At 38.3% G+C, this 144,179-nt stretch overlaps 1 protein-coding gene across 1 annotated transcript; it reads left to right on the forward strand.

The window, feature by feature from the left end:
* Positions 1-11,644: 11,644 nt before the first annotated feature.
* On the forward strand, positions 11,645-77,780 carry LOC131030853 (SNF1-related protein kinase regulatory subunit gamma-1). Its single transcript, XM_057961786.2, has 7 exons — positions 11,645-12,064; positions 72,231-72,400; positions 72,542-72,727; positions 72,857-73,015; positions 73,117-73,199; positions 76,689-76,889; positions 77,165-77,780. Exons 1-7 carry the CDS (start codon positions 11,863-11,865, stop codon positions 77,562-77,564), a joined length of 1,401 nt encoding a protein of 466 aa, XP_057817769.1. The 5' UTR covers positions 11,645-11,862; the 3' UTR covers positions 77,565-77,780.
* Positions 77,781-144,179: the final 66,399 nt, after the last annotated feature.

Raw genomic sequence — 144,179 nt, forward strand, 5'->3', positions numbered from 1 at the left:
AAAACTATAATTTATAATTCTAAAATTTACCATGTGGGTTGCATAATTTCTCAAATTAATTTTTAAATTTGATCTTTATGAATGTTATGCTATGAGCTGCATGCATTTATCTTTCAAATTCACAAATCAGATTGCTTAGTTAATTGGTTAATCAATCATTTTTCACAAAATTGTGCATTGCTTAATCATAATTTTCAAATTCAAATTCAAATTTCTCTCCTTTGTGCATGAGTTTTACTACTATTAAAAAGAATGGTTCAAAGTGATAAAGTTGGCGTTGATTTGTTGCATGGCCTTTCTCATATTGTTGACACCAACATCATGCCTTTGAAAAGTTGTGCTAAAGTCCTTGGTTACACTCAACCTCCTAGTGAAGTTAATCATTCTATTCCTATGAATACTTTTATCACTAGTGTGCCTACTTTTACATCCAACATCATGACTACTTCCACACAAAATATTACTCCTACACATGTTAGTCAAGGGAGCAACATTAATAATCAACACTCTTTCATCCCTTCTTCCGTGAGTCTTTCATTTGACCCAATCATCTCTCATACCTACCTACCATAGTGTTCCACCTCCTAATTATCAACCTCCTCCATTTAACAATGTTACTCCTCCATCCCAATCCAACATGTCTAATTTCAACCCTTCCATCGAAGCACCATTAGTAGCCTAGCTCAAACCATGTCCTCCTTGCAACAACAAATAGCTTCCATGAACCAACCCAAGTTTAATGTGCCCACATTTGATGTAGTGAGACTGTTATCTAATGACATTGTTCATGTTGTCCCTCCTAAACATGTGGAAGTCCCCCAATTGGAGCTTTGTAATGGAAAAGGTGATCTCATGACTCATGTGAAAACATTTCAAGCTTTGTGTAGTGATTTTGCCTATGATCAAAGACTTTTGGCTAAATTGTTTACTAGAACATTTAGGGATAAAGCTTTGCAATGATATTGTTCTTTGCCTCATTATTCTATTACATCATTTCAACAATTGGCTAATGCTTTCATTCAACAATTTCACAATAATATTGGTCCTAAGATTACTTTGACTAATTTAATGCATTGTAAGCAAGGCGTAAAAGAAAAAGTGACTAATTTTATTGGTATATATAAGGATTTATATTCTCAAATTTTGTATCCTATGCATGATCAAGATGTTCAAAGAATTTTTATTTCTAATTTGCAAAAACACATTAGGGATAAGCTTATCTTTTTTGAGTTTACTTCCTTTATGTAGTTGTGCGCGGTACTTTATAACTATCAACTCCAAATGAGTCAATTTGAACAATCTCCTTCAATGGCTCTGATTGATAAGAATGAAAGTGCTCAACAACCTTTTGCAAATTTTAAATCGAACAAGGGATTCATCAAGTTCAACGACAACAACAATACTTAGTTTGCAACCATAACAAAAGGTGTGCCTCCTTTATCCAAGTATTTTAGAAAATAATTTACACCTCTTTTTGAATCTTTGCATAACATTATGACACAATTATTACAAAAGAATGTATTGAAACTTCCTCCCATCAAACCAATTGACACAACCAAACCTTTTCCACCTTTCATGATGCTAAATATTTTTTCTAATATCATCGTCAACTCAATCGTGACACTGAAAAGTGTTATTCCCTAAGAAGTAAAATTCAAGACCTTGTTGCCAACAATACTATATCTATGGTTGGAGTGAATGATAAAGGGAATAAATCCATAGCTCCTCCTAATAAAAACCTTCAAATATTTAATAATCCTTTTCCTTCTCGTTCTACTAATGTGATTGAGTTCGAGCATCTTGCCTTTTCTCCTAATGATCTTGGCCTTGAGTCTAATAATGTGGTGAATCTTATTGATAAACCTGTTACCTAAAATTTCATTACCCATGTAATTTTGGCCAAAGGATGCATTTTTATCAAATGATTGCATTTATAGATTAAAAAAAAAACTAGCAAAACAGAAGGTACATTGCAGTGTTTTAAAAAGTATTTTCATTTGTATTGAACAATGATAGATTACAAATTGAGTTCATGCATTTGAAGCATATTTATACATGCACTGAATTCCTTAAAACCTCACACAAGCCATGAGCTTAGCATTTCTATCTTTCCTACATATCCAAAACAGAAAAGGATAGAATCAAATAGTGAGTGTAAGGATAACCAGTCATTGCCTTGGGTTGCTTTGACTGGTTATTGGCTATCCCGTTGTCCTTATGACTATCTTCTTGGTCTTCAAATCCTGAGCAAACCCTGCTTTCCTGCACAAAAGAGAAGAGGTGTCAGATCCAACAAATCTAAGCAATGAAAGATTATCCTACAATGTACCATTTATCATATCCTATCCTATTTCTGCTTCGAAAGAGCAGGAAAGATAAAGACACAAATGACTGCTTCAAGAGAAATAAATTTTTATGCTAATGTGTTTGTTTCATGTGCAGATAATTAGTTACTCTAATTGGCATGTGCCCTTGACCGAGGCTCCCTTCAGGTATGAGCCCGACATACCCTTTAGAGTAACTAATCTCAGAATATCAAAATGGAATGATGAAGAAACCAACTGAAGTATCAAAGGGACATATTTGTTTTAAATATGAAACCTTTTACTTTACTATTCATGATATGTATAAAAAGAAAGCATTAATGGATAAACTGCTTTAAGGGGCATATTATTCTAATGTGAAACCTTACAGTATTGAAAAGTCAATGCTACATAGTGAAGATAAATGATTCAATGCAACAGGTTGGTATAGAAACAGAGCATCTGAAATATTCTATGAACAGGAACAAACAACAAACTTCAATGAAAGCAGAATCAACTGGTAATGAAATGAGTGTCACGAGCCTGTGCTCAAACTTCATTTCTACATAAGATCAAAATGCACAGTACAAGGGCAGACAATAAACATCTAATAGGAAACAATAAGGACAAGTGTTAAATAAATTTAAGGCATAGAATGAACAATCTGCCAAGAGAGGATCTAAAGATTGGTGTTGCTACAGGAGATTCAAAGTAGTTGCTGCAGGAAGTAAAAAACCAGTAATTGAGCAATATCAAAATTGGGTGTTAATCAACAGGTAGATAAGGAACTTTCAGCTGCAGAAATGAAGGCTACCTTACAAGACAACAATAGTCAAGAATCAAACGCATGTTCAACAGAAGTCTTGTCCACCAAAAAATTGCGGCTAGTTGTTTCTTTTGTCAATATCATTAAAACAAAACTATATCGAAAGGAAACATCAGTTTTGGGAAAATTTTGAAGCTGCCAACATAAAATCTAACATAGATTTGAAATGTCAAGGAATATTTGCAGATGTATTACAGTAAAAAACCCTCTTCATACTTCAAGCAATGCAATGATAACTGATCAAATGAAGTCTCAGTTTCTTGTTGAGTGAACATGGAAAGTATCAAACATCAAAAGCAGACTTTATGAAGATTTTTAAATATTTCTAGCAATGGCATATTAACAGAAAATAAAGCAAAAAGAAGCCATTTCACTCAAGAGAGCAAGTGTTTATTAAAATTTCACAAAGGCTTCATATCTGTAGAAAATGGGACTTGTATTTAAGAGAAGATTCAGAAAACTTCAGCATGCCTTCAGAAAAAAGTCTAACTCTTAATGCATAGTGGCGGCCTGGATTGTTCGAAGACTACAATCAAATCTATCTAGGGTGGCAGCACCAGTAGCAAACACATATTCTTCATTCAAAAACCTTCATAATGGTGGCTACAGAAATAACTCATCATGGCAGTAGCAACACAGAAAAACTTCATCAAAAGACTTCACAAAGCGACAGAAATCCAAACAGCAATGGCGGCATCTTGGGGTCTCAAACCCTTGAAAAACTTCTCCAATTGTTTTCTTCATTTTGCAAAATGAAAGGCTAAGTCAATGCGGAAGAGTATAAGCTTTTAGGGTTATGACAAAACCCTTTGTAATATTTGATTTTTCTTCAAGTCCATTGGGCTTTGTGAACAAAAAACAATAATAAAATATATTTGGTGATATCAATGTTTAAATGTTTCATTAAGCATTGATATTATCAAGTATGTTTTATTTTTTTGTTTTCTTTCTTTGTCTAAGCTTGTATCATTTTGTAAAATAGTATTTAATTACAATATCATTATAAATTGTAATTAAGTATTATTATTATTGAAAGTGAAAAAGGTGTATCCATGTGCTAAAAGGAGACTAAGTCTTTTGACTTAATTTTTGAAGGATGAGTTAATTTTGGAGAGATAAGGCTACCATTGAAGAAGCCTTTTCGGTTTGGAGACATAAGGAGAGCATATAGGAGTAATCATGACTACTTGGGAAATGTTCAAAAGGAGTTGAGGTAATTTTGGAGATAAGAACATTTTAATAGGAACATGAGGTTGTTTGAAATCAAATGGAGTGAATTTAGGGAGGTTGGAGCACTTTTAGGCAAAGGGTCGAGTTTGGACTCTTTCACCATTTTTAGGGAGCTTTTATTACTTGGTTGAGCTTTTTGAGGCCGTTTCTAGTGATCTGTTGGGTTGGTTATTGATTGAAGAAGACTTTTTCATGTCTGTAACCCTTTTTGGTGGCTTCTAGACTCCTCTTTTTGAGGCCTTTTTTTTTCTTGCATCCGACCCAATCAATTGGGCAGGTTTTGTACTTAGAGTCTTGGGACACTTTATTCCCAAGCAGTTCTGATTTTTGCAAGAGCAGTGTTTCTGAGACAGCTTCTTGTCCTTAGCATTTCTTTTTGCATGCATTCTGTAACTCAGATTTAGAGATATTTTATATGTAACAACATCTTTTGGAGCAGTATTCTATGGAATCAAGCCTTGTTTTCTTTCCATATTTTGTGTACAAGCATGATTGATGAAGTTAAATTTGTGAGTTATATTGCTCCTTGTTTACTTGTCTCAAATAGTACCTTGATATAGGAACGTGTGTATGTTTGCAGGTCATAGTATGTGTTTAAGAGTTCAAAACTTTTGAGTGAAGAATCACTCTTCCTCATTGGTTCATCTCAAGACCTTATTATGAAACACTTATGCAAACTTATACAGGAAAGAAGTGTTTATCAATTAAAGTAGAATATTGTAGACTGAGATTGGTTTTTATCATTTATCTCTCACATTTTGGTGTATCACCAGGTTCTAGTTAAGTTTAGTTTAGTTTTAAATTCCATTTCTGCAATTCTTATCCTTTACCCTGCAAAGTTAGTTCAGTATTAGAGAGTATCAGGTGATTATCCAATAGGAATCGGCCTAGGAACCGGAGGTTTCATTTTAGGTTATGCATTGCCCACATGCAGAAGTGAATCCCATGTTAGGCCAGATTGCTAAACTTATAGTTTAGTAGGGTGCAAATTTGTGCCTTGACAAAACCTACACCTCCTAAGGACCTATGTATCACCTTTGATCCTAGCAAGACTATTGAAGCACCTGATGGCCCACTAGATATCACTGTGAGGATAAAGGACATGCTCTCATGAGGTGTGCTCATTGATCCTGTGTGTATGAAGAACGTGATAACTGAAGAATATCTTTATACCTTACAATTGCATCAAGTAACATATGATAAATCTGATATGGTGATTAAAATATTTGATGGTTTCTCTTTCCCCACTATTGGTTCTATTACTCTTCCCATTGAGGTTGGTACGAAGTGTTTAGATATCAATTTTGCTATCATTCCTACATTGGATGAATTTCCTATGAAGTTGGGACATCTTTGGCTCTCTTCTATGAGAGTGATTCCTTCTACCATTCATTAGTGTTTGAAATTCCCTCTTAATGAAAAAATCATAATGTAATTAATCATAGCATGTACCAACCCACGGTTAGGCATGAAGATGTTAATCTTGATTACTTTTGCTCTAAACAATTTGAACCTCTTAAGCCTCAAAGTGATGCTCTTTTTCAATCTTATCAAAGGTGGAAGAATGAGATGATCTTATCCTTGAGTAAGCCTAGAGATCCTAATCCCATTCCTCTTCTTCATGATAGACCTATTCCTTCTTCTCATGACAGACCCGGTCTCCTTCCTACACCATCTACTCCTCCTCTATATGTTGTGGTTCCACCTCCTACATCTTGCAAGGGAACATCTCCTATCTTTCAACCTAAGAAACCTTATTCTATGCATCCTTATTTAAAGGAAGAGAAGAAGCCTATGACTATTGACCCTAAACCTTCACAATCTTTAGCTGAAACTAAAATAAATTGTTGTGTGAGAGAACACCGACGAAGACATCGTGCTAGAGCTCATGAACTTGCCTCTCAACCTATTTCCTCCCCGAAGACTCCAAATGTTGATAAGCATTTGCCTAATAGTAGGGAGGAAGTTCAACCTAAATCTCCAAGACATAAAATGCTTAGGAAAAATGATGGTTCATGTTCTATTCCAATTAAAGATCCTATTTTTATTAATCTTGATGAAAAGATGGATGAAAATGATGTTCATGCTAACAATGTTGATTCAAGTGATGAATATGAATAAACAAGTTTCACAAGCATTAATCCTAGCTCCTAATGATAGACAAAGTGATCCATCATTAGAGCATGGTCCTTGTTTGGAACTTGTGGTAGATCCATCTACTATGCTCGAAGTTGCTCCTCTTGCATATTGTCCACCTTACCAAAATAATGTTGAGCAAGATTGGGAGGTGGATGACTTGCTTGATTAGTTTCATTCATGCCATGTACTCTCTCTCTCTCTCTCTATATATATATATATATATATATATATATATCTATATATATATATATATATATATATCTATATATATATATATATATATATATATATATATATATATATAAACACACACACACACACACACACACACATCTCAATTCTTCTATTTGTTGTCCCTAGTGTTTTGTACTTGAGGACGATGCAAAGCATTGAGATATCTTTTAGTCTCTCCCATGTTGACTCAAAAGACACATGTGCCTTTCTTCCATATTGGTTCTAATTTCTTTGGGGGATGATAACAATTCAATGCAAATACATACACGATATACATTATTTGTCATAAGAGCATACTGACCCTAGAGTTAAGTAGAACCTGTATATGGTGAAAATGGATAACAATAATAACGATATTGAAAGGCTAAATGAATTCAACCACAAAACCCTAGCCTAACAACAACAAAGATCCACCATAACATATGAAGATTACCTAAGACAATGCAAATCAAATGAAATCACAAAGATTATACCATCACATGTCCAATAGGGTTTGAATCTCCATTCTTCCTATCTCCATTGATCTTGTTTGATATAGTTTCTCTCAAATTTTATGTGTGCACAAGAGCTCAACAAAGAATGGAAATGTGGTTGCAAGTAGGATCGCCTATGGAAAACGTAGTGTAGTCAAGTGCATAAATTGATTAGCCAGGGTTTGATAATGAAGGAAGCATCTCCTTATATAGAAGACACTATAAGAAATGGAGGGATAAGATTGAGAGGTGTAAAAGGAGGTCGGCTATGATTAGAGGGTAGGTAGAGAAAATAATAAAATAATGAAAGGGGTAGGTAGTGTAGGAATTAAGAGATGAATGACATGTGTCATGGGTAGAAAAGGTTAATGAATTAATTAAATAAATAAAGACTTATTTAATTAATAGAGGAATTAGGATAATTAAATAAATAAGATATTTATTTAATTTAGGAAAAGGAATAATTTAAATAAATAAGTATTTATTTAATTAATAGAAGAATTAGGCTAAAGTAATTAAATAAATAAAGATATTTATTTAATTAGACATGACAATTTTAGGTGTCTACAGAACCCTTTTGTGTTTTGTGTTTTGTGAACATTATCCTTTAATTTTTTCTCTTTTGGGGGCATATTGTTGTGATAACGTGCTTCTCTTTTGGATTAATGTATAGTACCTTAAAACAATTGCCACCGTTGTGGCATACACAATCACATTAACGTGGGGGCATTCACTTCACTCAATGTTTCTCTCTTGCATATCTTGATACTCAAGTTACTTTGCCAACTTAGTCTTTTGCTTAGTAATTTTGGTATTTTTATTTTCATGACTCATAGTAAGTGAACCTTACTAGGCTAGTAATCATGGTTCTCTTTACTCTCTCTTTCTTATGATGTCCCTTTTATCTTGATTTTGAAAGTAGTAAGATACCTAAAGTCCACTAGAGGCTTGATGTGTCTTGCCTCCTTAACATCTTGATGAAAGCCTTTCAATGTGAACCTTTGTACTTTATCAAGAGTATGTTTAGTATCATACTCCCACTAAAGTGGGGGATAATGTAGCATCCTAAATTATACTCCCTTACAATTCCATCCGCATTTGGGCCCTCACCTTGGCGTTCATGCTTCGAGGCCTGAATGGAACTTGATTATGCCCTTGCTATGCATATATATCATCATTTTCACTTTTCATCTCATCCTGCCCTTAATTTTTGCTCTTTGATTGGGTAGGACCAAGGCATGGCGACTTGATCCTCCCAATTAGGACCCAAATTTGGGCCTGTTAATGGTCATGTGATTTTAGAGCGGGAATTCCAGCTTTGTGTCGGCTCATGTCAGAAAATTAAGTTGTTTTTTGATGGGCAATTATAAAAAGAGGTCTACCTCTCTCATTTGATCATTTGACAATAATATTGATCAATCAATTCAAGCAATCAAGCATTCAAATTCAAGAAAGCAAGCAAGCAATCAATCTTCCTTCAAGCATGAGAGTAGAGGTAAAGTCAAGATTCAAGCATTGGAGTTGACATCCATGTTATATGTTATTGAAGACTTCATGAAACCCTAATTTTGTGTGTAGACAAACAAAACTTCACAATTAGGAGGTATTGCATTTGTGTTTCGGTCATTATTCAACATCTCTTTCAAAAGGAGAACATTTCCTTTACTACAATTCAATCAGATTTCATTTCTATTTCATGGTTAATTCCAAAATTGTGGGTTGACCTAAGAAAAACCCCTATTCCCAACCTATTTCCCTTCTCTAGTGTGCATAGGAACAGGTATAGAGTTGCGATCTTTAGGATAAGCTTTATTTACAGAGACAAATCGATCCCCCATTGGAGTGCGAAAACTGTGAAGTACCAGAGCGATCATCACACCAGTCCTAACAAATCAGGAGCTCCTTTTCAGAATAGATCCAAAACCTCTTAAAATCCTTAGATCCAAATTCATGGCTCAATTCAACGACTGCAACTTACTATTTATGCATTTTTACATCAATTTCCAACACCTCTACCCTAATTTCAACAAATTCAATAATTCAATTCAACTTAAGGTAAAGAAGAGGATTTGACACCTCATCTGGTCAACATTTAGAACTCTTAGGTTTAGATCTATGTAATTCCTACCTTTCCCTAATGTAAATGTTCCCCAAGTAAAAATTAGAGGTTTTCATCCTTCTTGTGGCGGAAACCCTAATTTTTCAACATCTACAAAAATATATTAAATATCACTTATTTATCTTTAACCATATATAGCAGAGGATGGTAAAAATATATAATATGATATGATATGAAAATGACATATGACATATGAAGGTGGGTACTAAGGCATATGAAAATGGATTAAATATTAAATAAAATGGGATATAAATGGCTCGCATCATTCCCCCCAACTCGATATATTGCATGTCCTCGTGCAATCTTTATTTCTGAGAGGTTTTAGTTTGAACTAGTAGCCTTGGCATTTATGACTTTGGATTACTTTTCACCCTTGGCTATTATAGCTCATACTTAAGCACATATCTCCTTTAATTTTTTCATCACCTCTTCATAACAAGCTTTTGTTTTTTATATTTTCTTTTATAATATTCATATCTCCAATTGTTTTGTTTTCCATCATTTTTTCATTTTTCATTTTTTTCTTTTTCCTCTTTTTTTCCCCTCCTTTTGTCATTTTTCCATAGCATTATTTTTTAAAATGCTATATATAAGAGGTAACATGAGAAAAATATCTCCACATTTATGAGCTATGCGAGATGGATGGAATGATAGGTAATATGAATGATTATGAAGGGTAAAGATAATGGATGTTATGATGGGATATTTAAGGATAATGAGAAATAATGGGTGAAACAATAGGTAATAAGGATGGTGTATCTCTCCCACCTTAAAGGGTTGACCGTCATCGGGAAACAATGAGAGGATAGGTAGGGATGCTACTTGAATAAATCCAATGGGCCCAACTTTACACCTATTGAAAGAGTTGGGCACAAATGGGATTTACCACATTTTTGTTGAATTGTTGCAATTGGATAAGATACAATGATTAAATGCAATAATTAGGGCTAATGATGCAAAATTAAAAGTAATCAACATAAACATAAAGTTCTAGAATAGATATGTAGACTTTGGGTGCAAATCTGGAAATGGAAATTAGAAAGGAACCCATGTCAACAATTTGAGCTCAGAAATGTTGGACTATGGGGCTAGGCAACCTAGTCCTCAAGGTGTCATATGTGAATATCAATTTTTTTTTTAGGATCAGAAGGTCACTCAGAATCTCCTTTTGAAATTTATTTAGCAAAGTGCGAGACACTATTTAACGATTACCATTGTCTAGGTTTTTATGCTTCTTTAAAATCTAGTTTCGTTCGTCTCAGTCTATACTTTTTGGATTTGTAATCCTTCTCTTCTAGACCTGTAACCTGCACACACAATAGAGAAAAAATGTTGTTGGATTGATAGGGGTAATCCTAGGTGAATTTGGATTGCTCTTGAGGAATTGTAATTTAGAGATGTTTAAAATGAGGGGATAAGACTTGCTTTTATACCTATCCTCATGAAATGTGTTGAAAATTACAAAGAAGGTTGACATCGAAAATCATTTCATGTTCAACTTTTTTCAACCATTGGAGGATTCAAATTTGGGCCCTTTTGTCCTGGACTATGGTGCTTAGTGCCCTAGTCTAGGAGGACAAACACCCTAGTCAAGTCTATTTGGGTTGAAACAAGGTCTAGGAGTCAAAGCAAAGAATTGAGATTACAGATTTGACACTAGTGTGAGTAGGATTAGGCATAATTAGGGAATAGAAGGCAAAAACACTAAAGTGAGGCCCAAGAAATTGTATTGAAGATACAATTTACGATACTGCAACATGAAATCATCCCTCTAAATTATTTGATTTTAAAATTGAATTACCTTTACATTTGAACTTATAATGATTTAAAACCACACCAAATAATCATATAATATGTTTAGTTATGTGTTACTACATATCTTCAATGCAATATTCTAGTCTAACTAAATACTATTACATATATTTAATACTTCGCTCCAATATTGATGTAATGCATAACAAAACTCTTTATAAATATTAAAAATCAATTAAAATTTATTCTCTATACAACACTCTAAAACACAATTTGAAACTAAAAATAAATTTAATAATAAAAATCAAATCATATACAAAATTGTATCATAATTTTATACTAAAATATAATTAAATAATTTATAATTTAAATTTAAATTCTTAAAATACTGAAATAAATCAATTCAAATTTAAATCATTTCTAAATTTGACAGCACAAATCGAACACAAAAAATTGCCGGGTATACAATTTTTCCCACTTTAACTCTGTTTAATGTTTGTTCTAATCTAGTATTTCCTAAGAACAGCATTAACAAAGTAAACCATGGAATCAACATCCAAAATGATGAACCAAATCAAATTCCATATCAACTTCACACCTGTACGAGAAACAAAAATCACTGACCATATTCAAGATTTTCAGGGAGGCAAGAAGAGACACTTGTCATGGTTATGAACAAACTGGGTGTCCAGCACAGCACTATAAAATGCTGAGAAATCTCCATTTATATCTCCCATGCAGGCTTTGTATTGGAAATCTTAAAGAAAATTGTGCAGCTGTAGAAAGATGGATCACAGAGAGTTAAAGAAAGTATTGGATGAGTTAAGCGGAGGAATTGCAGACGAAAAAGAAGCCATTACTAGTACCTTGGAGGATGAAAAGAATGAAGAAGAAAGTGACAAACCTCCTTTGCATCCAAATGAGGCCCTCGAGCTCTTCTTAGACCGCATACCTCTCTCTTCCATTCCAGGCATTCACAACGCTACAGGTGCAATCTAATCCTTATCCCATGAACTTCGTATGATTTTCAATTTAATAGCTACACTCTTTTCCATATAATTTATAAAAATCTCTGAGGCCATATTTGGTTTCTCGCTGTTTTCCTCTATATTTCAAAGAAATTTTGATTGCCTGTATTCTCTATACTTTTGTCCTCGTCAGCCCTAGTGGTACAAAATAGCCCATTACCAAGAAAACAAGTCTCTCTGGCTATCTGCTGATTTGTCAGCAAAAAAATGTTTCTATATGCCTTGACCCAGGGTCGAAATAATCCAATTATCAAAACATTTGCTGTTAGAAGAATAGAATGCGGAGTAGCATTAGTAGTCCATGCGGTTAGCTGAATTCTTTATGTAGAAATTTCCAAATCAGGAAAGTAGGCCCTTTTGATTCTTGGGTGGCCAGAATATAGCTTATTGTGAAAAAGTAATGGCTAGACTAAGTTCTACTCCTGTGTCCTGCTTGCAGCAGAGGGATTTGCTACTTGACTTTCCTATTTAATGTATTGAACAATTGGTATGGGAGCACATATTTTGAAACTCAAAACAGTGAGCTTGTCAGGACATATTTTAAAACAGTATGAACCGGTAATTTGGTTTCTCTTTTGTCTGAGGGAAAGTCTGGCATATTAGAGAGTGATTGGACATTTCCGAGTCCCCGACTTATAGCTTGGACCCAATCAGTTGCATTTTGAGATGGAATCTTTAAAATGAGATATAGTTTACCAGCTAGGCCGGATTAGGGTTGTTTATGCCATTAATGTAAAGGACCTTAATTAGTCATCCAATTGTTTAATTGAGGGATTCATAGGGTTAAATAGGTTTAAAGTAGGTGGTAATTGTTGATGTGTTTTTTATGACACCTTGAACACATGATAAAATACTAAGTATTTTATCCTCTCTTGAACAAGGAAACCTCATATGCTAAACAATGTGATCAAATAAGGCAACACTAAGGTTTCTTTAGTCAGGTCTTGACGTGCAATTGGATAGTCTCAGTGAAATGATGTGATATTCTAGTATCACAAGGGGACTTATGCTTCTGCAAAACAGCTGTAACTTGCAAACTAACTTAACTCCTTAAACAAAGAAAGATCAAAAGGGTGAAGGGTTTAGAGAAACTAATCTATGTAATGTCCCTGCTAATTTCTGATATGAAATCCTAATATTTTTCACTTGGACATTTCATCAAGCACTTGGCTGTCATAGTTTAATCTGCTGATCTCAGTTTCAGTTTGACTTTAAGGATATTCCAAGGCAAATTCTACATGTAAGTTGGGCCACAACAATGATAGAATATCATAGAAATAACTTGGAACAACAACCACAATGAATTTGGGATAAACAAGGTTCATTATCAGACACAACTACTTGCTTTCATTTAATCAAATGGTTGGCATACATCCTCAGATTCCTGACCAAATAAAATACAGTCCTACAACTAATTCAATCCTCAAAACCTGCAAGTCTGAAACCTCCATGATCTGATATGAATAATCTTCTTTTAGCTCAAATAGGATGACTAGAGTATCCTCCTCTCAACTGCGAATTTGTCTTCAAAGAAGACTTCATAAATTAGGCACCGATGTAGATTCCGTCACGAACCTACTCCCAAGATGAAGAACTAGGGTTTCGTCCAGCCCTTCTACCAATCTACTGAAGGTTTGCATCCTCAGAGATTCAACCAATGCCACGCAATAGTCATGTCATCATAACCAAATCAATCTCCAATCTCCTTGATCATCCATCACCCTCTTCTATTTATCCTTTTCATAGCCCATCATGAGATTCTTTCTAGAAGAGGGTAGGTACACTTTATTATTTATTAAGTGACTTTAATTATTTTAATTTTATACTTTAGTCACTATTTAATTATATTAATTAAATATAAAGTCACTATTTTTAAATTATTTAATGACTTTATAAGAAATTAATTTAATTAATTTCTCCTTATTTCTCCACTTAGCCAAAAGGCTAAATCTTCATGAAAGGCTAGGAAAATTGGGGACATTACAATCCGCCCCTCTTGAAATTGCTTGACTCCAAGTAATCTCTACTGCTCAACAAAACATCCTGAAGAATCACGCTACCCGGATCCCAAATGAAAAACTGTGCAATGTTTCTGTCAACATGCAAAAGCTCCTGTAACATCAATTGTATCTGCTGAATCAGCTCGTCCACCTCATTATGTGCCACAGGAGTGCAAGCCTCAACCCTGACAATACCTGAATCCCAAACCAATCCATCAATCCTACCACATGTGATGAAAATGAAATGACTCCTCAAAATCATCATGAATCTCCCATCCTGGAAGGCTGACCAACAAGGAGATGTAGAAATAAACTCCCACATACCAATGAAACGACACAAACGGCCACCCAACATTGCTATGATAATTCAGATCAGCAATATGAATGATGTCACAAATGTCAACATACCAATGTAATCCAAAGAAATCCATCTCATACTCACTGCCCATCGAATAGATATGTCCCCACACACTCTTGTGCCAATGAACAGTTGATGTAGACCATGCCAAATCTGAAAAGGCATTGGAAAACAAAACATGACAGCCACTAACCCATGCATAATCAAGGAAAATTAAATCACCAATCAACAAATAGATAGCTTCTATCTCATATAAATCCAAAGAGGGATACAACTCTTGAGTAGCTGATCCACTATAAGTGTCATCACAAAAATAATCATCACCTTCAAAATTAGTCAAACTTCGTCTATCATAAATGTGTTGAAGATGGAGCTTGGTTTGTTGAGCTAACAACTTTGCTTGCTTTGCCCTTTCTAACCATCCATCAATCAACCTTTGGGACTGCTCCATATCAGCTGCTCCAAAGTGCCTGAAACTTATTCCAAAATGAGATGCATCTTCCAAATTTTCAACTTGTTTGTCCTTGCCTTCGAAATCTCCATATGATAATGTGGTTACCTCATGTTGAAATAAAGTATGACTGCTGTGATAAAAATCAGAATAGTCGTCATACCATTAGTACCATATTCACCCTTTCCAAGCACCTCTTCAATGTAAGCTTCATCCTCTTTACTTGTAGATTCATCTTCACCAATTCTTCCATGTGTAAGGTCTGCAACTTCGTGAGAAGTATAGAACATAATGCTGCTGTCCTCAAACAAATCCGTGATGATATCATACCATTGCAAAGTGTCTCCTCCATCAGTTGTAGTCAAAACACTAGTGGCTGCTCCACTAAGAAGAGGGTCAACATCTACCCAAGTCTGATAAAGAAAATAAGAATTCTCGTGATTTGTATTCATCCTTCCAAGCTCATCTCTAACTTCTAACTCTTGAGTATCATCTATAGATGATTCCAAGGTATCATCATTCTTATGATGAAGTGAAGAAACGTGTCTGCTATCATCAATACACCTGTCATATTCTTCAAGCTTCACAGGTACATCTCTCTTGGAATTTTCACCCTCAACACTAGCATTTGGTGAGCTAACACTTGGTGACTTGTCTTCACAAGTTCCTACATGTATATGTCTCATAAGAATGAGGAGGTAAACAGCTGATGTCCAAAATCAGAATTTTGCCCTTCTCCTCCTTGCTTCCTTTGGAAGAATCATCATTAATTGGCATCATAGAAGTGGCTGCTATTACCTCGTCATTTTCAGACATTTCCTCATCAATTGAAGACACATGAACTTCATTTTCTTTATCCATACATTTGTGATTCAACTCCCATGGACCTTTACAAGTGAAGCATAGACCTTGACTTCTCATTTCATTCCTGCTCATACTATGTTCCTGTCTAAATGTTTTCCCATGATCACTTGTAGGCTGAGAAATTTCCTTTCTTTTAGATTTCCCAAACATTCCTAGAAATCCCTGTTTTGTTTCCGGATCATTCATCAAAGCTTGCAAGTTCCTTATCAAATCAATAGTGGATTTGTCGAAAGCCATCTTTCCCTTTGTACTTCCCCAACAGGATGGCAGGAAACCACTCTGATACCATTGTAATGTCCCTGCTAATTTCTGATATGAAATCCTAATATTTTTCACTTGGACATTTCATCAAACACTTGGCTGTCATAGTTTAATCTGCTGATCTCAGTTTCAGTTTGACTTTAAGGATATTCCAAGGCAAATTCTACATGTAAGTTGGGCCACAACAATGATAGAATATCATAGAAATAACTTGGAACAACAACCACAATGAATTTGGGATAAACAAGGTTCATTATCAGACACAACTACTTGCTGTCATTTAATCAAATGGTTGGCATACATCCTCAAATTCCTAACCAAATAAAATACAGTCCTACAACTAATTCAATCCTCAAAACCTGCAAGTTTGAAACCTCCACGATCTGATATGAATAATCTTCTTTTAGCTCAAATAGGAAGACTAGAGTATCCTCCTCTCAATTGCAAATTTGTCTTCAAAGAAGACTTCATAAATTAGGCACCGATGTAGATTCTGTCACGAACCTACTCCCAAGATGAAGAACTAGGGTTTTGTCCAGCCCTTCTACCAATCTACTGAAGGTTTGCGTCCTCAGAGATTCAACCAATGCCACGCATCAGTCATGTCATCAAAATCAATCTCCAATCTCCTTGATCATCCATCACCCTCTTCTATTTATCCTTTTCATAACCCATCATGAGATTCCTTCTAGAAGAGGGTAGGTACACTTTATTATTTATTATTATTATTTAAGTGACTTTTTAATATTTTAATTTTAGTCACTTTTTAATTAAATTAATTAAATATAAAGTCACTTTTTAATTAAATTAATTAAATATAAAGTCATTTTAAAAAATTTTTTAATTTATTTTCAGACATTTCCCCATCAGTTGAAGACATATGAACTTCATTTTCTTTATCCATACATTTGTGACTCAGCTCCCACGAACCTTTACAAGAGAAGCATAGACCTTGTCTCCTCATTTCATTCCTGCTCATAGTATGCTCTTGTCTGAATGTTTTCCCATGATCACTTGTAGGTTGAGAAATTTCCTCCCTTTTCGATTTCCCAAACCTTCTTAGAAATCCCTGTTTCGTTTTCGGATCATTCATCAAAGCTTGCAAGTTCCTTATCAAATCAATAGTGGATTTGTCGAAATCCATCTTCTTTTTGTTCCTCCCCAACAGGATGGTAGGAAACCGCTTTGATACCACTGCAATGTCCTTGCTAAATTCTGATATGAAATCTTAATATTTTTCACTTAGACATTTCATCAAACACTTGGCTGACATAGTCTAGTCTGCTGATCTTAGTTTCAAGTTGATATCAGGGACATCTAATGCTGATTTCTTCATGTAAGGACATTCACAATGGAAGTATAATAACATAGAAATGTTTGGACAACAATCACAAATGTATTATGAAACAAATGAAGCTTATAATCAGACATATCTTATTGCTGTCATTTTGTCAAATGAATGATATGCAACCTCAGAAAATGATTATACAATATGCAGCCTCCGAGCTCCTTAACTTTATTAGATGCCAACCCAAAGTACCACTACAACTTTATCATATGGACTGATAACAAACTATGTCTCAGATTTTCTGAGGACATATGGTACTTACAGACTTAATGCATATCAACAGTAAATTACAAGAGATTGCAATGTCAAGAACCTGATATGATTTTGCCCAAGCAGGGTGATGAAGAAGCAATAATATCCAAGATGATGAGAGCCTCACTAGCCAGATTGATGCTCTCCAAGGTTCGGCCCTGCTGCTGCCAATGATTGGACTGAGAACCGGATGTAATCTACATACCAATGACCAAACTCTACTCCAAATTGATCGATGCTAATGCTGGGTGAAAGCGCCTTATGGAAATGTGAGATTCAATGCCCAATTAGGAGGATAGGATCCAAATCGAGGGTCTTAATGCCACAGACCTGTTTACAAACCCCAAACTGTCACCTAAAATGTGATACAAAATGCCAAGGAAGAGTCGCCTCAACCTCCCATTGATATCGCAGTCATTCAATATGAAAATCGTGGGGGAAGAAGAAGTCTGCAACCAAGGTGACAGCAACCACATAATAGTTTGATCTGCCCTCAAACAATAACAAATAAAATCGCCTTCTTGCTAAGATCAAATCGCTGACCCCCAATGTAGAAAATTAGCATCCAACAAGCCTCAATGGTAAAATTGTGGTTTATGATAATTCTGAAGCAACTCACCAACTGATATAACTGATATAAATTCTCCTTAAGCTCAAGTGAAAGGTCTGATTGTCCTTCCCAATCACCATAACCTGTTATGCACAATGTGGAAAACTGAATATCTCCCACTCCCAAATGAAGAACTAGGGTTTTGTCCAGCCCTTCTAACAAATCTGCTGAAGGTTTACGTCCTTAGAGATTCCACCAATGCCACGCATCAGTCATTTCATCATATCCAAATCTCCAACCTCCTTGATCATCTATCACCCTCTTCTATTTATCCTTTTCATAACCCATCATGAGATTCCTTCTAGAAGAGGGTAGGTACACTTTATTATTTATTAAGTGACTTTAATTATTTTAATTTTATACTTAGTCACTATTTAATTAAATTAATTAAATATAAAGTCACTTTTTAATTTTTAATTTATTTAATGATTTTATAATTAATTTCTTTTTATTTCTCCACTTAGCCAAAAGGCTAAATCTTCATGAAAGGCTAGGAAAAATGGGGACATTACAATTTAAGACCTGAGAACAATAATAACAATGGATAATGCTTGGATAGATGAATGGCTAATGGAACTACTTTCTATTTGACCAGAGATTGCTCACAACACCATAGAAAGAGTGCAATCTTCTAACGTAGTGTTGACGTGTATTTTATACACCATCATACACAGAATAAAATACCAATAGGCATCTTATCCTCTCTTGAGAAAATAGTCTCTAACTGCTGAAGATTCGCGTAAAGGATCAGTTAGGAAGACTCCAAGGTTCTGTTAGTAGGGTCTCTACGTGTGGACAAGCTTCCAGCGGTATGATGTGATTTGCTGTTTCCTCCAAGGGGCCTTACGTATTCCGAAAGTTCAAGATTTTACTAAAACTAAAGAAACTTTTCAAAAATAACAAAAGAGTAGGGTTTTTAAGAAGTCTAATCTAATCTAACCCTATGAATGACTTAGTATGGACAAGACTTGGCAAGATTCAACCAACTTCAATTTTGCCATAAGATAACAACTCAATTGAAATTAGTGCGATCTTCTAAGGTAATAAAATGATATTCAATGCATCAAAGATCATGGACACTACCACGAAGGTACATATTCAAGATACAATAATGATTGAAGATTAAGGGATTCAAGGTATTCTCCAGTTGACCACGCAAGGCGTTCCTACAATCAGCAAGAAGCTAGTGGTTTGGATTACGAATCCTACCAAAGATCAAGTCTCACACTATGTCCTTCAAATTAACACACTACTTTGATTGAGTATGATTCAAGTAAATCAAACAACCATGAAGATAACTTAAGAAAGTTGCAACAAAACACCATAACTTCAATATTTCATTGATTTCCAAATCATCATGTACAACAATTGCTTGAATTCCTCTCTTCAAAACTCAATCTTGCTACAAAATAAAATTGCTTCTAACTCTAATCTCTCTAATCTCTATTCTCTCTTACATCAACTATTGACTATTACACTATTATCAAATGAAATGAAAAATGGGGGTATAAATAGCATCCCCAATTACAATGAAAGGTCCAGATTGAAAGTAGATCAACGGTCAAGATCATGACACCCAAACCCTAATTAGGGTTTGTTACAAATGGCCTCCTTTTTACTGAACAATATTAAATGCATAGCCAAATATTAAATTTGGCACAAAAACCTAGGAGGCATAAACCAATGACAAATAAGATGTCATGTCATCTGTAACAACCTTTCATCTAGAACCTTATTCCCTTTCCAATGTTCTTTTTTGGCATATGCAATGAATCTTGATACGATTCCTTCGATTTCTGCAATTGGAATCTCGGGAAGATTCTTCATACTCTCTTCCAAGTGGATGACCTGATCAAATGCATCTAGAAGAGCTGCGTCCTAAGTAGGTTCAAGTTCCTTCGTTCTTTCAATCAGGAGCATGGTGGCAAACATCTGATCATATTGCTCATCTGTAACATTTGCGTCCTTGCAAAAGATGACCTTGATTCTATCCTCTAGTTCTTGCATATCCACGTCTGTCTCGACCTCGATCCTTCTGCCAAGAATGGTACGAAGTACCTCAAATACTCTGTCCTGGATCGGATTGATCACCTCCTCAACTTGGCCACATCTAACACTGACGTCTTCGAAGAAAACATTCTTCATATGGAGTAAGGTTGACCACTGAAACAAACTGTGAGATTCCCCATCCAAGATCTTCTCTTGCGCTAAAACTTTCCTTGATGTGTGTCTAATTACCTTCAAGACAGGAATGACGACATCTTTGGTATGGGCAAATGCAACTACTGTTATCATCAAATTGTGGATTATCTCAAGAACTTGGATAGCTTGATGAATAGTCTTCATCATCCTTGTTACAAATTCTATGGCCACTGTATGAGATCTATCCATCCAATTACTTGTACGTTGGACCATGTTCCTGAATCTTTCTGCTTCATTGATTGATTGAAGTGGAAGTGCTTGCACTGGTGATCTAGCTGGATCCTGACGTTCCAAAGGTTCATTGATGTGACTGAAATATGCCCTCCATGCACCGACCTCTCTCTCAAGCTTTCTGTTCTTCTCCATTTCTTCTCTAAGCTTGTCCTTCAATGCCTCAAATGAATCGGTGGCATCATCTAAAGTCTGCTCTGCTGTAGATGGTCCTAGCTCAAATGTCTGTATATCATATTCCTCTGCTAGGATCTCACCTTCATATTTGTCTGCTGCCGGTGTAGCTATCTGTAGTTTTCTGGATCCAGTCTCATCTCGAATCATCCTAGACATCTTGGTAGCCTTTCTCTTCTCTGTTACTTCCTGGGAATGTCCAACAAGGCTCTCTAAATCAATTGCACTGTCCTCGTCCTCTACTACGATCACCTTAGTTAATCTTTCCTTCAACCAATCTGGGATAATCGATCTTGTTTCTTGAACTTGAATCTCTTTATGCACTATTTCTTCTTGTCTGGGAGGAGATGATATTTCATTGTCTTCTTTATCTTCATCTAAATCATAATCTTGAAGAGATCCATTTGGTGAACCATGCTGTGCCTGTCCTTCTTCTTGCCTGTCATTCTGTACCATAGACTCCATGGATTCTTCCACTTGAATTGTTCTCTTCTCAGGTCTAGAAGAAGTACCGGATGATCGATCTTTGTTAGCCTCTTGTTTCCTCTTGGAAGACTCTTTCTTTTCTGACCTTTCTTTTCTCTTCGAACCCCTTGGATGGAGATTGCCCTCACTGGCACATCGAAGGTTACCTTCTCCTGAATTTCTAGGATTAGGATTGCCTTCACTCACACTAGCTCCACCTTCGGCTAGTTTCTCTTCCAAAGTGAAAGACATAGCTATGCCTTGTTCTCTCAACTTCTGATGCTGTACGTCAACCCATCTGCGAGTACAAGACAAGACTGGTGCCATCAAAGTATCTAGATCCATAACCTCGGGCTCATTCCAATCTAACCTTATTGTTTTGCTTTCTCGATCATAGGAAGACTGGATATGCCTGCCACTGTCCTGAGCTTGGTCGGCCACTCTGTAAATCCTGCATTTCCTGATGAAATCCAAAGGCAATCTCGAATGCATTTTTCGTTTCACTTCAAAATCATCTAGGAGGTTCATCATAAAATCTTCAATTTGGTACTCATGTCTAAATTTCCTACCGACTGTCTCCTCTAAATGTCCATGTGGATCAAAGCTTTCTCTCAAAGCAAAAGATGAAAAAGCATACAAGGCTAACTCCTTCTCTGCGTCATCCATAGCTAAAGCATTAGGACATACCTCAACTGAATTGCCCAAAATAATGGGTACTGGAACTCCATTCTGATGTCTGTGTCTAAATGCCTTCACATATGCTGCCAACTGTCTCGTTACTTCAAGTAACACAATTCTGTCTGTCGGATATCTCGGCAACATGTATGGAGGTAAAGGACATCCATGTACTCTAATATAAGTGAACTTGGGAAACTGAATGAACCAAGCACCGTACCTCTTTATGAATTCCTGTGCATCCTGAGATAATCTGTTGTGAATCCCACCTTGCAACGTCCTTGTGATGTTCATCGTGAAGGTATCATTAACTAACTTGTAGTTACTTCCTGGCAGATGATGCAAGTAGGCATAGGAATCACAAGCTCTGACCTCGCCGGGTCCTCTTCCAATCACTCCTCTGTGAGGTAGTCCTGCGTACTCAACACTCCTGATCAAGGCATAAATGACATATGAACTCATGTGGAAGGACTTAGTAGCCTTGAGTCTCCTCAACTGTACGTCCAAGCAATGGCTAATCATCCTAGCCCAATGTATGGTACCTTTCCCTTGAACAATCACCTGGATGAAGTAAAACATCCACTTCTCAAAATAGAAGGCATGAGGGGCTCCTGTAACTCGGTTGAGCATGGTAATCAAATCTCTGTACTCCTCCTGGAAATCAATCCTGTGCGGTGTGTTCGGGACCTTGCTTAGACGGGGACGGCTTTTGAGTAGCCAGTTCTTGTTGATTATGCTTAGACAAGCATCTGGATCATCTTCGTACATTGACCTGGCTCCTTCTATGCTCTTGTATATCATGTCCCTGTGCTCGGGAAGATGGAAAGCTTCACTTATAGCTTCCTCTGAAAGGTACGCCAAAGTGTTTCCCTCATTGGACACGATCGTTCTGGACTGTGGATTATAGTGACGAGCACACTCGATCATCAACTCATGGCACTAAACAGCTGGAGGAAAGCCGGCCGCCTTAATGATGCCACTTTCAATTATCCTCTAGGCGACAGGTGATGGCTTACCAATGTAAGGGACATCTCGAAACTTTTTCGTGCTGAAGTTACCCAAGTTAGTATCTCCATGTTGCTCCACTTCGACACGATCTTGGTCTCCACTTCTTCGGTCTTCTGATCTTCTTTCATGAGAGCAAAACGACTGGTGGATGCTCCCGCCTTCGGGGTTGCCATATCTACACAACATTTCATAATGAGAAGCTAGATTTTGCAATAAATAACATAGATTAGAGAATAAATTTTAGGAAACTTCATGATAAGTCTTTGAGTTATCATTTCCTAAAATAAAACGATTGAGCTAGGAATTCAAAATTCAAAATTCAAAATCTAGGCTATGACGATCAACTAATAAAACAATAAAATCAAATCGCCATACCTCAGATCGAGAGCTAACTCTAGAATGCAAAATAAAAAGGATTCGCCTAGGCAAAATTGACGTATAAATAGTCTTCAACGTGATCTCTCCTTTAAAATATCAATTTCACCACCTTTTGATATGTCCTCGATGTGATCTTCAAATCAACGTTCCTCTTATCAAGTTCGCCACCCTTCAAGCTTTTGACGTGATCTCCAATGGATTTGACAAGTTCGCACAAATGGAAACTTGGACTCGCACCACTTTGGATAGTAGTTCGCACTTCTTCCTTTGATCGCATATGAGATGGAAAAATGATAATGTGAAAATAATGATTTTCACCTCCCCTTTATAGCGCTCACCTCTTACCACCATATAGGCCAACTTTGGTAAAATAAAGCAATTTTTAAACGATTTTTTAATAAGTAATAAAGGCCGACCTCCATATCTTAGCGCTCTTTTGATTTTCTAATTAATAATTAATTAAATGCCTTTGTTTTTTAAATTATCAAATTCGATTTTTTAAAGGCAAAATAATTAATAAATGTTAAGCGCAACATTTAAATGCTAATTTATTGAATTTCAAAAATTATCGAATTTTAGCATTTAAAATAAATTCAAAAATACTTGCTTTGGGCGCCAAAACTTAAAAAAAATGGGAAGATTCAAACCTCATCGCCCTGGTCCCTGATTGAGGGACAGGAGCGATTCATCACTTTTGTTTTGATTCTTGCAATTTTTACGTCCCAAGTCTTCATCTCTACGTTGGATTTGGCATGTTCGTTGAGTCCTTCGAGCTAGATCGACTTGCATGTGTGAATGAGTGCCTTAGGATGTATTATCGCCCTGGTCCCTTGGAGAGGGACAAGAGCGATCCTTATAATTTCTCCTTAATCTTTGTGACTTCGAACTTTAATCTTTGTTGTGATGGACAAACAATGCTATTCTTCCGTTCCCCTTTCGCTCCACTTGAATTCTACAAGGCGTTTAGACATTGAAAGGATCATCGCCCTTGTCCCTTGGAGAGGGACAGGAGCGATCCATGTGTCTTGGCTCAAATTACTTCGTTCTTGATCTTAACTCCACATTCATCATCTTCCTAATAGCATCTTTGACGTTGCCTATCCTTGCCTTGTCATGATTTTGATGGAACATGAAAGATTTTATGCAAATCGCTCTGGTCTCTTCCTGAGGGACAGGAGCGATATGAGTTCCTTGGCTTAATTGATAACATTTTGATGTTTGGAACTTTTGTAAATCACCTTCAAATGACACCTTAGACCTTGTGTAATCCCGAAAAACCTTGACTTGGCATGAATTTGAAGAAAAATGAAGGATCCTAAGCAAATCGCCCTGGTCCCTTGGAGAGGGACAGGAGCGATATAGCCTCTGTGTTCACTTTGATGATCATTTTACGTTTGAAGTCTTTGTATATCACCTTCTAATCATGCCTTGGACCTCTTACGACCTTGCAAAACCTTGACCCCACGTGATTTTTGCATGAATTGGCCAATATAATAAACATCGCTCTGGTCCCTTGGAGAGGGACAGGAGTGAACTTCAACACTTTGAGCTTATGCTTGCGTTCTCCAACTTGTAATTGCTATCATCATGTAAAACGTAGTCCTTTTGATCCCTTTGGTCGCTTGACACTTGCTTAACTTTTGAAATCTATGCCTTTATGGAAATATCGCTCTGGTCCCTTCCTGAGGGACAGGAGCGAATTAGATGTCTTGGTGAGGTTCCTTCAATATTGGCAACTTTGGATACTTCGTGCTTGATTGAAATGTCTTGAAATGTCCTTGCCACCTTGTTCTCCGTCTTGGAATGTCTTGAACTTGAATAAGAAGTAATATACTCATTACATCGCCCTGGTCCCTTGGAGAGGGACAGGAGCGATCTTGCTCTTGTAGGCTTCACTTTACTTCATATCCTTCAAAAATTATATTCAACGGATTCGCAATGTTCCATTCCATTCATCCATGCCTTGAGACCCTTTCAAACTTGGCAAGAAAATCATCTAAAACAAAAATCGCTCTGGTCCCTTCCTGAGGGACAGGAGCGAACTAGGCATTTGAGGTCCCTTGTTGACATTTGGTAATCTTCAATTTATCTTCAATGAGTTCATTTCACCCTGTTTCTTGCCTTCAAACTTATAACTTGCTTGATTTTCGTCCAGAACATGCCCTATGAAGAATATCGCTCTGGTCCCTGGGAGAGGGACGGGAGTTACAATGTACTTCGCCCTGGTCCCTTCCTGAGGGACAGGAGCGATTTTGGCATTTTGGACCATTTTTCTTCATGTTTGCACTTCAAGTTATATTCATTTGATAAAACATATCTCCTTGGACCTTTTCGAATCGTCAAGTCATCAAAGTCCTGCAAGGACAAAGCAATATTCGATTTGTAGCTCCGGTCCTTCACTGAGGGACAGGAGCGATTTTGCTCCTATAGGCCAAAATAACATGATTTTACACATTTTATCACTTCACAAGGCGAAAACAAATCATTTACAATGCCCGGGATCAAAAATCAAAAAACTCAAAATTTGGTCAAAATTGGTCAATTGGTCAAAATTCACATTCCATCATCAACACTTAGACAAATTTAAGCTCTGCACTCAAAATTCCAATTGAAAATAGACCATTCTGGCGAATTCATTTCATTCAAAATTTGCATCCTACGAAAGGAAGCTCAAAAAGCTCTCAAAACCGACTGGATTCTGGTCTGAAAAGACGGTAACTAAAACCCTAAGGCTTGACCCTAAATCCAGACAACTGACTGACTAACAAAACCCTAAAAACGAAGCGAAAAACGAGCAAAGGAACGAGCAAAAAGAGGGGGTCCCCATTCGCAATGGGGCGATGTGTGAAATGGTCACAACAGGTAGTGAAAGATTTTTCATATTGCAAACATTCATTCAAATACTCTGCCGGGGCAATCCAAATGAAACATTCACAATCGAACTATTACCAATTATGAGGTTCAAACTAACCATGCATTGCAATTTGCAATCAACAAATTACAAATGTTACGAACACCAAGGAATTCATCAAATAGCTTCACATGTATCCACCATAACCAATGAACTTCAACTAAATATGACAAGTAGAAAGAAACCATGCAAAATGTAGAAACAAGACACAAATCCACCATATCTTCAATGAAAGTTATGTACTAATTTCAACACAATCTTGGCAACAATCTTTGTCTTCCTCCTCTTACTCTACTTGCTAACTACTACTATTATCTAATTATCAACTCTTCTTAACCCTTACAAATGAGAAGGCAAAGCCTTTTGTAGACATTCCAATTACAATTCAAGGGGCTAGATTGATTCTAAATCAATGCCCAAGATTTGGACAACAAAACCCTAATGTGGGGTAGTTGTAACCAAAGTTTTAAAACTTGGACTCGCCACGGACTCGGCACACCAAAAATTCGGACTCGGACTCGGACTCGGACTCGTGAAAGACTTGCGAAAGACTCGGCAAAAAAAAACCCGTAGGTTTACAAAAAAAACATAAAGAAATTAATGCATTTAGAGAACATAAGAGCCATAATTGAAACATTACACATGTCATATGATCTACAAACACGCAATATTTGAAATTTCATTATTCATACTCATAGTTTCAACTCTAAAATGTATAATAGCAGCATAAGTTTATAAATGTTTACAAAATTACATATAATGATATGTCCAACTCCAAATGTGAAAAACAACAATGAGCAAACTAAAGAGAAGACTACATCTTCCTCTTTGTATTTCTCCTCCTTCACACCCTACAAACCTGTCATAACCAAGCAAGAATGCCAAATGAGGGCAAAAAAATTAAAAAAACTCACTTTTATAGTTTGCATGACATTTTTTCTGGGTCGCGCGAGTCCATCTGAAAGACTCACGAGTCCATGCAAAAGACTTGCGCAAGTCCTTGCAAAAGACTCATGAGTCTTTCAGATGGACTTGCTAGGACTCGCCTCGCGAGTCCTTGGCGAGTCGACTCGTGGCTCCCATGGACTTGCGAGTCCGTGGTGAGTCCACGAGTCTTAAAACATTGGTTGTAACTACCTTCACTTACATTTAATATTTGACCAATGATATGATTACACAACTTTGGACGCGTCCTTCCTTTGAATGTGGACCAATGAGAGATGAGGTAAGGTATAATAAATAATATTCAAATCTGACTCCAAATGTCACTTGATTCTCTTGGAATGAGTCGGGCTCAATGCATTTGGACATGTTGACATGGCATCACTAGATTGGTTCATGATGAATGGGTGCCACCTTAGTGTAGATATCTCTTGATATTCAACATCATCCATCCCTTTTGACGAATTGTGATGGTTCATATTCCTAAATTGCATCATCTTGATGATCAAGTTTTTATTTTTTTACTAACTCTTCTGAAACTATCATTCATCCTTGATCATGCTTCACTTTTCCATCTTCATGTTTGGGATATGTCTTCTTGTGGTTCCTTCATTCCTCATTGTTATCCTAATCCTTGGAATCTTGAAATTCCATCTACCTCCTGAATGCAATGATGAGTTCCTTCCCTTGATCTTGAATTTCCAAAGGAAATCCAAGGTTGTTGTAGAGCAATCCTCTTGAATGTCTTGATGTCTTTGTAGGGCCTTTGGGGTCCTCAAATTGTTTATGTCTTCATTTGCATTGTTGTATGCATGACTTGATCTTCTTGTTGTAGATGCAGCCTCCATGTTGCATCTTGGATATTGAAAATCCTTGGCCTCGAAAGTCCTTGCCATAGTTGAGTCCTTCATCATGGAGCAATCTTCCATGTTGCGGTGTTCCTTCTTGTGTCCTTGGATGTTTTGATATCTTCGATGTTGATCCTCTTCATGTTGCAATTGAGCCTTCATGTTGTGATGTAAACCTTCTTTGTCATTTTCCTTGAAATTCTTGAGCTTGTCTTTCATCTCCATCCATTTCTTTGCATGACCTTGTTGAGTCCTTCAGACAACTATTCATAAAGTGCTTAACAGAAGATCATAGAATCACATAGGCAGAAACATATGTCTTTTATTGCATTCCAGAAACTCAGTACATCATCATTATTTTTGTCGGGTTCCCTTACATGGCAATATACACTACTTGGTTGTTGGCTGAGGTACCAACCGTCATAATTGACACTAACTCCTACAGGAACCCATACAAAACAAAATATTATAAAAACATAACAAAAATGTATTATTCTATTTTCCGCCTAACAATCATACTATCAAATGTATTTAGTTGTACAATTTTGTATTTTTCTTCAAATTTTTTGTATATAGGTATATTAGTATATTTTTATATATGTATATATACATCTACGGATGTACCCAAGGGCAAATTTTTTTTACCCGTACCCACGTACCGGTTCTCGTACCCGTACCCATACCCATGCCCATATCCATACTGGCAACTTCGGTTCAAGGTATGAATTGTGGATTTTAAAGATAGTCAAAGCTTGTCAAAGGAAATTGTGCATATCTCCACATACCATGAGCATTAACTATATCATTTGTCGTTATGGTATTCTCTTCATGTTGTGTAATTCTGGAGAGTTTCTCCTCTATTTTGTAGTGTGTGAGTGCTCTGTTTTTCTGTTTTGATTGAAGGGAGTATATGATGCAGGAGTAATTTATAAGATCCACAATAAAAATAAAGCAGAAAGTAAATAATAATGCATGAAAACACAATTTTAGAAGACTAGATTCATATTCACAAGGTTGCATCCATTATGTTTTGGAAGACATAAAATCCCCTTGATATGCCAAGATTTCATTCCCTTTCACCCATGTGATAATGTGGCCTTCAACCATTCTTTCAATTGTCATGCAATGTACTTTTAGTAACAAAAGATGGATTTGATGCTTCACATCTGTATGCAGTAGATTATGAATTTTTTGGGCTTTTAAAACCTTAATTATGTTTTGCTGGTGCTCCAGTTATCTGTTTTCGGCTGCAGGGTTATCTCTTTGTAGTTTTTTGAGATTGCAGTGCTTTTACCATTTATAATCTGCATAAGCTTAAATTTCAATTGTTAATCATCATACTTATTCAATATCATTAATCAAGAACTTTTTGGTTTCTCTCTAAATACTTATTTTTTCTTCTTCTTGGCAAAGGTGGTGTCAAATTTATGCAATGAGGTCAAGTTCATGACACCAACAATCAAGGAGTGGTTTGGGTCAGAAAAGGATTTGATGTAGGGAAATGTGTAACATATGAAACTTTAGAAAGTTTTCCCATTGAGGTTGAACCTATCAGTGAGTAGCCTTAAACGTTGAGGACGCATAGGTTGTTGATGTCATTCTCACTGGCACTATCAAACCACATATTCGTGTGAAATTATTAAGGATGTTAAAAAGGTGGAAGAATTATCACAAAAATTCAGGCCATACTATTCTAAGAAGAACAATTTGTAACTGATGATTTTTAAGAAGAATTAAAGTCTTGTAACAAATAATACTCTTGAACTGTCAACTTTGTTGCAACCAAAACTCATCAAAAGATATGATGAAATGGGCATTGCCCATTTTGGATTGAGAAATTTCAAATTTGTGCTGGTAGGAGTGGTAGAGTTTATGAAAGTGCACTTTGGGATTTTAGAAATATAGGATTATTAACATAAGCAGGATGTGAAGGTGAATGCTAAAAGGAATTTGAGAAGCCCCACACTCAGAACTCAAGTGTTTGTCAAAAATTTAGGTCTCTTGCATATTGAAGAGGGTGCTGCATCTAACCTGAGCTAGGCAGTCACAGAATGCTTTGTGGTGTAGCTAAATTTCTGAAGTTCTTCACATCTTTCCTTGACATAAAAGGTTGCAATACAATGTTTTACTTGGTTGGTTTGAGTTTGAAACAATAACATAAATGATAATAAACATGGTTCATATTTTGAGAATCAAGGAGCCCATTCACCTGGCGTTCAGTTAACACTCTAAGTTGATCATTCTGCGTAAGTGAAAATTGATCAGGTAAGTATCTGATGAATAGTAGTTTTGAGGTACGGTAGGTTTGTCAGTACTTGTGTCTATATGATATTTCTAGTATCTGAGTTAGTTGAGCACACAGGCTATCCCATCAACTTGGCTATTTCAATGATCTATTAATCAACCCAGATCTATATTTCCTCTTGCGCTGTTCCCATTTTCTATGCTACTGAAAATAACAATCTGGGACTGCAAAATGATGTTAGTACAGCTGTGTTGCTTTCTTCTACAACATAAATCCATTGTGAAATTGTGTACATGCTCACATACATTGTTTACACTGCCCACATATCCAATTTCATTCTCCTATTCTATTACCAACAAGTGACTTTTCTTTGTTCAATGAGATCAATAGTTCAACAAAAAGTGTGCTGATTCTTCAACTTATATGAGATTAAATTCAACATCTATTTGCTACTAGTAACAAGTACTTTTTTTTATCATCGACTGGCAATATAAATTAAATGCTTTCTTAAGTTAGAGAATTAATTGTTTGATATGAAATTAAGCAAGCAAAGTAATCAAACACTCATGAAAAAGTAAATGAGCATGTGGATGTACCCTGGAGAAACCCAGTGTGGAAAAACTCCTGTAGAGTCAAGTCATACTTCCTCACCTCGACTGGGTCATTTTGTGAGTTTTAACAAGCCTGTTGCTCAGATTGAGCTTCCAAATGCATTGTAGCTTTTGCTAGCATCTCTATAATAAACTTCTAGCTTGCCTTTTTGTGAACTTGTTTATTTGATATGCTTGACTCTTGCAGTCATCTTCTACCCCAAGAAATATGAAGTAGATTTTAAACTCCTTTTTCCAATGCCTATACAGGATTTCCAAGGGGTATGTTTATTTATTATTTTTGTATATGTGCAACTAAGTCATACCTGCTTTGTATGTTCCTGCTGTACAAAGCTGGATCCATCTCACAGGACTGATTTTTCAGTTGATGTTCACCATAGATGTTGACATCCACTCCAATGCAACTGTTGCTCTGTTCTGCTTCAAACTCCACATCTCTGCCTTGCATAATGCTGTCTTATTGAGGTTTAAAGAATGTCTCAAACTCTTCTTTAGTTGCACAGATTAATAAGTACAGCCTACAATCTGAATCAATCAAATTACGATAATTTTCAAGATCCAATTTGGATTAACAAGTGTTGTTGATTTCAAAAGGTTGATCAGCATTTGTAATCAGTTACAACCAGTTAATATTCAACAAGGGGAAATCTTAATTGTCTTTCTTAGATTGCAGTAAGTATAATTTTTTCACAAATTTAGGGCCACAATTCATTGCAAAAGCACTAGAGTTATTTTCTTAATGGACAGTTGTATTAGAAATGAAGCATTCAAAAGAGTGATATAATTTGACATATGAATATGGCCTGCTCCAACTTCTCTCTTGTTTTGATTTGTAGAAGGCATTAGTTTTGCAAGAGGCCATGACTAATTCATGCTTATATTTGAATATGATGAAGAAATGCAATATATGTGGACTGTACTAATTTCAAGTGCCTACACCACAGAATATTTTGGAAAAATGGAGTTAATTACTAGAAATCTGAAGTATTATCCTATGACATATCAATGAATTGCTTGACCGATAACATAAGGTTATTGTTTTCAATATGAATGCTGAAAGAAACAGTGTGGTTGATATGAAAGAACAATGATGCTCACAGTTGACAGTGAAATACCATCTTCGATGAAACACCTAAATTAGAATTCCGGAGAAAAACTTACCGTCTATATTGGTTCATCAGGCATATTCTTTACTAATCTGTAAGGGGAGTCAAGTATTAAATAAAGAAACAATAATCCTATTAGTCTTACTAATTTGCTGAATTGGCATCAGGAATAGGCACAGGTATGTGAGTATTGTTCGGTGGTACAGATTTGTTTTTTGGGGGCTGAGTATGTTATGGGTATGGTTATACGAAAACATATAAAAATCATAAATATATATAAATTTGTAGCATAAAAACAGGAAAACATGTTCAACACACCACACATCATGCATATGCTAAATAAAACTACCATAAATATTACAAACTTGAAATTTAATAAACTTTTGATTTGATATCAATTTTTCAAACTCAAATGTAATCATGGATTTAATGTATTCATTGTTTAATAACATAATACATTGATACAAACAGTAATTATCATGATACTCTTCATCAAAACCATCATTGTTGTTGGCATAAATTGCCTATTGTTATGTTTGATAATATTTGTTATCTGACAAGGTATTAATTAATTGTATCGAGTGGGTTGTCAGTCTCGGGTAGTTATGTGTCGGTTGACGGTTGTGTACCTCTTGGCAACCGTCGGGTCCTTTAAATATGTCGTGTACTGTCAAGGAAGTGGCATGGTAGTGTCGGATCTATTGTAATCCTTGGCCGACCATCTTTGGTCTCTTCTCTGTAATAATTGAATGTGCGAATAAAGATATATTTTATTGCCGTGTCTGGTATGCACTATCATGTACATTATTATTTCCTATATTTAATTTACCAGTGTAGCGGTAAACATTTTGGCACCATTGCCTTAAAAGAAATCGGGTCAGCCTTGAGTGATTCGTGTCCGTAGATCCCATCAAAGGTGAGAAGAGGCCACAGGGTGGTCAAGACCAAGCAATTAGGTGATCCGCCGACCCTCGGCCAAAGGGAGCACAAAGATGAGTTGAAGCCTGGAAGTACTCGGAGTGTTGGGACGCTGGAGGTGGACGTGTAGAGAACGCACGCGTGTCTGAGGGTGCAAGAAAAGCACCGGAACGTAGCAGTCGGAATAGTTCACTCAGGTCCGACACACCTGGAAGTACTTGAAGTGTTGGGGACGCTGAAGGTGGACGTGTAGAGGACGCCTGCGTGGCCAAGAGTGCAGGGAAAGCACCGGAACGTAGCGGTCGAAACAATCCACTCAGGTCCGGCACACAAGGCGAATACACACGTACCTTCCGAGTGAAAACAATGTTGAACACCTAGGAGAAGCAGAAACTGCCGAAGTTCACAGGGGACGGGTCGGAGGACCCGCTACGGCATTGCAAAACATGCATAACCATTTGGGAGGCAAATGGCCAAGATGACAGGGACTACTGGCTGAAGGCATTTCTTGCCACCCTTTGGGGGATCGCCATTGACTGGTACACAGACCTCGACGCCCAGCACAAGATGAGATGGAGTGATTTGAAGAGGGCGTTCCAGGAGGAATTCAAACTCTTGAGGGATGATAATGAGATTGTGGCCAAAATCTATAATACTAAGCAAGGGAAAAATGAGAATGTTCACGCTTACAACCGTAGGCTCAAAGAACTGTTGAACAAGATGGAGAACCAGCCAGCCAACGGGTTGAAGAAGAGGTGGTTCACGGAGGGATTGATACCCTCATTGCACAAGAAGATGAAAGTAGTGCCTCCGTCCTCATACGTCGATGCGTACAATCGAGCAATGGACATCGAGAGTGAAAATAATACCTCCTCTCGAGAGAAGAGGAAGACCGATGATGATGAGAGCATCGAAGGTAGATGAAGAATCCAAAACCGTACGAGCCCTTCGATGGGATATGTTGAGAATGATGAAAGAATTGAAGTTTGAGAAAGGAACCAGCAAAGAAGGTAATGAAGTATGGTGTATTGAGTGCAAAAGGGAGGGGCACACGAAAGGTCATTGTCCTAGAAATATGTTTTGTGAAATTTGCCAAGTGCTGGGGCATTCAATCAAGGAGTGCCCGTACAATTTGAAGATGATAAGTACACAAGTACTCTTCACACAAGGAGAGTCCAGCCCATCGAAATCACAGAATGTATCGCCAAGTGGTTATGGAAATCAACGAGGGCAAAACCAAATACAGTACGACTCTAGAGGACATCCTATCATACAATGCCGACAATGTAGTGAATGGGGACACTTTGTGAGAGACTGTCATAACAAGAAAGACAACATACAATTATTGTGCAAATGGTGTGGACCAGGTGACCATGAAGACACCAATTGCTCGAATCAAAAGGGTATTAATATGCTGGATGTAGAGGAACAAGAGGCCGTAGTTTTAGCAATCACAAGAGCACAAACAAAGAAGGCGATGTATTCAAACTCTGGTACGGAAAAGGAACAAGACGAAGTAGAACAAGTGTTGGCGAAGGAATGAGTAATTTCCAATGGAATTGCAAGTATGTCATTGCAGGAGTCAGAGAAGAACATAGTCTGGTAGGTGCTACAAACAACCGTACCCATCAAGGTGGCAGACCTTCTTCAAACTATGCTGCAACTGAGAATGGCAATTGCCAATACAGTCAGTGACGACATAGTTACCCAGAAACAATGTAAGCCACACGAGGAGGAACTGACGAGAAAACCATCACCTGAAGGGAATGAGTCCAGTGATCCAATGTTGCTGACGGTAAGCATCGGGAGGCAGCCGACGATCGTCGAGATGGAAATAATGGGGAAGAAGTTGACAAACACCATTGTCGATGAGGCTCGGGAGTAAACGTACTACCAGAAGACACGTGGAAATGTCTGGGGGAAATGAATCTTTGGCTGCCAAGCTTCCACTTGGTAGGTGCCGACCAACATGGCATCCATTCGTTGGGAACATTGATGGCACAAAAAGTAATGATTGGGACACAAAAAAATTTCTTAGACTTTGTAGTCATCCGGTTACAGAAGAAGGCATACGATGTACTCCTCGGGAGGGGATGGTTGGTTACTGCCAAGGTGAATCATAACTGGAATCGAAACACACTCTCAATCAAGAGTGATGGGAGGAAGCACGTCACTGACTTGAGGAACCAGGCGGCGAGTGAAGAACTGGTACCCTCGGACTTGAGGGTGGAGATTTAGGTATGGACGGAGGAAGGAAAGGCATGAAACCGAACGATGAAGGGGTGCTCAAACTAGAAGATTTCTCTGAGGATGAGACGAGTTCTCTGAATGGATTATTTCACTGGCAGATGGAGGATTATGAAGTCTTCCACCCCGACTGTAACATGCTACAAATTGGCCAAATTGAGGAAGTGCAAAGTCCGTCGTACGATATTCATCTGTGCACATCCGACGTTGGTGTGTCTGGGCTATACGAACAATTGCCAAGTGAGCCTGTCCCGTATGAACAGAGGCCGCCGAGTGGGAATAGGGAAGTATCTAAGGTGTACGAAGAAGATTCACAGGGCAAGAATCAGAAATTGGATGTTGTAGAGCCTGGTGGAGATGCCCCGAAGAAGTTAATACTATACACTACGGTTCACATCAGCTGAAAGTAATTCAGCTGTATGGTTCAAATCAGCTGAGAATAAGTTGGTCATACAACCCATAAGAGCCGAGAGTACATGGAGCGTACGGTCCACAGGAACCAAGAGTGAAGTTGCCAAAGGATTGTCACTGTACGCCAAGAGTAAAGTTTTTGAAGAATTGTTACCGTACGTGGAGAGTAAAGTTGCCGAACGATTGACTAAGTCCATACTGTACGCCGTACGGTTTAGAGCAGACAAGAGCAATTTGGCTCCTGAGAGTCCAGGTTGCGTCGATGTGATGAGGTTACGACACAAAGCTAAGAGCCCTAGCTACACCGTACAAACTAGAGAAGCGGAGTGTGTTTGCCACATATGGGTAAACGATTAAATGCAGAAAGTAAATGCACAAAACATAATGGAAATATATTAAAGAACCAGTTTCTGTATAAATTCAACAGTCCATGTACATCAAGTGCTTATAACATTACACCCAGATACGATGATCATGATGATGCCACTACGAAGGAACGACATGCAATATATAATACCCAAAGGGGTGCGACCAACCGTCGTGTCCAACTGCCCTTCGGGACGACTAACTAATTGACTGTCGTAACTCATTATTACCGACGACAACATAAACATAATATGACAACATAACATAATGATTATTCCCGGCAACATCATCCCCCCCAAGAAAAGAAGTCGTCTTCGGACAACTTAATACAAAATAGAGATGACATTAAACAGAACCAAGGTAGAGAACTGCAGAAACGGTTGACGCCAGTCGAGCCCGGAACTCATACATGTGCTACGTCCTCGCCTGAAAACCCTTTGCTGCTACCATTCGATGCTCAAGTGTGGATGTCACCAGTATTGCTTCCGCAAGGAGTTCTTTTTTCCTTGACATCACAGTCCTCTTGTGCCTAAACCAAACTTGTCTGCAAAACACGCTTTTTAGTCTCAGCCTCCACCAACTGCTACTCAAATGATACTATCTCCCTAGCCAATTTGTCTTCGACAGCCAGTCGTGCTGCCCTCTCGGCATCCAACTCTTGGATACGCTGAGCTAAGTCTCATGCTACTACTGCCTCCAACCTGGTGGTCAGCTCCTCTCGAGCCCTCTGTGCATCCACCAAGGCAACCTCACGTCCAGTCGAGACATACTCCGAGTTCCTCAAAGCGTACCATTCCTGCCTGGAAGTGGCCACAACCTTTTGGCACAAAGGCTAGGAGACACCTCAAATCCTCCATCACACTCCCCAAAGGCTGATAACTGAACTGAATAACTCTCTGGTGTTGTACGACTTCGCGTTCTTGCAATGCCTTCCCTCAAACTCTGTTTGTTTGCAACCTCCAAATCCGTCTCCCTCTACAGCTTATGGCTTCCCTGCCAATGCTTAGCTTCAAGCTTCTTTCTCACAGTACGGAACAACCCCAACACTTACCGTGACTTCTCTGATGCCTTCCCCAACTCAAAAGTGTATTGTAGCTCAAAAATAAACTGGGGGTCTGGGGGCAGTGCCCCAGCGGGGTCGAGGGGCAGCGCCCTTCGCGGGGTCTGGGGGTAGCGCCCCTCGCAGTACAGGGGGGGTCGAGGGGCAGCGCCCCCGCCGCCAACACCAATTTAACACCTTCAAATCCACACGGAAGTCCATAGCGCACATCATTTTTGTGATATTTTAAGATGCTAAAAACCTACTTCTCCACTCTAAGTTTTCAGTGTCCTGGCTCCAGACTCCATCGAATGATTTTAAATCTGGTCATCGTTTTTTTTTTTTCACGTGCCATCACCACCTTTATCCCTCCGTGCCGTGGTATTTTTCCTTCCACCCCTTTTTAAACCGCCGTCGCTGTGGCCGTGCTCCTTCAGGCCTACGGACTGTAATGTCTTGAGCCCGTACAGAGGTTATTTGTCGTACGATGGAGTGGTCTGTCGTACGGTGGCTGAGCCTTACGGCGACTGGTGTCACCTGAAGCTTGGTGTCGTATGGTGATTGGTCTCTTGTACGGTGTCTGGGAAGGTCGTACGGTGGATGCTGTTTGGCCGTGCGGGTGTACAGTAGTGGCCGTACGGTAGATGAAACCCCTCTGAGGCCGATGACCTCCGTCGACGATGGTCCACCGTACGGTGTCCCACCGCATGACAGTGCTCCGTACGGTGTCTCACCACACGGTGGCCTACCGTACGGTGTCTCACCGCGCGGTGGCCTACCGTACGGTGTCTCACCGCACGGTGGTTCCACCGCACGATGTCCCGTCGTATGGTGGTCCCACCACCACTTTTTTTTTTTCCCTAATCTAATTGTCAAGTCTTTGGCTTGGGTCCCATGCCTTTGGGATCGCCCTTCATCCTTCTCGGTTTTCCTCTCCCGAGAGTCTCCCGCTTTGGTCCCATGCCTCTCGAGTCCCCTTCCATCCTCTCGAGTCCCCCTTCAGACTCTCGGGTGTCCTTCCGGCTGCTCGGGTCCTCTGCGTGCTTCTTGTGGTAGGGTTTCAATTTGGACTCATTGATGGCAAGTCTATTTTCAATGGTCATTCGAAGACCTGGAACCATAAATTCTACAGGAACCACTGTCTCCTTCCCATACATAAGAAGAAGAAGAATAATAAAGATTTTGAAGGCTGCGGCCTTCCACACAGGGTTCCAATCGTTGCCGACACAAATGATCTTGGGATTATCTTCGTCATCAAGGTTTGGGGCGTCTCCCTTCCAATATTCTCTATATTCCGGTAGGTACACCTCCTCTGTTACTTGCTCTAGTTCCTCTACTTCGAGCCTGTAGCTCTGGAACATTTCGTAATCCTCCATCTGCCAGTGGAAGAGCCCGTTCAATGATCCTGTCTCATCCTCGGGACACTCTCCTAGTTTGAGAATCCCTTCGTCGTTGGGCTCCCTGCAACCTCTAGTTCCTCTACTTCGAGCCTGTAGCTCTGGAACATTTCGTAATCCTCCATCTGCCAGTGGAAGAGCCCGTTCTATGATCCTGTCTCATCCTCGGGACACTCTCCTAGTTTGAGAATCCCTTCGTCGTTGGGCTCCCTGCAACCTCGTCCTTCGTCCCTCAGGTCGCCTTCTCCTTCACCCTCCGATTCCGAAGATGATGCCAGTTCCTCACTAACCAACTGTGTCCCAAGGTCTATGATAAACTTCCTTCCTCCATTCTCCATAGACAGAGTGTTCTTCTTCCAGTTGCGGGTGGCCTTGGCTACCACCAGCCACCCTCTCCCTAAGATCGCATCATACCCTTTTTTCTTTAGTGGAATTACCACGAAGTCCAGTATGAAGGGTTGCGTCCCGATGGTAACTTGCTGGCCCATCAGTGTCCCGATGGGTTTGATTCCATGCTGATCTGCTCCCAGCAGATTGAATGTAGATGGCCACAGCGTCGGCTTCCCCAGCTTCCGCAGCTTCCACTAGGTTTCTTCTAGAAGAACATTCCCTCCTGATCCATCATCGACGATGGTATCGGTTAGAATGGTGCGAAGGATACCCATCTCCACAATGGCTGGGTTCCTTCCAGTGTTAATTGCCAGCAACATGGGGTCTATTGCAGACCCCCCAGGAACATCTCTGCGGTGGTTGGTATTGGTGCATGGTTGGGAGAGATTATTCAGCAATGCCGTTCATAATTGAGGCATCGTTTGGAGGAGGTCGTGTACCTTCACAGGCACCTCCAGTTTTAAAATTTGATTTAGTATAGCCTCCTCCGCCTTCGGTCGGCTGGAAGTACCTGCCATATCCTTCGCCTTCGCCCCCTCTCGTATCTCTTTCTCGATTTCTTCTCGTGCTTCTCCATCTCCGGGTCTGGGCACATTGCTTGTCTGGCTTGGGTGCGGGTTACGGCCAACACTTCTTCTTCTTTGGTTTCCTCGATATTGAGCAAGTTGACGCCGGACTTTGGGTAGGTGGCATCTTCGTGGTCTCTCGATCCGCACCATTTACACAAATATTGTGTGGCCTCTCCCTTCGGGCAGTCTCGAGCGAAGTGCCCCCACTGGCTGCACGCTCTGCATTGTATCATCGGTAGGCCTTTGGAGTCGTATTGGATCCGGCTCCTTGTGTTGTTATTGTTGTTTTGTCCTCCCCACCGGTTATCTCGGTAGCCTCCCGATGTTGCATTGTCATTCGCTTGGGAGCTGCCGGTACCGCCCGATGTAGTTGGTTGTTCCTGCGTAAGCAATACTTGTTGGTTTCGTGTTTTCATGTTGTAGGGGCATTCCCTGGTGGGATGCCCCATCAACTGGCATATATCACAATAGGCCTTCTTTGGGCAGGAGCCTTTCGTGTGGCCGTCCGTTTTACATTTTGTGCACCAAAGCTCCCCTTCGTCGGTCTTGCTCGGACCTCCCTTCATAACCTTTAGCTCTTTCATCATCCTCAGCATGTCCTTCTGTAGGGCTTGCATCTTTTTGCTGGACTCGCCATCGCTGCTGCTTCCCTCGGAAGAGTCATCATCCTCGGACGAGCTATCCTTCTTCTTTTTCTTCTTGGATGTCTTGGTCTCGCTCTCGAGATCCATCGCTCTATTATATGCATCGTCGTACGAGGTTGGTGGAACAATTTTCATCTTCTTTCGGATGGAGTGTTTCAGTCCCTCCACGAACCATCTCTTTTTCAACCCATCCACTGGTTGACTCTCCATTTTCCCCAACAGTTCCTTGAGCCGTCGACTATAGGCTCAAACCGTCTCATTCTTGTTTTTCTTTGTGCCATAGATTTCGGCTACTATTTCATTGTCGTCTCTGAGGAGGCGAAACTCTATCTCGAACTCCTTCTTCAGGTTGGGCCATGTGCCGACTTTGGTCTTATTCGTATCGAAGTACCAGTCGATGGCCACTCCCCTTAAGGTTGCTGGAAATTGTGTTACCCATTCGTCTTAGTCGGTAACACCATTCGCTGACCATATGGTTTCGCAAGTGCGGCAATGGCGGACGCAATCTTCCTTCCCCTCGCCATTGAACTTCGACAACTTTTGCTTACTTGCCATTCCACTGCTGGGTCTCGCTCCTCTGGTGCCTTGTGTGCTTGTACCTGGTGATCCTCCGCCTCCACCTCTTGCACCTGACCCTCCACTCGTGGGTCCTCCGGAGAAGGTTGTTGACCCCGAACCGAACAAATTGCCTCCCGTACGGTACCCTTGTGCTCCCTCGGCAAGTCAGCCGTACTGTCACCTTCGGTCGTCTCCCTCCGGTTGTCCTCCGAAATGGACAAGTTCTTTAGTAGGTCTCTGGTAGCGTCGATCAGGTTTAGACTTCGCCTTGTTTTTTCCACCAACTCTTCGTGACTTCTCACCCTACGGTGGTATTCTAAGGAACTGTAGAGTTCTCCTTCGGCACCCTCTGTGACTCCTAGGTTCCCTTCGAGCAACCCTACGACAGTGTAGAGAGTGTAATTCTCTCCGTCTATCTTTGCCTCCGCAACCTCCGTGACACCTCCTGGGTTCCCTTCGAGCAACCCCTCGGCCGGTCGTCCCTCGGCAAGCTGCCTTAGCTACGCCTTCATTCTATTTGTTGTCTGAGATTCAATGCTTTTTGTGCCACTTCCCATTCGCCACTTCGTATCCTTTTATTTTTGTCCTTATTTAGTATATTGGGCATAAATCACTTCCATACATAGCAAGCACATGCCATGTACACAAAATAAACTTTTGTTATTTTCCCTTTCGACCACAATTTATGTCAACATTATGTCGGGATTATTATAGGGTTCAATTTCCCCTTGGCCTCATGCCATCACGCTCCGCTTCCCAGTGACGACTGTTTTCTTCGTATTGTCGGAGGACCTATTGGCGTCGCTCCTCACGGGCAATCTCCTCCAGGCGGGTTTGCTGTGCCAGTGATGCCTGTGCAAGCAACCGGGGGAGGTGGTTCATCAACCGATTCACTGCGGGGCTAACTTCCAGTGTGGTCCACACGGCACTTGTTGGGACTTCAGCCTCCGTGGCCTCTCTTCGGACGTAGGTCTCGATGGCCGCCTAAAGCAGGATTGAGAATTCCCTCGTTGCAGTGTCCTCTCCCTCGTAGAGTTCCGTTTGTGCGTCATCGGCCTCTCGGTTAATCTCACCGACGGTTAGGCCCATCGTGTCTGTACGCCATCTGCTCCTTCCTTTCCTGAGTATGTCTAGGCAACGGCACCAAATGTTTGCCACATACGGGTAAACGATTAAATGCAAAAAGTAAATGCACAGAACATAATGGAAATATATTAAAGAACCAGTTTCTGCATAAATTCAACAGTCCATGTACATCAAGTGCTTATAACATTACACCCAAATACGACGATCATGATGATGCCACTATGAAGGAACGGTATGCAATATATAATACCCGAAGGAGTGCGACCAACCGTCGTGTCCAACTGCCCTTCGGGACGATTAACTAACTGACTACCGTAACTCATTATTACTGACGACAACATAAACATAATATGACAACATAACATAATGATTATTCCCGACAACAAAGTGTTGGAGATCCGTACGGTCAAGGGAGCCAAATTGCAGAGCATTGATACCGTACCTCGTACAATTGGTACCCATAGGCCAATCCGTACGAGTAAGTGCTACGCTCAAAAAGTTATGTGGCTGTACGAGCAAGTGTGGAGGCGGCCGTATAGAAAATCCATAAGTATACCGTACGTGAAGAAGAGAAGGCCGTACGTGAGTACATGGTACGGGCGAGTGTGGAGAAGGTCGTATAGAAAAACCATAAACATGTCGTACGGCGGGCGAGTGTGGAGAAGGCCGTACAAAAAAACCATAAACACGTCGTACGAAGGAAAAGTTGAACTGTACACAAGGATTGCTAGGCCCTACGGAGGAAGAGTTGCACCGTGGGAGAGAAAAGTTGAACCGTACGCAAGGATTGCTAGGCCGTACGAAGGAAGAGTTGCACCGTACGAGATAATTCTTGAGCCGTACAACGGAAGTATCGTACCGTATGGTGGAAGTGTTGAGTTGGATGAAGGGAGTCTCAAGCCACACACCTATGCATCGTACAGCCAAGAGAGAAGCACAAGCTTGTACGACAGAACAAGTCTGTACACAAGGAGGATAAGCCCATATGGAAGGAGAACAAGTCAGAAAACACAATACCCGTATGGGAGAATATGCCTTGATCAAAATTTTGACTTCATTGGCCTCGTTCTTGACGTCTTAAAAAACCAGAAAATTGATGCACGTGCCCTGTACCGCGACAGGTAGCGCGCCTATTGACGTGTATTTTGTACACAGCCAAACACAGAATAAAATACCAAAAGGTACCTTATCCTCTCTTGAATAAAGTCTCTGAATGGTGAAGATATCGTGAAAAGGATCAATCAGGATGACTTCAAGGTTCTTCGTTGTAGGATCTCTACGTGTGGATAAGCTCTTTGTGGTATGATGTGATTTTGCTGGAATCACAAGGGGACTTACACTTGATGACTGAATTTTCTGATTTGCTTTGAATATTGCTGGAACACAGGCTTTTACTGCCTTAGATTTGAAAAAAAAGGAAAAATGACGAGGGCGAGGAAAGGATCTAATCCTAACACTAAGAATGTAAGAGCAATGAATGATCTTTGATGGAATTCTAACTAAGTCTTGTTTTGACATCACAGGACCATCTCCACAAGGTTAGTGCGATCTTCGAAGGAAAGCTTTATGATGTTCAAATCATCACTGCAGGCATAGACACCATCAGGTTGATGCATATCAATGAAGAAGCAACAATTGAAGTTAAGCTTAAGCTGAATGATTCCAGTTGACTACACAAGGCAAGTCTGCAATCAACAAACTGCTAGTAGTATGGATACACGAATTTCACCATCAATCAAGCACATTTCTTCCACTCATCTAATAACAAGAAATCAAATATGAGAAGTATAAAGACCATGCAAATTGTCGAATCGACCCATAAATTTCACCATTTCTTCAATGAAGTTTTACAAGTCTTTTACAACAACATCTTGGCAACAATCTTTGCCTTCTCTCTCTACTCTACTCTAATTGCTATTCTATCCACTAGCTAATCACCTTCTAACTACTCTCTATCTGTCTTCCTTTCTAACTCTCTCACTGCCTTTACAAAATGAAGAGTTGGGGCTTATATAGTTGCCACAATACAATTCGATGGCTAAGATCAATTCGAGATCAATGGCCAAGATTTTACAATGAAAACCCTAATTAGGGTTTATTACAAAAAATTTAATGTTGACCAATGAAATAATTGTATTGCTTGGACACATGTCCTCTCCGGAAAATTCCACCAATGAATAACCGGGGTAGGTACATCGAAGTTTGTGCCACCTCCCATGAGTTAGGTACATTGAATCTGGACATTGTTGAGGTGGATCAATCCGACTGGAGGAGTGATGACTGGGATGCCACCTCATTTGACACTTGGTTGATACTCAATTTGGTAACGTTGAGAAGTTAGCCTTAATTAATTCTTCTGGAACTATCTGCTTCTCCAACGAACCCTTTGCTCTGACTTCTTGTGTCCTTGATTTGCAGGATGATGATGTACCTTGCCTTGGAATATTGGACTGGAAGAGGTCGCCCTTATCCTGAGGATGCTGGATCGAAGAAGGTCGTCCTTGTCGATGCTAGGTTGGAGGAGGTTGTCCTTGATCTGGCTTGATTTTTCAACTTCGGGATCTCCATTTAATGCCTACACAACATTTCACAATTAGTATTATATCTTGAAGTGTAGAAATTAGGAAGATAAAAGATATTAATTAGGAAACTTCATGATAAATCTTGAGTTATCATTTCCTAATTAACTACATCAAACTTAGAATTTTCAAAACAAAGCGCAAAATTCATATCTTCAACAATGGTGTTAAGGTGATTACGCCATACCTCCACTTGAGTACTAATTCTAAGAAATGATGTAAAAATAGGTGAATTCGCTAGGCAAAATGTAGATTAAAGTTCTCCCTTGAGCAAAATGCGCCTCCTTTAGCCTTCACAAGAATCAATTCCACCTCCTTCTAGCCTCCACCACTTGAAATAAATTCGCTCCAAATAGACCAGATTTCGCACTTCCTTCTTGCTTTCCAAATTCGCACTTGAAGTAATGAGTGAATGATTGATTAACTTGATCAAAGAACCCCTATTATATAGGGCGCTCACCACTTTACTTCCCCATAGGCCGACTTGGCAAAATAGGCTAAAAAAATAAATAAAATTGCAAAAAGGAGAGGCCGACTTAGCAAAATAAATAAAAATAAGATCTCAAGCGCTCCATTTTCAATTTTAATTTAATAAAAAATTAATTTTAAATGCCTTAACAATAAAAGTTCGATTTTTCAAGGCTCAAAATTAATTTACTAAATGCCAATGTGTCTTTTATTAAATGCCAATTTAATTTAATTTTTCCAAATATTTCGAATTTAGCAATTTGGCATCTAATGCAATTTGGAGGATATCAACGCTCAAATATGGTGAAAATAAAAAGTGCTACCAACTTCACCCTGGACCCTTGGCAAGGGTCAGGAGCGAACTTTCAATTTAGGCCTTGCATTCCTAATTTTCTTGTCTAAGACTTTATCTAGGCATTAAAATGGCATTTTCACTTGATCTCTAGGAGGGAAGTGCATTAGGACCTTTTTCGCCCTGGACCCTTGGAGAGGGACAGGAGCGCCTTTTCACTTTTGCTCTTAATCCTTCACCTTTTATTTGTCAATTCTCGTTGTGGGGTAAGTAATGATCTCTTTCACTTGTTCCATGCATGCTCAACTTGCTTCCGCAAGGCCAAATAGGTGTTCTAAAGATTTTCGCCTTGGGCCTCTAGTGAAGGACAAGAGCGACTTTAGCAATTTAGGCTAGGATTATCATGCTTTAGAAGACCTTTTCCATCTTTGCACAACCTTGCCTTAGCGTAATCTTGGAGGGAAGCTATTGGTTTTGCAAAAATTGCCCTGGACCTTCAGTGAGGGTCAGGAGCGATCTTGAGTCTTTTGCACAAATTCTCAATTACCTCAACTTCAAATTACCCTCAAGGCATAGAACATCATTCTCCACTCCCTTTTGAGTGTTGGAAACAAAAAGTTATCTCGAAATGCAAGGAAAGTGGGCACACTTAGAAATTTCGCCCTGGACCCTTGGTGAGGGACAGGAGCGATTTTGCAAATTCAAGCTTATCCATCCTTCGTTAGCCCTCCAAATTATCTTCAACGGGCAAAACACACCTTCTTCCATTCATTTCAATCACAAAACTTGTTTTGTCCTTGCGAGAAAATTGCATTTTTAGAATCTAGCTCCGGACCTTCAGTGAGGGACCGGAGCGCCTTTTGCAATCATGATCAAATCGTTCCACTTTTCATCTCGAAATTTCTTGGCTAAGGAAGATATTATCTTGTTTCATGCTATGAATAAATTCTCATGTCCCAAAAGGTCACAAGATGGTACATATAAAGAAAATCGCTCTGGACCTTCAGTGAGGGACAGGAGCGATTTTGATTTGTTGCCCAAAATTCATCATCTTTAATGTCTTCCAACCTTCAATTTGCATCAACTGATGTCTAATCTTCTCTCTGGGAGACTCTACACAAAACAAGTTAGCCAAAATTAGTGACAAATAGGCTCAAATAAAATTTTCACTCTGGACCTTCAGCAAGGGTCAGGAGCGAATTTCACAATCTAGGCTAAACTGCTCAATCTTTTAGTTTCAAACTACTTCACAGGGCGAGGTAAGATCATTTCAAGGCCAGGAACAAGGTTTCAAATTCAAGCGAGTTGGCAAACGAAATCTACAATGAATTTCGCTCTAGACCTTCAGCAAGGGTCAGGAGCGAAATTCCCAATCTTGGCCAAAATTCATCATTTTCTCATTTTTCATCCAAACAAGTGTTTTGTCCTCAAAGATGGCTTGCAAGTCAAAATTTGGTAGAATAAGGCCAGGAATGAGTCCTAGGTTGATTTTCACCTTGGACTCTCTAGAAGGGTCAGGGGCGAGATTCGCCTTGGACCTCCTGAGAGGGTCAGGAGCGAAATTCGCTTTGGATCCTCAGCAAGGGTCAAGAGCGAAATTTGACTTTTTGAACTCTCCGATAGGATAATTTTATGGATAATTTTATACTTTTAAGTTATATTCCATATATACTTTCAGGATGTTTGAGAGTGGTTTCAGACGTCCAAGAGTTATATTGCAAAATCTAGTTTTTGGAGGTTTTTCAGTTTCCAGACTTAGCCAAATTTCAGGATCAGGACTTTCAGACTTAGCCAAAATTTCAGGATCGGGACTTCACTCAAGCCGGACTTGCTATCCATGTGATCCCCTTGGCGACACTCAAAATGCAAAGGCTAACAGACAAAACCCTAAAAGACCTAGGAAACAAACCCTAAAAAACAAAAAGTAGGGGTCCCCATTTGCAATGGGGCGATGTGTGAAATGGTCACAACAGCGCCCTGGGTGCTGCCCCAGGACCCTGCGAGGGGCGCTGCCCCTTGACCCCGCTGGAGGCACCGCCCCCAGACCCCGTTGGGGGTGTTGCCCCTAAACCCCCATTTGATTTGGCAGGTACACTACAAGTTGGGGTTGTCCAGTTGAAGTCGCTATCTGTCGTTAGTCTTCCTGAATATTACTTGATGTTTGCTTGTCGTCTAGAAGACGACTTTTTCTTTTTGGGGGGGTGATGTTGTCGACATAAATTGCCTATTGTTATGTTTGATAATATTTGTTATCCAACAAGGTATTAATTAATTGTATTGAGTGGGTTGTTAGTCTCGGGTAGTTATGTGTCGGTTGGTTGACGGTTGTGTACCTCTCGGCAACCATCAGGTTCTTTAAATATGTCATGTATTGTCAAGGAAGTGGCATGGTATTGTCGGATCTATTGTAATCCTTGGCTGACCATCTTTGGTCTCCTCTGTAATAATTGAATGTGCGAATAAAGATATATTTTACTGCCGTGTCTAGTATGCACTGTCATGTACATTATTATTTCCTGTATTTAATTTACCAGTGTAGCAGTAAACAATCATCATCGTCATGGATATAAGTTGATGTATGTAGATAAGAAGACCCAGAGGCACTCTCCCTACCACTTGCAGAAAAAGCATGTTTGTTATATCACTCCTCAAAAAGTGAAGATGGTGTGGTAGTAGAAATGTCTAAGTCAGCTTGCTCTGGATCTACATCCCATAACTTTCTTGCCCCTTCCTTGTACTCATTATCTTTGCGTGTGAGAAGGTGCAAGTTGGAATGCACATAAAATAGCTTCTCTGCCTTACTTGATGTCAATTGGTTGCACACCATTGAGTGTATGTAATGTCCCCACTTTGAAATAGAATTTAATAATAAATAATAATAATAAAATTAAACTATTAAAAATTAAATTATAATATAAAGAATATAATTAAATATAATTAATTAAAATATAATTAAGTTAATGAATGGTTAAAAGACATGGAAGGAAAAGTTGTGACTCCCTCAACAATAAGATATAAAAGGGAGAAGAGAACCTCATTTGGGAGGGGGGATAACTTGGAAATCAAAAGTGCAGATCCGATTTAAATAAGAAGTGCAGGTCTGATTGTGAAAGGTTGTGTCCCTTTCAAAGGGTAGAAATAATGAAGAGTTGCACACTTTCAAAGGGTGTTAATGGTGAAAGGGTGTGTCTCTTGCCAAAGGGCATACATGATGAAGAGGTATGGCCTCTCCCTCACATTGAGAGATATAAAGAAAAAGGAATCAAAGCATCCAGTAACATCACCATGGATCAGATCAGATCAAAACTGTTATTAAGTTACAGGCAGTAACATCCTTGTTCTTGGTGGTATGCATGGGATGTTTTTAATAAGTATGCTTAATATATCAAGCCCAATAATGTTCTTATGCAGAATTGATAGTAATTTTAATATGGACTGCAATATGTATGACAGTCATATGTAATTTCATATATATATTCATAATACATAAGAAATATTTATACTTATAGTATAAATCATGTTATTACTGTCCGTATTTAAGAAGATGGGAATGAGATGTTCCAAAGAGGGGCAGTTTGAATCTAAGCAATAGGTTAAGTCCCAAGATAGGGTGGGGATCAGCGACCCATAAGCCTTGAGGGTATAGACCCAAGATAGGTAAGGGCTTGGATCTGTAAACTTTGAGGGAACCTATTGTAGTGGGTCTCTAAGCGCTTTGGTAACATACGTAAACCCTTCTCCCTTAAAACTGAAGTAGTAGCAAGGTCTGATATCTATATTAAGAACTATGAATAATGAAATTAATCATCTAATGAGGAAAATAGATAAGCACTTGATAATAACTAATTGAAAAATATCAATCAATTTTAATATATTGAAATAGATCAGGTAGGGGACATTACAAACGATATCAGAGAATTGATCTTGCCATCCTGCAGGGGAAAGAGGAATTGATGAATCATTCTAGTCAATAAGAAGGAATCTAACAATACAAGTATTTGTGTGTATGCATATATCCATGTGTATGCTTTGTGTTTTTATGTGTATTCTCCATGTTTGGTTCATGCCTGATATGTTTCCAGCATGTTTATTCCATGTGTGTTTCCAAAGCCATTTCATATTGGAAGTCATTTTGAACACTCCATGATCATTGCTTGAGGACAAGCAATCTTGGGTGGGGCGGACTGTAATGTCCCCACTTTGAAATAGAATTTAATAATAAATAATAATAATAAAATTAAAATATTAAAAATTAAATTATAATATAAAGAATATAATTAAATATATTTAATTAAAATATAATTAAGTTAATGAATGGTTAAAAGATATGGAAGGAAAAGTTGTGACTCCCTCAACAATAAGATATAAAAGGGAGAAGAGAACCTCATTTGGGAGGGGGGATAACTTGGAAATCAGAAGTGCAGATCCGATTTAAATAAGAAGTGCAGGTCTGATTGTGAACGGTTGTTTCCCTTTCAAAGGGTAGAAATAATGAAGAGTTGCACACTTTCAAAGGGTGTTAATGGTGAAAGGGTGTGTCTCTTGCCAAAGGGCATACATGATGAAGAGGTATGACCTCTTGTTGACGTGTATTTTGTACACAATCATACACAGAATAAAATACCGACAGGCATCTTATCCTCTCTTGAGAAAATAGTCTCTAACTGCTGAAGATCTGCAAAAAGGATCAGTTAGATGGACTCCAAGGTTCTTTTAGTGGGGTCTCCACGTGTGGACAAGCTTTTTTAGTGGTATGATGTGATTTGCTGTTTCCTCCAAGGCGTCTTACGGATTTCAAAGGCTCGAAGATTTTACTAATCTAAAAGGAACTTTCAAAAAATGGAAAAAAGGACAGGGTTTAAGGAAGTCTAATCTAGCCTAACCCTATGAACGACTTAGCATGAATGAGATTTGGCAAGATTCAACCAACTTCAATTTTGCCATAAGGTAACAACTCAATTGAAATTAGTGCGATCTTCTAAGGTAATAATGGTTCAATGCATCAAAGACCAAGGACACTACTACGAAGGTACATATCCTAGATGCGAAAATGCTTGAAGGTTAAGGACTCAAAATGTTTTCCAGTCGACCACGCAAGGCGTTCCTACAATCAGCAAGAAGCTAGTGGTTTGGATAGTGAATCCTACCAAATATCAAATCTCACACTTAGTCTTTCAAATTAACAAACTACTTTGATTGAGCATGATTCAAGTACATCCAACAACCATGAAGATAACTTAAGAAATTTGCAACAAAACACCATAACTTCAATCTTTTATTGATTTCCAAGTCATCATATACAACAATTGCTTGAATTTCTCTCTTCAAGACTCAATCTTGCTACAAAATAAAAATTGCTTCTAACTCTAATCTCTCTATTACATCAACTATTATCTCTCTCACTTATTCACTATTAACTATTATCAAATGAAATGAAAAAAGGGGGTATAAATAGCATCCCCAATTACAATGAAAGGTCCAGATTGAAAGTAAATCAATGGACAAGATCATGACACCTAAACCCTAATTAGGGTTTGTTACAAATGACCTCCTTTTTACTGAACAATATTAAATACATAGCCAAATATTAAATTTGGCACAAAAATCTAGGAGGTATCAACCAATGAGAAATAAGATGTCATGTCATCTGTAACAACCTTTCATCTAGAATCTTATTCCCTTTCCAATTCTCTTTCTTAGCATATGCAATGAATTTTGTCACGATTCCTTCGATTTCTGTGCTTGGAATCTCGGGAAGATTCTTGATACTCTCTTCTAAGTGGATAACCTGATCAAATGCATCTAGAAGAGCTGTGTCCCAAGTAGGCTCAAGTTCCTTTGTTCTATCAATCAGGAGCATGGTGGCATACATCTGATCATACTGCTCATCTGTAACATCTGCGTCCTTGCGAAAGATGATCTTGATTCTATCCTCAAATTCTTGTAAATCCACATCTGTCTCGACCTCGATCCTTCTGCCAAGAATGGTACGAAGTACCTCAAATACTCTGTCCTGGATCGGATTGATCACCTCCTCAACTTGACCACATCTAACACTGATGTCCTCAAAGAGAACACTCTTTATATGGAGTAAGGTTGACCACTGAAACAAACTGTGAGAATCACCTTCTAAGATCTTCTCTTGTGCTAAAATTCTTCTGGATGTGTGTCTTATAACTTTCAAGACAGGGATGACAACGTCCTTGGTATGGGCAAATGCAGCTACTGTTGCCATCAATCTGTGAATAATCTCAAGAACTTGGATAGCCTGGTGGGTGATCTTCGACATCCTTGTAACAAACTCAATGGCCACTGTGTGAGATCTATCCATCCAACCACATGTACGCTGGACCAGGTTCCTGAATCTTTCTGCTTCATTGATTGATTGAAGGGGCAATGCCTGCAATGGTGATCTAACTGGATCCTGACGTCCCAAAGGTTCATTGATGTGACTGAAATATGTCCTCCATGCACCGACCTCTCTCTCAAGCTTTCTATTCTTTTCCACTTCTTCTCTAAGCTTGTCCTTCAGTGCCTCAAACGTGTCGGTGGCATCATCTAAAGTCTGCTCTGCTGTGGAAGGTCCTAACTCAATAGTCTGTATATGATAGTCCTCTGCTAGGATCTCACCCTCATATTTGTCTGCTGTCGGTGTAGCTATCTGCAGTTTTCTAGATCCAGTCTCATCTCGAATCATCTTGGACATCTTTGTAGCCTTCTTCTTCTCTGTTGTCATATGTGAACGTCCAACAAGGCTCTCTAAATCGATTGCACTGTCCTCGTCCTCAATTACGATCACCTTAGTCAATCTTTCCTTCAACCAATCTGGGATATTTGATCTTGTCTCTTGAACTTGAATTTCTTTATGTACTATTTCTTCTTGTCTGGGAGGAGATGTTACTTCATTATCATTATCTAAATCATAGTCTTGAAGAGATCCATCGGATGAAACATGTTGTGCCTGTTCTTCCTCCTGTCTGTCATTCTGTACCATCGATTCCATGGACTCTTCCACTCGAACTGTTCTATCCTCTGGTCTGGAAGAAGTACCTGGTGTTTGATCTTTGTTGGCACCTTGCTTTTTCTTGGAAGACTCTTTCTTTTCTGATCTTTCCTTTCTCTTTGAACCTCTCGAATGGAGATTGCCCTCACTGGCACATCGAAGGTTACCTTCACCTGAATTCCTAGGATTAGGATTGCCTTCACTAACACTGGCTCCACCTTCGGCTGGCTTTTCTTCCAAAGTAAAAGACATGGCTATGCCCTGTTCTCTCAACTTCTGATGCTGAACGTCTACCCATCTGCGAGTACAAGACAAGACTGGTGCCATCAAATCATCTAAATCCACGGCCTCGGGCTCATTCCAATTCAAACTTATCGTTTTGCTTTCTCTATCATATGAAGATTGGATGTGCCTGCCGTTGTCTTGAGCTTGGTCGGCTACTCTGTAAATCTTACATTTCCTGATGAAATCCAGAGGCAATCTAGAATGTATCTTTTGTTTCACTTCGAGATCATCTAGGAGATTCATCATAAAATCTTCAATTTGGTGCTCATGTCTAAATCTTCTACCGACCGTCTCCTCTAAATGTCCATGTGGATCAAAACTATTCCTCCAAGCAAAAGATGAAAAAGGATACAAGGCTAACTCCTTCTCTGCGTCATCCATGGCTAAGACATTAGGACATACCTCAACTGAATTACCCAAAATAATAGGTACCTGAACTCCATTCTGATGTCTGTGTCTGAATGCCTTCACATATGCTGCCAACTGCCTTGTTACTTCAAGTAACACAATTCTGTCTGTCGGGTACCTCGGCAACATGTATGGAGGTAAAGGACATCCATACACTCTAATGTAAGTGAACTTGGGAAACTGAATGAACCAAGCACCGTACCTCTTGATGAATTCCTGGGCATCCTGAGATAATCTGTTGTGAATCCCTCCTTGCAACGTCCTTGTGATGTTCATTGTGAAAGTATCATTGATTAACTTGTAGTTCTTCCCTGATGGATGATGCAAGTAGGCATAGGATTCACAAACTCTGACCTCGCCGGGTCCTCTTCCAATCACTCCTCTGTGAGGTAGTCCTGCGTACTCAACGCTCCTGATTAAGGCATAGATGACGTATGAACTCATGTGGAAGGACTTAGTAGCCCTGAGTCTTCTCAACTGTACGTCTAAGCAATGGCTAATTATCCTAGCCCAATGTATTGTACCCTTTCCTTGAACAATCACCTGGATGAAGTAAAACATCCATTTCTCAAAATAGAAGGCATGAGGTGCTCCTGTAACTCTGTTGAGCATGGTAATCAAATCTCTGTACTCCTCCTGGAAATCAATCCTGTGTGGTGTGTTCGGTACTTTGCTCAGACGGGGACGACTCTTGAGTAGCCAGTTCTTGTTGATTATGCTTAGGCAAGCATCTGGATCATCATCATACACTGATCTGGCTCCTTCAATGCTCTTGTATATCATGTCCCTGTGCTCTGGAAGATGGAAGGCTTCACTTATGGCTTCCTCTGAAAGGTACGCCAAAGTGTTTCCCTCATTGGACACAATTGTCCTGGACTGCGGATTGTAATGACGGGCACACTCGATCATCAACTCGTGGCACTGAATGGCTGGAGGAAAACCGGCCGCCTTGATGATGCCACTCTCTATTATTCTCCGGGCGACAGGTGATGGCTTGCCGATGTAAGGGACCTCTCGGAACTTCTTTGTGCTAAAGTTCCCCAAGTTGGTATCTCCAATGTTGCTCCACTTGGACACGATCTTGGTCTCCACTTCTTCGGTCTTCTGATCTTCTTTCATGAGAGCCGAGCGACTGGTGGATGCTCCCGCCTTTGGGGTCGCCATACCTACACAACATTTCATTATAAGAAATAGATTTTGCAATAAATAACATAAATAAGAGAGATAAATTTTAGGAAACCTCATGATAAGTCTCTAGAGTTATCATTTCCTAAAATACAACGATTGAGCCAAGAGATATTCAAGAATCAAAATTTCAAAATTTGAAATATGACGATGAATGAATAAAGCAATAATAATTAAATCGCCATACCTCGATAGAGAGCTAACTCTAGAATGCAAGAACAAAATTTGCCTAGGCAAAATTTGAGGTATAAAGTAATCTTCAATATGATCTCCTCAAAATTGACTTCGCCACCTCTGGATAGAACGTGATCTTCAATTATCGCCTTGGACGTGGTCTCAAATGGATCTTCAAGTTCGCATAAACAAATCTCCAAGTCTTTAGCAAATTCGCCTTAGGCGTGGTCTTCAAATTCGCACCAACTTTGGTCTTCAACGCAATTCGCACTCTATATTAGCGCCACCTTTGGTTTGAAATCGCACCACCTCAAACACACTTCGCACTATCTTCGCTTTCCTCAATTCGCATGTAGAAGGATAAAATAATGATGTGAAAATAATAGTTTTCACCCCCCTATATATAGCGCTTGCATCTCTCCATTAACTAAGGCCGACTTGGTAAAATATAATAATTTCAAACGATTTTTAAATGATTTTTTAATTAAATAACAAGGCCGACCTCCATATATGAGCGCTCCAATTCGATTTTTTTATTAATTAATTAACTATTAATGCCTTGCGTTTTTTAATTTGCAAATTTCGATTTAATAAAGGCAAAATAATTAATAAATGTTTAACGCCACATTAAATGCTAGTTTAAATGGATTTTCAATTTTATCGAACTTAGCATTTTAAGGAAAATTTGAAATGTTTATTTGGCGCCAAAATTATGAAAATGAAAGGGACGTACCTCATCGCCCTGGTCCCTTGGAGAGGGACAGGAGCGATCCATGATCTTGGTCTTGATTCTTGCGTTTTCAACGTTTAACTCCTTCATTTCCACGTTCCAAATCGATCATCTGGTGGTCCTTCGAATTTGAATTTCTTTCTTGTGCGAGCAAATGCATCTTATGACCATCATCGCCCTGGTCCCTTGGAGAGGGACAGGAGCGATTCTAAGGTTTTTTGCTTGAAATTCTCCATTTTGGTACGATCCTTTCCTTGTATCATCTTCCAAATGTTATTTAAAACCTTGTGCGTCCTTGTCTTAACGTGATTTTCAAAGAATATCATGTGTTTTGCCTAACATCGCCCTTGTCCCTTGGAGAGGGACAGGAGCGATCTCCATGTCTTTATGTTCATCTTGTATCTTTGACCTTCAAACCTTCATTGTAAGGCGAACAATATCATTGCTTGTGTCCTTTGCGCTTATTCCATTTGTCTTCATTATGCGTTTGGACGTATTAAAGGGACCATCGCCCTTGTCCCTTGGAGAGGGACAGGAGCGATCCATTATTTCTCCTTGATCTTGGCAACTTTTAAACTTCGATCTCCTTTTCAACGTCTTCCCAACGATGTCCTTTACACTTCCTAACCTTGCTTCGCCTTGATCTTTGAAGGAACGCGAGTGTTTTGATAGTATCGCCTTGGTCCTTGTCCAAAGGACAGGAGCGATCTTGATTTTTTCACGTTCAATATGCATTTTTGACCTTCGATCTTTCATTGTGATGTTTTCCAAACGCCGTCCCTTGTCTCGCTTAACCTCGCCTTGTTTCGATTTTGGAGGAATATGAGCGCTTTTGATAGGATCGCCCTGGTCCTTGTCCAAAGGACAGGAGCGATATGAGCTTTTACCTTGATTAGCAATGTTTGGACGTTTAAAACTCTTGTATGTTATCATCAAGTGATGGCTTGAACCTTGTTTATCCTTATGGAGTCTTGACTTAGCACGTACTTGAAGCAAAACGAAGGATCCAAAGCAAATCGCCCTGGTCCCTTGGAGAGGGACAGGAGCGATATGGTCCCTAAGTCAATTTTGGTGATTATTTAACGTTTGAAATCTTCATGCATCACCCTTCTACCTTTCCGTGGACCCTCTAAGACCTTGCGAAATCTTGTCCTTACGTAAATCTTGCTCAAAATGATCAATACATCTAACATCGCTCTGGTCCCTTCCTGAGGGACAGGAGCGAAGTTCATCATTATGTGCTTGTTCTTGTTTTTATCAACTTGCAATCATCTTCATTACGTGAAATGATGTCCTTTCGACCCTCTTGGTAGCTTAACACTTGCTTGTCTTTTGAAATCGATGCTTTAATGGAAATATCGCTCTGGTCCCTTGGAGAGGGACAGGAGCGATATGGGTCTTAGAGTGCACATTCCTTCCATGTGATGACCTTTACAACCTTGCGCTTGATGGAAATGCTCTAAAATGTCTTCGCCACCCTTCGTCTTGACTTGGATCGGCCTTGAACCTTGGAGGAACGACCTTGAACTTGCGTAGAGGGTATTATCATCATCATCGCCCTGGTCCCTTGGAGAGGGACGGGAGCGATCCTTCCCTTGTGGCCTTCATTTCACTTTGTCACCTTCCAAATTTATATTCAATGGATTTGTCATGCTCTACTCCATTCATCCATGCCCTGACATCATTTGTAACTTTGCAAGAAAAGCAATTATATCAAAAATCGCTCTGGTCCCTTCCTGAGGGACAGGAGCGAACTAGGCATTTAACACTGTTATGGACGTCCAAAAAATCTTCAAATTATATTCAATGCGTTCATCTCATGTTTTCCCTTGCTTTTGAACGTAAACTTGCCTTGACCCTTGTCTGGATTTTGCAAAATGAGTGAAATCGCTCTGGTCCCTGGGAGAGGGACGAGAGCTACAAGGTACTTCGCCCTGGTCCCTTGGAGAGGGACAGGAGCGATTTAGTCAATATAGGTCATTTTCCTTCGTTTTTGCATCTCAAATTATATTCATTTGGCAAAGTATCTTCCCTTGGACGTCCTCAAATCATTAAGCTCTCGAAATCTTGCAAGGACCAGACGAAATTTGAATTGTAGCTCCGGTCCTTCACTGAGGGACAGGAGCAATTTTCCTCCTGGAGGCCTTTCTGTGCTCATGAAAATCTTCAATTTATATTCAATGGAAAGATCTCGTCGTTCTCCATCACTTCAAACGTAAAATTTGTCTGGACTCTGCAAGGATGATGAGATATTTGAAATTGAGCTCCCGTCCTTCACTGAGGGACAGGAGCGATTTTGCTCCTACAGGCCAAAATAACAAGATTTTTCACATTTTAACACTTCACGAGGCGAAAATAAATCAATTCCAATGCCCAGGATCAAAATTCAAAAAAAGGTCAAAATTTGGTCAAAATATTCAATCAGACAAAAATTCACATTTCACTTTCAATACTTAGACAAATTTAAGCTCTGCATCAACATTCCAATTGAAAATTAGACCATTTTGGCGAATTCATTGCATTCAAAACTTGCATTCTAGAAAAGAAGCTCAAAAGCTCTCAAAAATGACTGGATTTTGGCTTGAAAAGGCAAAATTTAAAACCCTAAGGCTTGGCCCTAAATCCAGACAACTAACTGACTAACAAAACCCTAAAAACGAAAGCGAAAACGAGCAAAAAACAAACAAAAAGAGGGGGTCCCCATTTGCGATGGGGCGATGTGTGAAATGGTCACAACACCTCTCCATCACATTGAGAGATATAAAGAAAAAGGAATCAAAGCATCCAGTAACATCACCATGGATCAGATCAGATCAGAACTGTTATTAAGTTATAGGCAGTAACATCCTTGTTCTTGGTGGTATGCATGGGATGTGTTTAATAAGTATGCTTAATATATCAAGCCCAATAATGTTCTTATGTGGAATTGATAGTAATATTAATATGGACTGCAATATGTATGACAGTCATACATAATTTCATATATATATTCATATTACATAAGAAATATTTATACTTATAGTCTAAATCATGTTATTACTATCCGTATTTAAGAAGATGGGAATAAGTGTTGACGTGTATTTTATACACAATCATACACAGAATAAAATACCCAAAGGCATCTTATCCTCTCTTGAATAAAGTCGCTAACTGCTGAAGATATCGCAAGAAGGATCAGTTAGGATGACTCCAATGTTCTTGTAAGTAGGGTCTCTACGTGTGGATAAGCACCAGTGGTCGTTGTGATTTGCTGTGTCCTCAAGGGGCCTTACGTTGCCGAAGATTTTGCTAAACTAAACAAGCTTTTCAAAAAATATCAAAAGGATAGGGTTTGCAAGAGGTCTAATCTAGTCTAACCCTAAGAATGACTTGATGTGGACAAGACTTGGTGAGATTCTATCAACTTCAATTTTGCCAGAAATTAACAACTCAATTGAAATTGATGCGATCTTCTAAGGTAACAAATGATTTTTCAATACATCAGAGATCAAAGACACTACCATGAAGGTACATATCCAAGATGCAATTGGTGAGGCAGAGAGATTTAGGAGTATGGTCCAGCGTATGAGTACTTGGATGGACAAATCTCATACAGTTGCCGTGGAATTTGCAACAAGGATGATGCAGACCATTCACCGAGCTATTCAGGTTCTTGAGATCATCCATAACTTGATGATAACAGTGGCCGCTTTTGCTCATACCAAGAATGTTATCATTCCTGTCTTGAAAGTAATTAGACAAACATCGAGGAAGGTCTTAGCGCAGGAAAAGATTATGGATGGAGGACCTCACAGTTTACTTCAGTGGTCAACCTTACTCCAGATGAAGGAAGTTCTCTTTGAGGACATCAGTACTAGATGCAGTCATGTTGAGGAGGTGATCAACCCGATCCAGGACAGAGTATTTGAGGTACTACGTACCATTCTTGGCAGGAGGATCGAAGTTGAGACAGATGTGGATTTGCAGGAATTGGAGGATAGGATCAAGGTCATCTTTTGCAAGGACGCCAATATCACAGATGAGCAACAGGACCAGATGTTTGCTACCATGCTCCTGATTGAAAAGACTAAGGAACTTGAACTTACATGGGACGCAGCTCTTCTAGATGCATTTGATCAGGTCATCCACTTGGAAGAAAGAATGAAGAATCTTCCCGAGATTCCAATTGCTGAGATCGAGGGAATCGTATCAAGATTCATTGCATATGCTAAAAAGGAGCATTGGAAAGGGAATAAGATTCTAGATGAGAGGTTGTTATAGATGACATGGCACCTTAATTGTCATTGGTCTATGTCTCCTAGATTTTCGTGCCAAATTTATAATTGGCTATGCATTTAATGTTGTGCAATAAAAGGGGAACTTTTGTAATAAAACCCTAATTAGGGTTTAGGTGTCATGATCTTGACCATTGATCTGCTTTTCGATCTGGACCATTCATTGTAATTGAGGATGCTATTTATACCCTCATTTCATTTCATTTTCGGAATTAGATGTGAGAAGAAGATTAGATTATTGATGTATTAGAGAGATTAGAGTTTAGAAGCAATTTACTTTTGTAGCAAGATTGAGCTTTGAGAAAGGAATTCAAGCAATTGTTGTACATGATGGCTTTGAGATCAATGAAATATTGAAGTTATGGTGTTTTATTGCAATTCTTTTGGTTATCTTCATGGTTGTTCATTTTCCTTGAATCATTCTCAATCGAAGTAGTGTGTTAATTCGAAGGACAAAGTGTTGGACTTGATCTTTGGTAGGATTCGTTTTCCAAACCACTAGCTTCTTGCTGATTGTAGGAACGCCTTGCGTGGTCGACTGGAGATATTTGAATCACTTAAATCTTCAATCATTATTGCATCTTGGATATGTACCTTCATGGTAGTGTCTTTGATCTCTGATGTATTGAAAAATCATTTGTTACCTTAGAAGATCGCATCAATTTCAATTGAGTTGTTAATTTCTGGCAAAATTGAAGTTGATAGAATCTCACCAAGTCTTGTCCACATCAAGTCATTCTTAGGGTTAGACTAGATTAGACCTCTTGCAAACCCTATCCTTTTGATATTTTTTTGAAAAGCTTGTTTAGTTTAGCAAAATCTTCGGCAACGTAAGGCCCCTTGAGGACACAGCAAATCACAACGACCATTGGTGCTTATCCACACGTAGAGACCCTACTTACAAGAACATTGGAGTCATCCTAACTGATCCTTCTTGCGATATCTTCAGCAGTTAGCGACTTTATTCAAGAGAGGATAAGATGCCTTTGGGTATTTTATTCTGTGTATGATTGTGTATAAAATACACGTCAACAATAAGATGTTCCAAAGAGGGGCAGTTTAAATCCAAGCAACAGGTTAAGTCCCAAGATAGGGTGGGGATCAGCGACCCATAAGCCTTGAGGGTATAGACCCAAGATAGGTAAGGGCTTGAATCTGTAAACTTTGAGGGAACCCATTGTAGTGGGTCTCTAAGCGCTTTGGTAACATACGTAAACCCTTCTCCCTTAAAACTGAAGTAGTAGCAAGGTCTGATATCTATATTAAGAACTATGAATAATCAAATTAATCATCTAATGAGGAAAATAGATAAGCACTTGATAATAACTAATTGAAGAATATCAATCAATTTTAATACATTGAAATAGATCAGGTGGGGGACATTACAGTGTATGAAGGAGCATGTACTCCAATTTCTTTTAGATGAAGAGGAACTAGCAACCTATTGAGACAAATGTAAGAGTTAAGAATTATTAAATTGTAAATCAAACTTTAAATTCGAAAACAATAATTTCAAAAATAAAAAAATTTAAATTTAGAGAGTTCATGATAAAAATTAAGAAACTTACTTGTGACAAAAAATTGATTGCAAGACTTTGGAGGTGTGGCAATTTATAGCCATTGAGGTAGCACCAATTGCGAACATTCTTTCTATACTTGTCACGGAGAGAAAAATCATTTTGATTAGTGGAGGCTACAAATCAGCAAACTCGTAATTACATCCTTCATGATAGGGTTGGAAAAGAGTTTAGTAAGCATTTGCTTGCAGCCTTCACTAGTTTTTACATCACTATATGGTGGCACCCTTGTTGGCAAATAAAGGATCTCATTGCTGTAATATTTGGGAGTCAATGCAAAGGCAAGAAGATGTAATGGGGTTGTCATTTTGTTCCACCACTCAACACATATTGTAGACATTTTTTTGAAGAAAGTTTCTTGAGGATCTTTCTCTTTTTCATTTATGGTGGACTTCATCTTCTCAATCATCAAATCAACGCCATGGTATATCTCTCCCAAACATGGCTTATCCATGTCAGTAATGCAAATCATATTCATGATAGGCTTGGTAAAACTAAGAAGATATTCAACACAACCCCACCAAGTGTCATTTAGGATCATTTGCTTTATATTTGTTGCCCTTTCAATATTGGATTGCTTCCATATGGACCAAAGTTGGTTGATGACCATGCTAGAAAGTGCCTCACGCACCTTCATAAGTTGTTTCAAGAGGATTGTGTTGGGTGGATATTGGGTTTCAACAACCTGTTTGAAAATTAAAAATAGATTACAAAGAAGAAAACAAATTTAAATTTAAAAAAATAAATCAATAAAGTAAAACATAAAATTTTAAAATTGTATTGTTTCAATTACCTCTAATAGCTTCAATTGTGAGAATGATATATAAATGGCCAATGACATTTGATGGTTTGTGACAAATATTTGGATCGCTTCAGCCTCAACATAGTCTTGTTTGATCCAATCTATTTTTCTACCCAAATTTTGTAGCATAACGTTGAGTGAGTGGATAGCACAAAGTGTCCAAAATATATGTGGAAACTGTGCTTCAACCAACACACCAGCTACTTTGTAGCTTTTTGTATTGTTTGTTATGATTTGAACAACATTTTGAGGGCCCACTTCTTGAATGCATTGAATAAGGATGTTAGCAATAAATTCTCCATCTTTCATTTGCCCCTCACAATCCACGGCTTTTAAAAACATGGCCCCAACAGGGCACATTGCAATCACATTGTAATGTCCCCAATTTTTGAGTAAGAGTAATTAATTAATTTAATTAGTTAAGTTGTCCAAATTATTATTATTTTTTATGGATAGTTTAATTAATTTTTTTAATTAATAGTATTAAGTTAATTATTTATAAATTAAAAATTAAAAGATGACTTTAGATTTAATTAATTTAATAAAGTGACTTAATTAAATATTATATCATAAAATCACTTAAATGAAATAATATTATTTCTAGAAGCTTCTAGAGATGGACTGAAAAAGTATAAAGGGAGATCTAGTTGAGCTACAAGGCAGCTTGGGAATTGATTTTGATATTGATTTTGTAGAGCCAAGGGTGTTTGTAGAATATTGTCTTTGGGAACGAAAAGTCCCATTGATAGCATAACTAAGGGAGTGAAAGATCTCTCGAGGGGTTGCATTAAGGAGGTGATACTTCAGTCATCTCAATTGAGCTTCGTTGGTGGCCAAGGGCCAATTTCACTTGGGTTCAAATTGGAGACATTTCCGGCATCAAGTGTCTTCAACAACTTTGCTATTTGGAGCTGATTTGCACTATCATTCACTGAGTTCTTATCTCAGAAATTTTCTCAGGTTTATATCAGATTGGATTGGTGCCACGATTTTGTTCACAATACCCCCTTTGTTGCATTTCCATGGTAGATTGGTTGTAAGGTATTCAGCCCATCTACATTGTATGTCCCAGTTGCATTGATTTTGGTTGAGGACATAAGGCAATTTCAATAGAAGGCTGATTGAGGTGAAATTTGGGAGATCAGGCTTGAGACAGTTCGAATCCTTTCCTTCATGCCCACGATTCTACTAACATCTCATGGCTGAAGCATTGTAATACACATTGGAGGAGAGCGCTATCAGTTGGGGCAAAGGGCGATTCACTTTGGAGTGTTTGGAAGGAGTATTAAGAAGAAATCAGTGCACAAATCAGATCTGAAGACAAGCCATAACAGACTGCTAAGTCTCAAGATTTTGCTCCTTGACACCCACACTTGCATTGAATTTGGCAACTAACATTGGCATTTTGGTTGGCGAGAGATAGCGATCCTTTTTGGAGAAAAAGTGAGACTTAGAAGCTGATAATTATTGATTACCAGATTCTCATTAGCAGCCGGGGCAATTCTAAAGAATCATTTGATTTGGCATTGGTGAAGGCTCAAAAAATTGGATATTGATTGCTTCTTCAACAATCAAGATAGGCGATTTTCCTTTAGGTTCTTTTGGCACCATTTTTATGTACTTTTCAAATAGTTGGTTAATGTTCATGGCTGTCAAATGTCCTCAGAATTTCTGAGTAATAAATGTTAGAGTTTTGGTCATAAGAAAGGGTAATGTAAGAGCTTATGTGATCATTGTCTATTGAATAAAAAGGGAGTAATAAGGTTGCATCTTCACTGTATGTTGTCCAAGGTTACATGCCAATTGTTTGATAAAATTACAGCTAGCTGTAGATACATGATTTTGTGCCCAAATTGGTGTGGTAACATTTTAAATTAGTTGTATGATCATCCTTGGGAGTTACTCTATCATTAAGAAGATGTTGGCTAGTCATTCATTGATGCAAATGTGAGGTTAATACCTTCTAAACAAGTCTGAAAACTCTGAGACAACCCATCAGCATAACACGCAAATTATACAAACCGCATAACTCACAGTTTGACAGCCAACTGTTCGCAATTATTCCTTGCACAGTCAGTCTATCTACTGCTACTGCAGGGGATATTTCACACATTGATCAACAGTTTATTTTTGACCTCTATCCAGCCATAGGAAATAATGGATGTTCCTGTTCCTTTCCATGAATTCCTAATGGGAGCCAATGAATTTTCTATATTTTTTACTTATTTTGATAATGAGGAGTTACTTACCTTTTCATAACTAGGGCCCATGTACCCTTTTGGAGCCTCATTTACTTTTCTCAACATATCTTGCCAATATGGTGACTGAATAACATTGAAGGAGAAACCATTTGTATAGAGGCATCTTGGAATAGATTGATCAACAATATCAATCTATTCCAAGATTGATATTTCACACATTGATCAACAGTTTATTTTTGACCTCTATCCAGCCATAGGAAATAATGGATGTTCCTGTTCCTTTCCATGAATTCCTAATGGGAGCCAATGAATTTTCTATATTTTTTACTTATTTTGATAATGAGGAGTTACTTACCTTTTCATAACTAGGGCCCATGTACCCTTTTGGAGCCTCATTTACTTTTCTCAACATATCTTGCCAATATGGTGACTGAATAACATTGAAGGAGAAACCATTTGTATAGAGGCATCTTGGAATAGATTGATCAACAATATCTCTAGTATTGTTTTGAAATGCTCTTTTCAATGGCCTCTTTGTTCTTTTCATATTAGAGGGCTTTTTCATTCCCATCCAAAAATGGGTGAGTCTCCACCACAACATCATGGATGACTTTATGAGATAGGGAAGTAGATGGCCTTCGTGACACTTTGCCTTTTCTTAAAGGATGCCTTGTTCTAAGGGAAACTATTGCATTTGTTTCCTCTTGCTCTCTAACATATTTTGCTATTTTTTGAGTTGGCACATGTGTTTGCCCTCTAGGGTAAACGGTTAAATGCAGAAAGTAAATGCATAGAACATAATGGAAATATATTAAATAACCAGCCTTTGTATTAATTCCACAGTCCATGTACAATAAGTGCTTATAACATTACATCTGACACGACTAACATGATGATACTTCGAAGAAAAGGTACACAATATATAATACCCGAAGGGGTGCGACACAACCGTCGCGACTCCAACTACCTACCCGTCGGCTAACTAACTGACCGTCGTAACTCATTATTACCGACGACAACATAAACATAATATAACAACATAACATAATGATTATTCCCGGCAACATCATCCGCCCCAAGAAAAGAAGTCGACTCCGACGACTTAATACAAAAATAGAGATGAACGGCAGGAACTACTGACGCCAGTCGGGCCTGGATCTTATACACTTGTTGCGTCCTCGCCTGAAAATCCTTTTCTGCTACCATCTGATGCTCAAGTGCGGATTTCACCAATATTGCTTCCTTTGCCATCACAGTCCTCCTGTGCTTAACCCAAACTTGTCTGCAAAACACGTTTTTCAGTCTTAGCTTCCACCAACTGCTACTCAATTGATACTATCTCCCTAGCCAATTTGTCCTCGATAGCCACCCGTGCTGCTCTCCCGGCATCCAACTCCTGGGTACGTTGAACTAAGTCTCACGTGACTATTGCCTCCAACTTGGTGGTCAGCTCCTCCCGAGCCCTATGTGCATCCACCAAGGCAACCTCACGTCCAGCCGAGACATACTCCGAGTTCCTCAAAGCATACCAGTCATGCCTGGAGGGGGCCACAACCCACTGGCACAAAGGCTAGGAGACACCTCAAATCCTCCATCACACTCCCCAAAGGCTAAAAACTGAACTGAATAACTCCCTGATGTCATACAACTGCGTGGACTTGCAATGCCTTCCCTCAAACTCTGTTTGTTCCCAACCTCCAAATCCGTCTCCCTCTACGGCTTATGGCTTCCCCGCCAATGCTTAGCTGTAGGCTTCTTTCTCACAATACCCGTGGTCTTCTGTAGCTCAAAATAAACTGGGGGTCTGGGGGCAATGCCCCCAGCGGGGTCAAGGGGCAGCGCCCCTTGCGGGGTCTGGGGCAGTGCCCCAGCGGGGTCGAGGGGCAGCGCAGCATTTCTGTGATATTTTAAGATGCCAAAAACCCTTCTTTTCCACTCTGAATTTCCAGTGTCCTGGCTTCAAACTCCAGCAAATCATTTTAAATCTGGCCGTCGTCGTTTTTTTTTTTTTTTTGGCACTGTAATGTCCCCGATGGCACCCTGGCCATACAACCTCCCTGTACGGTCAACAACAGCACTGGCACCTCCAATCGTGCGGCCACCTTCCCGTGTGGTCGACACCCTTCTTATCGTACGGACACACCTCCGGTCAACAACAGCACTGGCACCTCCAATCGTGCGGCTCCTTGGTCTACCTGTGGCGGTCGTTTTGCCCTTTCTGTGTGGATTGTGCGGGCTTGGTCTCTTTTTTTCTTTTTCCTTTTGCGGCTGCTGGGCGTTGGTGTGCGTAACCCTTGCTGTGCGTGTTGATTGGGCCGTGCGATGCGTCTTCCTCCTCCTTTATCCCTTGCTGTGCGGCGGTGTTCAGTGTTGTGCGGTGGTCGGGCTGTTCGGTGTGCGGTGGTGGGTTTATGTCTCGGCAACAACCTTCGGTGGCTCCCACCGCACAGTGTGACCGCCGCACGATGGTGTCACCGTCGGTGGTTCCACCGCACGGTGGTGTCACCGTCGGTTCACCTTGGTGGTTTCACCGCAGGGTGGTGTCACCTTGGTCCCACCGTACGGTGGCCATTTTCCCTTTTTCTTTCTCCTTTTTTTTTTGACCGTACGGTCGCTGTCGTACGATTTTTTTTTCATTTTTAAATAAATTTTTGATCATACGGTCACCTGTCATATGACCGTACGTTTCTTTCTTTCTTTCTTCCAACCGTACGGTCATCTGTCGTACGGTGGTGTTTTTTTTCACAATTTTTTTTTCCTGCCGTGCAGTTAACTGTCTCGTACGATCGTATGGTGTTTTTTTTTTTTTTAAAGTTGTCTAGAGAGTCTTCGGCTCGAGTCCCCTGTCTCTGGGATCGCTCTTCATCCTTCTCGGTTTTCCTCGCCCAAAAGTCTCCTGCTTTTGTCCCGTGCCTCTCGAGTCGCTTGTCGGGCCTCTTAGGTCCCCTTCCATCCTCTCGGGTCCCCCTTCGGCCTCTCGGGTGTCCGTCCGGCCTCTCGGGTCCCCTGCGCGCTTTGCGTGGTAGGGTTTCAATTTGGGCCCATTGGTGGCAAGTCTATTTTCAATGGCCATCGGGAGACCTGGAACCACAAATTCTATAGGGACCACGGTCTCCTTCCCGTACATAAGAAGAAGAAGGATAATAAAGATTTTGAAGACTGCGGTCTTCCATACAGGGTACCAATCGTGGCCAACACTCTTCAGATTATCTACGTCACCAGGGTTTGGGGCGTCTCCCTTCCAATATTCTTTGTATTCCGGCAAGTACACCTCTGTTGGTTGCTCTGGTTCCTCTACTTCGAGCCTGTAGCTTTGGAACATTTCATAATCCTCCATTTGCCAATGGAAGAGCTCGTTAAGTGAGCATACCTCATCTTCAGAACATCCCTCCAATTCGAGCACCCCTTCACTGTTCGGCTCCATCGCGTTCTTGCCCTTGCTTTCATCGGGACCCCCTTCCCCTTTATTAAAGTCCTCTGAGTCTGAGTTGGAAGAGGCGAGCTCTTCGCCAACATCTTGGGTGTGTAGGTCAATGGTATATTTCCGCCCTCCCTTCTCCATGGAAAGTGTATTTTTCTTCCAGTTGTGGTTTACCCTCGCGTTGATCAACCACGCTCTCCCCAGGATGGCGTCATAGCCTTTCTTCTTCGAGGGAATAACCACAAAATCTAACAAGAATGGTTGCGTACCAATTGTCACTTGCTGGGCCATCAACAGGCCGAGTGGCTTAATGCCGTGTTGGTCCGCTCCCACCAGGTTGAATGTGGGTGGCCACAGGGTGGGCTTCCCCAACCGCTTCCATGTTTCTTCTGGTAGTACATTCACCCCAGATCCCCCGTCCACAATGGTGTCCTTTAGAATGGTCCCACGGATACCCATTTCTACCACAGCTGGGTGTCTACCACTGCTCAAGGCTAGTAACATCGGGTCAGTCGAAGGGCTGATGGAAACCTCCACCTATGGTGTACTCTTCGAAGCGGTGGCGGGAACCCCTACCTGTGGTGCACTCGACGATGCGATGGCGGGAACCCGTACCTGTGGTGCACTCGACGCTGCGGTGCTTTGCACATTGGTGAGGATGGCAGTCCTCAATTGTGGCATAGAGTCTAGAAGGTCTTTTACCTTTATCGGCACCTCCATCTGCAAGATTTGCCCAATGATGTTATTTTCCGCTTCCGTACGGGATGATGTACTCGCCACTTCGTTGTCCCGTCGTTCGGTCGTCATCTCATGTTCAATATTGGCCTTTGCCTCCCGTAATCTCTCCTTCTCCGTACGGGGGTCGGGATAAGTGGCTTTTTTCGTCTGGGCGCGGGTGATCGCCAGTACTTCTTTCTCACCAGTCTTCTCAGCCTTCTCAATGTTGAGGAGATTAACCCCTGCCTACGGGCAATTTGCGTCCTCATGGTCGCCTGGCCCACACCAACGGAAGAGGTGTTGAGGGGTGGCTTCCTTCTTGCAATCATGGGCGAAGTGCCCCCACTGATTACAGGCCCTACATTGGATAATTGGCCGGCCCTTGGCGTCATACTGGATACGGCTTCCGTTATTGTTATTGTTGCTATTCCTTCCGCTGCCGCGTCTGTTGTCTCGGTATCCTCCAGATGATGCCGTTGTGTTAGTATGTTGGCCGGTACCCGCTGGTGCGGATGTTGTGGCCTGCTCCGTGAACAACACCTAGTTCATTTGCGTACTTCGGGTTTTCATGTTGTATGGGCACTCCTTGGTGGAGTGTCCCATCACTTGGCAAATCTCGCAGAATGCCTTCTTTTGGCAAGTACCCTTTGTGTGCCCTTCCTCTTTGCACTCAGTGCACCATATGTCCCCTTCGTTCCGACCCGTGCTTCTCATTATTTTGAATTCTTTTCTCATTCGCTCCATGTCTTTCTGGAGCGCTTGCACCCGTTTGCCAGCCTCGTCGCTGCTGCTTTCCTATGAAGAGTCATCATCCTCGGATGAGGATTTATTACTTTTCTTCTTCTTTGATGTTTTGTGTTCGCTCTCCAGGTCCATCGCCCTATTATAAGCGTCGTCATATGACGTCGGGGGTACAATTTTCATCTTCCTCCGTAGGGAGGATTTCAACCCTTCAACGAACCATCGTTTCTTCAATCCATCTGCGGGTTGGCTTTCCATTTTACCCAAGAGTTCTTTCAGCCTCCGACTGTATGCCCGTACTGTCTCCCTGGTACCTTGTTTGGTACTGTATATCTCCGTTACAATTTCATTGTCATCACGGAGCAACCGAAACTCCCCCGTGAATTCCTTTTGTAGATTGGCCCACGTGGCCACTTTTTGCTTGTCCACATTGGAGTACCAATCTATGGCAACTCCTCGTAACGTGGCTGGGAACTCTTGTACCCAGTCATCCTGGTCTGTTACTCCGTTGGCGGACCAAATGGTTTCACATGTACGGCAGTACCGTAAGGGGTCTTCCTTGCCCTCCCCTGTGAACTTTGGCAATTTTTGTTTACTCGCCATCCCACTGCTGGGTCTCGCTCCTCTAATTCCTTGTGTGCTTGTACCTGGTGATCCTCCGCCTCCTGCAACTGAACCTCCACTCGTGGGTCCTCCAGAAAAAGTTGCTGACACCGAACCAAACAAATGGCCTCCCGTACGATACCCTTGTGCTCCCTCGGCACCTTCGGTCGTACCGTTACCTTCCATTGTCTCCCTCTGGTTGGTTGTCTCCCTCCAGTTGTCCTCTGAAATGGACAAATTCTTTAGCAAGTCTCTGGTAGCGTCGATCAGGTTTAGACTTCGCCTTGTTTGTTCCACCAACTCTTCGCGGCTTCTTACCCTACGGTGGTATTCTGGCGAACTGTAGAGTTCTTCTTCGGCACCCTCCGTGACTCCTTCTTGCAGCCCTACAACAGTGTAGACAGTGTAGTTCTCTCCGTCTATCTCTGCCTCCGCAACCTCCGTGACACCTCCTGGGTTCCCTTCGGGCAACCCCTCGGCTGGTCGTCCCTCGACAAGCTGCCTTAGCCTACGCCTTCGTTCTATCTGCTGTCTGAGATTCAACGTGGTTTGTGCCACTTCCCATTCATCACTCTGTATCTTTTTATTTTTGTCCTTATTTAGTCTATTGGGCATAAGTCACTTCCATACACAGCAAACACACGCCATGTACACAAAAAAACTTTTATTATTTTTATTTTTATTTTGCCTTTCGGCCACAATTTATATCAGCAGTGTGTCGGGATTATTACAAGGTTCAATTTCCTCCTGGCCTGGCACCATCTCGTTCCGTTTCCCGTCGGTTGTTCTCTTCGTAGCGTTGCAGGATTTGTTGTCGTTGCTCTTCCTAGGCAATCTCCTCCAGGCGGGCCTGTTGTGCCAGTGATGCTTGTGCAAGCAACCGGGGGAGGTGGTTCATCAACCGGTTTACTGTCGGGCTAACCTTCAGCGCTGTCCACACGGCACTTGGTGGGATTTCTGCCTCCGCCACTTCTCATCGAATGTATGTCTGAATGGCTACCTGGAGCAAAATTGAAAATTCTCGCATTGCCGTGTCTTCTCCTGTATAAAGTTCTGTCCGCGCGTCGTCGGCCTCCGGGTTTACTTCACCAACGGGTAGGCCCATTGTGTCTGTGCGCCATCCGTGTCTTCCGTTCCCGAGTACGTCTAGGCAGCGGCGCCAAATGTTTGCCCTCTCGGGTAAACGGTTAAATGCAGAAAGTAAATGCACAGAACATAATGGAAATATATTAAATAACCAGCCTCTGTATTAATTCCACAGTCCATGTACAATAAGTGCTTATAACATTACATCTGACACGACTAACATGATGATACTTCGAAGAAAAGGTACACAATATATAATACCCGAAGGGGTGTGACACAACCGTCGCGACTTCAACTACCTACCCGTCGGCTAACTAACTGACCGCCGTAACTCATTATTACCGACGACAACATAAACATAATATAACAACATAACATAATGATTATTCCCGGCAACAACATGTACACCATTCTTTCCTGGACAAGTTTTGATTTCCAGGTTAGGAATGGCACACAAATGAGATTTCACTTGATTGTATGAGCTTGCGTACCTTTGATCACACCCACTACATAATGACATATGTCCCATCACTTGGAATTTGCTCTATCATTTCTACATGCCTCTGCAAAGGTGAACTTTGGTTGATTTTGAAGCAGGATTGGCCGATGGAGCTAGAATTGGTTGCCATTGTACTACAAAAGCAACTGCAAGCAGCAAGATAGAAATACAGAAATTGCAAGATCAATATAGACTTTATCAGTATGCTGAAACAATCCTCATCTCTTTTGCTGTATTAAAATATGTTCAGGGTTTCAATCTATTCCACCATGAAATAGGCTTCAAGATCCTAGGAAACCTATTTGCAGATGAGTATATTATGCACACTAATGCTTTATCAAAGTACAAAAGGCCATTGGGCGAGCAGCAATCCATATTTCCTACCCCTTAAAACCCATATTTCTGAGCAATTAAAATTGAGTTAAAAGGGTGAGAAATAAACATTAGGCACATTGTTTGGTATTTACAGTTTTATATGGTTTAAAAGCAGACAAATAATCTTTCAAAGTGCTTAGAACCTCATATGAGACAACATCGAGCTTCTTCTGATCCTCACCCTAAACATTGACTCCTCCCTAGAGGCCTGTGAGGTTGGATATGCCTGCTCTTTGTAAAACAGCAGCAATTTGCTTACATGCCAAATAAATACTTGAGCGCAAAATTACCAGTTCGCCAGCTAGATGACTGCTTTGTTCTTGTCTTAGTTACCATACTGCCAGAGTCTGGATATCAAATGCTCCTTTCTTCTTCGCCAGCTGCTGCTTGTGAAAATGATTGTTGTTTAGGGTTTACGATGCTCCTTTCATCTTCGTCTGCTGCTACTCGTGAAAATGATCATTGTTTAGGGCTTACTGTGGGCTTTTATGGTCAAAAGTCAAACAAAATGCTTGGAAATTGTCAGTCGGAATCGCCCTGGAATAGCCTCGGCCAAGCTGGAATCCCCTGGGTATGCTCATGAACAATTCCAAAAGAATCCATCCTCAAACAATTTGTGCCTTGAATGATTCCACAGGCGTTTCAGTCCCAAATTTGATTCTGAAATGATTCTTACCCAGGTATGCTGGATTTTCGGCTGATTCATTAACAAAACAGATTATTTTTACTGTGAGATTTTAAGATCTATATTAAAAGGAAGACTACAAAATGCTTCCATCGAACATATGTATAAGTCGTTTAGGCAATATCCTCAACGAGCATAAAGAGAAAACCATCACCATGATGCTGCTTTAAAAACAGAGATCTTAATGCTCCAAGTCCAGTCTAATAACAAAGTTATCTGGAAAAACCATGGTACGTCTAATGATAGACAATTGATTTTGCCAATTTTTACCAGATGATGATAAGTTTAATGTCTGTTAATGCAGACTCACAGATAGAGAATAACTTTAAGTAAATTAATTTTGATGTTGAATTGAACCATGTCAATTTTTCAATAATGCAGGTATCTAATTTGAGATAAAGTGTGTTTTTATTGTGTGGAATCTTCGTTCTTTTGACAATCAATTTGCTTTTGTAGTTCTGGAGATCAAATCAAATGATTCTATCGAGGTTGCAATTACATGCCTATACAAACAAAATGTGATGGGTGCACCAGTATTAGATGAGTCAGCATCCAATCAAAATCCTCTTACAGATCGATACATTGGGTTGGTTGAGTTTGCTGGCATGGTTCTTTGGGTTCTTGAGGTGTGCACATATGCTAGCTAATTATCTTATTTGAATTAAATGAGATCCACAGAAGGATAAAGTTCATATGCACCTAACATGAATAATTTTCTCAATAGACCATAAAGCTTAATTGATTTAAGTTTTCCTTTTGCCTTCCAGAAGTTCAAACTAGCAGAATCTGAAATAAAAAGCAGAGGACTGGCAATGAGTAGCAACAAATCAAATTTCAACATCAGAACTTCAGACAATACAGATCAAACTAATCCAGCACATTATATTGAAGAAATTGAGGAGGAAGGTTTCTTTTCTATGCTGAAACGCCTTCCTAATGTTGGGCGTGCAAAAGTAAGATGCATAACTCATTTGACCTTGCTAAAGTATTGAATTCAACACATAAAATGAGACATGGCATAAAGTATCGAATTCAACAAAGAGAATGTGGCATTGCCTAACCTTTTCATTGGTAATTGACAGGTTGGAGAGATTGCAAGATCATTTAGATGGGGACCTTTCCTTCCTGTTCGCTTGGATGATTCATTATTACATGTCCTATTACTTTTATCAAAGCATAGTCTAAAGGCAGTTCCCGTGGTTGACCCACCTGATATGCATGTTAAAGGATTCATCACTCAGGTAATTTTGCTTTAATTTTCTGTGAACTATAATTTTCTTTCTATAGAACTCATTCTTAAAGCTTATGAAGTATGATGCATTGATTAATTAAATAATTGCAGAATGCAGCAGTGCAGATCCTTCTTCAGTGTAGTGGATTGGAGTGGTTTGATATGATAGCACAAAAAACACTTTTTGACTTTGGGTTGGTAAATTTCAATCGGCAACATTCATTTTTTTTTGGTGGTCAAGTTTGAGGAGGCAAACACTCTATTTCCTTTGCTTTTAGTTCTTTTTATCTTAGACAATTGGGTGCCACTGTGCCAGTTTATAGGGATATTTTAGTTTTTCTTCTGCAGTTAACTTGCTATGGCTGTAAACACTCCAAAATAGTAAAATCTCTCAACCTAGTGATCACTGGTAGTCTTTCCAAGTAATTATTTAGAGGACAAAATTTTTAATATGCTAGATGCCATTTTTCAGTGAGTACTTTGTTCCTGTATTTATTCATCTTATTTGATCCCTAGATGCAACCCCTAAGCCCTTGACACAGGTAAAGGAGACACTCCTTGTTATTGCTTGTTATCATTTTTGGGTTGGTACAAAAAAAATGAATCTGGAGTCTCGGAAACCTATATACAACTGCATGCCAAAATGCACATTTACTTATTTAATAATATTAATGCATTCTATGTGTCCTGGCAGATTTGTTCCTCAAACCAAAATGGTGACAGTCCCTTCAGACTAGCAGTGCTACCTAGTTGGGTTACTAATGCTGATACTATTATCAGTCCCATTCTATTATTTAGTAGGTTCCTTTTACCCTAGTACTGTCTATTGTAATATTATGTAATTTCGAACCTCATTGACCTGCTTTGGTTACCTGTGGGCAATAAGTTTAATTTCAACTTCATATCAGGTGGGAGCAGTTCAATTATATAAGCTGCAGAGGATCGTGTGCAAAATGTATTCTTTATCTAATGGATATCATATGTCAACTTTGCTATACAATTTTAAGTGTATTAATTGCTGTTCATTGTGCCGAAAGGCATTCCACAATGGCAGCAGGAGTTATGTTGTGAATGTGTATATAAAAACAAAAAACATAGTTCACATATATGTTAAAACAAAAAATAACAACTATAAAATTATTAAATAATGAATGGTGGCTTTTCCAAAAGTAAGATTAAAAGTTACATACAAAACCAAAGTAGCTCTTCAAATAAAGATAATGCAAACAATGTAGGTAAAATTAAAAAAAATCTATACTAAAAATTAGATTTATGGGTCCCTGTATGTAGTAAATAAAATAGTTCTAAGCTAAAATAAAATAGCTCAAAACTGATTTTTTTGGTATTTTTTAGATAGATGTATTTAAGATATCTATACTAATTAGTTGAACTCTTGAAGTGAGGATTGCAAGATTTCAATCCTCTTTATCTAGCAGCTGCTCCTATTTTTTTGGTGAAGATTCCTATCTTTGCATTTGTTTACTCTAATGTTTGACAAAATCTCCCACAGCTTAAAAACTTAGGAGTGAAATCCTTCTCCATGGGATCAGTGCCTAATAGGCAAAGGAAATTGTGTAAGTTTGGAAGTTGTAATTCATGAAACATGTACGTAGGCTCAATGTCATGCAAATGCATGGGATATTGGCCATCCCAAACACATCCATTGGATATGGACCATCACAAACACTTTCTTTTCTTCTTGTTGAAAAGCACGAGTTGGTTAGGTGTCAAACTAAGGACTTCGAAGGTGCACCTTCTATTATTCTGCCATTGAGTCACTGGCCCTCCACAGGTTTTGTTTGCAAGGATAATGAATTAAGCCTTTTTAGTTCTCATTCTTGAACTAAACTGCTTGAGTCCACCTATACTGACATAAGTTTTATTGTACTGCAAATGCTTTAGACATATAATATCTGCTTTATGCATCGTTCCACTTCAAAGCCCTGAAGTTGCTCACCTTAAATAAATATAGTCTTCATATCCATTTGTTCCACCTCATAACATATGCAACTACCACTTCTAACAACCATTATGTGAAGTTATCTTCTCCCTTGTTATAATCCATCCCTTCTTTTTTGAGGGTAACTTTTGGAAACAGGTGGTTCTTGTACATTTCGATTGTTCTGTGTGTTCTAACTTCTGAAGGATGTTCTAACTTCTTAAGGACCCTTTCCAGCCACTGATTTTTGACTCAATGATAGTTTATTCAGCTGCCATGCCACATTATGACGTAATGCATCATCTTTTTTTCATTTTTTAATACCATGATGAGTGTCTGTGTTTTCTAGAGCTTCAATTATTGTCTTGGGTTTTCTCTAATGTGTTCAAGACAAAATAATCATATCTCCTAGGTGAGTATTCTTCGTGATAAGGTTCTTTCCATTCTCATGTTATTTTAAGTGGTCTCTTGACCCCAAGGATCTTTCTTGAACAAAGTTACTCTTTTGTAGGATCTTTTATTGGTAGGTTCATTGTGGCAGGTTTCCACTACATCCCTTGCCACTTCATTCTAATGAATGTGAGAGGTCTTCTTACCATTCTCCTTTCTGCACTAGCAAGACCATTTCCTTATGTCCCTTATACATCAGCTCCAAAAAATATTTTTCTTATTGCACTTCTAGCAAAATGTATTTGTTCGATTTCTTTTTTGTACCAGGAAATATCAGCCTTTTTCTTCTGTCATGAAGATGTTTCATGATATGAGGAGATTAATCACTTAAGCTCTCTCTAGAAAAGATGGTATCCATTATCATGGCATTTTAAATGGACGTTCTTGTTTCATCATGCAACAATTGCCCACCAACCTCCGCTTTAAACTCTTTATCTGCTCTGATATCATTTGCAATCACTAAACAATCCCATGAGTTTGACAAATCACAGTTAAAAGTAATACCCTGATACTATTTACTCTAACCACAGCCTGTCAGCTTACCTTATTCGTGTTATCTTCTACGGCCATCTTAAGAGAATTCAATTTTTCCTGAGGAATCATTTGTTTACCTAAGATTTAGTCTTGTATAGAGATTCAGTCTCTTTCCAATAGTCTTCAGCAGTCTTCGGCAACTTAGGATCTAGGCCCATGTGGTAGGACAGAATCACAGAAGCTCTTTAACAATCTTGACTAGGAGCATAATGACCTATTTGAGGCACATTCCTTCCAATCCACTATTTGCAAGTATGCCATTGAACATTTCTTGAGGTTTTACTGTAAAAGAAAACAGAATTTGCAAGTATGCCATTGAACATTTCTTGAGGTTTTACTGTAAAAGAAAACTAGATCCTTTGTACATCTTCAGTTTAATAACAAAAGTAACAAATTGAAATTTACCCTGAAGAAAATTTGATACTATTTTAGATATCTATTTTTTTTCTGTGTATTCTGTAACCATTAAGATGGAATTCATCTTTATATTTTGCAGAAATGTGATGGGTAGACCAATTTTCCTGCTACTGCCTCAAAAATTGATTCTTTGAACTTGTTTACTAATATTTTCTTTTTGCCTAGTGGACGGATGCTGGGTTAGATGAAATAATTAATGTGCTTCATGTTCCTATCTCACACCTCTGAGCAAGAGCACTAAGACATTCGTGTAATGGCAGATGGAATAAGTGCATTAAGAATTTTGCAGGCATACAATATACCATATTAACTCATCATCACATGTTTTTGTTTGAGCAAGCAGATTCCATAAGGAGCAAACTTCTGGACAAATTGTCCACCTATATGGAAACTACCATGTAACTGATGCCATTGACTCTCTGTGGAAACATCGGATTAGTGCAGTTCCAGTTATTGATTGCAAATCAAAAACAATTCTCGGGCATATAAGAAACACAGACATGCGTCTTTTGCTTGATAATCAGAGGACTTTTATCCAAAGGAGGTAATTCTGATTTCATATGCATTCTTGCATGCAATTTCTTTTCTCTTATCTTCTGCATTTTCGTTTTAATTAATGATTATCTTTCAAAATTCAGATTGGGATATTTGTTATTACAATATTTGCGCCAATATATCAGAAAAAAACAAGGGTGGTAGTGTTAGAGGGCCTCCTAACAATAAGGTGTGGCAGTGGTAAATGAAGAATTGGAAAAAAATACCTATATGGTATGAGTTTTGAAACTGTTTTACTAAGTGCCTGTTGTAACTTGGTAACAGGACCATGACTATTGAAGAATTTCTGAAGATAGATGATCAGCACACTGAATCAAGCCCTTCTTCCACTAATCCAATGCAAACAGATTTTGCTGCACTTTTATCAGCTGGAGTTCTAAGGTTGAAGAATGTTTCACTTCCAAAAATGATGGATCCCCCAACAAGTCAAGTAACTGACACTTTAAAAATGGTCATGGAAAGTGTTGTCCAGGCAAAGAGTGATCGGAGTTTTCTGATTAATGAGAACCAAGAACTTATAGGTGTTGTAACACTGAGGGACATAATCATTCAGTTTTCTCCTCCATCTTTGAACCCTTCAAGCCAATTCGGGGGATTTTTCCAGTCAGTTCTAGAACAGACAGGATCCACTATGGAAGGTGGAACCATTGTGTCTACCAGTTAGCTACTATTGTGAACTCCAGATTTTTTAACCGCAGTTGCACTGTGGTCACCAGATTGTTTATGCTATATCTAATAGAGATCTCTGGATGGACAAATAGACCATGCCAACTGAGTTGTTATACATGGCAGGATGCGCTTTGAATCAGATTTAATATTCATGGCTTTCAGCTTTCTTACATTTCTTATTTAGTGGAGATTTTGATGTCTATTGACAAAATGGTATCATTATCTATTGCAGAGTAAACATAATATAGCAGAATTATACCAGGGAACTGTAAACTAATATCAATGTCTGCTTTTCTCATTCAGAGTATGGCTCTTACAAAATATAAACTAGAAAGCAGCAAGATCAGACTACTTTCCCTGGCTGCCAACAGTAATAAATTTTATTTCTTTTGCTTTTAGCAGTGAACTGTGTCTGCCCGTGCATGCTTAATTTAAAGTATCTTTGTAGAATATTGGCGAGATTCAGCAACTCTGGCCCTGCTGTTTTGTTACTTTGGACAGAATTTGTTACGTCTTTGTGTTCATTGGTGAATCAGATAGGTTTCAAAATAATATTAGCAGTCGATACGCATTTCCCAACTAGAAGATACCTTATGAAGAAGATGTTAAAAGCTTAATCGGTATATGTTTCCATATGCTTTCTAAACTAGTGTGGGGGTTTTAGAACCTATCAAAGCTTCGACTAAGGACAAAGAAGTGAAGGCGTCAAAAGTTATAGGTGGTTTCAAAACCACAAAAGGGATTTTGAAGGTTTCTACAACCTAGTCAGACTTAGAAAGTTAAGATGCTTCCAGAACCTCCAAAGAGGATCAACGTTTTAAAATATAAAAAAATGAAGATCCCTAAAGTTATGGTGGGGTGTTATAAGAGCAGAAATGGGGCTTCTTTAAACATAAGGCATCAAATACAATTTGTAATAGAGAAAAAAACCTCCACCGTGCCCTAGCTCACACAATTTGAGCTTAGTAGCTTTCAAGGAGTTCAATGGTACCTTTCCTTATTCAATCTATTCCTTTTCAGCGTAGGAGCTTTCAAGGAGTTGCATGGTACCTTTCCTTCTTCAATCTTTCACTTGAGGTCCAAGAAAAGGTATATCTCAATGTTGCTAGTTATTTCAAGTATTTGAAGTTGTGATTTATGTTGTGATTTCCTCCACATGTTTCACAAATTGATGCATGTGTTTGAAAAAGAATTCTTATTTGGTTCAAGCCAAACTTTATCTTTGAAGTCCTAATTTGGTTTTTCTTATGAATAATGAAGTAAGAAAACCCTAAGCAAAGGGAAAGAGGATTTGTTTTTTCTTATGAATGTTGAAGTAAAAAAACTCTAAGCAAAGGGAAGGAGGATTTGTATGAGAATTGTTTGTTCTTTTCATATTCTACCCAACTACAAAAGTCCCTTAAGATTATTTAGCATTGTATTGTTAAAAATTAAGTCATTTCCTTTGTACATTTGCCCACACAAACAACTATGAAATAAAAGTACTTGGGACATGAATTTTTGGAAATTGTAATTCTAGAGATAGGTGGTACAAAATTGAGTCATATTAACCTAGATGATTTTTTTAAGAGAATGGAAGAAGAAAAATGGACTCCAATTGCATACAAGGTTTTTGAAAGTGAGCTTCTTCAATTAGCTAGTTTTCCTATCATTGTGCATTACCTTGCTTTGGTTTTGGAGTGTGCAATTTTGTAGTTCAAAAGTTAGAGAAGTTAGAACCATAGAGAATAGATTAGTGGCTAAATTAGATGGTGTATCTCTAGAATAACACTTAGATTTACCATTAAAGATAACTTTTTTGAGATCAATACAATCGTTGCATATCAACACTTCACAAAAAAAAGAAAAATTCATGCCTTACTACCATAGGAAGGAATCGGTTATTAGTACCTAAAAATGGAAAATTCCAATTACTTAAATTGCTTCATAGATTACATTTCATGAAATATTAAGTACTCTAACCTTCCGACTAGGAGGGGAGATTAGAGTGATAGTCACCATAGTCATATATGTGCAATCTCTCAGTGGAGGAGAAGATGAAGATGCATCAATGGAATTGGAAGAATGGGGAGGAAAGGGATTTGTGCAAATCTATAGTTCGCTATTAGCCTTAGCCACTTTAGTGTCCTAAATTGCACCTTGTGCAATTTCATGCTACTTAGGCACCTATTCTTTACGCTGAATGGAGACTTCCTTCACCTCTTTGTCCTTTTTCCGCATGGCTTGCCTCGTCACTCGCTATTTTGGCCTTTTCTTCAACTACTATTTTGGCCTTTTCTCCAACCTCGTTGAGTGTATGACTCATGGATAGTAGTGTGTTGCAGAGATGTCCATGCGTCAGGCTAGCATCTTGCGAATTTACAATCTACAAGTGGTCGTGTGAGTGTTACACTTGTGACTGGTAGGGCTTGTAATGCCCTTTTCAGCGATCACCGATGTCAGTTTCACTCTTTGCATGTATATTTTCCCTCTAGTTTCATTTGAGCTCTCTAGTAACTCATTTTGAACTTCTCCAGCTTCAATATCATTCTTGGTGCTCTACTCATGCCATTGAAGCTTTGTAGTGATACTTTCCAACATTCTTGGCTCTTCTTCATGCTTGAGGAGGATTTGGGTGCTTCATCTTCTTCACATGGTGAGCTCTTGGCTTTGGGTGTGGAAGGGGAGTTGTTCTTTCCTCTTCTTTGTTATCTCCATTAGCATATTTACATTGTTCTTATTTTTCTATTTCATTATCACTTTATCTATCAATCTATCTTGGTTGCTTGTGGAAGAGGAAACACCAAACGAGAGTATGACTATGGCAGACCTCTAAACACAACCCCACAATTTTTCCTTTCTTGCTTGTGTACAGGTTTTGTTGAAAAAGAGCTTATTGTTTGAGGCTTCAATCGTGGACCTATTGTAAGACCATCTCCCTTTCTCCTTTTATTAATCTTCTTTCGTTCCTATAGTTGTTTCTACTTTTTGTTATATATATGTCTTGTTTTATTTTATTTGGAACATGTATCTATTACTTTGAGCCTTTTGTACGAAACTTCACATTCTATGCGTATGAGACACCAACACATCGCACTGCCATCTAAGACCCGTGTGTGCATCCTCAGACAGAGAGTTAGTGGAGGGAAGCAGGGAGCCTTTGTGACCTACCTTATGTTATCTACAGGGTACTTGACAGCCTTAGGCTTTGTGCTCATACTAAGTGGAAAGGTAGACTAGTGAGTCCTCGAAAGATTGTTATTTGCATGTCGGTGTGGTTTGCTTTTCCCCTTCTACATTTTGGTGAACCTAACATGAACCTTCTCTTGTACATTAACTTTAGAACACTTGAACATCATCTTTACCTATTTATTTTATTGTCACTCATCAAATTTCATCTCCGCATCATCAGAATCTGAGGTGAGTGGTGGTAGATTTGTTAACATGGTCACTATCTCTCTGATTGCGCCCCCCACCCAGAGGATGAAAAATATTGATATATCCTTCACACCTCTAGATGCTCCATATAGTGGGGAGCCTACCTCGTTATACATCTCAGCTAATATAAATAATCATATTTTTGCAGGTGTGATGGTTGATCCTGCATATCGAGTTGATGTCATTATAGAGGAGGCTCTATTTATCAATGGTTGGCATAGGGCGAGCTATGATGAGTGTCGTGCCTTTGTCCACATGCACGATGGGCTCTCTATCCCTTCTCTAGGTAACACCACTTTAATGATCCTTTTGTGACCCAAGGTGGTCTCAACTACTTTCGTTGTTATCCCTAAATCAGACTTGTTTTGAGTTAAGCTGGGAATCCCCTAGTTGATCGCCATGGAAGCAGTCCCTTCGATTATCCATAAATGCTTAGAATTTCCTCGTGAGGGCATAGTGCACACCATCTATGATATTGGATTTCAACCATTCATTGCTTCAATTGGGCCTATACTTTCCTGAGGAGATCTATTATATAAAGCTTACTATAAATATAAGATAGGGGAGTTGGCCTCCACATCAACTCACCTTATTATTTATCTACCTTCTCCTACATCGGTTTTTGCTACTCCTTCCCTATCTACTTCTGTTCTATAGTAGGTTGTATCTTCTATTCCTCCATTAGGGGCTAAGGATAGTTTCCAAGGTAGACCTCCTCACTCACTTAGGACCCTGCACCCTGCAACAGTGTCTTCTGTTCTTGCGTATGAACCTGGTATAAGACACTTGCACTACTAGGATCTGCAACCCGTCCACCCTTTGAGCCTCCAATCCTTAAGGATATCCCTTGTCCTGCCTGGTATGGTTAGGGTAGGTTATCACCTTGAGCTCGCTTGTCAACCTTGGCTCCTATATCACAACCCTCGAGGGTACTTCCTGTTACTCTGACTACTCCTAGAGATGACTATGTCTGTGGGACCTATTTTGGTTGGACCTCCTCTTTCATTGGTTAGGCCTTCTCCTTTGTTGGTTATGACCTAGGAGGCCTCTCCCATGAATCACAATGCCACCTAACCATCTCAAGCTTCCGCTTCTAGTCCCCATCTATGCTGAAACTAGTGTGCGCATGCGCATGAACCTAAGCATCATCAGAGGGCAATGGCCCAAGAGTGCAAAGCCACTTTGAAGTCTACAAGTGAATCATTGGTGTTTGCTCCCGCCTCTATTGTTTCTATGCCCGCTCTTGTTCCCATTGCTTCTGCTACCCCTACGCTTGCTTCATCTTCTATGCTACAACCACCCGCTCTGAGGACTATTGATGAGCCTCATCCCAAAAGGGTACAAGTTTTCATTGCTCCCTCCTTGAAGCCTACCCTCATCACTTCCTTGTTTAATGTTCCTCCATTTTCCTAGCCTGTCAACATACTGCATACATAGGTTGTGTCTAGTGAAACTTTGTCTTATTTGCCTATTCTGCAACTACTTGTGCATCATATTTTTCACAGGTTACTCAAACCCGCTACAGTTGATGGAGACCTTCACCTCTGCAAAAAATTAAGTGGAAGTTTGAGTAGGGCCTCGTGCCCAATTTTCGTTGTCAAAAGTTAGCTCCAACACCTTCTGTTTCTGTTTCTTCACCTGTTTCATTGTTTGTTTCTTAATCTGCTTCTATTTGTTTTTTTGAGGAGGTTCCACCTTCTTTAGTGTTTGTCTCTGCCCCTCTTCTAGAGGTTGGTGGTGCGGCTCCCATTTCACCACATTGGGCCAAGTAAATCACCTCTTCTATTGAGGGGGAATTTGTTTGACTTTGACTTAGAGGATATCCTGATGCTATCTTCAATCTTTACACGATCATCGACCCTTGCCTCTCATGAGCTTTTGGATGCGAATGTGGAAGTTGCATCATCCTTGGCTCTTGCTGCTAGTCCTACGCTTGGTGTTGCCCTTGTCGTTGTCCCTCTTTGGGCTTGTCCCCCTTCCCCATATGATCAAGATTGGGAGGACGATTACCTGTTGGGGAAAAACCTGTAGGACAGTACCTCCTTTACCTTATCTTTTAGTTTAGAGTGTTCTTGTTTGTGTTCCCTCATGCTTGCTTTATATGTTTGTTCCCTCTCAAAGGACCTAAGTTACTCGGTTGGTGCTTGGAAATAGGAGGTTGACTGTCTTTATGTGTTTGTGCTCTCCTGGAGGACCCGAGTTGCTATGTTGGTGCTCAGAAAAAAGGGATTATCCATCATGCCCTTCTATTTGTCAGTCACCCTTTTTCTATTTGTTGTATCTTGATTTTTGATATCAAGGATGATGAAAAGTCCTAGGGGCATTTCGGATCTCTTCCATGTTGACCCGATTTTATTTTATCTTTGTTTTCGTGTACCTTCTTCATATGATTCATAAAGTTTGACACCATAATGAAATACTCATATGCAACTAACATGTTTTTGATGAAAATGCTTAGCAACATCTTACGAGGGTTCAAGTCTCTTCCTTGGGGGCAACTTTGCACGGTTGGAGGATTTTTCTTACCCTTTGTATCTTGATAAAATCTCTCTTCTTTAGCTTGCATCTTGTGATAGTATGATGCTCACTAAACAAAGAAAATAGTAGTGTTGTAAATTACACCTTGTGCAATTTCATGCTAAGCGCCTTTTCTTTATGCTGAATGAAGACCTTCTTCACCTCTTTGTCCTTTTGTTTGCATGGGTTGCCCTATCACCCACTATTTTGGCCTTTTCTCCAACCTTGTTGATTGTATGACTCATGGACACCAATGCATTGCACTAGAGTCCTGCAAATTTGTAGTCCGTAGGTGGTTGTTTGAGTGTTATGCTTATGACCAACAAGGCTCGTAACATCCCTTTCAACGACCACTGATGTTGATTTTGTTCCTTACATGTATATTTTCCCTCTCTAGCTTCATTTGAGCTCTTTAGAAACTCATTTTGAACTTCTCTAGCTTCAAGATCATTTTTGGTGCTCTCTACTCACACCATTGAAGCTTTATAGTGATACTTTCTAGCATTCTTGGCTCTTCTTCATGCTTGAGGAGGATATGGGTGCTTCATCTTCTTCACTCAACGAGCTCTTGGCTTTGGGTGTGGAAGGGGAGTTCTTCTTTCCTCTTCTTTGTTATCTCCATTAGCATATTTACATTGTTCTTTATTTTCTATTCCATTACCAATTTATCTATCAATCTACCTTTGTTGTTCATGGAGGTGGAATCACCAAAATGGGTGTTTGATTGTGGCAGACATCTAAATACTACACCAACATTTTTCCTTTCTTGCTTGTGTACAAGTTTCATTGAAAAAGAGCTTATGGTTGGAGGCTTCAATCGTGGATGTGTTGTAAGACCATCTCTTTCTCCTTTTATTAATTTTCTTCCATTCCTATAGTCGTTTCTACTTTATGTTATATATATGCCTTGTTTTATTTTATCTAGAACACATATCTATTACTTTGAGCTTTCTGTAGAAAACTTTGTACTTTGTCTATAATAGATTCCAACACACCATGTTGTCGTCCAAGACCCACACATGTGTCCTCAAATAGAGAGTTATCAGAGGGCATCAGGAAGCCTTTGTGATCTACATTGCGATATCTATGGGGTACTTGATAGCCTTAGGCTTTGTATACATCTTAAATGGATAGGTAGATTAGTGAGTTCCAGAGAGGCTGTTATCCACCTGTCAGTGTGGTTCACTTTTACCTCTCTATAAGCATAAACTTATTAGAATTTTGCTTCCTATCACTAACCTAGATAGTCCTATTGTCTATGTGGTCCTAGACAATATCATCAAGTTATTGCCCTTATTGATACTAGAGAAACTCAAAATTTAATTGATGAAAGATTGTTGCAAAGAGAGGCTTGATAACTGAGGAGGTTGATGGGTTCAAAGTTATGGTAGTTGATGGTTCAACTATCTCTTGCAACCGAATTATTTCCAACATGTCCTTGAAGTTGGGAAATTATGAAGTTAAGGATGACTTATTTGTGATGAGCATCAGAGGTATTGATGATGCAGTTCTTGGCATTCAGTGGCTGCGATCTCTTTGTGTGATCATTCTCAATCTGCAAATAATAGAACTGAAGTTTATGTCCGAAGGGAAGAGAGTGGTGTTAAGAGGGATGTCTAATGGAGGCCCTCGAATCGTATCATTGAAGAGGATGGAATGGTTGATCCATCATGACCAAGTGGAGCGGGCAACATAATGCATGATCATGCCATCCACTTCGCTTGATGAAAAGAGAAACTATCCTTATGAAATTCAAGCATTGATCACCAAAAGGAGCAAGGTCTTTGAAAATCCACCTCCTGGGAGACCTCTTGAGAGAGGGACCGAGCATATCATTGAGTTAGAAGAAGGAGCTAAGCCGATCATCACTGCTCCTTACTGGTACCCAAAGAAGCAAAAGGATGAGATAGAGAAAGCAATAAAAGAGCGTTTGGATATGGGATATATTAGGCCAAGTAAGAGCCCCTTTGCTTCATCCATGGTGTTAGTAAAGAAGAAGGATGGGATCATGCGCATGTGTGTGGATTGCCAGGCTCTCAATCAGAAGACCATCAAGAATCAGTATCCTATTCCTAGGACCGATGAGCTCATTGATGAGCTACATGGTGTTGTTTACTTTTCAAAGATTGATCTCAGATCCTACTATCATGAGATTAGGATGAGGGAATCTGATATTGAGAAGACAACCTTTAGATGCCACTTTGGGCATTTTGAGTTTTTAGTCATGCCCTTTGGCTTGACTAATGCACCTGCTACCTTCCAATTCTGCATGAACATGATCTTTTAGAAGCAGTTGAGGAAGTTCGTGCTTATCTTCTTTGATGATATCCTCATTTTTAGCAAGTCATGGAAGGAGCATCTGCAACACTTGGATGAAGTACTCAGTATTCTAGAGTCTAAGTCGTTGTTTGCTAAGGAGTCTAAGTGTGATTTTGGAATGAAGGAATTGATTTACCTTGGCCATATCATCAGTGCAGAAGGAGTTAAAGTTGATCTTGAGAAGATCAAGGCAATTGTTGATTGGCCTCCGCCTGAGAATTTGACACATTTGAAAAGGTTCTTGGGCTTATGTGGCTTTTACATGAGGTTTGTGAGGGTTACTCTCAAATGGTTTCCCCCCTAATGGATCTCACTAAGAAAGGAGTCTTTGCATGGTCAAAAAAGGCACAAAGAGGTGTTTGACAAATTCAAGGAGATTATGAACTCGTGCCCAATCTTGGCTTTACCTGATTTCTCCAAGCCTTTTGAGCTACCATGTGATGCATCTGGAGAGGATGTTGGTGCTATTTTGATGCAAGAAAAAACACCCAATTGTGTTTGAGAGCAGAAAATTAAGAGGAATTGAAAGAACTTATTCCATCTATGAAAAGGAGATGCTTGCAATCATGCACACATTGGCTAAGTTTAGGCAATACTTGGTTGGGAGAAAATTTGCAGTCAAGACATATCATAATAGTCTCAAACACTTTATGCATCAGAAGGATCTGAATGAAAGGCAACATAAGCGAGTAAGCTATAGGCTTACGATTTTGACATTGAGTATGTCAAAGGCAAGAACAATATTGTAACTGATGCACTATCAAGAAGACCCCATTTGACCTCATTGTGCAAGCTTATTGTTGATTGGAGGGATTTGTTGCTTGCTGATTATGTCAAAAATAAATTTGCAACCAACATTATTGAGGTTACTTTTCATGATGAAAGGTACAAGGTGGTTGATGGGTTGATACTTTATAAGGGTAGAATCTTTCTGTTACCCGAATCTCAACTCAAAAAGAAGATTCTACAGACTTTCCATGGCATTCCTCTTGCTGGCCATCAAGGAGATTTCAAGACCTATAAGCAAATTCATGAGAGGTTCTCTTGGAAGGGCTTGAAAAATGAAGTGTTGAACTATATCAAGGAGTGTCACACTTGCCAGATGAACAAAAATGAGCATACTCACCCTACTGGTTTATTGCAACTTCTACCTATTCCCAATAAAAAATGGGAAAGTATCTCAATGGATTTCATCACTGGGTTGCCTAGAGATAATGGCAAGGATTGCATTTACATGGTGGTGGATAGATTGACTAAGTTTGCTCATTTTTTCACCATTACCAGCTCATTTACAGTAGCTAAGGTTGCTGATGTGTTCTTTCATGAGGTGATTAGATTGCATGGGCTGCCCAAAAACATTGTAAGTGATAGGGACAAGAAGTTCCTAAGCACTTTTTGCAAGAAGTTTTCAGATTGTGTGGCACAATGCTTACTCCAAGCATGGGTTATCACCCATAGATTGATGGGCAAATAGAGATTGTGAATAATTGGTTGGAAAGATATCTCAGAAACTATGTCTCGGAGGAGCAGAAAGCATGGGTGAGATGGCCTACACTTGGGGGAATATTGCTACAACTCCTCATGTCACATGTCCATCAAGATGTCTCCTTTTATGGCATTGTATGGTTACGAGGCTCCCAACTTTGCTTCTTTGCTGATTTAATGTTTGGTGATAGCAAAGCCCCTCAAGATAGGGACATGGTGCAACAATGCCAGGATATTCTGAAGGCTTTGAAGAACAACCTCCAGATTGTGCACAATCAATAGAATATGTACATTGATCAGCAACGTGTAGAGCGTTCATTTGATGTTGGAGACATGGTCTATCTTAGACTTCAACCTTTCAGACAGTCTACTCTCAAGAAGAGTGGATTAGAGAAACTCAAGCCATGTTTCTATGGGCCATTCAGAGTCATTAGGAGAGTTGGAGCTACCAACGAGTAGCAAGGTGCACAATGTCTTCCACGTGTCACACCTCAAGATGGTGCTTGGACACAATGTTGTGGTCTCTTAAGATTTACCTCCCCTTGATGAGGAGGGACAATTGGTGTTGATTCTAGAGGAGATCATTGATTCACAGGAACACTCTCTAAGGAGAAAAATAATTAAAGAGTATTTGGTAAAGTAGAAGAATTTGCCTATGGAGGATGCTACTTGGGAGAATGAGGAAATTCTGCAGCATCCAGACTTACGGTTGCTTGACGATAAGCAATCTTGGGGAGGGCGGATTGTAATGTCCCCTTCTCAACAGTAATCAACTTAGCTGACCGTTAGCCTATTTTGGAGACTCGTAGGCTAGTCAGAAGCAAAAATTAGGGTTTCCTACATGTGGGAGGACGTTTCAGCATTTTTGAAGGCTTGCATGTTGGAGTTCATCAGTTTAGGTCCTTGATTCCTTTTGGGGTTTCAAAGAGCTTCACAATGAGAGTACATGCATTGCAAGCAATGTAGTTTGACCGACTTACTATTTTTAGTAAGTGGAGGCAGAAGTAGCTAAGTTCTCTAGGTTTTCGGAGATCTCTGGGATGGTATAACATGCAAATGAATCTGAAGACCTTTTTTGGACTTACTATTTTTAGTAAGTTTGACACCTGCTTAGAATGTGGTCAAAATCACTTTGGAAACACTTACTATTTTTAGCAGTATGCTATTTTAGTAAGTAATATTTTTGGCAATGCTATTTTTGGTAGGGGTTATGTAGCTCAATTCAGATGACTATTTCCTGCAATGCAGTTCAATCCTTTGACCTCAGCTCATTTTGGCAGTATTCAGTATTTGAATGAGGAAATATTTTTTAATACTTTATTTTTGTCCATGGCCTAGGCGAAATTTGCATATGACTTCAAGGGGGGTCGAGATGGTGTTAATAATTAAATTATAACTCAAGGAAAATGGGGCGATTTTCTAAGTATATTGCCTTAGTTATATTTTTATTTGGAAGTCATAGTTAGGCGCCCATTTTACATTTTATTTTATGAAACTTATATTTATCAAAAAGGGCGATTATGGGTGAATGTGAGTTGGGCGAACTTGTGTAAGAAATGAAATGAAATGCAATGCCTAATGTGGGTGAAATGGAATGGCATTTGGTTTGGACGCATTTGGAGAGCATTTGAATTTGAATTTGGTTGGCAAAAAGCTATAAATACAGGCCTTGGGCTCTCATTTTGGCATCCATTATTGCTATGATAAGGAAGTGCTATCAAAATACTATTAGACTCTTGCTTCAAGGGATGCATACCTCTTAGTGCTTTCAATTTCATGCTTGAGAGATAGAACCTGACTGAATTTGTGACTTTTTCTCATCCAGAGGAGCAAATTGAGCCATTGAAGATGAAGATTTTTGTGTTGTGTTTCGATTTTGGAGTGTTGTTAGTGTGTTTCTAGGTTGTTGTTTTCCTGTGTAACTATAGCATGTTTTCATTCGTGGATCCTTGTGTGTGTGTCAGCTCATTCAGGGTGTTTTATTGTTCAATTCCTATGCCTTGGGCGATTCATTTTGTAAGTTTTTGTTGAATATCTTTGAGTATTAGATTTTATATTGCAAATCGAACTTTTTGCTATAGACTCCCTATGTTAGGAGATGTTTGGATTTATCCTGAATATGATTGTTAGCGTCTCTTTCTTAGTTCTGCCTTAGTCATTATATGGCTTGGGTGTATTAGGAATTTGTTTAGGTGTGTTTAGAGTGAGATTGGAGTGTTTTGTGGGGGTTATGTGTTGCTGGTCTGTATTTCCAGCCTGTTGTTCACTTATATTAGATTCTGTTTTCTGAGTTTGAAGTTGGTATTTTGGTGTGTGAATTAATTGGTGTGGTGAGAGAGGTCTTGGTGATTAGTTGCAGTTGTTGGTCAAGTTATTAGCACTTGAATACCCATTATGAATCATATTGTAATGCTAGTTAGTAGTACTAACAACAATTTCTCTTGATTTCTCTAGTCCTACTGCATAAGTGGAAGAGGTTGGCTTTGTTGCCTAGTTTTGGACAATGATTCTAGTAATTATGAAAATCCATTTTGTGCATTGTAAAGCTGATTAGTAGTACTAACAACTATCTATTTGGTTTGTTGCTCTCAGTCCCACTGCATAAGTGAAAGAGGTTGGCTTGTCGCCTTCTTATCTATTGTAACATTGTCCTCTCACCGAATAAGTGGTTGAGTTGATTGGAATTCCATTTTCAGTCCTCCCACTAGATAAGTGGTCGAGTTATTGTTGTTACTTTCAGTTTTTGTAATCTTCTAATTAGCTGGTTGCACCGCCATATTGCTGTAGAAGTTTCTTACACTCGCTGGACAAGCGGAAGGGGCTGACTTACTATCCGGTATTGTAGTTGAGTTATCATTTCTAGCAGTTTATTGAGCTAATGATCTCCTTGACATCGTATGCTCTCACCCTCCCACATTGGGCTCTCGGTGATCAGAAAGTGAAAGGGTTACTTTAAACAGTGTTGATTTTTCATTATCTAACCCTAACGGGTGTTGGTGTTGATTGTGAATTGTGTGAAAATAAAAAATAAATTAAGGGGTATATTTTAGCGGTATTAGAGTTGGTTTTCCTTCCACCCTGTGAGTTCAAATTGATCAAAGTTATCCATGGGTGATAAAGACATCCGTTGCTACAAAAGAGAGCAAAGAAGACAACAATATCAGATTCCGCTTGTCCCGGTTGAAGAGACTTTCTCAAAGTTTTTGAGAAATAGAGAGAGAGCAGTTGATTCAATTGACACTATGGTAGTGAGAACAACATAATAGAATGAGGCTCCTAATGTCAGAGCAGAAAGACAGTTTAATGCTATGATGGATATGATGTCACAATTATTGGCTAAACTTAATCAGAATGTTGTGGGAACTCCTAATTAACCCACTAATGTCCATGATGCTATCACTTCCAACAACCCTAGAGGAAATGGAAACGAGAGTAACAATGGAAATGGAAATGAGAGTAACAATGGGAGCAACAATGGAGGTTTAGTTTCAAGACATTTACAACCGATCTTCCTACCTAGAGAAGTACCACAACCTGAAGTCGAGATCCCAACAATTGATGAGATAAGGAATATTTACATGGAGTATGCTTCCCTTCCTGTTGAGATCTGAAATATCCTCACTCTGGACCAATTTATGAATCAAAAGATGAAGAGAGGCAGAAGATATGACAACCACCCTCATGCTCCAAGAGACCATCAACAAGCTCTTGGGAAGGTGACTCTAGCTCATTTTTGTGGAAGTTATAAGTGTTCCGCTAGAGCTTGAGTGCAGAAGATGGATAATTACTTGTCTTTGAGACTGATACCGAAGGAAGATGCCATCAAGTTTGAAACCTTGCACTTGGATGAAGCTGCTCATGAGTGGTGGTATCATGGTTTGGTCGCCATTGGCCATAGCTTGATTGTCACCTACAATGAGTTTACCAACAAGCTCATTGAAAGGTTCGATACTAAGCACCTAGAGGTGAAGTTCTGTGAGCTTGCACAGCTGAAACAACAAGGGTCATTAGACACCTACATTGCTGATTTACAAAGATTAGCTGTGATGGTGCCGAACATTACAGATAAGAGACTTGTGGTCCTCTTTACTGAAGGATTGGAGGAGCCATTGAAGGGGTGGGTGAAAGCATTTGATCCTCCCATGCTTAATGAAGTTGTCAAGAAGTCAAGGAGTATGGAGTTGGCTGCCCCTAAGTCTAAATTTTAGTCAAAGCCTTTCTCCTTTTGAAAGGATAAAAATAAATTTACAAATTAGACCAAGAAGTTCCCTTCTTAGATGGATGATGAGCTCTACCCAGAGCTTCGAAGGAAGAATTTATGTTACTCTTGCAAGGAACCTTGGGCCTTGGGTCATAAGTGGGCAATGCTCATCAAATGGAGGCCTATTTAGCTGATGGATCAGATTTTGAAATTTCAGAACAACAAATTGACATGGAGGAGAGTGAGTATGAAGAGTTTCTAGAAGGGCCTAAAAATAATCAAGAAGATAGGAGTGTAGTTTCTCAACTATCTAGCATTAATAAAAATGAGTCATTTAGAGTTAAGGGAGTGCTTGGAGAGCACCGAGTTATTGCCCTTATTGATACTAGAGCAACTCACAATTTTATTGACGAAAAGATTGTTGCAAAGAGAGGCTTGATAACTAAGGAGGTTGATGGGTTCAAAGATATGGTAGATGATGGTTCAACTATCTCTTGTAATCGAATGATTTCCAACATGTCCTTGAAGTTGGGAAATTATGAAGTTAAGGATGATTTCTTTGTGGTGAGCATCGAAGGTACCGATGATGCAGTTCTTGGCATTCAGTGGTTGCGATCTCTTGGTGAGATCACTCTTAATCTGCAAACAATGGAGCTGAAGTTTATGTCCAAAGGGAAGAGAGTGGTGTTAAGAGGGATGTCTAATGGAGGCCCTCAAATTGTATCATTGAAGAGGATGGAGCAGCTAATCCATCATGACCAAGTGGAGTGGGCAACAAAATGTATGATCATGCCATCCAATCCACTTGATGAAAAGAGAAACTATCCTTTTGACATTCAAGCATTGATCACCAAAAGGAGTAAGGTCTTTGATAATCCACCTCCTGGGAGGCCTCCTGAGAGAGGGATCGAGCATATCATTGATTTAGAAGAAGGAGCTAAGCTGGTCATCACTACTCCTTACCGGCACCCAAAGAAGCAGAAGGATGAGATAGAGAAAGCAATAAAAGAGCTTTTGGATATGGGATACATTAGGACGAGTAAGAGCCCCTTTGCTTCCGCTATGGTAATAGTAAAGAAGAAGGATGGGACCATTATAGCTGATGCACTATCAAGAAGACCCGATTTAAGCTCATTGTGCAAGCTTATTGCTAATTGGAGGGATTTGATGCTTGCTGATTATGCCAAAAATCAGTTTGCAACCAACATTATTGAGGGTACTTTTCATGATAAAAGGTACAAGGTGGTTGATGGGCTGATAATTTATAAGGGTAGAATCTTTCTGTTACCCGAATCTCAGCTCAAAAAGAAGATTCTACAGACTTTCCATGACATTCCTCTTGCTGGCCATCAAGGATATTTTAAGACCTATATGTAAATTCGTGAGAGATTCTCTTGGAAGTGCTTGAAATATGAAGTGTTGAACTACATCAAGGAGTGTCACAATTGCTAGATGAACAAAAATGAGTATACTCACTCTGTTGGTTTATTGCAACCTTTACCTATTCCTAATAAAAAATGGGAAAGTATCTCGATGGATTTCATCACCGGTTGCCTAGAGCTAATGACAAGGATTGCATTTATGTGGTGTTGGATAGATTGACTAAGTTTTCTCATTTTTTCACCATTACTATCTCATTTACAACAACTCAAGTTGCTAATGTGTTCTTTCATGATGTGTTTAGATTGCATGGGCTACCCCAAAAAATATAAGTGATAGGGACAACAAGTTCCTAAGCACTTTTTGGCTAGAAGTTTTTCAGATTGAGTGGCACAATGCTTACTCCAAGCACGAGTTATCACCCACAAACTAATGGGCAAACAGAGATTGTGAATAAATGTTTGGAAGGCTATCTCACAAACTATGTCTCGGAGTAGTAGAAAGCGTGGGTGAGATGGCTACACTTGCTGGAATATTGCTACAACTCCTCATATCAAATGCCCATTAGGATGTCTCGTTTCATGGCACTATATGGTTACAAGGTTCACAACTTTGCTCATTTGATGTTTGGTGATAGCAAAGCCCCTCAAGCTAGGGACATGGTGCAACGGTGTTAGGATATTCTGAAGGATTTGAAGAACAATCTCCAGGTTGCACAAAATTAGTAGAAGATGTACGCTGATCAACAATGTGTAGAGAAATCATTTGAGGTTGGAGACATGGTATATCTTAGACTTCAACATTTCAGATAGTCTAATCTCAAGAAGAGTGGAGAAAAGAAACTCAAGCCACATTTCTATGGACCATTCAGAGTCATCAGGAGAGTTGGAGCAGTGGCTTACGAGTTGGAGCTACCAGTGAGTAGCAAGGTGCACAATGTCTTCCATGTGTCACACCTCAAGAAGGCACTTGGACACAATGTTGTGGTCTCTTCAGATTTACCTCCCCTTTATGAGGAGGGATAGTTGGTGTTGATTTTAGAGGAGATCATTTATTCATGACAACGCCCTTTGAGGAGAAGGACAATTAACGAGTATTTAGTAAAGTGGAAGAATTTGCCTGCAGATTATGCCACTTGAGAGATTGAGGAAATTCTACAGCATCCAGACTTACGGTTGCTTGAGGTCAAGCAATCTTGGGGAGGGCGGACTATAATGTCCCCTTCTCAGCCCTAATCAGCTTAGCTGATTGTTAGGCTATTCCAGAGACCCATAGGCTAGTCGGAAGCAAAAATTAGGGTTTCCTACCTGTGGGAGGATGTTTTAGTTTGTTAGTTTCGGTCCAAGATTCCTTCTGGGTTTTCAGAGAGCTTCGTAATGAGAGTACATGCATAGCAAGTAATGGAGTTTGACTGACTTACCATTTTTAGTAAGTGGAGGTAGAAGCAGCTAAGTTCTCTGGGTTATCAGAGAGCTCTAGGATGGTATAACATGTAAATCAATCTGAAGACCTTTTTTGGACTTACTATTTTTAGTAAGCTTGAAAGCTGCTCAAAATGTGGTAAAAATAACTTTGGAATCACTTACTTTATTTAGCATTATGCTATTTTAGTAACTAATTTTTTTGGCAATGTTATTTTTGGTAGGGGTTCTGCAGCTCAATTTAGATGACTATTTCCTGCAATGCAGTTCAGTCCTTTGGCCTCAACTCATTTTGGCAGTATTTAGTATTTGAATGAGGATGTATTTTTTAATACTTTATTTTTGTCCATGGCCTAGGAGAAATTTGCATATGACTTCAAGGGGGTTCAACATGGTGTTAATAATTAAATTATAACTCAAGGCAAATGGGGTGATTTTATAAGTATATTTCCTTAGTTATATATTTATTTGGAAGTCATAGTTGGATTCCCACTTTACCCTTTATTTTATGAAACTTATATTTATCAAAAAGGGCAATTATGGGTGAATGTGAGTTGGGCGAACTTGTGCAAGAAAATGAAATGAAATGAAATGCAATGCCTAATGTGGGTGAAATGGAATGGGAATTGGTTTGAGTGCATTTGCATTTGAATTTGGTTGGAAAAAAGTTATAAGTACAAGCCTTGGGCTCTCATTTTGGCATCCATTATTGCTATTATAACAAAGTGCTATCGAAATACTATCAAACTCTTGCGTTGAGGGATGCATACCTCCTAGTGCTTTCGATTTCATGCTTGAGAGATAACACTAGCTGAATCTATGACTGTGCCTACTTCTTTCTCTTATGAGGAATTCACCTCTATAGCTTTGAACTTGGTAAATATGGTAGAAAAACAAGATACGACTAAGGATCCTTGTATTACATTTGACCCTAGTGAGACTATTAGAGCACCCGATGGCCCTTTATACATAGTTGCAAAGGTTAAGGATATACCTTGTTGTGGTTCCCTTATTGATCCCTCTTGCATGGTTAATGTCATAATTGAGGAGTCTCTTTTCACTTTACTATTGCATAAACCAATATATGATGCTTATAATGTGGTTGTGAATTTATTTGATGGCTTTTCTTGTCCTACCATTGACTCTATCACCCTTCCTATTGAAGTTCATACTAAATCAATGGATGTTGACTTTGTTATCATACCCTCAATTCCATGTGAAGTTGGGGTATCCTTGGCTATCTTCCATGAAGGCTATTGCTTCTCCAATCCACAAGTGTCTGAAATTTCCTCATAATGGAGAAATAATAACCGTGAACCATAGCTTATTTTGTCCATCCAAAAGATGCCCTAGTGTTCCTATATATTTCTTTTGGCCTAAACAATTTCAATCTCTTCCATCAAGGAGTGATGCTCTTTTTTAATCTTATCAAAAATTGAAGAAAGATATGATCTTATCCTTAAGTCAACCTAGATCCCCAACACTTGACATTCCTATCATACTTAGAGATAAAGTTCTTCCCCTCATGGATATAACTAATCTCCCTCCTAAGGAAGATCGTCAACCTATTCCTATGGATGCAACTATACCTTCTCCTAAGAAGAACAACAATATTCTTCCTAAGGTTAGACCCGTACTTCCTCCTCATGATGGACATGGTCTCCTTCCTACACCTAATATTCCTCATTGTATGGTGTAGTTCCACCTCCTTCCTCTTATCGAGAGAAGAGGCCCACTTCTCCTCTTGTTCAACCTAAAAGACCTCAACCTAAACCTTCAACTATCAAGGAGAGAAACATTCCTACCTTTTCAAGTGTTCCTCCTCCTTCTCAACCTTCCACTAAGACTCGACGAAATCATTGTACGAGAGAACACCGACGAAGATGTCGTGTTCGAGCTTGTGAAGTTGTCCCTTAAAATACTAAATCTCCTAAGACTCCAACAGTTGGCATGATTCCCTTTTCTTGCTCTTTTATGACCATTCTTCTATGTGTATCCCTATTCTTCTATTATCCCCTTAATGTCTACTTGAGGACGATGCAAACCATTGAGATCTCTTTTGGTATCTTTCATGTTGACTAGAAAGAAATCCTCTCTTTCCTTTCTTCCAAGGAAGTTTCCTTTCTTTGGGGAATGACGATTATTATATGCAAATACATATATGATATACATGAGTTATCATACAGCATACTGACCCCAAGGAAAGCAAAACTACCTCGTGTTTTGTGTTCATTATCCTTAGGTTTATTCCTTGATTGGGGGCCAAATCCTTGCGATAACGTGCTTCCTCTCTTTTCTCTCTCTTAAGTGTATCCTACCTTAAATAAATCGCTCCCGATAAGGCGCACATGATCGCTTTAACATGGGGGCATACACTTTGCACATATTTTCCTTCTTGAGACTTATAATTACTTAGTGAACTTTCTTTTTCTTTGTAATCTTTGGTATCCTTGCTTTCATGACTCATACTAAGGGGAAATTTTCTACTTGCAGTCATGGTTCTCCTCTTCTCGATCTTCCCTTTTACTTTTTCAATTGAAGTCATAAGATCCTAAGTCCACTGGGGGCTTGGCGCATCTTGCCTCCTTGACGTGGTAAAAGTCTTTTAATATTGTTTCCTTGTACTTTACCGGCAGTATTGGCGTATGCTCATACTCCTGCTGAAGTGGAGGCTAAATGTAGTGTCATAAAATTGCGACCCTAGCAATTTTCGACAGTATTAGGGTCCTCACGCATGCGAAATCAAATCCCCTAGCCTGATCGGAGACCAGAGACTGCTCAACCCCTGAAAACTACTTCTCCCTTGCCCTCCGCACCACCCTGTCTGCACTTTGCCTTGGAGAAAAGGGTAGGATAGGGGCATGGTGCCCTTGTCCCTTCCCTATTTTGGGGCAGGTGCTTTTCTGAGTTTGCATAGAAGGTTGTGCAATGAGCGGGAAAACTTCCCCGATGTCGACCTGTAATGAAAATCAATTTCATAAACCCTAATTGACAAGTATAAAAGTTGCATTTCCCCTTCCATTTTGGCATGACAAATACAAGAGATCACACATTCAAGCATTCTTTCCAGCATTGAGCATTCTCAAGTCTCCCTTCAAGGCTAGGTGTTGCATTCAAGTCAAGGATTCAACCATTGAAGAGGAGATTCATTCCAACATTCAACTTCATACAAGCATTTCTATCAACATTTCTATCACAACCTCCCTTGAGGTGATTTACATTTCAGTCTTTCATTTACATTCACTTACAAGTACTTTCTTTCATTACTTGGTTAATTCCAAAACTAGGGTTTGACCCGAAGGCAAACCCCCAATCCTAACCCATTTTCCTCTCTTTTCTGTGTGTAGGTTGTAGGTGCACAACTGTACTTTTGGATTTGGACTTCATTTGCATAGGTGGAAAAACCCTTTTTGTTTCGTGGATTTTTTGAAGGACCGTGTACATTCCCACCATGGTCTAGACAATTTTTCCTCAAACTCGCAGGGCGGCTTCATCTCGACATATTATTGCTAGATCCAGGTGCACAACTTCATCCCACACTTTGATCTCAAGTTATAATCAGTTCTTTGTCACTTTTGCACTTAGTCTCTATACATAATTCAATCAAATCCTTTCCATTCCAAGTAGAAGAGGGGATTGGTTTATCATTTTCATTTCATTTAGAATTCTATCTTCTTCTTTGGAGGTTGAATCTAATGTATTCCCCCCCCCCCCCTCTTCCAATGTAATGCGTGGAAAGCGTTTGAAGGGAAATCCGTAGTGAAACTCTCATCTCTCCTTGGAGGGAAAGGGTAGCTTTCCTCTTGATCTCTCATTCACACATTTTTCACCCACCATTACATTTTAGTGACATTACAAGACCCAAAGTGATATAAAATATATATTTAGTGGACAATTCCAATTGTAAAAGTTGTGGCCCATATATAAGATAGCTATAATGAATCTCTATAGACCATATGTTTGACTAAAATTACATTTTAGTTAGAATTACTTAACTTCACTTGTGTTGATAAGTTGTCCTGAAACGTGACACGGTTTTGTACTTTTACCCAACCATTCTCCTAAACACTTTGTCCACTTTCATCTCAACAAGAGACCATACATCTTTGGGATGTCTACCACATGAAATATCAATATATTCCTACACCCTAGGATCTAAAACAAGTTGGATATGCACAGTCTTCAAAGCTCCTATCACCTTTACCTTCAACTTATTGAGTTGAATAACAACTATGTTAGTAGGTTTTGGAGAAAACCCAACATTTTGACTGACAAAGTAAGGCATCACGTTACATGATGCTCCAAAATCAACTAGGTAATTATGTAGATTTCTACCAAAGATCATCAAGTTCAACAAAAAATGGTAGAACCTTAGCCTTATTGTTGAACATAGTTGGAATTGCTTTAGCTACATTGATGTTTGAGGTTTGTCCATGTTGTGGCAAAATAGTTGCATTACATTTTTGATGATCCAATGATCTGATTAGAGATTCTCTTTGTGTGGGGAAACTTTACAATATATCAAACATTGATATGTTTTCCTTTGTTCTCTTTAGCTCCCTAATTGCACTATGCTTTTTGTGTTGTAATATGGTAGTCTTAACCACAAGATTGAAGGTTTGTTTTGGAAAGCTATCAATTGGCACTTTTGGTGGTACTAGATTGTTGCTTGTAAAACAATTTGGTGGTATTGCATTAGAAACTAGAGTAAAGCCATTTGTTAGTGTCTCTTTTCAATTATTCAAGTTGTAGTTACTCTTGGTCTGATTTAAAAAGGCCTAAAATTTTGCATATTTCAGTTTATTTTCCCTCTAAAATAGGAATATAAACTCTTAATATTCATCACTAAAAGTTGTACAAGTTTCACCCATAAAAACATGTGAGTCTAGAAACACACTATTTATTGGTTTGATAGAAGAGGTTGAATTTGTCAGGATAATCTTCTAAGCCCTTTGTATCTCAAGGCAAATAGCTTTGAGATGGTCAAAGGTCTTGTGCAATCTACACCCATTTGCTAGAAGATTAGCATCATATAGCTCAAACAAATTAGAATTTTCAACTAGATCTGGGACACTCCCATTGTTTTTCCTAGTGTTCCATTTTCTATTTGGCATTTTCTACTCCAAGATTCTATTTCCAAAGTTTTGATCATTCTGATTGTACCCTTGGGATTTGTAGTTTGAGCTAGGGCTAGGGTTGTATGGATTTTGCTACTTACTTGAATTAGGGTTTAATCTTGACTCATTCAACTCATTTCTGACTTGAGACAATATCTTTTTGACTACTTCTAGCTTTAAGACTAGTTGATTACCCTATTATTTACCATGATTGACCCATTCAAAAAATGTGTGTTTGGGTGGCTCATGGCCTGGATATGTGATCATTGGTGGGGGTGCTTACGAAGTAGTTGGTATTCTATTCAAGAAGGGTTTATGGTTGGATATGGAATTGTTTATTACTGGAATTTTACTATTCATTCTAGGGATACCAAAATGTGGTAGTGCTCCAAAGTTTCCTCAACCCTATTGATCCATTTGTTGGCTAGTAATCACTGCTTGATTATACACCTTTTCTAGGGTATATATCTCATTTTCTAACTTATTCTTTTTAGAAACAATGAAGTAAGTGGATCCAATGCTCTAAAACATACTTGGATTGTAGTTGCATCAGACATGATGTATGGCATGACTAGCCTCTTGAAAAATTTATGAAATCGATGGTTGCAGATTGTCATTTGTTTATTTATTTATTTTTACATGTGACAAATTAGTGATATAAGAGAGTAGGGTTAGGATAAATTTTAAATTGACCTAAGAACTTGTCTTCTAATTTTTACCATGAGGTAGTTGAAACACGTGACAAGTTTAAGTACATTATAAGCAAACTCACCCAATTAATAGGGAATAATATTCATACTATGTCTTGGTGGGCAAGTTCCTTTTGAATACGAATTTCTTTGAAAGTTTGGATATGCTCTTCAATAGTCCCAAACTCTCTATAGAAAAAATTTAAAAAAGAAAATTATATTTACGGTAGATCGTTTAAAGGTTGTCCTAAGTTAAATGATGAGATTTCAGCATTGAAAAGAAAGCCATTGGGAGAGTTAGTTGAGCAATTTTAAATGCGACTTAAGATGGATTCATATAAGTAATTGGGGTTGTGTGACTTTGTTCTACCAATGGAGGTGATGAAGTTTCAAATCTATTATTTCCCTTAGCACTCCTTGGTTTTCTATAATGGGAGAGTTCAAGAAACTCTCCTTTCTCTCAGTTTGATCATAATTTTCTCTTGTACTTCTTAGTATAGAAGTACACAATATTTTCTAGCTTAACTATGTAAATTTTACTCTCCTAGTGTCAATTTTGTTGACCATACCAGTGTTAGCACAAACAATAATAAGTAATCCAATAATGAATGGCCTCTCTTGAAAAGTGATGAGAATCAATCCAAGATTCCTTGTAAGATAGGTCTTAGCCATGCAAGATAGTTCAATTATGTTATGTGGTAGTTCATTTAAAGGGCATTTGTTGGTATTTCTTACTCAATTTTACTAGAGTAAACTATCAAATCTTTTGATAACGACGAATTTACAAGGTAAAAGATGTAGATTTATAATAATTATCACAACACTTGCAATATTCATCTGAAATAAAAGATTTCTAATTAACAATCTAATCTAACATGGATTTTCAAAAAAGGTCAAAAGAAGTCGGGTAACAAGAATTTAAAAGAAATTTATTCTATTTAGACAATGGTACAGATGCAATCATGTTGCTATAGAGATGATTATATTGAATCAAAGAAGAACCAATAACATATAAATTAGAGTTATACAATTCATATATTAAATGATGCAATCATCAAAGGAAACATAAAAATAACAAAACATATACAAATTTCACCAAAATTACTATGTCATAGCAAGACAAAACCATAAGAAGCACTCATGATCAGACTCAACCAAGTTATCTATTTCAAGCAAAGAAACTATGAAACTATCAATACTGAGTGACTTGGAACAAAAAAAAAAAATCGACCTTAAATGATTGAATTTAAATTATTTTCAAAATTCACATGTTCAACTATATAACATTACTAAAGTCGCAACACATTTTCCTATAGTCTATGCATAAAGAGTTTTCCAATCCTTTAGAATGTAAAACAAGCATTATTAAATAGAGTTCACAATCAAAATTTACCAACATGTAGCTAGTATTTTTGACATAATTATTGGACATTTTGTTGTATAAATTGAAATAAAGATAAAATAAAACTACTCTAAATTTCATTCCTAATTGAATTTAACTCACACCATGTCTCATGCAAGAGGTAGCTACCTCTATTTTAACAACTAGAAAAAATGTGGCCCTTTGAAAGTAACCAAAATTGGAGTTGGGCATGATGGAATTTAGCACAAATTTTGGGTCTAAGAATGACATCCACATGGTTCTATCTTCATGCATAATGACTTAAGTTTAATGTTTATTTGCTACTAGATATTTGGAGTGTGAAAACCAACTGATTTGAACTTGAACTCACTTCCAAATAGTCGTCTTTTACTAAAATATGGGATCGAAAATGCTAAGTATGATCAACACTTCTAAAATTTCCTAAACTTTCAAGAAACTATTAAAATTCATCAAATCAATGTGTTTATATGAAACACAAACTACAAATCTACCACCACATTTGGAAATTCCTTATTAAAGGTTCTAACAACTATGTTAAGCTCTTCTAGATCTAGGGTTTTTGTATATTTAAACTTTGTTTGTCTAAGATCTTCCTAACCTTTCTAGCTTCTTTATTTCCTTGAGTCGAGGAAGCTCTACTTGCATATTCTTTAGTTCACCTTTGACCAACATGTTATGGTCAATGCTATCCTTGGTACATTGCCTATGCAGATTGTCTTTAAATTCCTTCATAATATCATGGGCTTCATGCATTTTCATTTTAGTTTCTTAAAATGTGCATGAAAGTAATGTTATGAACTATTCCACCCTTTGCAATATTGTGGTTGCAACGTCATAATTCTCCAATATCTTATCTTTTTATTTCTTATAGGTAGTACAAATCATCTTGATTGCTTTGAGCCATTCTCTTAGCATACAACTATTTGACTCATCCAAAACAACAACTTGAAGTAACAAATCTATATTGGGGGCCTTAATTATACCTAGAATAAGGATATAATTCCCCCACATGAGGATAATCTCTTCTATGTTTGTTTCCATCTTCACCTATCAACATCTTATCCAAAAGGTTCAATTTATTAGTTATAGAGTGATAAAGTTTGATTTCCTCAATGTATTGCCTACAGTATAATTTAGCTACTATAAAACTATATGCATCTTGAAGCTTTTCTTAGAGGATCAATATATCTTGTAAACTTGTTGTAGGTAAAAAAAAGTCCAAAAAGGTCCCACAAGGTGATTGATATATTTCTTTAGATCTTCAACTTATGCCTTAAGCTCTTCTTTTGTCGCTTTATCTTTATGTATTTTTCTAAATATTGCTAGTACGGCTTGCTGCAAAGAATTATTTTCACCTTCCCTTGTTTGCACTCCAAGGTCAATTCCTTTTGTTTGGTATTCTCCTACCTACATTTCCTCTTTAGGCTTGTTCACAAGTGGGACAACTATTTGTGCATGTTGATGATCTTCTACATTAATTGTAAAAAACCACTTTCCTTGCTCTTTTCTTCTTGGACTCAAGTGTCTTAAATATTTCCTCTAAAATAGAAAAGTCTTCTTCTTTCATTTCTTTTTATCTCCTTTGCCTCTTCTCTATAGTTTGGGTTAACCAAAGAATAAATTGTCCATGTGCAACACTGAATGAAGTGCTTGGTGTTTCTAAGGCCTCTCCATCTCATTCTTCAAACACATCTTCTTCTCTAAATTCTTTTGTTTCTCATTGTTGTTGATCATTAACTTGAGACATGTCTTCTCCTAACTTTTGTTCTTCATATTCCTCCTCATCCTCTTTGTGTTCTTCACCTTTATCCTCTATATCTTCCTCCCTATGTTCTTTTTATTTTTCTCTTCTTTTCAAATTTATCATACAACTCCTCTTCTTGTTTCTCTTCATCAATTCCTACTTCTACATCTCCTTCTTAAGGAATTTCATCTTCTTGAGGCTCATGTTGTCAATCAGTAGTCTTTTCTTGTTAATCTTGGGTAGATGAGGGGGTCGGGGGGGGCAACATCCTTAGGAAAAGAAGGTTGTTTGGAAGGAGGACGTGTGGGTAATATTGGAGGTGAAGAAGGTATTATGGGAGGTGGAGCAGATTATTTCTCTTATTCATAAGAGAAGGGTAAGGAGAGGGAATAAAAGAATCTTGCTCAATTTGGATCATATTCCTTATCCTCAATTTTGTTTGTAGGGGTATTTATTCTTCCTCTTCCTCTTCTAAGAATTCTTGAATTACCATTTTCTAAGGTGCTCTGTTCCTTTTGTAGGTTTGAGGCTATGGCTCCTATGGCCTTTTACCTTTATCTTTGACTTTAGAAGACCTCTCTTCCACTATTGGTGTCATTGTAACTATTGGATTCTTTTATTGGGTAGGGGCAATAGATTTTGCACTTTCTTAGAGTTTATCAGACACTAAGTGGATGCCAAGATGAACAATTCATCCATTTTGCCTTATAATTAATGCAAAAATGTGCCCCCTCATGAAAATACAATTTCCATTAAACCTAGAGGCCACAAATATTAAATAATTTCAGCCCCCCTAGCCTCTTGGACACTTTCCTACATATATGGAGACCTATGGTAGCTTGCATTTAATTTTTTCTTTCCTAGTCTTGATTGAATTAAGAATAAAAATATTTTTGGATGATGTAGGATTTTCCTACACCCTTAGATGCTCTTGCATCAAAATACCACCTCCATTAAACAATTATCTTCATTTATAGCATAAAGAATAATGAAAGAATCACACATAAAAGGATTACATGTCATAATCAATAAGAACACATCGAAATCATTAATATGTATATGTATATATGTGTGTGTGTGTGTACACACACACACACACACACACACACACATAGATATATGTATAGATATGCATATTGTTATATTTAGTTGTGAAGCCACTCAAGATCAATATGACTGAAGGAAAGCAAGACAAGAATATAGAGATGAACAAAACTCGGCCTTCCCTTAGCACTAAACTAGCACTCATAATCAACTAATGACCTCAGGACATGGAGAGGTGAGGACTGTTTATATAGCGAAATAAGGGCAAATAAATCCAAGAGGAATAATAACTCCTGAAAACCCAAAATAGGAGAGATTTTTACCTACTTGGTAAATTCCAAATACATGGTTATAAAAAACAAATGGTTATGGGAGGTGGAAAATAAATCCAAAAGAGGGTGTGAGTGTGAGTGACACATGTTATTGAAGGATTATGCCACATGTCCTCATACAAAATATTTTAATATAACCTAAACAAGCTTAATATTGTGGGTAGGAAAAATAATTATTCCCTAATAATATAAGGAAAATAAAAACCTAAACTAACACCCCCCTTAAGTATAGCTTAGGTGGATGAAAAGACACAAATATGGGCCCCAACTACAAGGACATGTTAGGTACCCATGTACAAAACGATCTCTCACAAACAAAAAAAGTAGAAAACCAAGTGGGACAAAACTTCTCCCCAAACAAGAGAAAAGAAAACAAGTTTCCCAACACAAGAAAGAATCTCATGCAAGGAAGAAATCCCCTTCAAAATAGAAAGGATAAGAAATACTATGTAGACTTCCCTCAAGTAGTCAACTACACCAATGGTTGATGCTCAAAATTGGATGTAGAAAAATGGACCATGATCGTCGAACAATGTTCCTCCTCTTAGGAAGAAATAGATTCAAAGGTGTATGCAGTCTGTCTCCCCATTCCTAAAAGCAATATGCAAGAAGAGAGTGCAAAATACACGAAGTCTCTGAAAACTACTCATGTGTCTCCATGTTGATGTTGGAAGTTGTCACTTTCAAATTAGGCATTCTAGGCCCAACTAATGAAGATGTCAATCCAAAACTAGTAGAGATGTATGTAGAAGAAGATACAAAGAATCAAGTATCTCCTTTGAAGATAAAAATTCCCCCTCCAAATGCTACTCAAAAGTTTCCACACTCATGTCAAATTATGATGAATGATCATATGGATAATGAATAAGAAGATCCAAAGGTTCCTCCACAAAAATTGAAAAGAATGAAATTCATCAAAGAGAAGATGAATTTCATGAATAATGTTCCCAATTTGAAATATGAGACTCTATAAACAAACTTGCAATGTCTATCAAGTAGTCATCCCAAGTAATTTGATTTGAAGATGATGCATATCATGTTCTACTAAATCACAAGTAGACATGAACATAGAAAAACAAGTATCCTTAGAAGCAACAATAGGTGGAGGAGAAGGAATGCAAGGTTCAAGAATTGGACCTAAAGTAAGAATAACCAAATTCAAGTAACCAAATGTCTCCTCAAAATTAAAATTCACACTAGAAGTGTGATCAACAACCAAAGGATCTGAACCATGATTGGGTGCAAAGTCTGAAAAGCTATATAACCAAGATGCATGATAAATCATCATAGTAACAATTATTTCTCTTCTTTACAAGCCTTGAATGATAACTCAATCAAGTGTGAATTCTATAGTCTTCCCTGTTCTACCATGGGTGATCTGATAAATGGAAAGAAGATTGTTTGAAAAATGAGGTTTACACAAAACATCATTGAAAGTTCCCTCCCCAATATCAATAGAACCTTTCCTAATTACACTCATGTATGCCCATCAAAATAGGTGACATAACACAAGGTTCAAAGGAAGATAATATATATTGTGTAGAAGCCATATGATGAGAAACTCCAAAATCTAGGAGCCATCTGCTTGATTCAAAACTTGTAGAAGCATGAAGAGATTTACCTTTATTTTTAGCTACTTTAGAAGAAAGTCTTCCATGACCTTTTACCTTAGTATATCTTGACTATTTTGAATGAGAAGAAGAAGTTGACTCAAAGATTATAGAAGGTAGATCAATGTTGCACCTCTTAAGAATATGTTTCAATTCATCAATATCCTTCTTGTAACAAGAATGTTATTCATGTCCAGTCCTCTTGCAATATGCACAAGTAGACTTGTCCTTCTTAAATGAGTCATCCTTTGAAAATCATTTATTTTGTGCTTGACCTTTATGAGTCTTTTTCTTCAAGTTCTTCTATTTCTTATTAGATTGTCTTAATTCTTTTTATCATTTAGGCTGACTAGTCAACAAGTCCTAATTATTTGATGGCTTTATGAGACCCATATAAAGAAGCTTCTATTTTTCATAACATCTCAGAAAAAAGATGTAAATGAAGGCTTAATCACAAGTCGATCCCGTAATTAGCCTATGATTATGAAAGCTAGAAATAAAAGATGCATATTTAGGACCCAATTTGTTCAATACATTATAGACCAATCGAATGTCCTTCTTCTCATTGTCACATTCTTTACATTATGCTCTCAAATCATTAAATTTAGTTATGAAGTCTTGGATGTTGTCAAAGTTCTTTGGATCAAGGATCATCAAATCATTATCAATTTGATAGCCTCTAACTTCATCTATTGTACCATACAATGTTTTTAACTTTTTTCAAGCTTGATGTAAAGTTTTGCATTCTTCAATCTGAAACATAAGATGAAGGGAAACAAAACTACGAAAACATCCAAGAGCTTTTGTTTGTTCAAGTATGCATTTTAACTTTTTCTTATCATCCATAGGTTAAACTGCCTTTTGTTCAACACATATAGGGCATGTGTAGGATCACGAGGGGCCAAAAAGTGACGATAATTTGACTAAAGTCTTGATTGATAGGCTGATTGAAAAATATCTATAAATTTCAAATGGGTATGTGCAGGATCATGAGGGGCCAAAGAGTGACAATATTGTGACTAAAGTCCTTACTGATAGGATGATTGAAAAATATCTATAAATTTCAAATGGTATCACATTATTTGAATCCAAAACATGTGTCACATTCTATGCTTCGTATACTATAGGATTTTAAAAGAAAAAAATGAATTTCATAAAGTTTTGACCAAGTTATGGTAGTCAGACATACGAGTTTTTGTAGTTTTAAAAAGTTGTAGTAAAAAAAATCATAATTAATTATTTATTTCAAAAAAATACAAAAAAATATGTGTCACATATGGACATGAATCTTCTACTTATATCTAAAATCTTATAAAAAAAATTATGATTTGATTGTGGTTAGGGTGGTCAAAAAGGCATCTGCTTCTTATCTTTTTCCTGAAATTTTAGTACTATTGCATTGTTTTTTAAATTTTTGTAAAATAGATTTATTTGTTTTTAGAAAATAACTAGTAGCTTAGAAACCACATTCAATTTGCTACAAATTCTATTCTTAAGTATTTTTGAAATAATTTTGGTAACTTATTCAAATTTTTATGTCAAGTTGCCAAACTTTGTTTTTTTTTATTTTCATTGCCACTTAAGGGCCTGTTTGGCCCACAACGATCTTGCACAGACCAAATGGTATCACATTGTTTTGAATCCAAAACATGTGTCACATTCCATTCTTCGTATACTATAGGATTAAAAAAATGAATTTCATAAAGTTTTGACCAAGTTATGGTGGTCAGACATATGAGTTTTATATTTTTAAAACTTTGTAGTAAGAAAATCATAATTAATTATTTATTAAAAAAAAATATAAAAATGTGTGTCACATCTGGATCTTCTACTTATATCTAAAATTTTATAAAAAAATATTATGATTTGATTGTGGTTAGGGTGGTCAGACAGACACTTGCTTCTTATCTTTTTCCTGAAATTTTAGTACTATTGCATTGAAATTTCAATTTTTCATCAAATAGATTTTTTTTTTTTTTAGAAAATAACTAGTAGCTTAGCAACTACATTCAGTTTTCTACAGATTCTATTCTTACATATTTTTGAAATAATGTTGGTTAGTTATTCAAATTTTTACGTCAAACTACCTAACTCTATTTTCTAATTTTCATTGCCACTTAAGGGCTTGTTTGGCTTACCATGATCCTGTACATACCCTATATCCAAGTTGCATTAAGGAATTCCATGAATGTTGATGCCAAATTGAATCATTATAAGGTGTTAGTAATATAACCTTAGAATGATCCATGAGTAGGAAAAGAGGAGCAGAAGCAAGCAGATCAGAAAACACACACCAAGAGAGACCCCCCCCCGCTTTGTCACTTAATCAAGAATCCCCCCCAACAAAAAATTATTATGGTACTTTTTAAACCAGTGCATTTACAATGCTGGAGTTGTATTCCAAAGTTTTATAATGTCCAAATATGAACTCAAATATTGAAAGTGCAACACAATATTAGAATGAGAACCTCAAACCAACACCAATGTGTAGTCCTCGGAAAAATATAAACTTAAAAAAAAAAAACCTCGATCCAAGGTCATATATGAAAGTTACATTTGTTTGAAGTTGTCAAAAATGAGGATTGCCCTTTACATATGATAAAAAGCTAATTTTATAGAAAATCAAGATTACTTAAGCAAAAATTGGCCACTTCACTATGTAGAGCATTAAATTCTACCCCAAATTAAAAAAATCGCTAAAAAACATCTTCGTATGACTAGGAATGAGATTTCTAAAGTTTGGGCACAAAACAAAAAACTCCAATGGAGAGGGGATGAAGAAATTTTAAAAAATAACCTTTTCCAAATTTGGCAAAATCTTTCCAACTTTAGAACACTACTAAATTTTGTATGCCAATCAGTTTGTAGCTCTCCAAATTTTTAAAAATCCACCAGACAAATTTGGATTGTAGATAGAATTGATAAAATCACAAAAAATAATGCTAAATTTGGAGAACTGCTAAATGGGCAATTAAAAAATAGCAAAACTGCTAAAATATTATGTTACAAGACCATGGGGAGAAGCGCAAATACAAAAGTTGTAGATTGCAAGGGTCGAGGTATAGGGGAAAGGACCCAATAGTTGTGCACCCTAACTTCACGCTTCTCAAAATCCTACTTGGAAATTTCAAATCACTTCGATTTTTTTACAGCAGCTTACTTGGCAAGTCCCCTGGTTATAACTAAGGTTTCAGGGCCACATCATCAAATATGATGCCACATCAACATGCTTTTTGCCAAGGTGTCCAAAACAGCCCCCCCAAAAAGTGAGACCAATAGCCGTGCAAAAGAGACCCCAATAGTTGTGCAGTTGACATGGCATCACCTGATTGGTTACTTTTTACAATATTAGTACATTTCTTAACAACTATTGGTACATTTCTTAACAACCGTTGGTACATTTCCTAACACAAATTGATATTTTTTGTTTCAAGAAATAGGTTTTATTTGTTCAATTTTTGGAACAAAAGGTATCAACAACTCTCACAACAATTGGTACATGCTCAACTACTGGGTCCTTTCCCCTAGTGTAGACTTTAGATTTTTTTAATAAAAAAATTGAATTTTACTAGGAGGTTGAAGCCTTGCCCCAAACTCCAAGAAAGGGGTGGTAGAAATAATTACCATAGGCCTTTCAAACAAGTGTGTAGCCCAAGGGAGATGGTGTGCATGAGTTCGACTCCTAGTGTTGTGTCTTCAATGCAAAGGGCCAAGACTTAATGGAAAGAGACATATACAAGGTGTATTGATTGATCAAGCACAAGAAGTTTTTAAAAAAAATTGTTTGTTTTAATTTTGAAAATTTTAAATAAAATAAAACTCCCCAAGCTACAAAGGGGTGGTGGGGGTTTAAACCCCACCTCGTAGGCTTTAAAAATGCCATGCAAGCAGCTAAATTGGGCACAGGGGCCAAGGTGTAGTGGGCATGGGGACCAAGCTCTACGTACCACCCTTGGTATGCCTATAACGGTTGTACCATGTAGGGTAGAGGTACCCTACGCAGGTACCTTGTATATTGTGTAGGTACCCTGCTTAGATTCTTTTAATTAATTTTTTTTTCTTATAAAATTTATCCTATATAAAATAATTTTTTATAAAATAAAAAATCAATGATTTATATTTGTTTGTGAAAAACAATATCTTTTTAATTTCAAATTTTAATTTTTTAATTTAAAAAAAATAGTACCTTGTGTAGGTGGGCTATATGTTTGCTTGCTTTTTTTTGTTTACCTCAAATTTGACATTGTCAAAAAATTGACGAATTGAGAACAAGTTTAGCATTTTTGGGCCTTCTAGACATAATGTCGTAGTTCGTTTAGTCTGAAAATGATCCAAAAAATCAACTCCCCCCCCGAATCTAGCAATGAAAGCTTTGGTTAACACCTTCATCAATATCACTTCCAATGCCCAATCTGGATGAAACAAAAGGTGCTTCTAAATTTCTCGACCACTCTGAAACTCAATCGTGAGCTCAAATTTCTTTTAAGAAGCTCCGAATATACCTTCACCAAAAAGAAAGAGATAGGAAACTCCCCACAAAAATTGAATTTCTTTCAAGTGTTTCTAATTCTCAATGCCATCATCGAATGCTATAGATCATACTTTTCTTTCAACAATGAAAAAGACTCTAGATTATTAAAAGAATGCTAACCTATAACTCACAACTAGCTCTAATACCATGTTAGATTTAGTTGTGAAGCCACCCAAGATCAATATGACTAAAGGAAATCAAGACAAGAATCCAGAGATGAACAAAACTCAACACTCATTTAACACTGAACTAGCATTCATAATCAAAGGAGCTAGTGACCTCAGCATAGGGAGAGTGAGGGTTCTTTATATAGAAAAATAAGGGCAAATAAATCCAAGAGGAATAATAACTCCCAACAACCCAAAATAGGAGATAGTTTTACCTACTTGGTAAATTCCAAATACATAGTTATGCCAAATTAGGCAAGGACAAACAAATGGTTATTGGAGTTGGCAAATAAATTGAAAAGAGGATGTGACATTCAACTACCAAAAGGTGGGTATGAGTGACACATGTGATTGGAGGATTATGACATGTGTCTTCATACTAAAGATTTTAATGTAACCTAAGCAAGCTTAATAATGTGTGTAGGAAAAATAATTATTCCCTAATAACATAAAGAAAATAAAAACCTACACTAACAAATATATATATATATATACATTGCATGTACACACAACACACATATACATACATATGTATATATGTATATACATACATATGTATATATGTATATATATATATATGTATGTATGTACACATGTATATATACATACATATATATGTATGTATATGTATGCATGCATATACATATACATATACATATACATATACATATGCATTTGCATATGCATATACATGCATATACATATACAAACATACATATGCATACATACGTATATATACACACATATATACATACATACACATATATATATGTATGCATGTATATATGTATGGACATATATATAAATACATATTTATGTATATGTATATATGTATACATACATATATATACATATATGTATATATGTATATATGTATGTATATACATATACATATACATATACATATACATATACATATATGCACACACACACACACACATACAAATACACACACACATATGTAGTGTCGTAAATTGTCACTAGGCCAATTTACACCTCATGTTTGTGCCTCTACTTTAGCATATCCCTTCCTCATCACCTACCTAGGTCCGTTTTGTGCCCAATCTCCAGTTTTGATGCCATGTACACCCATTGATAGACTTCCTAGAGGGGTTTCCTTCCTAGGGCTTCATTGTGATCCTTTTATGACAAGGACCAAGGTGCTCATGCCCTAGTCCCTCTTAGTTGGGCCCTATTTTGAAATGGGGTAGGGGTCCTATCTCTCCAGTGGGAATTCAATTCTATGGCTCCACATGACTGTTGGAGGTCGACCTAACTAGTAAGTGTCCTAGATAACCCTATAAAAAGATAATTGATCGACATAATTTCATCTATTCATTCTAATTCTCGAAACAATCAATTCCTCAAGAATTCTTGCATCCGTGAAGCATTCAACATCAAGCATTTTTAGAGATCTTCAAGGCTGCATATTCTTCATTCAACCATTATGGAGTAAAATTACATCATTCATATGCAAGAATGCATGTGTGATTATGTTTTTGTCATGTTCATGTCATTTCATATAACATATGTGATTACATTCAAGAAGAAAAGAATCATCATGAACAATTGCATATCTTTCCATTATTTATTTCATTATTTGCATTATTTCATTCAAGGTTAATTCTTAAACTGATGTTTTGTTGAACATATTGGGAGAGTGGTGTCTCAACCTTGCATTTACATGAGGATACTATTAATAGTAATTTTTTGTTTGAGCACGAAATGGTGCGAAATTCTCTCCAAATCTTCGGATTGGCTAGATAAGCATGCTGACAATTTTTCGTCGCAAGTTCATAACTAGTTTTGAAGATATTAAAGTTTCCATTTTTTAAGGGTGCAATAAAAGGTTTAAATTTAATTTTGAGGAATTTAGACCCCAAAAAATTCTCTAAAAAGTGGGCGTAATTGGCGTAGTGGGTTACGAGGTGATAGAGAACTTGACAAGATTTCCAATGCATCAAACGTTTCATCAATTAGACACCTGGTTCACAAGTTATAGCCTCTAGAAGTTTGGACTCTTGAAATATGAAATATAAAATGCATCAAACACATAAATAAGTTGTAAAAGGGAGGAACACATGCTGATGTGTGTTTTGACACATCATAGGGCATCTAGAATTGAGATAAGGTTGGCTCTACTTTATTGGGTGGATTTAGCCCATGGTTTGGTTTTGTAATACCATTTGACAATTTCTTGTATTGTATCTCCTATATATGAGGTGCGTGAGATAAAGGTTGTGTGTAAGAGTCTTATGGTTATTGAGTTACCTTTGAATCTTTGATTAGTGGTACTCTTGTGAAGAGATTTCTCTCCAAGTATATTGTAATTTATTATTGATTGCTAAATAATATATTGAGCTGCTTTTGGAGTGTGGGGTTTTTCTCCTGAAAGGGTTTTCCCAATGAAAATCACGGTGTTGTGGTATGCATGATATTATGTTCATTTTTGTTAAGTTTTCACAACTGTTGTAATGATTTGTAATTTTTTTTGTACTACCCTCCTCTCAAGGTTAATGTAGGAAGTTGTTCTGCTACTTAACTTCCTCACAAGTGGTATCATAGCTTGATCACCTTTGGTTTAAGTTGTGGGTTGTTGGATTTTTTGAACTAATCCAAATTTGAGTGGGAGCTTGTGCAGAAGATACTTTTTTATCTTGTTGTAGGAATTTTCAAATTGCAAGTTCATTAGGGAGAATAGAGGTGGAGAAATTTTCTGGAAGTAAATTTGAGATGTGATAGCTGGAGATGGAGGATCTGCTAATAGATCGAGATTTATGGGATGTTGTTGATGCGAATGTCTCAAGACCCTTATATCCTACTGTGGATGCTCAATATGATGTTATGGACCATAAATCCAAGGGTCTAATAAGATTGTTCTTGGCAAACTTTTTCTGATCAATGTCCATGAAGAGAACTCTGCAAAGAAGTTATGTACTAAGCTTGGTGAGATGTATCAAGCCAAATCTTTATTGAATTGGATTTTGTTGAGGAATAAATTGTATTCCTTGAGAATGGAAGATGGTGGACAAATTACAAACCACTTAGAAGCATTTAATATGTTGGTGGTTCAATTGGTATCTATTGGTGTTAAGATGGATGGAGAGGAGAGATGCCATATATTTCTTTGTTCTTTGTCTGATTCATGAGATTCTCTTGTTATGGCTATCAGTAGAAATTTTGTTGTTTTGAAGTTTGAAGATGTGGTGGGTACCCTAGTTGGTGAAGCGATGTTGAGGAAGGGGTCCATTAGTTTTAAGGAAGCCCAAACTGTTTGTAGAAGACCTAAGGAAAAAGGAAAGAAGAATGAGAAGCACAATAAGTCCAAATCCAAAGGGAGATTGAAATTTCCATGAAAGTCCAAAGTCACTTGCTGGAATTGCAGTAATTTAGGTAACATCCATAAGGATTGCAAAGAAGAAAAGAAGTTTGATTCTGATTTTGATTATGAGTCCGAGAAGGATGATGGTGACGCATTCATTGTAGCTTTGGCTACTCATGCAGGTAATGATGCATGGTTAATTGACTCAGGTGCATCTTTTCATATGACTTCCAATAGAGATTGGTTTTCTGAATATGAAGAATTTAATGGAGGTAAGGTGTACTTGGGTGATGATTCACATTTAGATATTGTTGGTCATGGTAAAGTTAGGATTAGGTTCCTTGATGGTAGAATAAAAAAGATTAGCGGTGTGCTGCATATCCCTGGATTAAAACAAAAGTTATTATCTATGAGGAAACCAATAGATGCGGGTGTGTAGGTCGTCTTTTCTGATGTAATATGTAAGATGATTAAGGGTGCTATGGTGATTGCTAGAGGTGTCAAATTCAACACTTTGTGTAAGCTAGAGGCCTACACTGTTGAGTGTAATAGCACTTTTGTTAAAAATAAATCCGTGGATACTTCATTGGAAGATTTGAGGGTTTCACCTTTAGCAGATAGACATGGATTTTGGGTAACTAAGGGTGCTCTTGTTGGCATTATGTGAATTGGTATGAGGACATGAACTGCTATGAGGACATGATGACATTGTATGTTGTCATTGATGTCAATATGCTGAAGAAGAGAGAACCGATATGTTACCAGGAACTAGTATATGTGAGAATCGGTATCATTGTGAACCAGTATATGTGCCAAAGTGAAGCGATATGTTTGTTCAAGGTGAATCGGCATGTTGATATGCGAACCAATACATGAAAGCTTTGTATGACTATCGGTTGGTAGTCTCAACTTCAGGGTTTCTGGTTGAAGTGCTTCAAGCCTGTGTGACTCAATCGGTGACTTTATGTGATGAGTTAGCATTGTAACGAAGAACAGATCATGTTGCCACGTCAGCCTTGTGCGCGTGAAGGATCTTGCATGAAGGAGATTGTTCCTATCTACCTTGGGAATGTGCGAAGTCTGTAAATGGTGAAAACGCGTGATGGGTTATCATCCGCCATGAAAGTGATGGAAAATGAACGATGGAGAACGTCTTGAGATCAGTTCAAGACTGTTACATTTAATGCAATGTGCTCAATGGTCAGGATTGAACTGTTTGAATTGCTTAACCTAATAGGTTTAGGGTTTTGGGTTTATGCTACCAACCTATCTGTTTCCTATAAGGTCGATGTTGTGTTTCTTTCTGAAGTTTTTGGCAAAAGTTGTGTGTGTGTATCCAAGTGAAAAGATACGTGATTCTTGCCAAACTAGAGGAGAGAAGTGGTACCTACAGAGTGTAAGTGCAGAAGGTGAAGAGGAGCTAAAGCAGATCTATATTGGCATTGAGTGTTGTTACCAGATCATTGTAATACCTGTTGATCTCTAACCACTTCAATAGTTGGGAAATCCCTTAACAGGGTAGCTTTAACCGAATTATTGTAAATCCTTTAACAGGGTGACTCAAAACCATTGAGTTCTTGAAATCCTCTAACAAGGTAACCTTTAACAGGGTTTAACCCTTAATCGGGTATTCTAGCCATCCCTTAACTAGGTGATCCCTAATAGGATCGGTTCCTAAATGAACCTATTGTATCAGTCTTTAACTGGACAAGGCTCCTAACAGAGCAGACTTCTAAAGAGTTCAAAAACAACTTGTGGGTATTCATCCCCACCGTGGTTTTTCCCAGTTGGGTTTCCACATGAAAAATCTGTGTGTCATGTGTGATGTTTTCATGTGATGGTTCAGTGTCTTATGTCTGATGGTAAATCATGTTGATCTAGCTGTTCATATGTTTTTGATGATAGATTACCTGTTCATGCACTAGGGTGAAATGGAAATGAAGTATTAGATTGTATGAAAAGATAAGTGTCAACCAGTTTATGCTTGTCTCAGTTATTCTAGGTTTTGTCGGCTGTACTCTATTTAAGACCGGTGTTACTGTTTGTTTGTCAAAGCGTAGTGTCTGCTGACAAACTGGTTTTAGGAATGTGTTTTTGTCTGTACTGATTCACCCCCACCTCTCAGTACCGGTTTGGTACTATCCATTCATCATTGAGTTATCAATTGGTATTAGAGTGTCCTCCAGGTCCTTCTGTGTTATAAGCTTAACCGCTTGAGGAAAATATCCTAGTCCAATGATGAAGAGGGAAGGTCCAAAGTTCAACAGAGATAATTTCAGTATATGGAAAGACAGAATGAAGATATACATCAGAAGCATGGGTGCTCAACACTGGAGCTATGTTGAGAATGCTTATGTTGCCCCTACTGGTACTCTCACCGATGACCAAAAGAGAGAGATGCAGGAGAATGGGCAAGTCATGGAAGCCCTAATTAGTAGTTTATCTAACATTGAGTTTATTGATGTCCAAGATAAAGTAAATCCCAAAGAAGTATGGGATACTCTTGAAAATATCTATGGTGGTGATGAGCATGTAAAATAAGCTAAGGAAGAAAGCCTTAGAGGGAAGTTTGAAGACATGCGGATGGTTGAAGGTGAGACCATTCAACAGTATGGAATAAGAATCAAAATTGTTGTCGGAGATATCAAGAGTGCAGGTGGTAAAATGAAAGATTCCATTGTGGTAAGCAAAGTTCTAAGATCCTTATTACCGGTCTATGCAATAAGGGTTGCTACTATTCAAGAGATGAGATCAATAGACAAGACTAAGGTATCCCTAGACTCCATCATTGCAAAGTTGACAGCCTATGAGCTAAATAGTTTTGATGGCAGTGTTCAAAAGACTGAATCAAATTTTAAAGCTTCTACTGTACCATCCAGAAAAGGAAAAGAAGCAAGCACCAGTGGTGAACCAAGACAGAGCAGAGTAATGGATGATGAGGAGTTTCTGATGGAATTTGAAGCTCTTCTTGCCAAGAAACTTCCTAAAGGAACCGGTAAATACAGAGGTAAGCTCCCTTTGAAATGCTTTTCTTGCAACCAGATAGGACATATTGCTGTAAACTATCCTAATGGTGACAATAAGGACAAATCGGAAAGGTTCAATAAATTCAAAGGAGGAAACCGAAGAAACTATTTTGTGGCAGTTGATGAAGGTGTCACAGATGAGGAATCAGAAGATGAAGAAAATGAAGATATTGTGTTTGTTGTTGTCAAGGAAGATGTTTCAGACAAGAAGGCTCTTGTCTCCCGCTTTGATAATTTTAATGAGTGGATTATTGACAGTGGCTGTTCTCACCATATGACTGGTGACCAGAGCAAGTTTCTATCCTTGGAAGAATATGATGGTGGTGTGGTTCACTTTGGTTATGATGCACCATGTATGGTCAAAGGCAGAGGGTACATCTCTTTGAATGGAAAGAGCAGTGCTGACAATGTGTATTGGGTTGATGGTCTCAGACACAACCTTTTGAGTGTTGCCTAGCTAAATGACAATGGTCTCACTCTGAAATTCAAGAATGGAGTGTGTAGAATCAAAGGAAAGAATGGTGAATTGGTGGCCACTAGCATGCAGACCAAAGGTAACCTATTTCAACTGAATGCAAATATCAGTACATGTCTTATGGCCAAGTTTGATGATAGCTGGATATGGCATAGGAGACTCTGCCATGTAAACTTTGATAACATTGTGAAGGCCAGTAAGATCAAGGCAGTTAGAGGGTTGCTGGTGTTGAGCAAACTGGAAAATACCTTGTACAGAGAATGTCAACTAGGGAAAATGTCTTCCTCAACCTTTAAAGGTAAACCTTTCATTGCTGACAATTTACTTGATCTTGTGCATACTGATTTGTGTGGTCCTATGAAAACTAGGAGTGTGCAGGGTGATAGGTACTTCATGATTCTCACTGATGACTGCTCAAGAATGATGTGGGTCACATTCTTGAAAGATAAGTCTGAAGCTTTTGGAAAGTTCAAAGCTTTCAGAGCATTAGTGGAGAAGGAAAGCGGTAAAAGGATCAAGTGCCTTAGAACTGATCAAGGAGGGGAATTCACTTCAGGTGAATTCAACAAGTACTATGAAGAACATGGCATCAAGAGGCAACTGTCTGCCCCCTGGACTCTATAGTAGAATGGCTTAGCAGAGAGGAATAACTGGAATGTGGTTGAAGCAACAAGAACAATGCTGATTCAAGGAAAGGTCGCTCACACCTTTTGGAGAGAAGTGGTGAGCACTGCAATCTACACAATGAACCGGGTACTCATCAAGAAAGGTAAGGATAAAACTCCTTATGAGTATTGGACCGGTAAGACACCTGTGGTTAGCTACTTTAGAGTGTTTGGTAGCAAATGTTACATCAAGAGGAGCGAACACCAGAGCAAATTTGATGCGAAATGTGATGAAGGAATATTCCTAGGGTATTCCACCAAGAGAAAAGCTCTCAAGTGTTTCAATAATAGGGCTTAGATAATTATGGAAAGCATCAATGTGAGAGTTGATGAAACCTCTGAGAAAATTGAGGAAACCAACAGTGAGCAAGCGGTAAATGAACCGGTTGTAACCTTCTGGGAACTGGTTGCTAGTCAACCAAGTACTAGTAACAACGTTCCTACACCGGTAGATGTAGATGTTGATACTGATGGAGAAGAGGATGAAGAAGAAAAGCAAGAGGAATTTGTTAAGACCATTCCTTGGTATGTTAAGCTGAATCATGATCCTAAGCAAATCATAGGAGGTAAGGATGCAGGAATCCTTACAAGAAGAAAGGTTAGAGAAAACTCATTTATGATCTCTAAATTTGAGCCTAAATCATTCAAAGAGGCACATAAAGATAAAGAATGGATCAAGGCAATGGAAGAGGAACTTGACCAGATAGAGAAAAATGGTACATGGTCTTTGGTACCCAGATCGGAGCATAAAAATGTCATCGGTACCAAATGGGTTTTCAGAAATAAGCTGAATGAGGATGGCACATTGATTAGAAACAAAGCCAAACTGGTGTGTAAAGGATATTCCCAAGAAGAAGGAGAAGACTATGGAGAAACCTTTGCTCCTGTAGCTAGATTGGAAGGAGTTCGTATGCTTCTTGCATATGCAGCTTTTAAAGGATTCAAAGTATATCAAATGGATGTAAAATCTGCATTCCTAAATGGTGTACTTGAAGAGGAGGTGTATATAGAGCAACCAAATGGGTTTGCCCTATTTGAAGAAAGTGACATAGTATGTAGGCTACATAAAGCCTTATATGGTCTAAAGTAGGCACCTAGAGCATGGTATGAATGCCTGCACTCCCATCTTGTGAAAATTGGATTTGAGAGAACAAGCGAAGATAGCAATATCTACTTGAAATTTGAAGTAGATCAGATCCTGATCTGTGAGGTATTTGTTGATGACATTATCTTTGGTGGAGATGACAAGATGAGTAATGAGTTTGCAGATGAGATGAAGAAAGAGTTTGAGATGTCACTCATAGCGGAGATTAAGTTCTTCATTGGACTGCAGATTTAGCAGGTGAAAGATGGAATCTTTATCACTCAGTCCAAGTATGTCAAAGAGGTGTTGAAGACCTTTGGCATCGAAGATAGAAAACTGGTTGGTACACCGATGGTGATCGGTTGTAAACTATCCAAAGAGGATGACTCAGCATTGGTTAATGAGAAGGAATACCGATCAATGATTGGTAAGTTGCATTATGTAGTGCACAGCAGAGCGGATATTGCACATGTAGTTGGCATTATTGCAAGGTTCCAGAAAAGTTCAAGAGAATCCCACTTGGTTGCAGTCAAGCAGATTCTTAGGTAACTGAAGGGAACTATTGATTATGGGTTGTGGTATCCATATAGCAAGGATTTTAACTTGAAAGTATTCACAGATGCTGATTGGGTAGGTAATGTGGACGATTGGAAGAGCACAACTGGTGGTGCATTCTTTCTCGGTGGTAGAATGGTCTCATGGATGAGTAAGAAGCAGAGTTGTATCTCTCAGTCTACAACGAAAGCAGAGTATGTTGCAGCTTTCATGAACTGCACTCAAACAATTTGGATGAAGTATGTACTAAATGGCTTCAAAGTTCCTGTTTTTGAACTAGTAAGTATATTTTGTGACAATACTAGTGCAATTAACATCTCCAAGAATCCAGTTTTACATTCTAAAACCAAGCACTTTGAGCTTAAGTATCATTTCTTGAGGGAAAAGGTTCAGAACAAAGAGATTGCACTAGAACATGTTTCCGATAAGGAGCAGTTAGCAGACATATTCACCAAGCCTCTCCCAAAGGCTATATTTATGTACTTAAGAGGTGAATTAGGGGTACTACCCCTTCAGGAGGTGAACTAAAGGTATATGCTCCACATCAGTCAGGTATTGCATAGTCAAATATTTTTTAGGATTGATGTGTTGAAGGATGCTACTCCTCAAGGGGAGCAACATAATGGAATAGGGAAGCTTGTGCCTCCACTTTGGCATTGTTGTCAAAGGGGGAGAAGAAGTGAAGTGGAGAAGATATCTGCAGAAATTGGGGGAGAAGATGTGAAGCGGAGAGATATCTTTGATATTGCCATCAATGCCAAAGGGGGAGATTGTTGGCATTATGTGAACCGGTATGAGGACATGATGACATTATATGTTGTCATTGATGTCAATATGCTGAAGAAGAGAGAACTGATATGTTACCAAGAACCGGTATATTTGAGAACCGATATCATTGTGAACTGGTATATGTGCCAAAGTGAAGTGGTATGTTTTTTCAAGGTGAACCGACATGTTGATATGCGAACTGGTACATGGAAGCTTTGTATGACTACCGGTTGGTAGTCTCAACTTCAGGGTTTCCAGTTGAAGTTCTTCAAGCCTATGTGACTCAACCGGTGACTTTATGTGATGAGTTAGCATTGTAACGAAGAACAGATCATGTTGCCACGTCAGCCTTGTGCGCATGAAAAATCTTGCATGAAGGAGATTGTTCCTATCTACCTCGGGAATGTGCGAAGTCTGTAAATGGTGAAAACGCGTGATGGGTTATCAACCGCCATGAAAGCGGTGGAAAACGAATGATGGAGAATGTCTTGAGATCGGTTCAAGATTGTTGCATTTAATGCAATGTGCTCAATGGTCAGGATTGAACTATTTGAATTGCTTAACCTAACAGGTTTAGGGTTTAGGGTTTATGCTACCAACCTGTCTGTTTCCTATAAGGTCGATGTTGTGTTTCTTTCTGAAGTTGTTGGCAAAAGTTGTGTGTGTGTATCCAAGTGAAGAGATACGTGATTCTTGCTAGACCAGAGGAGAGAAGTGGTACCTGTAGAGTGTAAGTGCAGAAGGTGAAGAGGAGCTAAAGCAGATCTGCATTGGCATTGAGTGCTGTTACTAGATCATTGTAATACCTGTTGATCTCTAACCACTTCAACAATTGGTAAATTCCTTAACAGGGTAGCTTTAACCGGCTTATTGTAAATCCTTTAACAGGGTGACTCAAAACCATTGAGTTCTTGAAATCCTCTAACAAGGTAACCTTTAACACGGTTTAACCCTTAACCGGGTATTCTAGCTATCCCTTAACTAGGTGATCCCTAATAGGATCGGTTCCTAACATAACCTATTGTATCAGTCTTTAACCGGACAAGGCTCCTAACAGAGCGGACTTCTAAAGAGTTCAAAAATAGCTTGTGGGTATTCATCCCCACCGTGGTTTTTCCTAGTTTGGTTTCCACGTGAAAAATCTGTGTGTCATGTGTGATGTTTTCATGTGATGGTTCAGTGTCTTATGTCTGACGGTAAATCATGTTGATCTAGCTGTTCATATGTTTTTGATGATAGATTACCCATTCATGCACTATGGTGAAATGGAAATGAAGTATTAGATTGTATGAAAAGATAAGTGTCAATCGGTTTATGCTTGTCTCAGTTATTCTGGGTTTTGCCGGTTGTACTCTGTTTAAGATTGGTGTTACTGTTTGTTTATCAAAGCGCAGTGTCTACTGACAAACCAATTTTAGGAATGTGTTTTTGTCTGTATTGATTCACCCCCCCTTCTCAGTATTGGTTTGGTGCTATCCATTCATCATTGAGTTATCAGCTCTTTCTTCTAAATCAAAGTTACTTGTAGAGAAGACTGTGTTATGACACCAGAAACTTGGTCACATTGGAGAAAAGGGTCTAAGGACCTTGAAAAATAAAAACCTTGTTGAAAGTTTGAATGATTGTAATCTAGACTTTGATTTATGTGAGCATTGCATTTATGGAAAACAAAACCGCGTTTAGTTTTACTCGAGTTCTCATAAATCTTGTGGTGTTTTAGATCTTATTCATTCTGATGTGTTTGGCCTTGTAGATGTTCCCTCCATTGGAAAATCCACATATTATGTTTCATTTATTGATGATTTTAGTAGAAGGACATGGGTATACTTTCTAAAGATTAAATTTGAAGTTTTCAATTATTTTAAAGAATAAAAGTAAAAGTTGAGTTGCAGATTGGAAAGAAAATTAAATGTTTGAGGACTGATAATGGCGGTGAATTTTTCTCTAATGATTTTTATAGATTTTGTAAAGATTGTGGCATTAATAGACAAAAGATAACTCCGTATTCTCCACAACAGAATGGAGTTGCATAAAGAATGAATAGGACATTGATGGAGAAGACTAAGAGTATGCTGAGTGGTTCTAGTCTAGAACAAAATTTTTGGGTTGAAGCTATTGCCACTACTAGCTACTTGATTAACAGGTCTTCTACATCAACTCTTGTTGATAAAATGCCTATGGAAGCATGGTTAGGTCAAAAGCCTTTATTGAGACATCTTAGAGTTTTTGGTTGTTAGGCATATGCACATGTGCTAAAGGAGAAGCAAGCAAAGTTGGAGAACAAGGCTGTGAAATGTATCTTTATTGGTTACAATTATGGTGTTAAAGGATACAAGCTTTGGTACCCTTTTGCACAAAAGACAATTCATAGTAGAAGTGTTATTTTTAGAGAAATTAAGTCTCCTTCTGTTACATTTCAGCCAAAATAGACTAAATAGGAAGATGTGATTCAATTCTCTTCTATGCCTAAAAGAGTTGAATCGAGACCACTTGATAGGCAAGAAGTTGAGGAGATTTCATCTAGCTCTAAATCTTTAGAAGAGGAGGAAGAACCTCCAACTCAACTTGTTCGAAGGTCTACAAGACATAGATAACCACCTGAAAGGTATTCACTTGATGATTGGAGATGTATTTTTGTTTTGAGTACTAATGTGGATGAACCTAAATCCTTAGAAGAGGCATTAGGTATAAATGATGCAGAATCCTGGAAGATTGCTATGGAAAAAGAAATGACAACTTTGAAAAAAATGATACATGGGATCTTGTACCATTGCCCGAAGGACGAAAACCTATTGGTTGTAAATGAGTGTTCAAGAAAAAGATTAGTTCAAATGAAGGCATTGAGAAGTATAAAGAAATGTTGGTTGCAAAAGGTTACTCTCAGGTTGAGGGTGTTGATTATTGTATTTTCTCTTGTTGCAAAAATGGCATCCATTAGATTTTGCTTTCTATTGCTGCTACTTACGATTTAGAGGTTGAGAAAATGGATGTGAAAACTTCTTTCCTTCATGTTGATTTGGAAGAGGATATTTATATGACATAGCCAAAGCACTATGTGGTAAAAGGTAAAAGCAATTTGGTCTATAAATTAAAGAAATCTTTGTATGGCCTCAAACAAAATTCTAGGATGTGGTTCCAAAAATTTGAGACACATGTGTTGAGTCTGGGATTTGAACATTCTAAATTAGATCACTGTATTTATTATAAATTTAATGGTGATAATTTCCTGCACATTATATTATATGTTGATGATATGTTATTCATTGGTAAAGGGAAAGGTATGGTTTTAGAACTAAAGTAACCATTTGCTGCTAAATTTGAAATGAAAGATCTTGGTGCGGTGAAACACATTCTTGGGATGGAAATTAGAAGAGATAGAGTGAATATAAAGACATGGCTAGGCCAGAGTAAGTATATGAATTCAGTTTTACAGAGGTTTAACATGTAGGATTGTAGACCATTACATGTTCCCTTCACAGTTGGAACGAAATTATTTGTTTCAAATTGTTCTACATCTCCATCAGAGATGGAAGACATGAGCATAGTGCCTTACTGGAGTGTAGTTGGAAGTTTGATGTATGCTATGGTTTGTACTAGACTAGATATTGCCCAAGTAGTGGGAGTTCTTTCCAGATATATGTCTAATCCTAGTAGAGTTCATTGGGATGCAGTCAAAAGAGTCTTTAGTTATTTGAAGGGTACCTCAAAGTATTCTTTGTGTTATCTTGGTAATTTGGTTGGAGACATGATTTCCTTTGATATTCATGGTTATATGGATTCAGATTGGGCAGGTGATATTGATAGCATAAGATCCACCAGTGCTTATGTGTTTACTTTATTTGGTGGTGCAATTAGTTGGATGAGTAAGCGACAGGCTATGGTTGCTTTTTCCACTACGAAAGAAGAGTATTTGGTAGCTCTACTCATGCTTGTAAAGAAACCATTTGACTTAAGAGACTATGTTTAGATATTGGAATAAAACAAGGTGCGGTGACAGTTTATTGTGATAGTCAGAGTGCGATCTTCCTAGCTAAGAACTTGACATTCCATGCCTAGACCAAACACATTGATGTTCAGTATCATTTTGTCAGAGATATGTTTGAAGATGGCAGTGTGAAGCTAGTTAAGGTAGAGACTTTGATGAATGTTGCAGATTTTTTAACCAAGGCTGTGAGAATAGAGAAGTTTAGATGGTCTTTGGATTCTATGGGCCTCATGGCCCCTAGCAATTAGTTTATTGTGTAGATACTCCCTTTTATCTTGCAAGGTGTTCAACAAGTGGGAGAATGTTGGGAAAATGGTGTCTCAACCTTGCATTTACATGAGGTTACTATTTATTGTAAGTTTTTATTTGAGTACAAAATGGTGTGAAATTCTCCCCAAAGCTTTGGATTGGTTAGATAAGCATGCAGACACATTTTCGTCACAATATCATAACTAGTTTTGAAGATATTAAAGTTTCTATTTTTGAAGGGTGTGATGAAAGGTTTAAATTTGATTTTGGGGAATTTATACCCTATAAAAGTCCCTAAAAAGTGGGTGTAACTAGCATAGCAAGTTATGAGGTGATAGGGAACTTCACAAGCTTTCCGACGAATCAAACAGTTCATCAATCAGACACCTGGTTCACAAGCTATGGCCTCCAGAAGTTTGGACTCCTGAAATATGAAATATAAAATGCATTGGATGCATAAATGAATTGTAAAAGGGAGGAACATGTGTTGATATTTGTTTGACATGTCATAGGGCATCTAGAATGGAGATAAGGTTGTCTCTACTTTATTGGGTGGTTTTAGCCCATGGTTTTGTAATACCATTTAGTCGTTTCATGTATTGTATCTCTTATATATGAGGTGTGTGAGATAGAGGTTGTGCATAAGAGTATTATGGTTATTGAGTTACCTCTGAATCTTTGATTAGTGGTACTATTGTGAAGAGCTTGCTCTGCAAGTATATTGTAATTTATTATTGATCATTGAATAATATATTGAGCTTCTTTTGGAGTGTGGGGTTTTTGTCCCGAAAGGGTTTTCCCCATGTAAATCACTGTGTTGTGGTATACATGATATTATGTTCATTCCTATTAAGTTTTTGTAACTATTGTAACGATCTATAAGAGTTTCTGCATTACCCTCCTCTCAAGGTCAGTGTAGGAAGTTGTTTCGCTACTTAACTTCCTTATAGGACAGACCAAAATACTGAGAAGGGGGGGGGGGGTGAATGAGTATTCCCTAAATAAAACACTGATAATCCAAAACTCAATTTTATCTTTGACATCATTAGCATGAAATGAAATATATAATATAAGTGAAATGCACAACATGCACAACCATAAGAGAGACACCAGATTTTATACGTGGAAAACTCAAATGGGAAAAACCATAGAGAGGGTTAACTCGCAAGATAATATAACTAGTTATATGAGATTGCAAAAGAGGCTCATAGCGAGAGGGCTCATTACCTAGATTCCAACGAATCACAACCAAAAAGCCTCATTGCCAAAAAATAAAGAAATGAACTGAGAAAATTGCATCTACATATGCATGAGATCAGTTCTTGTCAAGCTTAGACAACACACCAATTGTTTGTAGTAGATCCAGTTAAGAAACTTTGCAAATCACTTCGCTATCTACCTACTCCAAAATACTATCGCACTAGATCTATCCTTTTCCTTTTCTCATCTAGCATCAACTTCCTCACTTTATCTCTTACTACCTTACTCTTCACTTACTTCATCACAATTCATCTATCTCATACATCTCTTTTGCATGAAACATAATGTGATCATATGTGTGTGTGTGTGTGAATAGGAATATACATCAATTTTGACCTCAATAACATTTTCCCAAATGATATTTCAATGGTCAAATCACACGCTACAATCATCAGAGAAAAATATTAACCCAATCATTCAAGGTTGGCCTGACCCAAAATGAGAATATCTTTGAACATCCACAATGATATGCTATTGGAGCACAAAGATCATGATCCAATTCAAAATTACAAGGTTAAATACATGAACAACAAACCATAAAAATATTATCATTAGAAATCAAGAAACCGAAGGAAACTGGAGCACATAGAGTTTCTCATCATTACATAATTGATTATATTAATGGAGCACAACATCCAGAGCACAAATTTTGGAGCACCAAAACCACGAATACAACAATCTCAAATTATGATAATATTTTGGAGCACCCAAACCACAAATATTCTCAACTTATTTAAGCATACTCAAAATATTCTCAACACTGCAGGGGTCATCTTCCTCTTTACTACCTTCAACTAAAGCCAATTTTCCCTTAGCCATTGTATGCAGTTCCAAATCATCTAGGGAAATGATCTATTTTTCTTCTTCACCTTTCATCTTCTTCATCGGTTCTAGAGAAGACATAACAATTGTTCTTTTTGAACTTCTACTGTCGGAGGAGGGACTCTCCTTAGAAGCACTGATAATGCTAGGAACCAACCCATAATACAACTTCTTCTGAAGGTTTATGAAGTGATTCTTACATTCCTAACCTATATTAGTTAAACAAGCTAGATATCTATAAATTTTCTTTCCAACAGAGACATTTGATTTCCATAATACATTCTCCTTCAAGGGTAAAGATCTTGTGAAATAAAACCTTAAGCACACAATCAAAGAACCAAACCAAAATGAATATCCCTGATCTTTTGTTATGTTAATATATTTTGCAAATTGTGCTCACAACAACTCACACAAATCAAATTCTTTCACCAATTGATGAGTAGTACACATTGCAATTGCCGAATAGATCCTTCTCTATTTCTTTTTTTTTTTTTGTAAGCAATTCCATATGCAACATACCTCACAATAGGGTCGATGATAGTATCAATTATTAATGCACATTGATTACTTGTGATGCTAGTTAGGGTTTCATCTTTTTTGTTCTCGACTGATTTCTTCACCAGAATGGGTCCATTATCACACAGACCAGAAACAACAACTATTGCTTCCTTTGAAATTTGATAAGGCTTATCCAACACCATACGATCATAAAAAATACAGAAAGAAATTTAATCATGTCTTCATTTGCAAACCATGAAAATTCACTCCAAACATCCAAACCCTTATGCCCTAAATCTCTGATTTCCTGCAATCCTTCACTTGACAAAGAAATTCCCAAATTTCCAATTTTCTCATGATTATATTCGTCTAATTGCTCTTTTTCAATTCTTTGAACATTAATACTGCTAGATTCACCTGCAATTGACTTCTTAGAATCCATAGATAAAATATGTGAAAAATACCTTTAATGCAAACTTTTCTCTGAATCTCCTTCTTCTCTCCAACTGCTCTACCCTTCAAATTATTCAATGAACTAGACAAAAAATGATCAAAAAATCAAATATTTAACTTATTTGATGTAACTAGGGTTTCGTCGCCAAAAATTATCTTATCATAGTGACGTCAATTGAACTTTGTACTTCAACATACATAATCCACTAGATAAAATACTATCAACAACATCAACTTGAGCTACCACATGCATCTATTTCATGAAGGGGGGGGGGGACATAGATATTTCTTTGAAGCTCCCCCTAAGCCAAAGCTACTGGATCAATTTCTGGAGGAATAAGCACCAACCCCGAACTCAGGTGCAACAAACTCAACTATTTCTTTCTTTCTCCATGCCATAGAATTTTTCTTCTTAAGTTCACTTGATTTCACTAGAGCATTCACATTCTTGCATTTGTTAACAAAATGTCCATACATGTCCATAAAAATTTTGAAATGGGAGGAGTAGGAGTGAGGATTTCTGCAGGGTGCTGCGTTGGAGACAAAGAGGAAGGAGATAATGCAGAGGAAGATGATGCACATGATTCCCCCTCTCTACCTTATGTCATGGTTTCTATTTTGCAAGAGGTGTGTAGAGGTTAGAGGGTTCTGGAAGGTTGGGGGATTGACATTGATTTTCTGGTTTTGGTGGCAGTGTTTGATATGGCAGTGTTTCTGGAGGCTAGTTTTGGGGCTAGAGGCTAGAACTGCGCTTGGGTGTTTGATGTGACCGGGGCTACTTAGGGAATCTATGAGAGTGTCACAGTTGATGTTGTCTGGAGCTATGGTTTTCCCTATTTGGGCTTCTCTATTCCTACTCATACTGGGTTATTTGGTGTGCTCCTAATTTGCTTTGTGGTTGTGGGTTGTGGATGGGGTCCTCACTGTGCTCTTTCATGTTTCTCCTTTGTGGGCAGCCCTTGGGGTTCCCTCAACTTTTTCTCTCATGGCCCTGGTGGTGGGTAAGTGCACCAAGATGGTGAACAAAAAAGTGGCCACATGCAAAATAAAAATGAAATTTCTCTTAACCCATGCATGTTCTATGAAATTCAAAAATAATAAAAAAATAAAAAGTTCCTCAAAACCCGTACATTATATTTAATAATAATAAAACAAGTTCCTCAAAACCGTATGGGTTTTGAGGAAAAAATTCTCATAACCCCTACTGGTTATGCAAAACTAGAAGTTTTGGCCTTAGTTCTGCATAACCCGTAGAGAGAGAGAGAGAGAGAGAGAGAGAGAGAGAGAGAGAGAGAGAGAGAGAGAGAGTAAATAGGATTATGAGAGGGAGAGGAAAAGAGAGAGAGAGAGAGAGAGAGAGAGAGAGAGAGAGAGAGAGAGAGAGAGAGAGAGAGAGAGAGAGAGAGAGGGGGGCGGTAGGAAGAGGGATATAATATGATAAGGAGAGGGGGAGGGAGAGAGAGTTAGAGATAGAGAGAGAAGGGGATATGAAGATAGGGAGAGAGATAGGGAAAGAAAGAGGAGAGAGAGAGAGAGAGAGAGAGAGAGAGAGAGAGAGAGAGAGAGAGAGAGAGAGAGAGAGAGAGAGAGAGAGAGAGAGTAGGGGGTAGGAAGAGGGATAGAATAGTATAAGGAGAGGGTTAGGGAGAGAGTCAGAGAGAGAGAGATAAGAAGAGAGGGAGAGAATAGGATAGGGAGAGAGGGAGGGAGAGAGAGTTAGAGAGAGATAGAAAGTAGGGGGTAGGAAGAGAGGGATAGAATAGGATAAGGAGAGGGGGAGGGAGAGAGAGTTAGAGACAAAGAGAGAAGGGGATAGGAAGAGAGTGAGAGAGATAGGGAAAGAAAGAGAAGCGAGAGAGGGTGAGAATAGGATTGAGAGAGATACAGAGAAAAGGGAATAGGAAGAGAGAGAGAGAGAATAGGATAAGGAGAGGGGGTGAGATAGGCAGTTAGAGAGAGAGTAGGGGGAGAGGGCGTAAGATAGAGAATAGGGGATAAGAAGAGAGGGAGAGAATATGATGAGAGGGGGAGGGAGAGAGAGGGGGAGAGAGAGAGGAGATTGGGAGAGAGGGAGAGGGAGAGGGAGAGGGAGAGATAGAGAAAGGGTGAAGATGGGGAGAATAGGATAAAGAGAAGGAGAGGGAGAGAGAGAATAAGAGAGAGAGAGAGAGAGAGAGAGAGAGAGAGAGAGAGAGAGAAATGTATAGGAAGAGAGGGAGATAGATAGGGAAAGAAAGATAAGGGAGAGAGGGTGAGAATAGGATTGTGTGTGTGTGTGTGTGAGAGAGAGAGAGAGAGAGAGAGAGAGAGAGAGAGAGAGAGAGAGAGGAGAGGGAGCAGGGGGTAGGAAGAGGGATAAAATAGTATAAGGAGAGGGGTAGGGAGAGAGAGAGAGAGAGAGAGAGAGAGAGAGAGAGAGAGAGAGAATAGGATAGGAAGAGGGAGAGAATAGGATAGCGAGAGGGGGAGGGAGAGAGTTAGAGAGAGAGAGAGAGAGTAGGGGGTAGGAAGATAGGGATACAATGGGATAAGGAGAGGGGGAGGGAGAGAGTGTTAGAGACAAAGATCAAAGAAGGGGATAGGAAGAGAGGGAGAGAGATAGGGAAAGAAAGAGAAGGGAGAGAGGGTGAGAATATGATTGAGAGAGAGAGGGAGAGAATATGATAGGGAGAGGGGGAGGGGGAGAGAGAGTTAGAGAGAGAGAGAGTAGAGGATAGGAAGAGAGGGATATAATATGATAAGGAGAGGGGGAGGGAGAGAGAGTTAGAGACAAAGAGAGAAGGGGATAGGAAGAGAGGGATAGAATATGATAAGGAGAGGGGGAGGGAGAGAGAGTTAGAGACAAAGAGAGAAAAGAGAGAAGGGGATAGGAAGAGAGGGAGAGAGATAGGGAAAGAAAGAGAAGGGAGAGAGGGTGAGAATAGGATTAAGAGAGAGAGAGAGAGAGAGAGAGAGAGAGAGAGAGAGAGAGAGAGAGAGAGAGAGAGAGAGAGAGAGAGAGAGAGAGATGGGGAGGGAGAGAGAGAGTAGGGGGTAGGAAGATGGATAGAATAGGATAAGGATAGGGGGAGGGAGAGAGTGTTAGAGATAGAGAGAGAAGGGGATAGGAAGAGATAGAGAGAGAGATAGGGAAAGAAAGAGAAGGGAGAGAGGGTGAGAGGGTGAGAATAGGATTGAGAGAGATACAGAGAGAAGGGGATAGGAAGAGGGAGAGAATAGGATAAGGAGAGGGGTGAGATAGGCAGTTAGAGAGAGAGTAGGGGGAGAGGGCATAAGATAGAGAATAGGGGATACGAAGAGAGGGAGAGAGTATGATAAGGAGAGGGAGAGGAGATTGGGAGAGAGGGAGAGGGAGAGAGAGAGAGAGAGAGAGAGAGAGAGAGAGAGAGAGAGAGAGAGAGAACGGTCAAGAGAGGGGGAGGGATAGAGAGAAAATAGGGTCAAGAGAGGGAGAGGAGGAGAGAGAATAGGATAAGATAACGAGAGGGGGAGGAAGAGGTAGGGGAGAGAAAGAGAGAGAAGGGGGAGAGGGTGATAATAAGATAGGATAGAGAGAGAGAGAGAGAGAGAGAGAGAGAGTAGGAGGAGGAGAGGGTGAGAGACATGAGGTAGAGAGAGAAAGAGAAGGAGAAGAGGGTGAGAGACTCGACAGAGAGAGAAGTGTGAGGAAGAGAGATGATATAGAACTCAAGGAGAATAATTAGGGCTCAAAATAGACAAAGACGATGATGGGGGAAGGAAGATGAGAGAGAGGAAAAGAAGAGAGACATGCATGTATAAAAACATATATACATATATCTATATAAATATATGTATATATAACTATAGATACGCATATATACATACATAAACACATATTATATATGTATGTCTATACATATGTGTAGTATATGCTAAGTTTACAAGCATACATTTTGATGCCTTCATAACCCATACGGGTTTTGTGAAACTCAAAATGATATTTTTCATAACCCGTACTAGTTTTGTGAAAATCAAAATAATGGTTTTTTATAAACCATACTGGTTTTGTGAAACTCAAAATTCTATTTTTTCATAACCTGTACGGGTTTTGTGAAACTCAAAATGATGGTTTTAGTTCTACATAACCCGTACGGGTTATGTAGAACTATGAATGGTACTTTTTGTTTTTCAAAACCTGAGTGGGTTATCTTGCACATCAGAACCCATGCGGGTTTTGGCTTGGTAAGAGGGTTGGAAAATGACCCTAAGGCTTGCAAGCCTATTTCCCCTCCATTTTTGTCCCTTTACACGTTTTTTCATCTTCCAACATGATTTCTCGACTTCATCATCATTAGGTTTACAAATGATCAAGTGGGTATCTCTAAAATTACCACCATAATGTCACACATCTTCTCATCTTTCTAACCATATAATTTTTTCTATTTTTAGACAACATTAGCAGAGTAAACTTTAATTTTCTTTACTAGTGCCTTGACAGTCCTCATAGACATATGTCTACCATTTTTTTAATAACTTTTGATATACTTGACCAAATTCAAAACAAATTACATATTATTGTTATACACTAGATTCTATACAATTTTAAAAAAAAAGTTTTCATTTTCGATTATTTTGATGCAAGTTATGCCTAGCGCGTGAACAGGTACCAAATTTTCAGAATGCGGTCACTTCAAAAAATCATTAAAAAAAAAATACTTAACGAAAAATTGTAAAAAAATACACAACTTCTAGATCTCAATCTTACCTATCATCCTACCAAATGGTTTTAAAAAATACTAAATTTTATTATATATTTTATGCAGCACACGGAAATAGCTATGTTATGTTTTTCTAAAAAATTCAGGAACAATTTTTCGTGCGAGAGAGGTTTGACCTTCTTAATCTTATCTAATTTAATTTTTTTTTAGTAGTTTAGAAACTAGATTTAGAGTACTACAATTCTTATTCTTTTCTCAACTCCTAGTTTTGAGTGCGCGACCTTCGAATATCTCTTTGAAGTTCAAGTTTACCTGTTTTTAGAAAAAAAGTGGCCACTTATACCTCGCTTTTTGTTCACCATCTTGGTGCACTTACCCTTGTGCTTTTTTTTTGGATTCTTTTTGAACTCCATTCCTCATCTTGTGAGGCTTGTTTGCTCTAAAGTTCCTCTTTCTGTGGGGCTATGTGGAAGCTATTTCTGTCTTGACTTGGAGTTCTTCACATTTAATTCTTTGAGGGATTCCTTTGATGTCTTAGCTTCTTCTTGGCACTCATGATGGAACTATGGTGGTCTCTCTATCTCTCTTTTCTCTTTGTGCTCCTCTGTTTATCTTGTTCTTTTTGGGAGAGAATTTTTTGTTATGGGTTCCATTGGAATTCTTTGGTTTGTGACTTCTATGTTGATGGGGTCTGACTTTCTCTGTTTATTTCTCTTGACTTCTGGGTCTCTCTTTGGTGGGGGTTTTATTGTCCCCTTCCTTGTTTCCATGGCTTTGGCCTTTGTACTTCATTTTATGCATCTTTGGGTTACTTTGTTTTTTCCTATAGAGGTGGTCCTATCTTCTATTAAGGGGGAGGTGGATGTGGTTGGAGTTGACCTTTCTCCTATTAAGGTGGAGGTGGATGCTACTGGTTTTTCCTGGAAGTGTTGTTGGGGGGTTGATGGTGCCGTACATTTTAACTATAAGGGAGCTAATGATAGCCTCTTCACTGACTTCTTTCCTTTATCTCCTATTGAGGTGGAGATCTTGATAGGCAAGCTTCTCTTAGTGTTGTTTACTCTCAAGGATAAAGTTATGGGAGCCTTGATAAAACCCATGATTAAGGTTGAGGGAGCCTTGTTCCCTATGCTTATGTCTATTTGAGCTCTTTGGAGGTTGGCTTCAACCTTTTCTTTCACAACTAGTTCTGCAATGTTTAATCTTCTTTGATAGGTTGTGGTTGGGCCGCTGAATGGCTATCTTGTATCTTATTGCAGCTTTCTTCTCTAAATCTGTAAAAAAATTCAAGGGTTTCAGGTCCCTTCAAAACTTGTTGTAAGGGGTTTTGGGTCCCCTCAAAACGTATTGTAAGGGGTTTCGGGTCCCCTCAAAACCTATTTGTTCCTTAATCAATTACATTTTATATTCCTCTATCCCGAATTCACCAAATTTATTCTAGATTTGCACTGATTATCTCTATGACAAATTTATATCATATGTGACAATAACCTTGAAAGGGCTTATTTATAAGTGATCCATTTACTCCATTCACAAATGGTCTATAACATATACTTATGACTTGATTACTACAATTATTAGCCTTGTGTCCAAAACCTCCACATGTAAAGCATTGAATATTCTGATTTACATTGCTCCTATAATCTACAACTTTATGTCCAAAACAATTGCATTGAAAACAATAGCCATTAAATGATGTGTACCTTTGAGCATTAGGTTGCCGAATTGGAGGTGTGTTTACAGTAGGTTCAAGATTCTGGACTTTGTTTGAATCTTTAAGTTTCTTCTCAACTTCCATTTTTCCTTTCCCTTTACTTTTTTCATTTGAACATTCACTAGAAAAGCCTAATCATTCCTTATGCTTGTGAGATTTATACATGGTTAATAGTTTATCTAATAACACACTACTTTCACTGACTTTTTCTTTTGACTTCAGCTTCAATAATTCTTGTTCCAGCTTCCCATTTTCTTCTATCTTTAGATTGATTGTATCCTTCAAGCTTTCTTCAACTTTCCCACTTTCTTCAATCTGCAACTTCAGATTCACAATAGTTGCATTCGCTTGCTTCAATTCCTTTTTAACTTCTCGATGCCTTGCTTTGAACTTTTGGATTTGATCTCGTAGCTTCTTCACACATTTGTTTGCTACCTTAACATTCTCTTTCAAGTCTTCATTCTCAGATTCTACACTCTCAAGATCTTCAAGGGCTATCCTCAATTCTTCATCCAAATAATATTCTCCATCCATATTTATAGGAGCCATATACTCAAATCAAGATCTCCCTCATGCAGTTAAGCTAGCAACAAGGGACCAAGCTCTTGCACCAATTGTTGAATAGACCAGAATATTGAGAGGAGGCGGGGGGGGGGGGGGGGTGAATGAGTATTCCCCAAATAGAACACTGCGATAATCCGAAACTCAATTTGATCTTAGATATCCTTAGCATGAAATGAAATATGTAATAAAAGTGAAATGCATAACATACACAATCATAAAAGAGACACCATATTTTATACGTGGAAAACCCAAATAGGAAAAACCATGGAGAGGGTTAACTCTCAAGATAATATAACTAGTTATATGGGATTACAAAAGAGGATCACTTCTAGAGGGCTCATTCCTTGGAGGGCTCACTGCCCAAATTACAATGGATCACTACCGTAAAGGCTCACTGCCAGAAAATAAAGAGATGAACTGAGAAAATTGCATCTACATATGCATGGGATTAGTTCATGTTAAGCTTGTACAACACAAAACAAATTAGTAGTAGATCCAGTTAAGAAACTCTACAAATCACTTCGCTATATGTTTTCTCCAAAATATTGTTGCACTAGATCTGTCCTTCTCGTTTTCTCATTTAGCACCAACTTCCTCACTTTATCAATTTACTACCTTATGCTTCACTTCATCACAATTCATCTATCTCATACATATCTTTTGCATGAAACATAATGTGATCATATATATTTTTTTGTTTCTATGCTCATTTCGAGTCAGGCCGACCTTGAACAATTCTGTTTCTATTTTTCTCTGATGATTGTAGTGTGAGATTTGACAATTAAAATATCATTTGGGAAAATTTTATTGAGGCCGAATCGATGTATATCCCTATTGATGTATATCCCAGAATTCAAGAAACCAGAGGAAACCAGAGCACATAGAGCTGCTCATCACTATATAACCAAATACATTCATGGAGCACAATATCTAGAGCACAACATCTGGAGCATGACTTTTGGAGCACCAAAACCATGAATACAACAATTTCAAATGATGATAATAAGCATATCAAAAATTGCACCACCATATCTGCACCAAGACACAAATACATAGGACTACACCTCTGAAGTAATTCAACTGCATACTATTAGACAACATGAACAACTGAAGCACAAAGCCACAACCAATACCAAATATCTCATATCAAGATAAACGTATCCTCATTCTGAAAATACATATTTTTGGAGCAATAAACATGTCTTCAATGCATCAACAACATCTAGGATTTGTAATTTGTATCATACATACCTATCTTCCATTGTTCTACATCATACATACCTACATGTACCTATCTTCCATTGCAACATATCTAGACCGATCAGGATCACTGGGTTTGACATCAATGACAACTATTTAACATGTACTTCTAACATGTTTGACTTAAAAAAACCCCTATTCCCAACCATTTTCCTTTCTCTATTGTGTCCAGGAACAGGTATAGAGATTTAACTTAAAGGATCAACATAATTCACAAAGATGAATGGGTTCCCTTTTGGACGACAAATTTTTTAGAGGACCAGAGTGATGGGTATTCGGGTCTTGACAATTCAGGTCAACCTTCTAGGAATAGATCCGAACATTCACATATTTCTTAGATCCAGGTTTGTGGCTCCGTTGGATGATTGTAGCTCATTGTTTATGCTTGATCTCTTCAACATTCTCATATTTACCCTAATTTCAACATTTTCACAATTTAACTGAAAAAAAGGGAATCAAGTTCTAACCAATAAATCTAATCAGAATTCTTAGCCCTATCTTTGTTGGATTGATGATAGATCTATTGGATTAACCCCTCTTTGATGTACTTGGTCCCTAAGAAAAAAATACTAGTTTTTATCACCTTAGTGGTGGAAACCCTAATTTTTCACCACATTACATTTTGGTGAACCCGACTCCTTACACCCTTATTTCTGATTTGTGTTCTCAGATTTGATTGTTAATGCATTTTCAAATTCAAATTTACATTTACAAGTTTAATTTCCAATTGAATTTCATAAATTTAGTAGCTGAATTCACACAAACCCTAATTTATAATTCTAAAATTGAACTTGTGGTTTGTTTAATTTGGATTAATTGTACCAAATCTGATTTGGGAAAATTTTTAATTTTCAATCTTGCATTCATATATCTTATTTTAATCAAATTAAATAAATTTAGAGGTTAAATTCACAAAAACCTTAATTTACTTTGGTTAATTTGATTTGTGGGTTGCATAATTCATCACTTATATTTTCAAATCCGATTTTAAACATTCATAATGACACTTCATAGATTTGATTTGTTTTCCATTTCACACATGATTACATTTTTTTACTTATATTTACCATAATCATGTATTGGATAATGGTTTTTTTCACGTCACATTTCTTCTTTTCATTCATTGCACTTTGGCATATTGCATGTTTAGAATTTCCAAGTTGCTTCCTATTAATCAATTAAATCTCAAAGCTTTTATCCATAGTGCATGTTGTTTTTTGGTGATATTTTTACAAAATGCATTACATATGTAGATCGCATGAAAGATTTTGTAGATCTCAATCCTAGAGATGCTAATGGAAAACCTAATACTTGTACCTCTCCTAGGGTGTCTAATGTGAATGAAGAAAGAGATAATAGTCCTATCAATGATCTCTCTAAGAGAAATCATTTTCAGAGCAACATGGCACCATCTTCTTCTCATAAACATACCCTAGCGCAAGGGGGGCAAGATCAAAATATTGGTGTTTCGATCTCTCTAGATCCCCTTATTCTCCTAGAGCCTATTTTAATCATCAAAAAATTTGTAGAGAAGATGATGTTATGCATTTCAGTCATGATCTATCTCCCCACATAACATTAAGTAAAGATGAGGCCTTAGATGATAAGGATCTTCCTTCTTAATATATCAAAGAGGATATGCATGATGATAGAAAGGAGAATCTCCCTACACAAGATATTCCTTCTTCCTCTACTTTTCCCTTTGTTCCTTCTAAATAAACTTACACTACAAATTTTAAAGAGATTTGTTATAATTTTCATCCTCCTTCTCAATTAATAAATTCTTATAGGAGTGGCTATAACATCATATCAAAACAAGGTTATAGAGGACAAGGCCTTGGAATATTTGAATAAGGAATTAGAGTCCCTATAAACCCTTCTACACAAACTAGTACAGAAGGGCTAGGACATTATCACGATTCACCTATGGATGATCGCCTTAGAATTCAAAACTTTAAGGATTATTTTCCAAGAAAAAGACTTATCATCCATCTAAGAGTGCTTCTTCTTCAAACAATCTTTTTTGTTCATATCATCAAACTCATGACCATCAGGCTAATGATTGTCCAGATTTTCAAAAAAGTATGCAAGAACTAGTTGATAATGGAACTATTAAAATCATAGATGACAATCCATCTTCTTCTAATAATCCTTGTCCTAAAACACAAGAGACAAGACATAATCCTATTGATGACCAAGAGAAATTAGCCACTAGAATCTTTTGGAGATTTAAGTATGATAAGAATGTTGTTTTTCTCTTCATTAAACTTGATTACAACTATAAGCATAAGAAAGGTGATGCACATTGTCATTTTCTATCATTGTTACTCTCATTATCTTGGAAATTGTAAAGCATTTACAACCTTTGTTCAAGACCAATATGATAGGCCTTGGATAGCTCTTATGACTAATATTGCACTCTTCCTTAGTGAAGAGGTAGTGCCTTAGCACTCTGTTCACCCTCCATATTGCTCCTCACCCTATGACACAAGTAGTTAACTTAATGGGGAACTCTTTTTCAAAAGAGGTGATGCTTTTTGAATTACAAACATCTTGGGGCAGAAACATAATTCATTCTTGCCTCTTATCTTATCTTTTCTCTCTATCCAAGGTCTCACTATTCCCTTTTAGGGGTTGCATTTTTCATGTTATGATGTCCTTTCTTGAATGGAATGGTATGTCTCTTATGATTAATCTCTCCTTAGGGGAGTTTGTGATCCTTCATCTAATTCTCTCTTTCTCTTTGAAGATTACCTCTTCTTTAGAGTTGAATTTTACATATATTAATGCCTTTTCTTGTATTGAATATTCCTCCATTTGAGTATACTATACATTTTCTTATGTCTAATTTCTCCTTAGAGGTTGTGTAATTCTTCTCATTGTCCCTACTTTTGGGGGCATTGATCTTTCTCACTTATCCTTTATAAGGATCCACTTTTCCTTTGTTGAGTGGTGTTTGCTTATGAATTGATGCCATTACTTGTGTGAAGTTGTTGTTTTCTCAATGATTCTCTCTAATGCAAGAGGTGTGTATCCTTGACTCTAACCTCATTTTACACTTGGCAATGTATGTCTACAATTAAAAAAACCCTTCACTTTGGCTCAAAATTGTGTCATCCTTCATGAATAATCCCTTTCACCTAGCAATAAGAGGAAGGTAGGAATTCTTGTTCACCTTCCCTTATTTTGGTAGAAGATGTTATGTTTGTTCAAGAGACTCCTCTTGGAGGTATATGTCTTTTGAGAAAAGATCTCTTCTCCTCTGAGGATCCTCTTTACACTTGTTGCAAGATATATCTTTTTCAACTATCTTATCCTTTCTTATAAGAGTATTCTCTCTTTAGCTTGGATTTATGAACATTGCTTCCTAAAAGGATATCTCCTTGGTGTTGAAGGTGGGTATCCTTGTTTCTAGCTTCCATAAGACATCAACATAGGGATATGTTGACATCTTAAGGGGGGGAATACATATCACCCCCTTTATACTACATTGTACTTGTTGTAAGGTGCGCGTCCTTGGTCTCCATGTGTTGTGCAACGCAAAGCTTGGGTTTGTGACATGGCTTAACTGCCTCCTTTGGATTCTATATGCCTAGTGGTTGTATCAGGCATTAACAGGTCAAGATTTTGGTTCAAAGACAACCACACTTGTAACAAGTGGTATCAGAGATTGGTCATAGGTTCAAACCCCTCACTTGTGCTGGGGGATTATTGTAAGGTATGTTCCCTTGGTCTCCTTGTGTTGTGCAACACAACGCTTGGGTTTGTGACATGGATTAACCACCTCCTGTGGATTCTATAAGTCTAGTGGTTGTATCAAGCATTAACATGTCGATATTTTGGTGCAACAACAACCACACTTGTAACAATTTTATATTTTTACATGTCTTAAACGGGGTGTTCATTCTCAAAACTAGGGAACAAAAACTCTTACACAAGATGCTTCATGCCCCAAAATAGACGCAATATTTATATATGTCTTGGATGGGGTGTGCTGGCTAGTTGGAGGAATTGATTATGTGTTGCATTGATTTTTTGTCATTGATGTCAACACTAGTTGTTTTGGTTGCTTTACTGGTATCCTTCTTGTTTCGGTAGGTTGTTTGGTTTCTAGCTGGTAAGATCATGATGATCTAGTATACTCTGGTATAATTTGGATTATGGAATTGGCTTAGATCTTCTATTCATGCTACTCAGATTCATGTTTAGTCAGTTTGTTTTGATTTGGTGATCGGATGCTATCTTATATGTTGGTAAGCTTGGTTTGTTGATTTGGTGAGGGTTCACCGACAGAGCTTTGTTGAAGATCTTTTGATGTTATGCATAAGTGGTGTTGGTGTGGCTTATAGTAAGGATTTATGATGCTGATGGTGATCGTGTTCGAGACTTGGCTGATTGGGATCATTGCTTTAGCGTGTGTGGACCTAAATTGGGTCTGGTACTATCTAGGTTTTGGACCGGCTTAATGTAACGTGTTGTTGGGACTTTTTGATGTGTTTCCAAGATGTCTTATGGGTTGGATATTATTTGTTTGGTCTCAGACCAACATGTTTTATAATTATGTAATTGCTTTATTGTCTGGTGGCCGACCTTATTGTTTATGGTCGAGGGTTTGTATATATATGATGTAAGATCTCATTGTAGATCATGCAAGGGATAATGTAAGGATGTATGCGAGCAAATAATGTAATAATCATTCATGCAGAGGATTTGGTCAATCATTGGTGATTGGGTTGGGTTTATGTAAGAGGATTAATTCCTTCGGTATTGAGCTTAACTGGAACTATATTCAGGCATAATAGATGCTATCATTGCAGTTCATTCTTCCTTCCAAATTGTAGTTTGGATTTTTTATGTAGTCAGTGAGACTCCTTTTGTAATGAGCAGTGTGATCTAGGTTGTTGGCCTTCCTACAAGTGCAGGCCCCTGAATTTGTAATCACATACTTACTGCAAAAGTATTATCTGACTGTGGGTAGGCTTCCCATTGTGGTTTTTCCCTTTATCGGGTTTTTCACATACAAATCTTGGTGTCATGTGGATAGTATCTATTCGCTAATTGTTGATTGTGCTTAATTTTTATATCTGCTATTTCAGTAATTGGTTTAAGTTTTTTGGTACTGATCTTATGTGTTATGGTATTAAAGTTTTAATTTCTTAAGGTTCTAGTAATCTAGTGACAACTGATTCATCCCCCCCTCTCAGTTGTCTTCCAATTATTCGAACTATCTAACAATTGGTATCAGAGCTCTGATCCTCTTTGCATAAGTTTAACCACTTGAGGAAGATCCTATGGCGAGTAATAGTTCAAGTTCATCTAGTTCATTTGCTGTTGTCTTTCAGAGATAAATTCCTAGGCTTGATGGAACAAATTACAGAGTATGGAAGATTCAGATGGAGACTCATCTGAGATGTCTTGGTAAGGAAATTTGGGAAATCATAGAGAATTGTGTAACTTCTTTTAATCCGGCATCTAGCAATCCTCCTTTGAAAAAATTGGATAAGGAGCTTGAGAATGATTGTAGAGCTAGAGAATCCCTCTTGTGTGCACTTTCTAATTAGCAAATAATGGGATTGACTGACAAATCATCAACAAATGCTATATGGGACAAGTTGGAGACTCTTAATGAAGGCAACCCTTCTGTTAAGACTGCTAAATTTTATGGTTACCGGGTGAGATATGAAAATTTGAAGATGGAAGAAGATGAAGGGATTACTGGATTCATGGAAATGGTAAATGAAATTGTCATGGGAATTCAATGTTGTGGTGGATCTTTGAGTGAAGATGAAATAGTTTTTAAAGTTTTGAGAGCTTTACTACCGGCTTATAAGATGAAGGCTATTGTAGTCAATGAATTGAGAAAAATGGCTAATACTTCTGTCAATAGGGATACCTTGGTTGGGAAATTATTTTCTTTTGAGCTTGAAGAATTTGGAGCTTCTGGAGCTGTGAAGTCTGAACCTTCTTTTCATGCATTTGCATCATCAACTGGCAAGCAAGATTGGAAAGCTTTGTATGCAAAGGAATTGGATGATATGAAGAGGGAAGATGAAGAATTTGAGCAACTTAAAGTCCTATTTTCTAGAAGAGTACCCAAAGGACCGGTAGGAAGTAAGTATGAAGGAAAATCACCTTTTAAATGTTTTGCATGTAATAAGATAGGTCATTTTGCATCTAGATGTCCTGAAAGGAATTCAAGATTTGAAGAAAGGGCTAGAAGATATTTTAAGCCTAACCCTAGAGATCAGAACAAACATAAGTATAGGAAAAATAGAGATAAATCATATTACTTTGCGGATGAGGAAGGTGTGACCGATTTTGATGATGACCCGACACAAGACTCTACTAGTTGTTCCAACAATGGAAAGGAATGGGTGTTCTTAGCTATCAAGGAATATGATCCGACACTGGAAGAGAATGTATGTTAAGAGAAGGCCCTTGCTGCTAAAATTGAAGATAAGGATGAATGGGTAATTGACAGTGGATGTTCACATCATATGACTGGAGATAAAAGGAAGTTTCTATCTTTGCAAGAATTTGATGGCGGTCTGGTTAGATTTGGAGATGACAACACATGCATGATCAAAGGAAGAGGAACTGTATCATTAGATGGCAAGCACAATACTGATAATGTTTATTATGTTGAAGGTTTAAGGCATAATATTTTGAGTGTAGGACAGTTGGTGGATAAGGGATTTCAATTACAATTCAAGGATAGAAAATGCAAAATCATTAAAAGATTTGGATTGGAGATTGCAACCGGTACTTAGACAAAAGGTAATATATTTCATTTGAATTCTGGTGAGAAGACATGTTTGATTGCACAAATTGATGAAAGTTGGCTTTGGCATAAAAGGCTATGTCATGTGAATTTTGATTGCATGGTAAAGATCAGTTCAACTAAGGCAGTTAGAGATATACCTAATATTGTGAATCCCTATAATTCGGTATGTAAGGAATTTCAAATGGGAAAAAAACCTAGAACCTCTTTTAAGAGTATAAAAGACAAATCTAATGATGTTCTTGATCTTATTCATTTTGATTTGTGCGGCCCTACTAGAATCAAAAGTTTTCAAGGTGATAGATATTTTATGCTAATCATTGATTATTATTTTAGAATGATGTGGGTTACTTTACTAAGGGAGAAACCTGAGGCTTTTGAAAAGTTTAAAATCTTTAAAGCTAAAGCTGAAACTAAGACATGACTGAAGATTAAGTTCTTAAGGTCAGATCATGGTGGAGAATTCACATCCAGTGAGTTTAATAACTTTTGTGAGAAGCATGGTATAAGGAGACAATTTTTTGCTCCCTAGACACCTCAGCAGAATGGAGTTATGGAAAGAAAGAGAAAAACTATCTTGGATGCTGCTAGAACCATGATGATGGAAGCTAATCTACATCACACCTACTAGAGAGAAGCAGTGAGCACAATAGTCTATACATTCAATAGAGTTCATATCAAAGGAGAAACCAGTAAGACACCTTATGAATTATGGTTTGACAATACACCTACAGTTAAGTATTTCAGAATCTTTGGTAGTAAATATTATACGAGGAGAGATGATTTCATTGGCAAGTTTGATCCTAGATGTGATGACCAAATATTTCTTGGTTATTCTAATGAAAGAAAAGCGTATAGATGTTATAACAAAAGATTGCAGAGAATTGTGGAGAGCGCTAATATCAAGATGGATGAGCAAAATAGAAGTCAAATCAGAATTAATGAGCAAGAACCGGGAGTGGAAATGATCATAACTGAACCGGTAACACCTTTACCAGAACAGAATATTGAACCGGTTACTCTGACAGTATTAGAAAATTCAATAGTAACTAAAGAATAGGAAAGAGGAACAGGGAATCAAAAGACTCCTAG

The sequence above is a fragment of the Cryptomeria japonica genome, chromosome 4 (assembly GCF_030272615.1).
Source record: "Cryptomeria japonica chromosome 4, Sugi_1.0, whole genome shotgun sequence".
NCBI classification, from domain to species: Eukaryota; Viridiplantae; Streptophyta; class Pinopsida; order Cupressales; family Cupressaceae; genus Cryptomeria; species Cryptomeria japonica.

Bases quoted from the DNA above. Each gene is read 5' to 3' on its own strand.
- LOC131030853 (XM_057961786.2), top strand. From the start codon at position 11,863: ATGGATCACAGAGAGTTAAAGAAAGTATTGGATGAGTTAAGCGGAGGA. The intron at 72,728-72,856 runs GTAAGATGCATA...GGTAATTGACAG, and splicing joins CTAATGTTGGGCGTGCAAAA to GTTGGAGAGATTGCAAGATC. The intron at 76,890-77,164 runs GTAATTCTGATT...ACTTGGTAACAG, and splicing joins AGGACTTTTATCCAAAGGAG to GACCATGACTATTGAAGAAT.